This window comes from Phyllostomus discolor, chromosome 15 (assembly GCF_004126475.2).
Source record: "Phyllostomus discolor isolate MPI-MPIP mPhyDis1 chromosome 15, mPhyDis1.pri.v3, whole genome shotgun sequence".
Taxonomy (NCBI): domain Eukaryota; kingdom Metazoa; phylum Chordata; class Mammalia; order Chiroptera; family Phyllostomidae; genus Phyllostomus; species Phyllostomus discolor.
The window spans coordinates 25980610-26082183 of record NC_040917.2 but is presented as its reverse complement, the minus strand read 5'-3'; the positions used below and the strand labels follow the sequence as shown (position 1 = coordinate 26082183).

The following is a 101574-nucleotide window of genomic DNA, read 5'->3' as shown; positions in this document are numbered from 1 at the left end:
CTCCTGGGGAAAGCCTCCTCTGGCCTGTTGCTCACCTGCCCCTCCGGCCCAAAGTCCGTCACCAGGGACCTGGAGCGGCGCGGGGACTTCTTCCCTGTGTCAGCCGCGTGGGCGCTCCGATCCCGCTGAACTGAGTCTGAGAGGCGCGGTTCCGCCTCTCAGGGGCGCGGCCCAGCCTGTCCTGGGGCCTGTTGCGGGCCTGGGCGGCGCACACAGCTGCGGGGTGGGGGCGGGGGGCGGCGGGGGCCAGCCCGGGACCCGCAGTGCGCTCTCCACCGGAGATTACGGTACCTGCGCTCGGTTCCCGCCCCGGCTTCCTGCCCTGGGGTTCTCGGGCGCAGTCGTTCCCGGCAGTGAGCTCAGCCTGACCCCGATCTGCGGTCCCGCCCCCCGCCCGGCACCCTGGGCCGCGACACCTGCGCGAGGAGGCGCCCAGCGCCGAGCTGGTCCGACTGGTTCTGAGCAGGAAGCCGGCCGCCCTCGCTCCGCGCCGCCCGGGCGTCGCTCCTGCGGTCCGAGCCGCCGTCTGTCCAGCGCACCGGGGCTGGGGCGGGGACGAGGGCGGCGATCCGGGAGCCCACACCCCGGGGCCGCTCCCGGCGGCAAATCAGCGCGCGCCGGGGTGCGGGCGGGGGATATAAGCCCAAGTGACTTACCTGGGCCGGCGGCGGGGGAGGGGCGCGCAGGTGACACGGCCGGCGGAGCGCGCGGTTTCAGCAGCAGCAGCAGCATGTCCGGCAGGAAGGACTGGTCGGCGCTGTCCAGGTGAGCCCAGTGGCGGGGGGCGAGCAGCTGCGTCCCTGTGGGGGTCCCGTCTGGGGGTCCTGGCACTGAGGACAGACCCTTCTGGCTGCTCCTCAGGGGCACAGCACTGGGAGCAAACTGGGGGACCCTCAGGGGGCAGGCTGGTGTTCCTGCTGCCCAAGCTTCCTTCCCCCCTCCTGGGTTGAGGACACACACAGGGTGGCTGGGGAGGGCCGGTCCTGGAGACCCCCCGGCCCCCCCCACCCTGGGGGGTTGAGAGGCCGTCAGATGTGGCCCCCACCCGCTGGCACAGAGAAGTCTGTGCCCCTGCCACGGGCCCTGGGGTAGGGGGTGCCCCTCTTGGCGAGGAGGAGAGGGGCTGTGGGGACGGAGCCCCTCCCAGGGTGAGCCTCAGGTCTGAGGGTGGACTCCTGGGCACTGCCTGGGCTGGGTGGCCTCAGCACAGATGCCGTCCCTCTCAGAGCGTATCTCATCTGTGAGTGGGGCCCCGAAGGGTCTGGGGACAGGGTGCCTCGTCGCCTGCCTGCTGGACACCCTTGTAAGGGCCAGAGGAGGGGAGCTTGTCCCGGCGCCCCCTGCACCTCCCCCCACCAATTCTCCTACGAGCACCTTTGCCTTCTTAGCCCTGAGGACCTGCCACACGCCCATCTTGCCCCACCCCAAGGAAACTGAGGCCCATATAACTCCCACTGGGCCCCTGCTTCCCCCGGCCCTCGGGCCATGGCTGGTAGAAGTGGCCTCTGGCCCCTCCCAGGTGGGCACCAGGGTACTGCAGGCGCTGCCCCCCCAGCCTTCCCCATTAAGGGGGCCCTGGGATCCCCGTCTCCCCCTCCCTGTGGTTGGCGGCATCCACAACTCCTGCAGGGCCTCACTCAGCCTCCCCCGGCGACTCATTTCCCTGGGCGGGGTCCAGGTCCCGCTGCTGGGAAGCACAGCAGGACCCTCGGGTCTGCAGGGGGGGAAGCTGAGCCCCAGGAGTGGGGGGACTCGGGCACTTGGGAGAGGAACCCCGGGCTGCCGGGGAGGCCGGACACACCCCAGGGGAGGTATGCGCTCCGGGTGGGGCAGCGTCACGGCCTTGGACTCTGCGTGTGGGTCGGCGGGCCCGGGGCCGCCCGTGGGTGTGCCTGTGCCCTGGGAGCCGGCACGTCCGTGGGTGTGTGCGCACGAGTGTGTGCACAGGCGTGCATGTAGCCTGCGGCTGGAGCGGACGCCTGTGAGGGCGGTGGGCCCCCACGTGGCCACGGCTGGGTCCTGGGTGTCTGAGGAGGGCCTGTCACAGTGTCCACCGCAGACTCGGCGAAGCGTGCCGGGTCGGGGACCCCCGCAGACATGCTGCCCCCGGAGCTGTCTGCTCAGAGGCAGGGGATGCTGCCCGAGTGCCCGCCTGCCTGTGTGTGTGGGGCGTGTGCCTGTCGTGGGCGCTGTGACTCCCCGGGTGGGCTGGGGGCTGGTCCGAGCGTGGCCCCCTGTGTGGCGGCCGGGGCGGGGCCCTGCTCCCACCGGAGTCCAGGGGCCCCAGCGAGGCGCCGAGAACGGAGGGCCCCTCCCTGGCGAGCATGCCCGGCGGCAGAAGGGAGAGAGTGTGAGTCACTGCCAGCCGTCGGGCTGGGGGGACCACGGGGAGCGGGGGGCCAGCCTGCAGCCCACCGTCCTCATGGTGTGTGCGTTCTGAGGCCCCAACTCTTGCTCGGGGGCCGCACAGGCCTGGCTGTCCAGCCGGGCACCCTGGCCCGTGGCCCTGTCCTTTCCTCCCTGGGCTGGCCAGGCCGAGGGCGGGGCCGGGCCGGGCCTGTTTGCGGGGGGTGAAGGTGGATCTGAGAATTCCTGCCCTGAGCGGCCCGTGGTTAATCATTTTCCTGCCCGGGCCTCAAGCAGCCACCCCCCCACACCAAGGTGCCCTCGGCCTCCCCCACACGTCTCCCGGACCACCAGGGCCAGGAGAGACCTCAGGGACCGCCCGGGGTGACCCTGCTCGTGTGGAACCCTAGGGGCTGAGGACCGGCCCAAGGTCACACAGCCGGCGGGGCTGGGCCTCAGCCCAGGCCTGCGCCCTCTTGTCTGCCCTGTCCTCCGAGGCTGGCAGGCCGGGCGCCCCGAGCCCTGGGACCCTCAGTGCTGGGGCGGCCTTCCCACCTGCCCCCCTTAACGGGAGCAGCCGGGGACCCCAGCCCCACAGGGAGGCAGGCGGAGGTGCATGCCCCCGAAGGAGGTGGAGGCAGAGCAGAGGGCTGTCCGTGGGGAGGGAGAGGCCATCAGCTGGGGAGGGTGGCTGGGACTCCCCAGACCTGGGCCCCGCGGGCTCCACCCGGGCCAGGCTCTGGGGCCCGAAAGGTCAGTGCTCGGGCCTCGGGGCTTCCCCAGCCCGGCTCTCCCGGGCAGACCTCACGCCCAGCCTGTCCCGGGCGGGGAACCCCACACCCTCCGTGGCCGCTCCTTCCTCCCCGCCGCTGCCGGCTCCAGGAAGGTGGCCCTTTAGGGCGTCCAGCTTTGAGAGGCTGTCCTGGGGTGCCGTCTCGGCCCCTCCCTCTCTGTCCACTGGGCTCTCTGGAGGAAGGTCGTACCTGCTGCGAACCTCCGTGTCCTCATCCGCAAACGGGGACAAGACTGCCCCATCCCCCGCAGGGCTGTGGGGGGGGGCTGAGGTTGATAGGGCAGTGACACGCCTAGGACAGGGCCAGGCAGGGTGGCGGCACCGCAGTCAGGGCCTCGCCCCCGCCAGCGTCCCCCCAGCAGGTGTCAGTGTGCCCCCCGAGGTCCAGGGAGCCCCTCCCTCAGCCCCGAGTTATCCTCTCGCATGGTGGGGGTTCCTGTAACTGTCAGGGGACCGGAGCTCCCCTGGGTGCTGCGCTGTCCCCGGAGGGCAGAGCCCTCGGCCCTGGAGGCCAGGCGCCGACCCCAGACTGAGGACTAGGGGCGGGGGAGGGTCCGGAGAGGGAGCGAGCTGGGGACGCGGTCGGGCTGGGCCGGCGTTTCCAAGCCTGCACGGGGGAAGCCGAGGGGCCTGGGCTCCGAGGGACCCTCCCTCATTCCTGGTGGTGAGTGGATGCCTGAGTGCCTGAGTGTGAGAGTGCGTGAGTGAGTGGTGTGCGGAGCCCGCGGGGTCGTGTGGAGGCCACGGCCGTCTGTCCTCATTCCGTGGCCAAGGCCGTGCGGCCCTGACCGGAGCCACCCCCCCCCCCCCCCCGTCTCCACTGAGGGAGCAGAGACGCCCCTGAAGCCGGAGGGCCGCCTGTCCCCGCCCTGAGCCCCCTGACAACCTGCAGTGCCCGCTCTCTCCCTCTGAGAGCGATTCTGTGCTCTGGCTGGGATGGTGTGCCGGGGCGGGGACCCCACCTTGTTTGGAGAACCCCACAATCCTGACGTGGAGCTGGCTGGGGGAGTGTTTGCTCTGGTCGGGATGGAAGGACAGGTGGGTCCAGCCGGTGGTGGGTAGTGGTGGGCAGGGAATGGGGCCGGATGGGGGCGTTTGATTGGCAGGTGGTGGGCGGGTCACGGCTGGAGGAAGCCGCTGGGGCACAGGTGGGCGGCCGGGCAGCTGTGAGGGCATCTGTGACAGTGGAGGGTGGGCGGGGTCCCCTCGCTCCAGAGCAGCTCAGAGCTGGGTCTAAAGGTGAAAGGGGCCCCCGAGTGCCTGGGGAGTGAAGGGACAGCGACATGGGGGGCTGTTCCAGGGGCAGGCATTCTCCTTCCCGAGCCCCCCCTCTGGGAAGCTGGACCGAGTCCCTGCCCCGTCCACGGAACCCGGGGCCAGAAAGAAGGGGTGCTCGTCAATTCCTCCTGCCGCCCCCCACCTTCCCAGGCTCACTCCCACTGCGGGGCCACAGGCAAGGCCAGCCCCACAGGTCCCGGTGGGGGTGCTTTTTCTCTCTGGGGATACCCGGCAACGTGGGAGAGCAGTTTGACCGTCACAACCGGGGGGTGGGGACCCCACGGGCACCCGTGGGTGGGGGCGAGGCGCTGCTATTCAGGGCAACCTCGCCCACGGAGCCAGCCTGCCGCCGCGTCAGCGCGGCTGCGGCCCAGAAACCTGGCCCAGCCCCGATCCTGCGGCTGCGGCAGAAATGTAAGAGATGCTCAATGCGTGTAGAATGCGAGCCATGTTTAAAACTTAAAATTTTTTGGTCGACCCATTAGAAGAGTAAAAAGAAAGAGGCGGTTTTAATTTTAACACTACATCGGACTGACTTACTCCAAAGTATCGTTTCAACACGTGACCCTCGCACAGAAGTGTTTCTGAGAAGTCTTGGGTCGGGTCTTCAGAATCACCCGCCCCCCCGCGCCCCCCCCCCACACGGTGCAGGTGGTGCATGGGTCCAGTGCCCGTGGCCGCCTGCAGAGGGCGCCACCTAGACGCGGCTGGCCAGGGTCTGGGTCTTGGCGCCTCGCTGACCTCCACCCCCACCCCCGCCGCAGCCTGGCCCGGCAGCGGAGCCTGGAGGATGCGGAGGAGCAGCAGCGGGAGCACCGGCGCCGCCACCGGAACCTCAGCTCCACCGCCGACGCGGCCGAGGCGCCCCGGCCCGCCCAGGACAGAGGGCGGCCCTCCTCGGTCAGGTGCGCCATCAGGGTGGGGGCGGCCAGGTGCTGCGCCCTCTCCCCGGTGACGGTGACGACTCGGTGCGGCGTCTGGCCTGCCCGGGACGGGTGTGTGTGTGTGTGTGTGTGTGTGTGTGTGTGGCTCAGGGCATGGAGAGGACTGTCGCCTGCCCCGCCATCCCCGGGCCCTCCTGGACCTGCCCCGCCCCCTCACTTCCCACCTCAAACTACTGCGATCCCTCGATTCCACCTGGGAGGCGGGGCTTTGCTGGGCCTTTGATGGACACCGCTCACTCGGGCCTCACAGTCTCGCCCAGAGAGGACCCAGGAACCTGTTTACGGGTGGAGAAACCGAGTCAGAGCGAACTCGGGCGCTGTGCCGACGTAGCGCCCCTGGTGTGGCGGGGCCTGCATTCCCGTCTGACCTGCCCAGCTCCAAGGCTCCGTGTTTCCCATTAAACCAGGCCGAGCCCCGGTCTGGACCCCCCTAATTCCCTTCTAAGGGGGGGGTGTGGGGACCCACCAGGCCTTGGGGTCCCAAGGCAGAAGGAGAAGGGCCCAGGGTATACTGAGTGGCCGGGACCGTGCTGGGCTCTCCCATGAGGTGAGCCTCACCTGCCCTCCAACCAGGCTGGGGGCCTCTCTCCACTCTGATGTCCTCTGACTCCGTGTCCCATCTGCCGGCTCAGGCTGCCGAGCGTGGAGGAAGCAGAGGGGCCCACGCCACCATCCCCAGGCTCCCGAGGGGAGAAGGAGGACGCCCAGGCCGTCCCCAGGACCCGGCAGGAGCGGAGACAGAGGCGACAGCTGGTGGAGGTTTCACAGACCCCCGTCCGGGAGCGGCTGGAGGCGGAGGAAGGAAGGGACGGCTCAGGCCCCGGGCCGGCTGAGCAGCGGCCCCCCACGCCCAAGAAGGAGGAGGGGGCGCCACCTCGCCGCAGACTGAGCCGGGAGCAGCGGGGCCCCTGGGCCCGGGAGGAGGAGAACCTGGTGGGCGGAGAGCCAGGAGGCGGGCAGCAGGGGGTCTCGCAGAGGAAGCCCTCTGCTCCAGAGGGGGTGGGGGCTCTGGAGAACAGGCCCAGCGCACGGGCAGCCTCCAGCTCTGGGAGCTCATTGCTGTCCGAGAGGGCGGCGGTGTCAGAGAGAAAAAAAACAGTTCTAGAGAAAACAGGCATCTCCGAGAAGGTGCCAAACCCAAGGAAGACGTCAAGTTCAGAACGGAGTCTGGTGTCTGAGAGAACGTTGCTCTTCGAGAAGTCATCGACCCCAGAGACAAAGCTGGTCCCCAAGAGAGCCTCCGGCTCAAAGCAGCCCCCGCCCGGGGAGCAGCCCAACCCTCGGGAGCAGCCCCCGCCCTGGGAGCAGCACCAGCCTCGGGAGAAGCCCCAGCCTCAGGAGCAGCCCAAGCCTCAGGAGAAGCCGCAGCCCAGGGAGCAGCCCCAGGAGCAGCCCCAGCCCAGGGAGAAGCCCCAGCCTGAGGAGCAGCCCAAGCCTCAGGAGAAGCCGCAGCCCAGGGAGCAGCCTCAGGAGCAGCCCCAGCCCAGGGAGAAGCCTCAGCCCGAGGAGCAACCCCAGTCCGAGGAGCAGCCCCAGCCCAGGGAGGAGTCCCAGCCCAGGGAGGAGCCCCAGGCCCAGGTTCAGCTTCAGGCCCAGGAGCAGCCGGTGGCTGGGGGAGGCCAGAAAGCCGCTGCTCCCGCTGGGAAGGACCAGCTGTCCTCGGCAGAGCCAGGGACATGCCGCCCTCTGTCCAGGACCGCTAGCCTCCCGCCCGTCACACTCAAGGTGGGCAGTGCCACCCCCCACCCACCCCGCCCCAGTCCTGCCCAGGTGTCTGTGGCTCCCCTGCTGTCCCCCGTCTCCCACCTCCAGGCTGACTCTGGCTGTGCCCCCTCTCCCTGTCTGCTCCCCACTCACTGCCAGCACAGGGAGCACCGTGGGGGGGGCAGGACCCGAGATGCTGGGTCCTTCTGGAAGTCCCCGCGGCACTCTGCCCGGCCGCCTGGCTCCACAGAGCCATGTCCACCGTCCCCGCAGCAGAGGCGGGCCCAGGACCTTCTTACCCCCGCCCTCCCCTGCTCCTGCAGCTCCTGGGATGGGCCAGGCCACTGGCGTCCCCATGGCAGCTGGGGCTCAGGGCTGCCCGTGTGACCCTCCCCTCTCTATCCAGGTGAAAATTCCTAGGAAGGAGGAAGAGGAGGGCACGTCCCCCTCCCCCAGGGCCACCTACAGCAGCTCCCTGCAGCGCTCCAGCCCCAGGACCATCTCCTTCCGGGTGAGAGCCCAGGCCCCTCTGTCTGTCCCCTGGAGGGCAGCCCGGGGACACAGCATCCGCCGCAGCACAGGGGCCTTGGGTCAGACATCAGGACCACCGTCTGGACAGAGGGGGCTTTGGAGTCCCCTGGGGGCCAAAGCAGAGGAGGCTGAGTTAGGAGAGGTGGGCAGCTTAGTGACTTGAAGGTGGGTGTGGACACACGAGAGCAGCACCCCCTGGTGGTGAGAGCCGGGGCTGCAGGAAGATGGAGTGTGGTGGGGATGCTGGAGGGATGCTGGAGGGGAAGCTGGAGGGGATGCTGGAGGGGATGCCGGGGGGATGCTGGAGGGGATGCTGGAGGGGAAGCTGGAGGGGTACTGGAGGGGATGCTGGAGGGGATGCTGGGGGGGATGCTGGAGGGGATGCTGGAGGGGAAGCTGGGGGGATGCTGGAGGGGATGCCGGAGGGGTGCTGGGGGGATGCTGGAGGGGATGCGGGGGGAATGCTGGAGGGAATGCTGGAGGGGATGCTGGAGGGGATGCTGGGGGGATGCTGGGGGATGCTGGAGGGGATCCTGGAGGTGATGCTGGAGGGGTGCTGGGGGGATGCTGGAGGGGATGCTGGAGGGGATGTGGGTGGGGAAGCTGGAGGGGATGCTGGTGTGGCGCTGGCTCATCCATACACCTGCCTTCACCACCTCTGGTCCCACCTGAGAGGGCAGATGCAGGCAGGGCTCTGCTCAGCCCCAGAAGTACCGGTGGCCTGCCCTGCGGACACTCTCCTGGCCCACTCCAGTGTTTAATTCCAGTTCTTTTGCTCCCTGGGTCATTCACTCATTTTTTACTGTGTTTCATGTGGGCATCTGGGGTGGAGGCCAGAGGCCCTGACTGGGGCCATGGGCGACGGGGGGCAGACAACACAGCAGGTGCTGCAGGCACCCCAAAAACACCTGCAAGGGCCCCACGAGAGGCTTCTGACCCAGGCTGGTGGGTGGGGACAGGTGTCTCCCAGACAGGAGGGGGGCCTCCCATGGAGGCCTGTTTGGGGGTTGAGCAGCGGAGGGGTGGGGGGCATGAGGAGGAATTGCTCTGAGTGCTGAGTCCTCCTTTGAGGGGGCCTTGGCTTCCCTGGGGACCCCGGACTCATCAGGGTCTCTCTCTCTCGTTTCAGATGAGCTCCAGGACAAACAGCTCCGAAACAACCCTAACCCGAAGGTCAGGGGCCGGACGTGCCACCTGTCCCGTCTGGTCACATTCTCACGTCCAGCTGGTGCTTGCTGAGCCCGGCTGCTCCTCAGGCCACATGCGGGGTCGGCCCAGGGCTCCACGGCCAGCAGGGCGACTGGGTTCCCACAGCGGGTCCGGCTGCGGCCCTTGGAGAGGCCTGGGTGGGGCAGATGGGGGGGGAGGGCGCGGAGGAGCAGGGCTTGGGTGGGGCCGTGAAGGCAGAGGTGGGGCGGGGGCCTGTGAACCTGCTTGGTGAGTGCACATGTGGGCGGAAGTGCCAGGAAGACCGCGCACTGAAAACAAGGAACAGGCCTGAGACTGGGACTGGAAAGCCATGGGTGTGTGGGCGCCGTGTCCATCTGTCCTGCACGGTCACCGAGGCCTGCCACCCTGGGCTGGCCCAGGTGGGGGCTTGGGGTACAGAGATGGGTGTGACGTGGTGCTGCCCTCCATGACTCACGTCCTGGCTGGGCCTCGACAGTGCTCCGTGGGCCCGTGGGGCTGGAGAGCGAGTCCCGGGGCAGCTGGCATCTGAGCCGCAGTCATGCTTTCCCCATGGGAAGTGGGGGCGCATCTCACCTGCAGGGGGCAGCCTGTGGAGAGCTGAGTGTGAGGGGAGGGGCACCACGTGTCTGGTTGGGGGCTCAGAAGCACATGGAGAAGGGGGTGGGGGGTGCTGGGTTACGGGGGGAAAGGGGCCAGACCCTGGGAGCCTTGTTGGCTGGGCCTGGAGTCTGGTCCCTGTTCTGGGGCCTGAGGGTCTGGGCTGGAGGCACAGGGTGGGGTTCACGTGGGGAGATAGTGCGCTGAGGGGCGGATGAGGGGGAGACCCAGGGGGTGAGTGTGGGCAGAAGTGACAGGCTCCGTGAGGACGGCAGGGTTCTGGTCCTGCTGGATGGGCTGTTTCCAGGGCGGTGGGGACCATCCTGGGGCCAGTGGACTCTCCCTGGGCCAGGCCGCGGTGGCCTCAGCCGGCGAGGGAGGCGGGACACAGCCCGTCCTCCCCGGGGGCAGGGGCTCACCTGCTCCGTGTCGTCCTTGTGTGCCGCAGCGCCAGCGTGAGGCTCCCGGTGAAGCTGGGCGAGAAGCTGGAGAGATACCAGTCAGCTATCCAGGTGGGCGGCGCGGGAGCCCCTGCGGGTGTGCGGGCGTGCGGGTGCATCTGCCGCGCCCCCCCACCCCAGGGTCAGCACCTGTGCTCTCCGTCCCTAGAGATCTGAGTCCATCAAGGCCCTGGGTGCCTCCCGCACAGAGTTCTTCGTGGCGCCTGTGGGGGTGGCCAGCAAGCGCCACCTCTTTGAGAAGGAGCTGGCAGGCGCGGGACGCACGGAGACGGCCGCCAGCCGGAAGGTGAGGGGCCCGCGTGCCCACAGCCCCCGGGGCGGGGTGGTGGCCTCCGGGTCTGCGTGGCTGTGCCTGTGGCCCCACGCCCTGACGGGAGCCCCACTCTTCAGGAGAACCTGAAGCTCTCTGGGGCCGTGACATCAAGGCTCAAACTGTGGATCAGCAGGACCCAGGAGTCCAGGGAGGAGGACCCCCAGGTACCGGCCCCTCCGGCCGCGGACCCCTTCGTGGTGGGGGGCAGCGGGCCAGAGGGGCCCCGAGAGTGAGGGGTATGCGGGGAGGGACGGGGGAGTCGGCAGGGCTGTGCCCGGGGCCGGAGGGTCGGGGGTGGGGCCCTCCCTCTCAGGAAGGGGGAGGCGCCGAGGATCCCAAGCCCCCTGCACTTGGCCTCAGTCCCATCCCCAACCTGACCCCCCAACCAGGAGGTGCAGGGAGAGTCGGCCGCCGCCCGGAGGACCCCCGGGGAGAAGAGAGCAGACTCGTCCCTGGATGCTGAGGTGAGGGCAGTGGAGAGGGGCTGCCCGGGAGGTGCCCCTCGCGCCCCCATGCCGGCACATGCCTGCACACGCCGCTCCACGCCCGCACATTCCCGCACACGCCCACACACACCAGCCGGCCAGCGGTGGCCCCGCCCACTTGCCCAGAATGCTCCCAGTCCTGCTCTAGGGCTGGTGCGCCCCCTCCTGGGGGAAAGAAGCCCCAGCTGGCTGTGCCCCCAAGCCCTGGGAGCCCCCGTTCCCCGCCCTCCCAGGGCGGTCTGCGGCCCAGTGTGGGTGTGGGGCTCGGACAAGGGAATGCCTTGCTGTCCAGAGCCCTGCCCCTCCCCCTGACCGAACAGATCCCTGTCCCACAGGTGTGACCAGCCCGCCCGCCCGCCCGCTCTGCGCCCAGGGCCCTCCCTCCGGCCCGGCCGGCCTCCTGCAGCTGCGTCCCCGCCTCACACCACCCCGATCCCTCTCTCCTCGGGCCTGGGCCAGACCGTCCGTCCGTCCGGGAGACCCCCGCAGCCCCGTCCCTGCGGCCCAGGGGCAGGCACCACAGAGCCGGGACCCACGTCAGCACCCCGGGGCCTCGGTGTCCTGGCCGGGGGCGCCTCCTGACTCCTGCTCACTTCTGGGGTCCCGCCACGCTGGCCCTCAGGGACTCCAGGGCCACCTGTCCGGTGTGCTCCTGGCTGGGGCCCGGCTCCCCCTGCCTTCCTGAGGGGCTGGCCCTCCCCGCCGGCTGAGCCCGCCTCGCCTGCTCGCCCGCCCCTCACTGCCCGGCAGACCCCCGTGCCGCTCTGTGCCCCCCCCCCCACCGTCCCCCACTGTTCTCAGGAAGACCCGGGAAACCCGCCCACTCTCAGGTGTAATCGACTAACAACCGCTTCCGACGGATTCCTGTCTGCCGCCTCTGCTTCCCGACGGCGACCGTCTGCGGGGTGCGGGGGGGGGGGGGGGGGCTGTGTGGGCTGGGGGTGAGCCGTCCTTTCCCTGGCAGCCCCCTCTTTCCCTCCCACGCAGCTGGGCCGCATCCGGCTGTCCCACGCAGTGGTTCTGGGGGTGCAGAGCTGCCCGGCCCTCAAACACACACTCCACCCACACTCGGTCTCCCAGCCCTGCGACACTGTGGCCCCGGAGAGCTCGGAGAAGCTGGGCTGTAGGGGGTGAGGGGCAGATGAGGGCAAGCCCGACCGTGACCGCCTGGTGCCCCGTCACACCTCTTGACACTGTAATTGAAAACACGTTCATACACAGGAGCCCAGACCCCCCACGCCCCCGCCCTGCCCCCCCCCCGCCCTCCGCAGGCCTGGGGAGCAGAGGGCTCCCCAGAACCTGGCCCTTCAGCACAGCACATTCTGTCTCGGAGCCCGTGGTCTGGGCACAGGAGGCCCTCAGAGCCCCATGTGTGACCTGGCTGGACCGCGTCCAGCGGGCCCAAGGCATGCCCCGAGCACCCCGGCCCCCTACGGCCAGGCTCCCCCTGGAGAGCGCGGGCGTCCAGCTGGGGCAGGGAGAGGGCAGGGCAGGCACCGCCCGGGGACTCCGGGCTCACACAGGGGCCTCGAGGGTTGTCGGCTCCGCAAAGTCCCCAGCTGGCAGGTGCCCCCTGTCAGCTTCTCTTAGAGGGGGCTCCTGAGAGGGTCCCTGGGGCCAGCCCTCCTGTCCCCGTGGCCTGGGACCCCGCCAGAGGTGTCCCCTCTGCGCTGGTGGCCTCGCGCCCACTGGCAGGGACAGGGGACCTCGAGAAGGGTCGGGAGCAGCCGGGCCGTGTCTCGGCGTGGCTGCTGGAGGCGGCCGGATGGCCACACCAGCGGAGGGACCGCCTCCCAGCTCTCCAAACCGACCCCCTACTCCGAGCCACTGGGCAGGGGCTCCCACACTCACTCGGGGACGTGCGGGTGTCCGTGGGGCTCTCCGGGGCGCGGGCCTGTTCGGAGCGCTGTGGGGCTGAGGAGGAGCCACGCCCACCGCGGCCACTCCAGTCGGGGGCGGGGGGGGGGGGATGTAGCAAACACAGCACCTAAGAGCCCGGAGATTCCAGGCCGGGGCCCAGAGCAAGGCGGGGCCCTGGGGGACGCGGAGGGGGAGCCTGGCTGTCGCTGTTCCTCTGAGACCCTGCCCCCTGCACCCTCCCCTCTCGGCCTGGCCCCAGGGTGCCGGCGGGCAGGCACGTGGCCCGAGCGTGTCCTGCTGGCAGGGGCTGAGCCTGGGGCGGGGTGGCGTGGAATCAGGCCCCTGGACCCCGAGGCCCCTGGGGACCACAGACGGGACAGTTTCGGCTGAAGGACGGGGCAGGAGTCCAAGGGCAGAGGGGGTGAGGAGGGAGCGGCCGTCCGGCCCGGGGAGGCCTCTCGGGGATGCCAGCAGCGGCTGCGGCACAGGCCCCTGCGGTGGCAGGGCTGGGGAGGCCGGGCGAGACTTCCTCTGCCCACGGAGAAGAGTGTGGGTCACGGAGGGCAAGATCTGGAGGACCGAGGAGGGGTCAGGCCAGGGCACCGGGAGGGGACGCCCGGCGCAGACGGTGCTGCCCTTCCCCCCGAGCCCCCACGGGGGCCTTGGGGGCTCAGAACGGCCAAGGACAGGGAGCTCGGCTGCCGCCAGACTCGGTTTCCTCCGCCCGCTCACGCCGGTCACGCGCTGAGTCCCCCAGTGTCCCGGGCGCTGGACGGGGGGAGGGGGGGCGGGACACACGCCAGGCTGCCGGCAGCAGGAACGCCGGTCCCTGTGCGGACGGGTCAGTCCCGCAGAGGAGCAGGTCCGGCAGGTCCCGGCTTCCTCCGAAAGCCCTGGAGGACGGGCTCCGAGGCCCTCGCTCGGCCAGCCGGTCGCCCGTCCTGGGGGGACCACCCCTGGTGACCGGAAGTTAGCTCCACCGCCGCCTGGCCTGCCGAGGCCCAGCTCGCCCCTCTCTGGGGCCCAGGGCCGGCCGCGTGGCTCTGGGGTCACGGAGAAGACCCGCTCTGCAGATGTCCTCATGAGGCCCGTCCCCCACCTTCTGAGAAGGCCACTCAGCCCACGAGAGGCAGCTGGTGCTCGGGGGGCGTCTGTGCCCACGAGGCACTCAGCAGTGTCTCGGGGGTGCCTCCTGCCCCCTGCTCTGCCCTGTCCCCAGCCTCCCTCCCGGCCCGGCTGTTGGCACCTGCTTTATCAGGATTGTCAGGAGGGACAGCTGGCTTCTGTCACCCGCCGGCTCCCCTCCCCCGCCCGGCCCCTGCATATCTGCTCTGGTTTTAAATAGCTTATCTCGGCAGCTGGACCACCGCATGGGCTTATATGGAGAGGAGCAAATGTCGTGTCAGCCCCGTCCCCGGCACCTGCCGTCACAGCAGCCAACACCCCCCGCCCCCCTCGCACGGCCACTGCCCCCCACACGTGCCTCCCCACCCCCCGAGAGGCCGGCCCACACGGCCCAGCCCGGGTGCTGCTTAAAGCCCTCGCCCGCCCGGCCCTCGCCCAGTCCCTGCCCAGTCCCTGCCCGGGGGCAGCAGCGCCGCGTCCCGTCCCGTCCCGCCCCGCCGGCAGCTCCTGTCCGAGGTGAGACTCAGGCAGACACCTGCGTGGGCAGTGGGGAGCGGAGGGATGGGGGCCTGCATCCGCTCGGAGCGCCGTCAGGGTCACAGGCGCCCACGCTCCCGGGGTGAGGAGGCCACACTTCGGAGGAGGAATGCGGGGTGGGGCGGGGTGGGGGCCCCCGGCGAGACGCCAGAGGCTCTAGGTGGGGTCCGGATGGGCTGCTGCAGACCCGGCGGGTGGGGGCCCTCAGTTCCTCATCCGCAGGACGGACGAGACCGCCGCCAGCCCTGCCTGCCCTGAGTACAACGATGCTCTGACAACAGGCCCCCCCCACCCAGGGCTGTCGCCGCCCCCCTCCAGGCTGACATCCCCCCAGAACTTTCTGGGCAGGTCCTTCTTGATCCCGGAGAGCAGAGAGAGTGGTCAGGGCCGGTCCGGGGGCTCAGAGCCTCTCCCCAGGGACGCGGAGGCCACAGCCTGCGGCCCAGGCCCAGCGCCCTCCCCTCCTCGCCAGAGAGCAGGGCTGGGAGGTCCAGGGAGTGGGAGCCCAGCTCCCTGGGTTGCAGGCCCCCCCCACCCCGAGTCGAGCTCCGCCGCCCAACACGCCCTCAGAGACACCCCCTCGATTTTCCAGCTTCTCCTGTGCGGGTGGAGAAAAAACTGGGGAAGCGTTTCCCAGAGGGTCAGGAATTTCCAGCACATTCCAGGCCCCCGACTTCCCGAGTTCCCCCTCTGACCCGGATCTTCTAGGGCAAGTCCTCCCGGGGCGGAGAGGCATCTGCGAGGATCGAGTTGCCCCCTGCCCCCTCCCTGCTGCCCCCAGCCCCCCCCCCCCCCCACTCCCATCCCCTGCCGAGCGCTGGGGACAAGGGTGGAGGGGTGGGGCTACACTCCTCCGAACCTCAGACTTCCTGCGAGACGAGAACTGGAAGCTCATCTGTTTCACAGAGGTCAGCTGAGGCCCAGGGAGGCTAAGTAACTAAACGAAGGTCACACCGCAGAAACTAGGTTTTTAGAAGCCCAGGTTTTTGACTCCATGGCCAGCATGCGCTCTGCTGCCTATTGTGTGCGAGGTGGCCCCCAGGAGGTGACCCCGGTCTCTGGGGAAGCGGGCAGGGGGCGTGGACGAGAGGGGGAGTTGCTTTAGGGCTTCGTCACCCTGCTCTGCCAGGGTCTCGATCGTCCCCTGCTCAGCCCGCCCCTGCCCCTTCATCGGTCCTTCTCCGGCCTCTGGCCGGGCAGCACCCTCGTAGGAGGGCCCTCCCCCACCCTCTGGGGGCCGGTGTGCTTTCCGGGGGGGCTGGGCGTGCCCCCAGGAGCAGGGAGAAGGCTCCACGCTGCTCCCTCATGTGCTGCGGCCCAGGGCCAGCGGCTCTGAGCTGGCGGGAGGCAGGGCAGGGGTGGAGAGAGAGGTTCGGGGAGCAGCTTCCCCGGTTCTCAGAGGTTGCCGGTTTGGCGGCGCCCTGGGGGCCCAGGCTGGGGGCGGGGGGCCGAGCTGGTGGGCCACGGACTCCCGACCCGACCCCGGGGACTGAGGACCGGAGAGGACACGGCCGCTCTGACCCGGCCACGTCCCGGCCCGACGCGGGGCTGCGCTGAGGAAACGGGCGCCTCACGCTGACGTCTTCTCTCTGGGGGGACAGCAGAGGCCATGTCGGACGCAGAAGAGGCGGCGGAAGAGTACGAGGGGTGAGTGTGGGGGCAGGCCCCATCCCCCCGCCCCCCCCCCGGGAGCAGGAGGGTGGGCGCGAGTGCTCTGCTTGTCTTGGGGACGTCGGAGGTGGAGATGCCGTCTTCCAGGGTCGGCCGGGGGACCGGTCACAGGCAGGGGGCCCGGAGGCTGGGTCCCCGGGACTCGGACCCACAGAGATTCCAGAGCCACAGGCTCCCCCTGCCTGCAGGTGCCCTGCTCAGGGCGCGGGGTTAGCCCTGCGGCCGGCAGTGAGGGTGCAAGGCCCGGGTCTGCCGCAGGACACGGCCAGTGCGCGTGTGCGAGTGTGCGAGTGTGTGTGAGTGTGCGAGTGTTCGTGTGTGTGAGTGCGAGTGTGCACGGCCCCACCTGCGTCCCCTCTGCCCCACAGGGAGCAGGAAGGTAAGCACACACCTGGGCGCTCCTTGGGACGGGGCCGCCGGGTGTCACACTGACCCAGCTCTTGTCTCCTTCCTCGCGGCCGCGGTGCCCCCCCCCCAGCAGAAGAGGCTGTGGAAGGTAAGGAGCCCCAGCCCCCAGACCGAAGACTCGGTGGCCCTGTCCCTGCCCTGGGGCGCCCAGGTGCGGCGGCTTTCCTGCAAGAAGCAGGGAGGTGACGTTTGAGGTCATGGCCGCTCAGCCCAGCGCCCCCACTCGGCTCTGTGCTGTGGGTGGCAGGCCGAGTCCACCCGGCGCTGTGCACGGGAATGCCGGGGCCAGAGTGTGCCGGCGCGGGGGTCGCCAAGTCCCCCGCCCACCCCTCCTGCCCCGGGGCTGTGTGAAGCACGGGTGGGCCTGGGGGTTCACTGTGGCTGCTGCCCACCCAGAGCAGGAGGAGGCCGCGGAAGAGGAGGTGGCGGAAGAGGAGGCCGAGGGCGAGGCGGAGCCTGAGGAGACCCCGGCAGACGGTGGGCCCTGGGGGCGGTGCTGGGTGGGGGGGCCCCAACACCTTCCCGCTGGCGGGAGGGCATCCGCTGGACCTGCTTTCCCACCTGGGCAGCCACACCTCCCGTCTGGGCTGGGACTCAGCTGCCAACTGTCCATCAAGGAACCGTGACCTTGAGCCCCTTCCGTGTGGGGCGAGTCCGTGTTGGGCCCAGGGCACGGGTGCACGTGTGTGCATGCGTGCTCATGGCTGTGTGCTCTGTGCCTGTCTGTGTGAAGAGACAGCTCCGTGAGCCCGGAAGCCAGCAGGGCGCACTTGGGTCCTGTCCTGTCTGTGGGCGCAGGAGTGGGGGGTCGGGGGGGGGGGCTCTCGGCAGGGGGTCCTGAGCTTAGAGCCAGGGCTTCGCTCACTTCTCATCTTCTGCTTAGAAGACGGACAGGAAGAGGAAGTTAAAGAGGCCGAAGGTGAGCGGTGCGGGCTCAGGAGAGAGGTTTGGGACAGTGGGGGGACGGCTCGCAGGGAGGCGGGGAGCAGGGGTTCGGGGGGGGGGGAGACGGACCTGGTGCCCTCCTCTGTCCAGAGCAGCTGCCGTGGGGCTGCCCCGCGGGAGAGGGGCCGGGGTTGGGGTCCCCACTCGGGGCCACATCTGTGCGTGAGGCTCCTGGAGACCAGGTAGAACGGCCCACAGGCTGCGGGGCTGTGGGGCTGAAATCCGAAGGCACAGCCAGAGCACACAGTGGGTCACTGCCGTGGTCACTGTCACGCCTCCGGGGTGTGGGGAGCAGCCAGCGGAGCTTGGAACCCTGTCCCTGGGGAGTCAGGGCCCTGGGAGCCTCTCTGAGTGGATGTGTCTGGTGAGCCACCCCTGGGGCACTCCTGGAGCCGGGAGCTCTGGGGCTGGAAGGGGCTCACTGTGCAGACGGGAGACAGAGGCCCCTGGGACCCAGCCGGCTAGGGCAGAGCGGGCCCCAATCCGGGGCCTCCTGACCCGGCAGCCCTGTGCCCCTCCCTTCTCCAGATGGCCCTGTGGAGGAGTCCAAGCCCAAGCCCAGGTGAGCGGGGCACGCCTGCGGGGAGGCCCTGGCAGCAGAGGGCCGCTGAGGGAGGGCAGCCAGGTCTGTGGGCTGGGTGTGGCAGGCACACGCCCAGGGGACACATGTCCAGGTTCAGGGGACAGACTGAGGCCAGCCCAGCCTGACACCCAGCTGTCACCTGTCCAGCAGCACCCCTGCCCGGCCACCTGCGTGCACACAGCTGCCCCACACAGGCCCGTGGGTGGACAGGAGGCGGAGGCACCCTGGTGCACCTGTGTTGGGGCGGTGGGGCCAAACCGCAGGGCTCCCAGGTTCTGGGGGGGATCCTGCGGGGCCAGCCACGGGGACCCTGAGTCCGACAAGCCCCTCGCCGGGTGACAGCCTCTCCACGTCCTGGGGGCGTGGCTCTGAGCAGCCACACCCTCCCCGGGTCTCAGGGCCAGCACCTGAGATTCCTGGTGACGGTGTGAGGACGGTGTGAGGACAGTGTGGGCGTCCCAGGGGGTGGGGGCCTCTCCGACCGGCGGGCGCTCAGGGCCCCTCCTCCTCTCCCACAGGCCCTTCTTGCCCAACCTGGTGCCGCCCAAGATCCCCGACGGAGAGAGGCTGGACTTCGACGTGAGTGGGGGCTGCGGGGAGGGCAGGCCTGGCTGGGTGGTCCCGGGCCCCGAAGGGAAAGCGGGACCGTATGACCCGCGGGCTGGGAGAACGTGGCGCGGGAGGGCGTCACCCCGGCCAGGCCCCCGGGGGCCGGGGGGCGGGAGGGGGCGGAGCCCGAGCGGGCCTTTGGCGCCCTCCCCTGAGCGCGGCGCCCCCTGCAGGACATCCACCGGAAGCGCCTGGAGAAGGACCTGAACGAGCTGCAGGCGCTGATCGAGGCGCACTTCGAGAACCGCAAGAAGGAGGAGGAGGAGCTCCTCTCCCTCAAGGACCGGATTGTGGGTGCCCGCGCCCCACCGGGGCCCCCAGGCCCCTGTCTGCCCTCCCCCTCCACCCTCGGGCCTCCCCTCCTCCAAGCAGCCCTCCCTGAAACCCCTGCCCCTGCCGGCGCGGGCTGTCCGTCGGGAGCCCCGCATGCCCCCAGCAGCCCGGGGGCTGCTCCCCCGGGGCCGGAGCTGCGGGCAGCCAGGCCCCTGGCTCCCACCTCCAGGCACAGCTGTCCCCCCGTGGAGGGAAGGCGCGGTGGGGTTCCGAGCACAGGGCAGAGGCGGGGGTGGGGGGGCAGAGGCCAGGGCGGGGCAGGGGTCTCCCTCAAATCTCGGAGGCCGGCCCCCCAGCGAGGGAGGTTCGGTGGGGCCGGATGCAGGCATCGGTCGTGGGCGGCCGTAGCGAGGCAGGACCCCCCCCCCAACCCTGCGCACTGCACAGCCCGGCCTCTCCCCGCAGGAGAAGCGGCGGGCGGAGCGGGCGGAGCAGCATCGCATCCGGAGCGAGCGGGAGAAGGAGCGGCAGACCCGCCTGGCGGTGAGTGACCCCCGGCCCCGGGCGCCCCCTCGCCCCAGCTGTTCTCGATTCAGACCCCGGCCGGGTCAAGGGACAAGGAGCAGGGAGTGACCGCGGGGCACGCGTGGGCTCTGACCGCACACGGGGAACGAGGCAGGACCGCGCAGCCCGAGTCCCGCCGCCCTCTGCCCGGCGGAGGCACTCAGGGCCCCATCGAGCATTCACTCAACAACCACAGGTCGCCCGGCCCCAGGGGCGGAGCCTGTGCAGGGACCCCCAGGGGCTTCTGGGGGGGGAGGGGGAGCACAGTTCACCCGCCCACAGAGCCCAGAGCCCAGAGCCCAGAGCCCGGCCCCGCCCAACCCGCTGCCCGCCCCCCCGCCCCCCACCCCACCAGGAGGAGCGGGCTCGTCGGGAGGAGGAGGAGAGCCGGCGGCGGGCGGAGGACGAGGCGCGCAAGAAGAAGGCCCTGTCCAACATGATGCACTTCGGGGGCTACATCCAGAAGGTGGGCGGCCGCGGAGGCCCTGGGCGCGGGGGTCCTGAGGGACCAGGGGTCCGGGGGGAGCTGCCCGGCTGCTGGGGGTGAGACTGCGGGGCCTCTGCACCGCAGCCCCCAGCCCCTCGGCGCTCAGCCTGGCTGTGGGTCCACGAGAGGGGCCCGCTGGGGGGGGGTGGGGGCTGCAGGCGAGGCCTGGACACGGCTTCTGCCGCTGCGGCTGGAGGGGGCTCCGGCGGGGGACAGCCCGGGGGGGGGGGCCCCCACGTCCTCATTTGTAAGGCAGGACTGACAGGACCCGCCCGCCCTGCTGCTCTGAGGTCCAGCCAGCCCACACGCCCCCCCCCCCCCCCCCCCCGCCCGGGGGAGGTGGCTCGCTCCTCCTGGGGACTCGCTGTCCTCTCCCGGTTTCCACGCCCTGCCTGCCGGCCGTGCACTCTCACGGGGCGGGGGGAGGGGGTGCCGGTGACCTTCTGAAGTCCCCAGCTCAGAACCGGGCCGGCCCCCTGCCTCGGCCCCCGACCCTTGGCCCGGCCCTGCTGTTGGCAGCAGCCTGGCCCTGCCCTGGCCTCTCGTCCTGGTGTCCTGGGGACCGGGGTTGCCCCTGGACCCGTCTGAGCCACCTTCTCCTTGCTCCCCCCCACCCCGTCTCTCCGCCTCGGGCCTGCGCACTCTGTCTCTGTCGTCTCCTCCGCCTTTCTCTCGGGGGCTCGCTCTGGTGGTGCCCTGGTTTAGCAGGCGCAGGTGGGTACAGTGAACAGAGGTCTCTTGGTGTTGGGGGCTCCCTGGGTGGGGGTCCCGGCAGTGAGGGGTGGGGTGGGGGAGGGGACGGGTCCCCGTGTGGCCGAGGGAGTCTCCTTGCCCGTGCCTCAGTTTCCCCGGGGGTCCGGGCAAGGGACGGGGCAGGTGTTGCAGGAAGAGGACCAGCACCTGGCCCCTCTGCAGCCCCGCCCACTCCCCACCGGGTTTGGGGGGGGGGCTGGGGCGCGGGAGGGGCTGTCCTCTAGCTAACGCCCCGCCCCCTGCTTGCCAGACGGAGCGGAGAAGTGGGAAGAGGCAGACGGAGCGGGAAAAGAAGAAGAAGATTCTGGCAGAGAGGAGGAAGGTGCTGGCCATCGACCACCTGAATGAAGACCAGCTCAGGTGGGGCCCGGGCGGCGGCCGCGGGCAAGCGCCCCGGGAGGGTGTCCGCGAGGGCGCGTTCTCGCTGCGACCACCAGGGGGCGCCGCCACCCCACACATCCCGCCGGGGCGCGCTTGGCGGGACTGGTGTCCGCAGCTGCTGCCACTCACCTCTCCTGCCTGTCCTTGCCCGCCCGCCCGACGAGCCGCCGTGCTGGTCCCCAGCCTTCTGGGTCCCGCGCTGAGCCGGCGGGCAGGCGGGCAGGCGGGCAGGCGGCCTGAGCCCCCGGGGGCTGGGTCAGGATGGGGAGGGAGGCGTATCGTCCTCAGGGCCCCCCGCCCCCATTCTGGCCGCAGGGAGAAGGCCAAGGAGCTGTGGCAGACCATCTACAACCTGGAGGCCGAGAAGTTTGACCTGCAGGAGAAGTTCAAGCAGCAGAAATACGAGGCGAGCCGGCCCCAAGCCCCCTCCCAGCCCCCTCCCAGCCCACTCCTCCTGCCTGAGTGGGCCCCACCCCACTGCAGGGCCATGCCCGTCCCCCCCCCTTCTCCCCAGTAATCACCCATCCAAGTCATGCACCCGCCCAGGTGCCTCGTCCCCGCCAGTGGTCAGTGCCAGCTGCTGGGCTGCTGTGGCCAGACAGCTCCGAGGTTTCGATGGGGCTGAGCAAGGGCACCGTCCAGAGGTTCCAGCCCCGGGGCGTCCCTCCCTGTCGCTGGGCAGGGATCGGCCCTGAAGGCCGAGAGGCAGCAGCCAGGCACCCCGAGCCAGGCCGGGGACCAGGACGCGGGGAGCCAGACCTCCGGGGGCAGGAAGCCTCACCAGAGACGCACTCACTTCTCGGTGCCTGGCGGGAAAGGGCCGGGCCGGGCCCCAGGCCCACAGCCTGCAGGGGGGCCCCCGGGGGACAGACAGCGCCAGAGCCCAGCCGACCGCAGCCCGAGTGCGTCCCCCTGCCCCCCGGAGCAGGCCTCCCTCCCAGGGCCCACTTTGCTGCATCCCCGACATAGCTCAGGCCTGCGACACCGGGTCCCCGTCCCCACACACTTCCCCTGGTGGCAGGGAGGACTTTGGAGCCACCCGGACTGCGTCAGGTCTCTGGCTCTGCCCCTTGACAGGGTGACACGTCTGCCCCCTCACAGGGTCGTTGTGAGGGTCACAGGGATGCCCTCCCACCTGCCCCCACCCCAGGCCACCTGGGGCTTGAACCTCAGGGGCTCCCAGTGACCCCGTCTCGACCACTTCTCTTACAGATCAATGTCCTCCGGAACAGAATCAATGACAACCAGAAAGTGTGAGTATCTGCGTGTGACCTTTCCTGTCCTACCCCAGCCCTCTGTTGACCCCCTTCCGGCCCCCCCCATCCTCTCCCCCCAGCCACTGCCCACTGCAGGCTGCCCCTCTCCACCCTCAGCCCCCACCCTGCCCTGCGTCCCCTCTGACGGAGTCCTGCTTCTCCTGCAGCTCCAAGACCCGCGGGAAGGCCAAGGTGACTGGGCGTTGGAAGTGAAGCCCAGATTGGCTCCTCGCTGCATCGGTGCCCTGCATGCCCCCAGCTGTGCCCCCCCCCCCCCCCCCCCAGCACAGGGGGCAGCTCCTGCTGGGACTCCAGGACGGACCCACCTGGAGCCACCGTGCACGGCTGCCCCCCATGTCTGCACCAAGCCCTTAATAAAAGCCACTGCACACCACATGGCGTTTCTGTTACTTCCCCTTCAGGGGGAGGGAAACTGAGGAGAGACCCTGGTCTCACCTGGCAGGTCAGGCCTGACAGGAGAGCGGCCCCTCCCCTGCCAGATGCAGGGCCTGAGTCCCTGTGACGGGACGGTGGGGGGGTGCTCTGGAGGAGGGGGTGTCCACACGGAGCCGCAGGGGGAGGAGGGGAAGCCGAGGACGGAGGACCTGCTGCTGCTGGCTGTCCCGCCCGCCCCGGCGGCTGGCCCGGCCTGTGCCCAGGCAGGACGTCCCTTCCGGGGGCTCCGCCCCGACTCTCCAACTGGTTTCTGGAAAGGGTGGGTCCTCTCTCAGGGGCAGTCCTGGTGCCAGGCTCCCTGCTGTCCCAGGCCAGGGCGGGGACGGGCAGAGGGCAGGGCAGGCCAGAGCCCTGGGCCCTGCTCTTCCCGCCCCCAGAGTGCCCCACCTCTCTGCCGGCCCACCCCCCCATCCCCGAGGGCCTGCTCGAGTCCCCGATTTTCCGAGGAGTCTCTGGGGGGCCCTCCTGAGTGCGGTGGCCCCCACAGGCAGCGCCCCCCGGGCTGCCTGGAGGACCTACACCAAAGGCCTATGTGCTCCGGGCTCCTGACTCACAGAAACCAGGTCTGGGTGCCCCCACCCTCCAGTCCCGGCCCCACCCACCGGCTCACCCCGGTTCCCAGCCCCGCCCCAGCCGCTACCAGGAGGGAAAGTGCTGTCCGCTGCAGACTCCGGGAATGCCGTCCTCACCCTGGCACGGAGCGCCCAGGCCCCAGGGGCGCCCCACCCTTGGCCCTGGCTCTCGGGCCTGGGCCCCGCAGCCACGCCCTCCACACGCCCCAACCCCCAAACAGGCCCGGGAGGCGTGGCGCTGCTCTTAAGGAACACGGAGGGCGGGTGGGCGGGCGGGAGGTGGTTCGGTTCCCAGCGCCCTCTGGGCTGAGCCGGGGCTGACGCAGTACTGACGGGACAGGGTGACCCGCTGAGGAGCATAAGGGCCCCCCCATCCATCCTGTCCCCACCCGCCCCGGCTCTGCCAGTGCCCCCAAGGGGCTGGCCACCGGGATGCGTGCCGGCAGGAGGTCACTTCATTGCTGCTTGGGGGTAAAGGACACACGGGGTTTTCCCCTCTGAACTCGACCCAGGGACCCCGCCCCCCGACCTCCTGGCTGCCAGCGACTGGGCTCTACTGGGTGCCGCGCAGTGTGTGGAGCCCCTCGCACGCACTCCCTGCCCGCGGGGGCTGCAGAGCTGCTGCGGGGACGCCCCATTTCACACGGGGGGAGACGGAGGCTCCCAGGCGTGGGGGGCCTCCGGGCTCTGCCTGTTCCCATTACGCTTTACTTACTTATTTGCACGGCACGCTCTCCAAATTCAGTCGGGTAGCTGATAGAAACAAGGAAAAGCACATTCTTTTTTTTTAAAAAAGATTTTATTTATTTATTTTTAGAGAGAGGGAGGGAGGGAGAAAGGGAGAGAAACATCCATGTGCAAGAGACACATCGATCAACTGATCGGTTGCCTCTCTCACGCCCCCTACTGGGGGCCTGGCCCGAAACCTGGGCTTGTGCCCTGACTGGGAATTGAACCGGCAACGCTTTGGTTTGAAGGCCAGCACTCAATCCACTGAGCCATGCCGGCCAGCACAAAGGCACATTGTGAAGACATTGCAGCTGTCCGTTAGCCAATAGACGCTTGGGCAGCTGCCGACTGTCCAGTGCAAAGCGCGGGACTGTCCTGTCCGCCTGCTGCGGGTGCGGCCGTGTCTAGGGGCAGGGCCGCGGCAGGAGGCTGTTCGGCCACCTGAGAGGCCACGGTGACCCCGGGCCTTCGGGCTCGTGGGCAGGAGGGAGGCCCGGGAGGCTCTCAGGCCCATCCTTGGTGGGACTCTCGGATTCCTGTGACCCAGCGTGGTGCGTGGGAACTCCGCGTCACACGGACGGCAAGGCGGACACGCTCAGAAGTCGAGGCCTGACCAGGCCCCCGCACGGCTGTGGGCTCCCGGCCCCATGGGGGAGCGCCAGTGGACGGGCCGCGAGGACAGACAGGGCCACGCCGGGCAGGGCGGGCAGGCCCACGGGCAGGAGAGACCCCGGGGACCGTTGGGGGGCAGGGCTCGCCGCGACTAGGGCGTGTCTGGCGCAGGTGGAGGCGGGGGATCAGCGGCGGTGGGAGAGGAGGAGACCGAGGAGGGGGTGTGTGGGGGGCCCGCCCGGGGGCTGGGGCACGGCCTCCGCGTGCCGGCCGCAGAGAACTGGGAGCAGGCCGGTGTTTCGAGGCCAGAGGCATGCAGTCCATGTGGTTTCTGGGAGGGCTCCGGCGGTGGCCCAGGCGGGGACGTGGCAGTGGGCGGGAGACGAGGTGACACCGTGGAGGGGTCAGGACGCGGTGCCTGGCTGGGAGAGGACGCGTGGAGGACGAGTGTCTCGCCTGGGTGACCGGGTGGGTGGGGCCAGCCCGAGCCTTTGTCTCGTTTCTCAAGTGCAAACAGACCCGGTGCCTCGTGCGGCTCAGGCCCAGCGGGTTTCAAACCCCCGGGGCCCTGGAGGGGAGGCCCCGGGAGGGGAGGCCCCAGGCTGGTGGTGCTGGGAAGCAGCTCACAAGCCCCGCCCCCGTTGCCTTGGCTGCTCCCGGAGGAGCGGAGCTGCAGCAGAAGCCAACACGGGGCAGCCTTCCAGCAAAGACCCCGCGCCTCTCCCCCCTCCCCACCTCCCTTTCCCACGCCTGCCTCCCGGGAAGCGCGAGGGGCCGCCCCTGCGTGGTGGCGTCACCGACAGAAAGACGACAGGGCATCCACCGTGGTCCAATGGGCCTGAGAGCCTCCCGGGCCTCCATCCTACCCACGAGCCCAAAGGCCCCGGGTCACCACAGCCTTTCTGTCCACGGACAGAAAGACGTGGGTGGGTGCTCCTGTTTGGGCCGGAACCCGAGCCCCGGCTCAGCTGTCCTGCAGGGAGCCTTGCGGCTGCAGGGTACAGGGGCTGGGCCGGAGACCCCGGAGGCTCGTGGGGGCCCCTGGCCCAGGGGGCCTGGAGGAAGGCCCTCTCTGCGCCCGGGCACCTGCTGGAGCGCTCCTCACCCCCCCACCATGGGCGCTTCGGGGGGCTGGCTGAGGGTGCAGAGCCCTGCCCGGCTGGGGTGTGTCTGCTGTCTGGCCCCCGGGCCCCCTGGCCCCCCACCCCAGTGGGTCATCGGCTTTCATGTGCCTCCCTGGGGGGCCCAACCTGCCCCTCAGTGACATTTGTGCTCTCCGACCCCACAGCAGGTGCAGGGTGACCGGCTCTGCCCGGGGGTTCCTGCTGGGGCCCCTGACCCGTCTCTTTGCCTTGTGGCCCTGGTTCCGTATTTTAACCAACTGAACCAGCGAGCCCCGCCCTGGGGTCCTCACCGTCTCCCGTGCTGGCTGAGCTCTGTGAGTTCGGACCTGTCCCGTCACCCACACGTGACCCAGCGCACCTCCCGGAGCTGAGGGAGAGTGGGTGCCTGGCTGGCGGCGCCCCCGTCCCCACGGATGGCAGCCCTTCCCCCTTCCACAGCACCCCAAATAATCCACTGCTTCAACGGTCCACAGACATGCCAGCAATTTATTGGTTTCCTCTAGTTCCAAAGAAGCAAATGTACAGCGCATCTCACAGCGGGCGGGCCGGCCGGCACAGAGCTGTCACACAGACGAGGGTGCCTGACACCTCGAGGTGTTGCCTTGCCCACCCCACGGCCTGGCTGCTGTCACCCCAGCTGTCCCCCTTCTCCCAGCCAGGCTCCGAGGTGAGCGAGAGTGAGCCTCACTGCGGCTGAGCCTGGGGCAGGCGTGGGGGCTGCACTGCCCCCCTGGTCCCTGCCGTCCCCAGCGGGCAGGGCTGCTGGCTGGTGACGGGTGTGTCTTAAGCACCGGAGGTCCTGGCTCGGGGGCAAGGACTGGGGACCCGAGAGCCTGGCTGCTCGCTGTCCTCCCTCACTGGGCACTGACCCTGACAGCAAGGGCCCTGGTTGTGGGGACGGTGGGGGGCGGGTGCTGTCACACGCAGCCCCACCCCCGCCCCTCCTCTGGGACTTGCACCCTCAGCCCCTCCTCTCCTCCCCGGGCCTCCCCCAGAGTGAGAGTGGATGGGCCAGCTGGCCGGCTCGAGGGAGGCCGCCAAAATAATCGGGCCTGGCCTCACGGGGCGCCTTCGCCTGGATGGGACAGTCTGGTCAGCCGGAAGACCCACCACGGCGGGACCCCCGCCGCCCCTTTCGTCCGGGACGGCGCCCGCTCATGAGGACAAGCTCTGTCCCCCCCACAGGTCCTGATTCCTACAGAAAGGAGTCCCTCTGGGCCCCGGGGACGGGCAGGGAGGGTGACATCCCTGGACCCCTTTCCAGGACGCCCTCTCGGACACGGCTCACCTGTGCGGCCCAGGAGGGGGTGCGCCAGGGCCTCCCGGGGGACCCCCAGCAGCGAGGGTGCCTGGTGGGTCACACGGCTGTCCCCCCAGGTCTGTGCTGGGTGTCGGGTCTCCAACGGGGCCACCCTCAGCCTCGAAGGGTGTTGCCCGTCCCCACTGCTGGTTGGACAGGGACAGTGTGGGGGCGGAGGGTGGGTGTGGGGCGAGCAGGGGGCCCCTCGAACTGTGTGGGAGGAGGAGGGCCGGGCCAGGCGGTGAGCTCCTACCTGCGGCCTGGAGGCTGGGGCAGGAAGTCCTGGACCCCGGTGCTGGGCCCTGTTACTGCCACATGAAAGCCTATTTACAGCAAGCTTTTCCCTGGGGGAGGGGAGGCCCTGCCGCTCCCCACCTGAAATGCACGGGAGGCTGGGCTCTCGGGGACAGCTGGTGGCCTGGCTGGGCTGGCTGGGGCTCAGGGAAAGGTGGGGACCTCTGGCTGGGGCGTGGGCTTGTCGGTGGCCAGACAGGATGGTCCCTTTGGGGGACTCTCCCTCCCTTCCTCCAATGGTCCTGAGCCCCAAGCCCTCCCTCACTGAGGTGCCCAGGCGCCCGAGCGTGTTGGGGGGGGGCGTACCCTCTGGCGAATGTCTAAATGGCCCTTGGGGGGCCGCAGCCTGTGCCCCCCGCAGGCCGCTGCCTGGACGACTCTGGCTCTGGCTCTGAGCACCACTCCTGCCCTCTTCTCCTGTGACAGGCGGGTGTCCAGCCCGCGGGGGAGTGCGGTCACACTCACACTCATGGGCTGAGTCCGCTCCGAGGAGCACGGCCCCCTCCCCCCGGGGCCAGCCTGGCGGAGGTCCCGAGCCCCGCCCAGCCCGGTGCTGTGGCACTGCGGGGCGGCGGCCCCGTCAGACCACCAGACTGTCCCGGGAGAACCTCGAGCCCCTCCACGCCAGCCAGCCTCCCTGCAGAGCCGCCCCCGGAGACGGTCCCCGTGGCAACCCCCTCAACGTGACGCCCTGGACTGTGAGTGGGAAGCAGGAGACACTTTTACCGCCTCTGACCGGCAGTCGGACAACCCGACGGAATCCCCGCCGTCTGCGGTCGCGTGCACATGCGTGTGCCGCACACGCACGCGATACAACATACATAGTACCAGCTCTGAGCAGAAGAAGTATTGACATCAGAAAAAGCCCGCTTAACTCAAGAACAGCCCCCACCCCGCCCACCCCCAGTGCTTGCAAGTTCTCCCAAGGGAAAAAAAAAATCTAAAAATGGTTCCATCTTCGTCAGCTTCCAAGTTTGTTCTCGTCACGTTGAACGTCTCCAAACACTGCACCGGTGGCCAGAGCCACCCTCCAGCCAGGCCTGAGGCCCCTCCTGGGGGTCGTGTGGCATCTGCAAAAGGGGGGCCTCCCGTGAGTGCGGGTACTGACCGGCCCGCTGGCCAGCACCCTGGGGAGACCGAGAGGCCCCTCCCACCGCCACAGGGGTGCACCTGCGGGCCTGACAGTCGCCGGGCAGGGGTGGGGGGCGGCTCCAGCAGAGTGGGTCAGCCCTGCCTGCACCCTGCCTGCACCCTGCCTGCACAGCCCGGGCACCCCGGCCTCCCCCGTGAGATCTGTGGACTTAGGCCCCTCCCCTTCCCCACCCTCCGGCTGCTGCAGCCGGCGCACGGGACCCCCCGTGGCGCTGGGGGGCTGGCAGCTCGAGGGGGCCCTCACCCCTGGCTCTCCGCAGAGGCTGCTCAGCGGGGCCGCCTCTGGTGGCCTGCCGGTGTCTGCGTGTGCCCCCGGCTTCCCCGTGCCAGGAACACGTGGCCTGCCTGCGTGCAGACGCACATTCCCCTCCGGAGCCACGGAGGCCGGGGTGGGGCCCGGGCGTGCGTCTGGGCACGCTCCTGGGAGGTCCTCATGCACGCTAGGGCCGAGAGCCTCAGTCACAGACCCTGGGCACGGGCAGGGGTGGGAGTGGACTGCAGAAGGCGGGGGCCTGAGTGGCGGTTGTTCCAACCCAGAGAGATGTGTCCTGTCCACAGGCCCCCGCCCCACAGACCCCGAGGACGGCACCCCCGGGTGGGGCCGTGTGCAAACTCCCTGCGACCCCACAGCTCGGCCCAGACCTTGGCCTTCAGACGCTGCCAGGATATCACACACCCCTGACATCCAGGCTGGGACGGCCACGGTGCCCTGGCCGAACAGCCTATACAGCTGTCCCCTTGGTCGGCCAGACCGAGGGCTGCCCCTGGGTCCCTGGGGAGCTTGGGGCTGGCCCCTGGGTCCGAGACTGGCTGAGACTGCTGGGCCTGGAACCCCGCCCCCCAAACCCCCCACCCTCCACCCCCACCCCCACCCAGGGGTGCCGAGGCTCACCTGCAAGCCGGTCCTGCTCGGGCGGCCCTCTCTTAGAAGCGGGAGGTGAAGTTCCTGAGGCTGTTGGCCCCGGCTAAGGTCCCCAGCATGTTCCGGTCAAACCCTTGCTGCGAGGGGACAGACCGCGGCCGTTGGGGTCCCCGAGGTCACCAGCTCCCTCCAGACTCGCGCCCCCCTCCCCTCTCCCGCTCGCCCCGGTCCAGGGGACTCGGCTCGCACAGGGATACAGTGTGGGCGGGCAGGGGGCCTCACCTGTCTGAGGATGTTCTGAACTTCCTTGATGGACCACATGTCGGACAGGAGGAGCCGGGCGGCTTCTGCGGCCTTGGATGAGATGCTGGCGGGCGGGAGAAAGGTTCGTTTGTGGGTGATGGCCCGCCTCCCTCCCACCCCCACCGCCAGGCCTTGGAGACTCGGGGGCCCCGGGGTGCCTGACAGAGGAACCGCACCCCGCCTCCGGCCGGACCCTCGGACCCTCGGACAGAACCCCATGCCCGTGTCCTTGAGGGAGAGAGACCCCTGGGGCAGGATGGAGCCCCCCCCACTGCGGGGCCCCTGGCTGAGACAGGCGCTGCCCCGAGGCCTGGCTGCTGCTGGACGCACAGACCCAAGGTGCGCTGGGTGCACTGGGCTACCGTGCCGGGGCTGCCCCCACCCCACTCGGGGACGCGTGTGCTCTGCCCAGCTCGGGGCTGTGCTGGGGGCGGGGCAGGGACCACTGCGGCCTGCCCACCTGCTGCGGCACAGGTTGACCACGTTGTTGATCATGCTGCCAGAGAAGACCCGCTTGGCCAGCTGCGGCTGGGAGGCCATCAGGTTCCGCACGGTGTAGCAGGCCGAGGTCAGGATATCCTCCGAGTTGCTGGTGTTGCCGGTGTGGCTGGTGAGGAGCCGGGCTACTTCTGGGAGCACCTGGTTCCCTGGGGGGTGGGTGGGGCGGGCCTGGGGTCAGGGGGCTGCGGGGCGCAGGCCCTGAGGCTCCTGTCCAGCACCCGGGGGGCTTGGGACCCAGGCGGGACCGTGCCCGCCTGCAGGCCATCCTGGGAGACCCGCCCTTTCCTACCCCCGAGCATCCCCCCAGGGGGGCTCATGCCAGGGAGTAGTGAGAGGGGGGCCTCCTGGCAGCCTCGGGAAAGTGGGGTCTGGCGATGCCAACCCCCCCCCCCCGGTAGGGGCGGCCTGGGCGGGGGCCTCACCCATCAAGCCGTGCAGCGGCTGGTGGCGGGACATGTTGCTCAGCAGGGAGGCCCCGGAGCGCACCACGTCCGAGTTGCCCGACTGCAGCAGGCGGGCGATCTGCGGCAGCCCCTTCTCCTTCACCCCGATCAGCTGGCTCATGCCGCTGGACATCTGCGCGGGAGGGCCGGGTGAGGACCCCGCCCGCGGCCACCCGGGCCCCGTGGGGGAGGAGGGGGCCGGTGACCCCGAGGGGAGACCCGGCAGCCCCCTCCTTCACGCTGGCCACACAGCTGCAGACGGGTGGCCGTGTGCTCACCGGGCACTGGGGGACGCCAGGCGCCCGGGCACCACCCCTCTCCCCGGGGGGCCACCTCCGGTCCCCCGTCCTCTCCCTGAGCTGGGCACGCGGCAGACCCCGCATTCTGGTTTGCAGAGCAAGGCCCCCAGCCCCCATGTGTTAAGACACGGGAGGGGCCGGGGTTGGCAGGGGGCAGCCCGCCCCGGGCGGGGGACCCGAGGCAGGGGCAGGGGCGGGGGCACCGTGGGCGGCAGGGGCCCTCACCATCCCCTTGCTGGCCGTCAGGTTCTGCAGGGCCCCCGCGCAGGCCTCCAGCGTGGCGTCCTTCTTGCTCTTGCCCATGAGGTTCAGGTAGGTGCGGATGGCGTCCGAGTGGTACAGCCAGCCGCTGCCCCTGGGGTTGGGCTCTTCCTCGGGGAGGGGGCAGTCATAGTTGTTGTTCTGAGGACAGCGGGCGGGTCAGCGGGCAGCCTCGCAGGGGGCCGAACCCCGAACCCACGAATGCTGCCCCCGCACCTCAGAGGCCGGGGTCCTGCCGAGGGACCTGAGGCGGCCCCTGCCCACGGTCCACCCTCCCTGCTGCCGCCGAGAAGGAGGGAGGCACTGGCCATGGTCCTTGGGGCCGGGCTGAGGACAGGGCCTCTCCGTCCCTCGGGCAGCGTGGCTGGCCTCCACCCGACCCTCCCGGCCTCCCCGGTGAGCCTGCTGTTGGGTCCCGTTCCACGATGCTCCCCACCCCCACAGAGGTCGAGCCTGACCCTCCCTGGGCCCACAGGGGCAGGAGGCCCCGGCCTGGATGCCACCCTCGTGCCCTGTGGAGGAAGTCCCTCCTCTGGGGCCACCCGGGGAGACTCTGGGGAACCTGGAGACGCTGGAGGCCAGGGCGACCAGTGTGGACAGGGGTGAGAGTCCCGGTCACCCCGAACCCCAGGGCTACGGGAGACCACGGGCAGACTCGGGGGCCGAGGGGTCTGGAGCGTGTGACCTGGGGTGGTCTGGGCTGCTTCTGTCCCAGCACGCAGACCCCCGTCTGCAGGGACCCCCCTGCCGCCCCCGCCCCCACATCGGGCTCTCAGGGGAAGGGGGCGGGGCCGGCCGGCTCACCATCATCTTGTCGCTCCTGTTGCTGAAGCAGCCGGTGGAGGACTTGTCGGTGTAGGTGCTGCGGTAGTTGTGCTCCAGCTGCCGGTAGCGGGTGGGCACCTCAGCGTCCAGGCGGTAGGACAGGTTGTGCAGCACACACATGCAGTTCTCCACGGACTGCGGGCCGAGAGCGCAGGCGCCTGAGCAGCCATGGAGCTGCCTGGGGGGCTCCCGGCACACGCCCGCCCTTCCGGCCGCCGCTCCCAGGGCCCCTCGGGCCTGCCTGTGAGAGCCGAGGGACCCCTGCTCCCCTCCCACCCCCCACCCCGGCTGTACATGGGGCTGAAGTCGCTGCTGCTGGGCCCCGGGAAGGACACGCTCGGAAAGTGCCCATGGGGGCCGAGCCCCCGGCCCCCAGCGGGATGGCAGACAGGGTGGGGGCGGGGTCATGGGAGGCGCCTTCAGGAGCAGCCCCGGCCTCTGTGGGTTCAAAGCCACCGAGCCCCATGTCCCCACAGGTCCTCAGCCCCCCACAGCACAGTGCTGGCCCGTCCTCACGGACAGGAGACCCAGAGCTGACTGCGCACCACTGTCCCCAGAGGCCCGCCGTTCTCCCTGGGCGTGCGGCCCTGCTGGGGTCTACTTCCGGGAGTCGGGGGGCCCGGCCGGGTGGGCTGCACCCCCGGAGCACAGGGGCCAGCCGCCCGCCCCCCAGCCCCCGGTGGAGGGGCCCCCTTGGGGAGGCGCTCTCACCTTGTCGTCGCAGCGGCTGGCCGCCACGCAGTTCTGCACGTAGGCCAGGAGGGCGTCGATGAGCCCCGTGTAGTTCCGCATGGTCTGGCGGCCGGCGTCGGCCGAGCTCAGGTTCCTGAGGGGGGAGGGAGGGAGGGAGGGGGCAGCAGTGGGCAACAGGCGGGGGTGGTGAGCAGGGGCGGAGGGCCTGGTGGACGTGCAGCACACGGGACTGAAGGGGGGCAAGGGGCTGAGGGGGGAAGCAAAGGAGAGGGAGGCGGCCAGCCCTGGGGAGGGAGCTCGGGGCACTTTGGGTGAGGAAGGGCCAGCTTCACGCCCATGTTGGTGCACAGGGTTTCGGCCCCACGGCCTGGAGGTGACTCGGCAACCAGAGTCGACCTCCGTCCAAAAGACCCGTCTTTGGGACCGCACGCTCCCGGCACGGGAAAGGCCGGGGTTCGGGGTGAGGGTGGGGGAGGGAGAACGGTGCCAGTTTGGGTGGTCCGGTGCCGGCCTTCCCCTCCGGGGTCACGCCTAAGGCTGCGGGGCCCCTCGGGGGAGTGGTGGGCAGTGGGGAGCCCTGTCCGGTCGGCCCCCGAGGGCGGGGGGTTGTGCCGAGCCCGGCCCAGCCCCGGCCGACAGGAAGTTGCTGGGGTGGGGGCGGCGCAAGGCCGGACGCGGAGCCCCCTCCGCCTGCCCTCCGCCCTCACCTCAGGCAGCCGGTGGCGTTGAAGAAGACCTCAGGGTCCACCGCCTCCCGGGACATGTTGCTGTTGCCGTCGCACCAGCCGGAGAAGGGGACGATGACGCGGTCGGCCAGGACGGGCAGCGCGTCCGAGATGAGCTCCTCCTTCAGCTCATCGGTGGACGACAGGTTCCAGAGCAGCCCTGGGGGGGGGACGGGGGGGGGGGCGGGCTCAGGCTGGGCTCAGGGGCCACCCAGGACCCAGGGGCCGCCCGGTGCACTCCAGCCAGTGAGCCCCTGGGGCATCCGTCACCTGCCCGCTCGCCCCGGCCAGCCCCGCCTCCTGTCCCACTGCTCCATGGGGCCTTCTAGAGCTTTCTGTGTGGGTCAAGGGGCTGCCCATGGGAGGCGGTCAAGAGCACTGGCCGGCAGTTTTCAGGAGGGACCGTCACATCCAGTCCCTAACACCCTTTTAACGCCCCAGGCCTGCGGTCACGGGCGCCCTGCCCCCGTCTCAGGCGCGCCCCCATCCAGTCCAGGCTGCAGAGGGGCTGCTTCTGGGCCCCGCCCTCAGGGTCAGTGTGGTTTTGGACACGGGGCAGATGCGGACCACCTGTGGGCCCCTGTCCCCTTCCCCTACAGCCCCAAGGTCTGCTCCGGACGTGCTGTGGCTGGACACCAGCCTTCCACGCCTGGCCCACTATCCTCTGAAAGACCCTGACCCCCTGTGACTTTGCACAGTGCCTGGGCCGACCCACCTGGACCCCCCGGGCTGGTGCGGTGGGGGCCCAGGACATGAGCCCGGGCTCGGCCCTGCCCTCACGGCAGTCTCGCCCGCGTGGCCGGGCTCCCTACCGGTCAGCTGCTTCTGGATCTCCGTGTTCCCGGTCCTCCGCAGGAGGCTGACGGCCTCCCGGATGCCCCCCTGCCTCCGGGTCTCCAGCTTGTTAGTGCTGCTCCGGAAGACCAGGTTGCGCAGGGCGCCGGCCGCCGCCTGCTGCACGTTCTGGTTGGGGCTGCGCAGGAGGTCCACCAGCCTGCTGATGCCGCCCAGCTGATGGACCTGGGGGCGGGGGCGCCACCGGTCAGGGAACGGGCTCTCGGAAACACCCACGCCCGCCCACGGGAGGGAGCGGTGCGACGGGGTGGTGACGGCCCGGCCGGGAGCCAGGAGGGGGACTGGGACCCCGACACCCCACTTTCCCTCTGGAGTCTGGGGTGGGCACCGGAGGAGAGAATGGGTGTGGCACACTTCGAGCCCCTAAAGCAGGACAGACCCAACAGAGACCCCCCTCCCCCAGGGGCTCCCTGTGCCCTGGGAACGCCAGGGCAGACGCGTCCCGGACTCCCCGGGAAGCTCGTGCCTCAGCCTCCCGGGCAGAGTGCAGGGCCCTGTGGGGGCCTCCCCCTCAGCCCAGCCCCGAACCCCACCACCGGTGATTTGGAGGGACATGGACAGTCAGAGAGGGAGTGGGTGACGGGGCTGAGGGTGGGACGTCGTCCTGTTCGTCGGGGGTTCCTGCTGGACCCGCAGCTGCCCCTGAAGTGGCAGCGACCGATGGGGGGCACCCGGGGAAGGTCTGTCTGGCCAGAGCGCTCTGCTCTGCCCAGGAGGCGCAGCCGCCCGGCTCCGGCCGGGGGTGTTGCCCAGCGCACTGCTTGTCCCGGGGCAGCAGCCGGGCAGCGTGAGCAGAAGCCCGTGGCGAATGCCCCCCGCACCCATCGGTCAGTGCAGAGCCCGGCCAGGTACCTGCTGCTTGGCCGACTCATCCTGGAAGCAGGTGTGCTGGATGTAATAGGCCCCGATGGCCTGCAGCTTCTCGTCCTGGGAGCTCAGGTACTGCACGGCCTTGGGGATGGTCAGCCCACTGCACTCAATGTCCTCGCTGCAGATCCTGCGAGGGGTGGCGGCGGGCGCGGGTCACGGGGGCCCTGGTGTGGGGACTCGGGAGTCCCCCTTGCACTCCCCCGAGAGCCAGGACGAGGCAGCCGGGCCCACCCGGGGACAGCGCTGGGACTGCCCCCCGGGGGAGGGAGAGGCACACCCCACAGCGAGCACCCACGGGGCTGGGGCCCTGGCCGAGGGCCAACGATCGAGCAGGTAAGGGACCTCTGCCTGCCCTGGAGGCAAGCTCCCCACCCGCTCTGCCACCGTGCTCACCTGTGCCTGGTGCCGGGACGTGGAAGGGAATGGCCGTGAACCTGCCCACACACCCACCCATCCGCCTCCCCTCCTCCGGTCCCTCCGTCCACCATTCACCCATCATTCACCCACCATCCATCTTCTGTCTGTCTGTCCACCCATCTTCCCTTCATCCATCCGTCCATCCCTCCATCCACGATTCATCCATCATTCACCCACCATCCATCTTCTGTCTGTCTGTCCATCCATCTTCCCTTCATCCATCCGTCCATCCCTCCGTCCATGATTCATCCATGATTCATCCACTGTCCATCCTCTCTCCACCCATCTGCCATAATCATCCATCCATCCATCCATCCGTCCATCCCTCCATCTCTCCTTCCTCCCATGCCCAAGCCTGGCTAATTCTTCGGACATGAAAACCCTCACATCCACTCCTCCTTCCCACCCTCAGGGCTGCCGCCTCCCCACCGACCCTGGCTGCTCTCACGGAGACCCCAGTGAGGGACCCCGCAGCCGGCTCTCTCCTCCGCGTCCCCACCCACCACCTGACAACACCCGTGGCCCTGCCGAGCCGTCCTCAGCCCGGCTGACTGTGTCGTCCCCTCTGTGTCCCCCCGTGTCCTCTCTGTGCTGCAGGGTCAGGACGGACGACTGGGACTGCTACCCCAGGGTGGTTGTTCGGTTGAAATGTGCAGAACGGCGGACAGCCGACCTTTTTCGAGCCGTGAACCCAGCAATGTCCTATGTTTAGCCTGATCCCCAGGCTCTGCCGGGCCTGACTCCCCAGGCCCTCACAGGGTCTGCCCCTGAGAGACTGGTCCTCACTGTGCCCCCTCCCCACCCGGGCACACCCCTACCCACTCTCAGAACCGGACTGAGATGCCCGAGATCCACAGGCATCAAACTGTGGACGAGTCCCGTCCCTGCAGGGTGTGGGACAGTGCAGGCTGCCAGTCTCTCCCCCAGGGCTGATCCAGGCGGGGCCCGAGAACTGGCATTCCTTCCACATTCCCAGGGTTTCGGCTCCTACTGGTGCAGGAACACACCTCTCGGACCACTGGCCCAGCTCGCCTGCTGGAGCTAGCTTCCGTGCGACTCCTTCAGAGCCCGAGCACTCAGCCCATGTGTGTTAGTGTTTGTGTTCTGTGTGCAAGGCCCTCTCACACTCGAAACACCCCGGGGAGGAACCCGGAACTCCCTGGGGACAGAGGCTGGGTCTTTCCCAGCTGGGGAGCTCCCTGCGGGGCACCAGGTGGAGGTCTCCTACCCCTGCACCCTCCCGGCCCCCAGCCCCGGCCCCGCCCCCAGCCCAGGCCCCGCCTCCCTGCCCGACAGCACTCACTTGGAGCTGGCCCGGGAGTGGCTGAAGGACGCGTCCTTGTTGCAGGAGGTGGGCGGGACGCACACGGGCTCCTGCTTGGAGATGCAGGAGGGCGGGCGCCCGGGGCACTTCTTGGTGGCCTTCTGCCCGCTGCAGGTGCTGTAGAAGCTGTAGCGGCTCTGGGCGGTCTTGTGGCCCTTGCCGCCCAGCGTGCCCTTGCGCAGGGTGCCCCGGGGGTCGCAGCAGAGGTCGGGCTCGCTGCGGCTGGCCTTGATCTTCTGCATGAAGCAGATGTCGCTGCCTGCGTGGCAGCTGCTCCGGGGGTGCTGGCGGCCCCAGTTCTCCATCTGGCTGTAGGAGCTGAAGCGCCGGTTGTCCGCCTCCCTCTTGAGGGTCCCGTTGTAGATCTGGCCAGAGAGAGGGGGCCGAGGGCTCAGCGGGGGTCCCCGGGCCCCAGGGCGGCGCTCGCGGGACCCCAGAGGGGCTGGGGGGCAGGGACCCTCCTGGCGCATCATCTTTAGGACTGTGGGCCGTGGCCCCTCACGTGAGACCACGTCGGCGGACCGAAGCCGTCGTCTCGGAGAGCAGCCCGGCCCGACAGGGACCGCTCTGTCTAATGCCGCAGCACCGGCGGCCCTGTGCAATGTGCTTCTCTCTGGCGGCTGCACGTGGCCCCGCCTGGGAGGGCGGCCTGAGGCCCCGACGGTGGCTCACGGAGGGAAGGACAGCCGTGGGACCTGAGCCCGTGTCCCCCCCAAGCCCTCGCTCTGGCGCAGGCCTTCCTTCGCCACTGGACGCGGCACGGTGGCCACCAGGGTTTCCCGTGGTGGTCTCCCTGCCACACCCCCTCTGCAGGGCAGGAACCGAGCAGAGCGGGCCCTCTAGGGGGTCCCCATCAGAGGCCGGAGGGGGAACAGCCGCCCGCTCCGGGGCCATCTGTTCCGGGGGCACCTGCACCCATGGGGCGGGGGCAGCGGCAGGGGGTGTTGGGGGCCCCTGGGCTTCCCTGTCAGGCTCATGGCAGGAGGCTGGGCAGACACTGGGCCCCACGGGAAAACACGGAACAGTGAGGCCCCCCCGGGGCTAGGGGAGCCGGCCTGGGAGCCTGTGCCCAGGCGGAGCCTGACCAGCCTGGGACTGAGCTGGGACTGAGCTGGGACTGAGCTGGGAGCCAGCCGCCCACAGAGGACTTTCCCAGAGCGCGGCCGGGCGCTGCCTGTGCCAACTTGTTCAGAGACGGGAGCGTCAGCAGGGAGCCGGGGGAGACGGCCCCACACAGGTGCGCTGGGGACTCACCTGGGCCGCAACCTGGAGCCTGCCTGCCCCACCTGTGTGCGTGAGTGTGTGAGTGTGAGTGTGTGAGTGCATGTGTGTGCAAGTGTGAGTGAGTGTGCAGGGGAAGTCCGGCCACGGGGTGACTCCCTTCCACCCCAGACCACACGGGCTCCAGGAGGAGGAAGAGCCCCAGAGAGCAAGCACCCACCCACCCGTGGGCCAAGCTCCCCGTCAGGCCCCCGGACTCGGGAGCCGGGACTGCCAGCCTGGGCCACGGCGCGCCCCTGGACGCCACCCGCACACCTGCTGGGTGCCGGCAGGCGGCCTCCTCCCCCGACCTCCCCCGAGGGGGCGGGCGTGTGGGTGTAGGGAGGGCGATGGGGCAGGAACAGGCAGAGGGAGGAGAGGGGCCGTTCTGGGAGCCTTCGCCCCAGGAATGCACACCTTGCAGATCACACACAAAGTATTCAGTTAGGCCCCGCCCCCCCTCCCTTCTCCCGGGCGTGGGAGGGAGGGGGGTGAGGCGGCACTTTCGAGGGGGAAGCAGAGGACTCCCTAACAGGGCAGCCGGCGAGGCCTCACATGGAAATGCAACAGGAGCGCCCTTGTTCTCGGTCAATGACACTGCCTGTCGTCATCTCCGCCGCCTGACCGGCTCCCAGAGTCCCGCCCTGGCCCCAGCCCAGCGCCCGGGCCATCCTGCTGAGTAAGCTCCCGGAGGCTCCGGGGCCTCGCTGCGCTGGCTGGGGCAGGAGCAGGGCCGCCCTGCCCACAGGGAGCGGCCCGCGGGGGTGGGGGCGGGGGCCAGGTGTGGCAGGGCAGGTGGGGACACCCCTGTGGCCCGCACTTCCCAGCCCCCCGCCTGCCACCTGCCAGTGGTCTCCCCTGTTCCGGGAACCCCCGCCGGCCTCCCTGCGGCTGGTGGGCTGCACTGCCTGGGGGAGGCTGAGGGCGGCCGCCGCCCAGCCCTCCCTGCACCGATGGCCTGCGTCCTGGCTGAACCAGCGATGCTGCCTGCCCCTCTTTCTATCAGGCTGAGGGGGCGGGGGCACAGTGGGGCCCCAAGCGCGCCCCTCGAGGTCCCTGGGCTGAGACGCCCGCAGCAGAGGGGGCTCCGGGTCGGGAGCACGGCTCTGGGGCCCGACCACCCGGGGTCGGCTCTGGCTGAGCCACGTGTCCGGGGGGCAGCCTTGGGCCGGGCACTTGCACCCGGTGGGCCTCAGGGTGTCCCCCGGTCCGGCTGCCGCAGTAGTTGTGCCCAGAGAACCCGTGGACACGCGGTCACGAGCCACTCGGCACACGCACCGTGTCTGCTCCAAGGCACCCCCGTGTCCCGCTGGCACCCAGGCTGGACAGGGTGGCTGCCCCGGAAGGGGTCCACACGGGTGGTCTTCCCCCCACCCCCGGGGCCACGGAGGAGGCCTCACTAGTTTCAGAAAACCAGAGGCTGGTGGTCCACGCCCGCTGCAGCCGGGCGGCCGGCGTGCGCCTGGCGGGCAGGAGCTGCGCTCTGCCAGGCCGGCACCCCACCCCCACACGCCGATAGGGATCTGCTGGCAGCGTCCGCGCTTTGAATACAAAGGACAGTGAGACACACACACCCCCCTCTTGTCTGGCTGTCTCAGGCTTCCCTGGGAAACTTCAGCCTCAGGTGGGAGGGGCCCCAGGTCGGAACATTCCGGAGGGGAGAGGCTGACCCCTGCATCACAGAGCAGCCTGGGCTGGACAGTGAGGGGGGCCCAGGGTGCGTCTCCATCTGGGAGACCGGGGGGCTCCTCAGGGGAGCCCACCCTTGGCCCTGCCTTCCCGGGTGGGCCAGACGGGGGCCTCCCCTGGCTGGGCCCCTCTGCAGAAGAGCTGGCCCTTGTGAGCCCCCGGCTTGCTGCCCCGTCCCCTCCCTTCTCGGGGTGTGGACTGCACCCCCACTCGAGAGCACCCCGCCCAGCACCTTCCTCCCCTCCTCTCCTCCGAGGCCAGGGAGCCCTTCGAGGCCAGCCCCCTCGTTTTGTCGGCGAGGGGACAGTCCCGCACGTGACCAGACCCGGGTGAAGTGGCGTCGGCGTCGGCGCCAGGGTCTCGAGGCGCGGAGCGCAGCCCACCCGGCGTGCGGAGGCCCCCGCTGACAGAGCCGGGGCTGTGGGGCAGCGCTGTGGCCGAGGACTGCACGGCGGAAGGGGGGGCTTCCTCTGTCCTCCCTCCCCTCCCGGGCCCGGACGCAGCCTGGCGGCTCTCCGGGGCTCTCCACCGGGCGGCTGCTGCAGTGCCTCCCACCCGCCCCACCCAGTCTGCGGCCGGCGCCTGCCCGGTGGGGCCGGCTCCCTGGCCTTCCTCGGGCAGAGCCCTCATTAGCCCCGGTCTGTGGGGGGCCTGTCTCCCTGCTGGGGACAGGACCGACGCCCTGGCCGGGCCCCCCCAGCCCACTGCTCACCCAGCCCGTGCCATCAGCCTGTCCAGGCCTCCCTGCCTCGGCTCAGGCAGCCGCCCCCCCACCCCCCGGGGGCCTCTCCTCACCCCCCTCTCCAGGCCCGGCCTGAGGTTCTCCAAGGCCCCCGCCCCACCGGCCTTGCTCTGGGCATCTCTGGTAACTGTCGCACCCGGCCACCCGAGGCCCTGCCTGCTCTCCCTTTGGGACTGTCAGCCTCTGTCATCGCCCGGCACTCTGCACACGGAGGCCCTCGCTGGGCCCAGGACAGGGCTGGGCCCATGGCCCTCCGCAGAAGGGCGTCTGTGCGGGGGGTTCGGGGACTCGGGCTGCGGGCGGTGCGGGCACCCCGGCTCCCGGGGCACTCGGGGAGCGGCGTGGAGGCCCAGCACGAGCCCTCCCTGGGCCCCTCGGCCTGGGGGGCAGCAGCTGGCCGGCCGTGCCCAGACAGCCATGTCCAGCCTGGGTGACCAGGGGGAAGCTGCTGGGCTCCAGGGGTGTGCGGGGCAGGCCCAGATGAAAGGGCTGTCTGGTGCCCGGACACCAGCCCCGGCGAAACCGGCTTCTGCCGGCGAGGCGGGGCTGCCAAACCGGCTTCCCGGGGGCGCGCCCTGCCCCTCCTCACCCGCGCACACGCCCAGCAGAGACCCGGAGGGGCCATTTCCGACGCCCCCCTCGGGACAACGAGGCGCACGGTGTCTCGGGGTCCTCCTGCCTGGGGAGGGCCGTCCTGAGAGAGGGCCTTGCCCAGCTGGTGGGGGGGTTGGGGTTGGGGCCGGGGACAGGACCCATCACCCTGGGGCTCCCCGCTCAGTGCCCCTGGACCTTCCTGGGACTCGGGCCAGGTCTGGGCGGGGCTGGCCAGTCACAGAGAGGCCTGGGGGAGTCGGCACCTGGCTGGCCGCTCTGCTCCGCCCTCCCCGGTGGTCTGGAGAGTACAGATTCTCTCTGGTCTCAGCGAGCACTGCCTGGGGGGGGGACTCTGGGCCCAAGGCCGGGAGCTCGGGCCGGGGGCAGGGGCGCTGCTGGCTCTACAGCCTGAGGCTGCCGCTGGGCCCGAGTCACCAGAGGTGGGCCTTCGGCGGGAGGGTGTGCCGGTCCCTGTCCCCTCCTGAGCAGCGCCCCCTGCGGCCAGGACCGGCAGTGCCACCGTGGGGGGCCCTGCTCTCTGCCCCTCTGTGTAGAGTGCGGAGGGCACACAAGCCCCTCTGCTGGGAGGTCCCGATGCCTGCTGGGCGTGGAGGGCGAGTGCCTACATGCACACACACACAGTCCCGCGTGCAAGCCGCCTGCCGACATGGGCGCGGGCGGGGGCTGGGGCAGGGTGGTCCCCGAACACACCCACCCTGCCAACCCCCAGACCGGCACGGAGCTCCCCCGAGCACCCTCTCACGGGAGCCGCGCAGCACCCTGCCCTCCCGCCTCCCCACCGTCTCTGCGAGCACAGGAAGCCCGGGGAACTCGGGGCTGGGTGAGGCCACGCAGCGGGGACGTGGTGGCCTCGGAGCCAGGACCCGGTCTCCAACGTCCCCTCCCCGAGTCCGTCCTCCAGCCACTCGGCCCCCCAGTCTGGTGGCATGAATCAGGTCTGAGTGGCTAGGAGGCCCTGCAGGCTGGGCACCCAGCAGGGGGCACCCCCACCACGGTTCCTCCCAGGGACCACAGACAGGGCCCTCCCCCCCCACCCCGGGGACAGGAGGAGCACAGCTGCCGGCTGGGGGCACGACCCCACACTGCCCACACATCGGCCTGGCTCGGGGCCTGGGCGCAAGGCCCACCGGCCGCCTCTGTGCCCGTGGGTGCGGGTGGAGGTGGGGGGCGGGCCCCAGGAGCCCAAGCTGCTTCTCTCCCCAGCCGTCTCTCAGCCCCACCCCACCCCCATTCTGTTTCCAGCTGAGTGAGCATCTCTCTGGCGGGAAGGCCTCTGCAGGGACATGCCGGGGCCCTGAGGGAGGCCGGGCCTCTCCCTTCTCAGGGTGGGGACGGCCCTCCCGCCCGCCCGCCCGCCCGCCTGCTGGGGTCTCCCTGAGCCCGGTGTCACAAGGGGAATTGGAACCAGAAAACAGGCACCAGAGGACCCTCCAGCTTTGCGGTCTGTCCGTCCTCACGTCTCTGATGCCGGCCTTGGCCCACCTGCCCTCACCTGGCGGAAGAGAGACCCCAAGTCTCTCCTCTCGGGGCCCCGGCGCCTCCTCCCCCACACAAAGCCCACCTGGGAGGGACCAGGTGAGCCCACCCTCCTCTGCAGCGTGACTTCCCCGCACACCAAGTCTGGCCGCCAACTCCGGCCCTCCTGCCGGCCTCCCAAAGACCGAGAGAGCAAATGGGGGAGGGGCATCTGGACACTATGTGCGTGTTCAAACCGTGGCACCCCCTCCAGGATTATTAAATGGGGGGGCCACAGACTGGAGTGCCCCCAAGTGAGGGCCACTGGAGATGGGGGGGCAGGGCTGGGCAGCGCTGCAGGCTGACAGTCCCCGGCTACCCCAGAACCCGAGGGCTCACCCCCGAGTCTCCAGGACGCGGGGCCCAGGGCTAGGCGAGGCTCGAGGCCCCCTGGTCCCCCGCCCCCTGCAGACGAGGACATGGGCCGGTGGGAGCGGGCCGGGCTGCAGTGTTGCCATCTGACCACAGCGCCTCTCGTCCTGTGGCTTGGGTCGTCCCGCTGGTGCCCTGCCACCCAAGGACGCACAGACTCATGGGCCGAGGGGCCGAGTCCTGGTCAGGCCGGAGGGACGAGGGCCCCTCTGAAGCGCCGGAGGCTCTGCTTTGGGTCTGAGTGTGAGGACGCGGGCCGGGCACCCACGGCCACCCCCTTGGATGGACCTCACGTCCGTCAGGCCGTGGGTCCCTCGAGGAGAGTGGCCCCCTCCCTGGGGGCCACCGGGGAGGGCCCCCCGCACCCTGTGTCCCGGGCCGCCCCCGCCCAGTGCCTCCACCAGCCAGACGGCTGTTGCACCGAGTGCCCGGCAGTGGCCTCACTCCCTGGATGCTCAGACCAAGTTGCCTGGCCTCCGCTCCCCCCCAGGCCCCTTCAGGACAGTGACAGGTGAGAGTCCGCCTCCTCCTGAGGCCGGTGCTCCTGGCAGGGCAGGAGGAGAGGGCGGCCAGCGAGCAAGCTCGGCCAGAGGGGCATCGTGGGTTCACGGGCTCAGAGGCTCCTGGTCACGGGAGGCCAGGCAGCCGGTGACAGGCCCCCAGCTGCCCTCCCTGGTGGTGCATCCAAAAGGAGGCCCCGGGCCACTGCAGCCAGCCCTAGCGCCAGCCCCAGGAGCCTCTCTCCCGAGCCCCTGCCCCCCCTCTCTGCTAAGGCGGCCCCCCCTTTTTCACAGCCGTCCCCACGCCACGAGCCCGCCTGCTCTCCTGCGCCTGGGGTGGCCCGTGGGTAGCTCGTGCACGTGTTTGCTGGCAGCATGCTGCCCCCCTGGACCCCCGCTGCGAGCCCACGGTGCTGACGGGGCTACGTTTTCTGACTTCTCCAAGCGAGGACACAGGACACGGGGTGTCAGGGCCACATGGGGCTGGGCGGGGCAACTGACGGTATACCTGTGGCCAGTGAGGGAGGACCCTGCACCCAGGCCTCACCCAGACCTCAGCCGGGAGGGGCGGTGGGCCTGAGACTCGGGGACATGAGCACAGGAGGGGGCTTCTCCCGTTCAGCCCCCGGGCAGCAGGGGCTTCTCACTCACAGGCACTGCCCCCCAGTGGACAGTGGCTAGCGGAGGGGGCTCATCCTCAGGGGACACTACAGGCAGGGGCGTCTGCCCCAGCTCCTGCCACGGCTGACACCCAGGGAGTGCCCCCGGCCTCAGCCAGGAGTCCGTGAAAACACACTGAGAGCAGGCTGCTGCTCTCGGGGTGTCGGGGGGGTGTGGGGGGGTGGGGGGGCAGCAGCAGCCCCCCGACTCTCCTCTCTCGGGCACACTCTGTCCCTCGGCAGGTGCGGTCGCTGTCTCTGCTTGTTGGGTGAGGGCCTGGGGCCCCCGTCTCCCCGGCGGGTGGCAGTGAGTCAGGTGCTGGCACAGGGGCTCGGGGTTGGCAGGCGCAGCCACCGCTCGCGCTCGGAGCAGCAGCCGGGGGGTGGGGGGCGGTGAGGCAGCTGCTGCTGGGCTGGCCCCTGAGATCAGGGCGGAAGTGCGGCGAGGGGGGCCTCTCAGTGGGAGGGGGGGCTCCGGCCACAGCTGCCTGCCACCCCCTGGTGAGAACCCTGCCAGATCTGGCCCAGCTGCCCGGCTTTCTGCATGGGCAGAGAGCCAGGGTCTGGAGAGTGGAAGGCTGCCTAGGTCCCCGGTCCGTGATAGCCCAGCCGAGCTGAGGACCCTGGCCGCCCACGGCTAACCTGAGTGTCGCGTCCACAGCCCTCACTGCCCCTTGTGATGGGGGCTCTGCCCACTTCAGAGGTGGCGAGCTGTGGACGCTCAGCACCTGGGGCCAGCAGCTGGTCAAGGGGCAGGGGCAGGTTCGGACCCAGGGTCTCTGGCCGAAGCCCAGGTCCTGTCCCTCCACGGCAGGCCGTCCCCGGGGCCCGACTGCGCTGGCCGCGGGCTGCTCTCCCTCCCTGCCGTGCGCTTTGCTCTGAGCCCCTGACCCAGGGCTCCGCCTGCGGACACTCCAAGTCCCCCGCTGCCCGGGGCGCACTGAGGTCGGGTCTCGCTGCCCCCAAGGGACCTGTTGTGACCCAGCCTCACGCCTGCAAGGGAGGCCCCCAGGGGGCACTGGCCCCATCCGGGCCCTTTCCTGGTGGGATCGGCCAGTGCTGTCCTGTCCCTTGGTCAAGTACAAGGGAGAAGGGCGGGGGGAGACACCACTAGTGAGCCCAGGTGTCACGTAGGGCCACAAAGCCAGGGAAGAGGACAGAGCCAGGGCCGAGGCCCGGTCCTGGGGACCGTGCCCCTCGGGGCCGCTGACCGGCTGTGGCCGCGCTGGGCGGGCAATGGCCCATGCTGAGCCCTGGCCCAGAGCACCTGGCTGACCACGGAGCAGCTCCCGGCGGGGAGGGCACGGATGACCCTTCACCGCTCATGCCGCTGGACGGGCGATCCCAGGCAGCGATGCCCCTGGACTTGTCAGTAGGAGAGCCTGTCGGGGCTGCGGCTGCTGGACACGGGGGGGGCTGCTGTCCTAACCCAGGTCACCTCCCCCCCACCCCGACATGAGGACCGGCCCCTTGCTTCCGCTTCCCCGAGAACGGACCCACGCGACGGAAGTCCGCCTTTAGCCTGGAGGACGGGTCGTGCCTGCCCGCGCCTCCAGCTCCTCCTGGTCTCAGCGACCTGGGAAGGCACCGAGGGCCATGATGGGGGGGCCTGACAGCTCGACCCCCCTGCCCCTCCCCAGTGACGCCTGCGGTGTGAGGTCACTCAGCCAGGCCCCGCCCCCGGGGGGTCACGGAGGGGCCTCCCCTGTGTCTGTCATGGGGATGAGCGGGACAAAGTCCTGACCCAGGGCCTCTGGGTGCGAGTGCGCCCACGAGGCACCCAGTTCCACGTGGGTTTCGGGGAAGCCACCCAGCACCCTCCAGCAGAAGGGTGGCCCCAACACGGTGCTTCATCCTCCGGACACCTGACGCCGACCCGCGCCAGGGCTTACGGCTGAGCCCTGCGGCTGGAGTCCAGGGAGGGAAAACCACTCTCCCGGCTCCTGGGTGACACGGTGACCACCCGTCAGCAACGTTAGTGGGTCCAGAGAGAGATGGGGTGCGGGAGGGTGACGGCAGTGTGGGCGAGCCCTCCTGTCTGTGGGCCTTCTCCCGGCGGGACCCCCGCTCACGGAGGGCGAAGGCCGTGCCCACTGAGCTGCTCGGGACCCACGAGGGGAGGGAACGGCCGGGTGAAGGCGGTGTCCACTCCCCCGGGCCTCGCTCCCCAGGGGCTGGGGCCTCTGTCCCGTTTTCCCCCACTGTCCCTGTGCCCGGGTCCCGGCCCCGGTGGCCTGCCCGCTCCCGGTCCGACTGTGGCTCTGGCTCCCGTGCCAGGGGTTCCGTCTCCCCCCCCACCCCCCCCCCCCCGCACCGAGGCCTGTGTGTGCTCAGCGCCGCGCCGTTACCAGAGCCGCTCCTGGGCCGAGAGCAGCCGGGACGTGCCCTGGCGGCTGCCCGAGGTGAGTCACGGCTGACGCCCTGCCAGCGAAGGGCGGGCGAGGAGGGCGGGCCTTCAGGTGCGGGGAAGGGAAGGGGCTGTCCCCGGTGGTCGGACAACAGGCAGGGGTGGGGCAGGGGTGGGGGCAGCCCGGAACCCCGGGAGCCGGTGGGCTGGAGCGCACGGAGCAGCAGAAACGCTCGCCGTGGGCCCGTGGCCCCGTTCACGGTGCTCGGTGGGAAGCCCTCACGCGTGTAACCAGGTCGGCGACCCTTGGGCGTGAACGCAACACGGCATTGCCCTGTGAGGGGAGCGCACACCCGGGCTGCACGTTCCCGCTTGACGGACGGGAGCCTTGGCCTCCAGGGGAGCTCAGAGGTGCGCCTGGGTCACGGCGCCGGGACCAAGCCTTCGGGGAGCATCTGCACCGTCAGCGCGATGGGACCGCAGCTGCCGGCCCCTCCCTGGCCTGACCTGACCCTCCCCACCCCCCGCTGGTCCAGCTGAGTCCGTGTGGAGCCCACTCACTCCGAGCCAAAGCCCCGACTCACACCTGGGCCTGACCTGCCTCGGTCTCTGTGCTCATGCTGAGCCCACGGTGTCGGCCGCCATTAAGAGGCAGGAAAAAAACAAAAAACAGGAAAGTGCATTTGCAGCAGCCCGGTGGGTTTCCCCTTCAGTCCCTCACCACTGCCAGAGGAGAAACACCGGCCCTCCAGCGTCAGCCCCAAGAACAACCTAGGCAGGGAGAAACCTCACCGACAACAAAACGACACCTGCCTCACGAACCGCCCACTGTCCCCTGCCCAGGACCCCAGCGGTCAGGGGCACCTCCGAGGGGCGCTACCGAGGGCCTGGGGCCCCTCGGAGAGAAGCGGCCTCCATTCCCCCCTGCGCGATGCTTCCAGGGCCTCGTCAAAGAGTTTCTACCCTGGCTGGCGTAGCTCAGTGGATGGAGCGCAGGCTGCGAACCAAGTGTCGCAGGTTCGATTCCCAGCCAGGGCACATCCCTGGGTTCCAGGCCATGGCCCCCAGCAACCGCACATTGATGTTTCTCTCTCTCTCTCTCTCTCCCTCCCTTCCCTCTCTGAAAATAAACAAAATCTTATAAAAAGAGTTTCCAATCATGGCCTGAGCTGATGCTGAAATCGCAAAATAAATGGCCACTGCAGGGCTGGGGGGCTGGCAGACACCGTGGGGACCACACAGGAGGACAGCGAGGGGCCGGGATCGAAGGATCTAGACTCGTCTCCACCCGTGCTAATTACAAAAACGAACCTTAAGACAGATGAAATCGGGTGTGTGTGCACGTGTGTCATCTCATCTCATCCTGAGGATAGCCCCCCGAGGCAGCCTGTGTGGCGCCCACCGTGCGCAGGAGGGGGCTGAGGCCTGGGGGAGGGGGGCGGGCTGTGGCCTGGCGGGGGGCGGGGGGTGGGGGGCGGGGTCCCGCCTGGCAGCCGAGCTGACCGAGCTGCAGAGCTGGGCTTAGGAGCCAGGGTGGCCGACATACGGCCTCGAGCCACGCTCCCTGCCTCTCGGTCGGTGGGTCTAGCTGGCCGAGTCCTCTAGCCTCGGGGCCCCCTCCAGGGCCCCTGCTCTGTCATCAGCACAGACTGAAGCCGGAGGCCCCCTGGAATTTTCCTGGGAAGGTCTAGTCGAACCCACAGAGGGGCTCAGGAATTCACGTCCGTGTGTGATTGCATCAGACGTGGTTCGAGGGGCTCTGCCAACATCCCTTCCTCGAGGCTTCACACGGATCCCTGGGAGACGCCCTGAAATGCCCCGTCGGCCCCCACGGGGCGTGCGTGGCGAGCCCCAGGAGACACTGGCCGCACCGAGGGCCCCGGTCAGAGCCGGGGTCTCATCGCGTGCGGCCCCTCCCTGCCGTCCACCTTGGCCACAGCGCGACCTCCTGCGGCGCGGACCCCAAACGCCCGCCCACAGGCGCCCCTTACCGGGTAGCCCCACGAGCCGTTGCCCATCTGGAGCTTGGAGTAGTAGCTGCTCCTCGCGGTCCCATAGTTGTTGTAGTTGTTGTAGCTGTCTGCCAGGCCGTCGTACATGGAGCCTGAGGGCAGAGGCAGGGTTAGGGCGGGCTGGCCCTGCTGCTCACCCGCCGCCCAGGCCCTGGCCCACCAACCGCTCCCACCCGGACCCACCCCCCATCCCCCCGAGGAGTCCAGGTCTGAGCCGGAGGAGGAGGAGGAGGGGCTGGGCCCACGCTGCAAGCCCTGTCTCCCGCCTCCAGGCCCCCCACCGGCAGGGCCCAGGGCAGGCCCCACAAGGGCAGGGACAGCCCTCTCCTGGGGACCCCCTGGGCCCCTGTTCCTGGCGAAGGTTGACACCTGCATGGCAGGAGTCCTCGGGGGCACCTCGGTGCCCTTCCAGGGAGTCCTGACCCCACATCCAGCAAAGATAAGCTTCCCGCTCAGGGGAGACAGGCAGGACCTGGACATGCCAGGTTTGGAGCCTCAAGGTCAGGGGCCGCTCCAGGACGGGACTCTGGCTCCAGCCTCAGCCCGGACCCCCGGCGACGAGGGGCCTTCCCGCACCCCCCCTGCATCTCCTAGCTGCTCCAGCTGGCGAGGGGGGTTGCCCCCACCCTCAGAGGTCCCAGTGAGGGCTAATTAATGTTTCTGGAGTGCTTGGTGGCCCGCAAATGACAGGCTCTGCAGGGGACAGAGTGTCATTAGGGTCATTAGCGGCGAAATGGCTTTGCCTCCCAGAAGTCAGACTGGACTTGGGCTCCTGAGGGGCCACCCCTCTGCTCTCCCCCCTTCCCCAGACGGCGGGGGTCCTGGAGGGCAGTCCCTGCTGTCCTCGGCACAGGGCTGCCCGGGACAGGCCGTGCCCTCGCCTGCCACGCTGGCGGTTTCTCCTCGGCCTCCACCACCCACCTGGCCCACGTGTCAAAGGGGAGCTCAACATCCCACTCCTCTGGGAAGCCTTTCTCAACCGGCCGTCCTGCCGACTGCTCCCAGGTCCCGCCCGGCCGGCGCTCCACCCCCAACACTGCCTGCCTTCGAGGGACACCTCTGAGCTGGACACCAGAGCTGGACACCAGAGAGGGCTGGGCCCCGCTCTGGTAGAATGACGGCCTCTTTGGGGCCATGAGAGCCTCCTGGGGGAGACCACCCCCCCTTCCTGAGGTGCTCACCGGGGTGCAGCGGTGGAGACCCTGTCTCGGGAGGTGAGGGCTGCTCACCTGGCAAGGGAGCCCCTCCCTCGCCTGCCCCACCTGCTCAGACCCCCAAACCCTTAGGGCGGGGGGACTGGGGTCGCTGTCTGGTGCCACCTCCTCTGTGGAATGTCGCATGGCCCCCAGAGCTCAGAGGCCAGGACGCTGCTCCTGACCCCTGTCCCCCGCCACGGAGGACCAGCAGCCTTCAGTGCCGTCCGTCGCTGGGGCCCTGGGAGCCTAGAGGTGCTCGAGCTGGTGCTGCCCTGGCCTGTGGGCAGGTCGGGTGCGCCCTGCAGCCTCAGCCTCCTCTTTCGGATGAAGAAGGGGTGGCCACTGTGCACCCGGACACCCCATGTGGCCCCGGGGTCCCCTGGCTGAGGATGACAATGACACAGGAGGAGCCCGGCGGCTCTTCTCCAGGGTCCAGGGTCCTTACGAGGAGGAAGTGCAGACAGCAGAGCCACCTCGGCCCCCCGCTGCCTGCCCGGGGCCTCCAGGCCCAGCTGGCCCCGGCTCCCCGGGGGACATGCCTGTGAGCCTCTGACTGAGTCTTGCTCCTCACTGAGCGTGTGTGGGGGGGGCAGCTGGTTGTCCTCCTTTCTCCTGCAGCTGCCCCCCTGCAAAGGCGGCCTCTGTCAGGAGAGGATGGGGGGCGAGGCCGGGGCTCGGCCGCCCCGGGAAGGGGCCGCACCAGACGCCCAGCCCAGCCGGTCCCCCTCCCTCCGCGCCGCAGGGCTTGGCAGGCCCGTGCTCACCTGGCTCTAGCCCACGAGCAGGGAGCTCCCACCGGAGGGCAGGTGTGGGTCAGCCAGCGGCTCGGTGGAAAATCTGGGGTGGTGATGGACAGGGCCCTGCTGGGGAGGCGGTGTCCGGGCCTCTGCCTCGGTCCAGGCGGACCTGTCCACAGTCAAGTCACGCGCCCTCGGCCACCAGGGAGCACCTCCCCGCCCCAGCCTGCCGCTGCTCCCACATTCCCTGGGCGGGGCTGGCGGGCGTTCCCTGCCTTGGAGGGGAACAGGGCCACCTCTGGAATGCCAGTCCCATGTCCCAGGGCTGATGTGGGTGGTGGCAGGTGTGGGGTATAACTCTCTTCCAGTGGGGCCGAGGCCTCCGGGCCCTTCCCGGGAGCCCCTGATGGCCCCCCTATGTCCCCTGTGAAACCAGGGCTCGGACTGTCTGACCCCCACCTTAAGCTGCTCTGCTTGGCTTCCTTGTGGGAACAAGGCTGCCATCACACCAGCCATCACGGCTTCTCTGGCAGAGGGGGATGTGCTTGGGCCCCAGGCTGTGGGAGGTGTGTTCAGAGACATTAGACATCTGAAGGCACCCCTTGCAGTGAGCCTCATAGCTCAAGGGCACGGGTGGGAGGCGACCTCTCTCTGGAAGAGAGCTGCTCCTGAAACAGAAGCCACATTCCCTCTCTGGGCCCTGGGGGTCTGGTCACTACCCTCTGGAAATCAAGTCCCACAGCCAGGACATGGGGTCTCTTCACAACAGTAACAGGGCCAGGTGTGACAACTTTCACTTCTCCACCTGGTCCCCAACTTCCTAGAAGCCTTTGCTGACTCACTGGCCCTGATCGCCCCCCCGGGGCCGCCTGTCTTCTCAGTACAGGGTGGTGGGGCGCCCCTGCCCAGCCACAGGGCCAGGGTCCTTGGACCAGCTCAGCCAGGCTCCCCCCCCCAGGTGGGTGGGGTAAACAGGGAAAGAGAGCGGCCTGGCGCTGCTCCAGAGCCAAGGCCACCCACCTGGGGAGGATCCCCAGTCCAGGAGTGGTCGGGGGGGTGGTCCCCGCACGCAGCGTACCCCCAGGACCATCCCCGCCTCTCGGGTCACCATCTGCACCCCGCTGTCCCTCCTGAAGGGCGGTCAGGCCACTGGCAGAGGATGGCATGTCCGAGGGGCCCTGGCAGCTGGCCCAACCCTTGCCCTGTCCCCGGGGGCCCCTGCCCCCCACCCCCGCAGCACCCCGAGTTCCTGCAGCAGCTGTCTCAGGGAGGTGCTGCTTTCCCAGGACGCCAGCGGCACGCCCCTGTCATTCCCGTCAGTCAGCGCTCCGGTCACGCCACCTCGGGACCTGCCTCCCAGATGGCTCATCCCTGGAGCTGGCTTCCCTCTGACGCCCCTGAGCTTTCTCACCCACAGACGCTTGGAAGACACAAGTGGCTCCCTTGTTAGGGCACACGGAGTTCTCTTTCACAGGGCGGGGGGCGGGAGGGGGGGAGAGATGCAGCGCAGACAGAGGGACCTTTGAGGAGATGACTCCTCCCCCCACCCCCAAGTTCCCACCCCACCCAGACAGCTTTCTCTTGTCACTCAAACCCTCTCCTGGCACGCAAAGCCTCGTGCAAACCCCCAGAGGTGGCCCACCCAGCTCTGGGCGCCGCACACCCTGCAGCCAACTCTCGTCAGCACCCTGTCCACCCTCCTGCGGGCCCCAGCAGCGTGGCCCCTGCGCCTGCTGAGTGTGCGCGCCCGTGTGAGCGCACCAGCGAGTGATGGTGCGTGTCACGGCGGTCCCCGCGGGTCTGCGTGCGAGGGAGGGAGGGAGGGAAGGCACGGGAACAGGACGCTCGGGCTGGGCTTGAGGACTAACTGCATCAGGGCCTCTGGGGCACAGCCGGGCGCTGGCGTTAAAAAAACAAAAATCCCAGGGGGATCCCCGTGCACTCATATTCGGATGTTTACTGGAGAGAAATGGTGAGCGATCCGCCTCGAGGGGGCGCCACCCCGCAGGTCCACCGTGGGCGGGCCGGGGGCTGGGTGCAGAGGTGGGGAGCCAGGTAGCCTCTTTCCCAGGAGCGTCGTGAGCACCAGGTGCTTGGGAGATGATCTAATCCCACCTGTCCCAGGTGCAGACACTCGGGGGAGGAGGTGACTGGCCCAGAGCCGCCAGCAAGGGAGCCAGGCGGCGCCCAGGTCTCCTGACACCCGGGCTGGACGCAGCCGCAGCGCTAGCCACCGCTGTGGAGTGCGCGCACGCGCGCCTGTGCGCGCACGTGCACGGCCTGGGCGCAGGGGTGCGCGCGCGCACGTGCACGTGCGATGTGCCCAGGAAGGACGCCGCGTGAGGACGTTTCACATCCTTTCGTTCTGTTCTGTTCGAACATCACACCCCTCTGGGCGCCGTGCCCCCTCGCGGAAGTGGGGCCCAGAGGTCTAAGCTGAGAGCAATGGCTGATGGGTATTTACGGTTTGGTGTGTGGGGAGAGAATTTTGTGGGTTTTTCTTTTTTCTTTTTTAAAAATCTGCCAATGAGCTGAGCCAAGGAGCAGGATCCAGGGAAACAGCATTTGCTGGGAAAAACACCCCAGAATGCCCCACATTTTTGCACGTGTCAGAACAGGCCAACGGAAACTCAGGTTCAAACCTCAGCTTCCAGCCAAGAGGCATTGTAAAGAAACAAAAATTGGTTCATTTGAAGTTTAATGAGCGGTCTGCTGCCAGAACAGGCTACAGCACAAATACCTTTTGCCACCCCCCCCCCAACCCCCTGAATCTCAGCTTTGGCCCCCAAACAGAGCCCCGCACGGGACGCCCGCTCCCGGCCTGCGACCCGGGAGGGGAAGGTGAGGGGACCCTCCACTCTCAGGCTGAGGCGCGGTCTCGGAGGGACTCGCTAACCAGGCCGGGCCGGGAGGCCCCCAGCTGCGCACCGTGTCTCCCCCCCGCGGTGGCCCCTCGCCTGTGCGCGTCGCAAACCCGCCTCCAGGAGGCCTCAAGTACCTCTGCCCTGCGAGGGACAAGGGACGGGGAGACGGGCCCGCCTCGCCCAGTGTCCCCCACCCCCGCCTCTGGCCGGGGAGAAATACAGGTTTGGCCATTTGAGATGGGACGATGCTTCTGAGAAGGGAGATGCCAGGCCCAAGGCGGACACGTTGCAGCTGAGTGTTGGGGTTTCCCGACTGAGGCGGGAGAGGGGAAAAGTGGATTCTGTCAAGCCCTGTGGGTGGTATCACCGTGCGGGGGTGGGGGGGAGCGGGTGGGCAAGGGGGCGGTCACATGAGATCTGGGTAAAGCCTTAAGAAGAGATTCCAGTGCAGTTACAAAGAGCCCGAGTGTGGGGAAGTGTCTCCTTTACCGAGACCGACCCCTCCCTACAGGGGCCCCCAGTCTGGGCAGCCAGTGCCCTGCAGAGGTCTCTCTGGGCAGCCACACCCCCCGCTCCCCACACAGCCTGGGAGATGCCCTGTGCTCACAGGACCCTCTGGAGGTTTGGGGGCTGGAGAAGGGGAAGAGCCACATGGGCAGGCGGACTGGGAGCAGCTTCCCTCAGTGGGGTCTCCAGGCCCCAGGGGCCCTCACTGCCCCCGCCATCCCCCCCCCCCCCCCCCCGCCGCTGCCCGGCCAGGGTCAGGGGTCCGTCTCCAGGGCCTGTTCCTGGTTGGGCAGGGACAGACACATGGGCCTTGGCTCTGTCCCCAGAGCCCTTTGTCCAGCCCCGGCCCCTCAGCTCCCCCTCACAGACCGGACAGGAGAGAACCCACGAGTTCTCCCGACGGTCCTTCATGAGGCCCGAGGAGTGCGGCATGGCCGGGCACCCTAGGGCCGCAGCTCCGCCTGAAGGGCCCCAGAAGGAGCCAGGGGCCCGGGAGAAGCCAAGGCCCCGGAGGGACCTGCTCTTCTCCAGGACGGGACCGAAGCAGAGTTGGAGCCCGTCCTGCAGGGCGAGGGAAACAGCCTGGGGTGTGTGGCCCTTCCAGAGCCGCCAAGACCCCTCCCGGGACCCAGGGCGGGTGTCTGGGTGTCTGGGACAGAGGGAGAGGAGCCAGTGGCCGCGCAGGGAGCCTCGGGCACCCGGGCGCGGAGGAGGCGTCTGGTGCAAGGAGCCGGCCAAACCAGAAGCACCGGCCCCGAGCAGCCGCCCGGCCTCCCCAGCTCTGACGCTGCTGGGGAGCTGGCCCTGTGGGATCCTGGCCACAGCTGGGGGGCGGGGGCGCTCCGACGGGGGCAGGACTCGCAAAGCCCCGGGTCTGCAGACGCATGCGCAGCGCCCGGGGGTCCCCCCTCACGGGGCTGAAGGTCCCGGAGGACCTCGGGGTGGCCGGTGTCTGGGCACTGGTTTTCAGTCTCTTTGGTGCTGTGGGCCGGGAGCGTAGGCCAGAGACGGAGTGGGGGTGGGGGGGAGGACGGGGGGGGGGCCTCGTGAGGAGAACAGAGTGGGTCGGCTTCAGCGGTGACTGGGCGACTGGGCTGGGGCCAGAAACAGGGCGCTCGGTTTCCCCGGCCTGCTTCCAGAGACGGCTGGGAAGCAGCTACCGAGGCCCCGTGTGAAGGGGGAGGCCCGGGCTCCGTGTGGAGGCGGCCGGAGAGGTGCCGGGGCCCAGCCTGGGGCCCGGGAACCCAGAGCCTCAGAGCCCACGGCCTGGGCTGCTCCGTCTGGGGTCTGTCCCTTCCTGCCCTTCCCTGTGCCCCCCACCCGTCTCCGTCACCGGGGCCTGACCCCCCCCACACATCCCGGGGGACCCCTCCTGGTCCTCAGTCCTCAGGCTCCACTGGCATCACACAAATTCAGCTGAAGAAATACAAGCTTCCGTGCCGTTCTCACTGCGCGATGTGTGTGTCAACAAAGCACTGGGTCTAAAACCTCCCCGCACGGGCCTGCCAGATGCCGTGCGGTCCTCCCCGAGGTGCAGGGGCCTAGCCCTTCCCTCGTCACCTCACACAGTGGGGCGCTTTGTGGGGGTCTTGGGAGGGCTGTCTGGTCAGACGAGCCCCCAGACTGGACACGTGTCCCCCTGTGAGAGCTCAGCCAGGGGCAGGTGGGAACCCCTCGCTCACTGACCTCGGTCCCTACTCTTCCCCCAGACACGGTCCCCAGAGCAGCTGAGCGCAGTGGGGAGAACCCATGGGGATGGGGGCTTCCACACTGGCTACCAGGGGAGAAAGGCGCCTCCCGGCCCCCTGCCCCCTTTCCGGTCCCCAGACCCCCTTCCGGTCCCCAGGGAGCACACCAGCCCTGGGTGGGGGGGGGTGCCCTTCCAGGAGCCGGGCACCCCCGAAATGTTGCAGAGGCAGCAATAGCTGGTCCACCCCGGCAGCGCCTCTCCTGTGCCCCATTTGGGTCTGATGACACCGTCACTGTCTGGCAGCCCCGCCTCGCCCCACCCGGACGGACGGGATCCTGCCTGCCTGGGCGGTGGCCGGTGGCTGCCCGCTGCAGGCGCCCGAACTCGACGCTGGGGAGGACGGGGCTGGTGAGGGTGCGCCCCGGGGCCGCGGCCCGCAGGGGAGCCGGGGCAGAAAACGGGCAGGACTGGGAGAGAGAGAGAACTGCTGACGGCGCGCGGAGAGACCACCGTCCGCGGCACAGGGGCCGCCCCGGCGGGCACCCGCGCGGGCTCACTCGGGCAGCCGGCCACCCGGTGGGTTGCGGCGGCAGCTCCACCCCATCGGGATGGGACGGGTTCGCACCGCGCGCAGCCCGGGCCTCGGCCTCCCTCGCTCGCCCCTGCCGCCGGGGGCGTGTGCGCGGCGGGGCCTCCGACCTCCGACCTCCGACGGGGGCGCCCGGAGGGCCCTGCGCGCGCGCGCGCGCGCGCATGCGCGGAGACTCTACCTCGGTTGGAGTGGCTCAGGGTGGACGACTGCGAGGACTTGGACTTGTGCCGCTTGGCCGTCATCATCACCTGCTGCTGCACGCGCTGGCTGCCCGACGTGCCCATCTTCATCTTCTGGTCCGAGGGCAGCGCCAGCGTCGAGTGGTCCTGGTTCTGGAAGCATTCGTAGGCCAGGGCGGTCTTGAGCGGCGAGTGGTTCATGGCGGCGGCGCGGCCGGGCCTGGAGAGCGGCAGGCGCGAGGTGCGTGGGGCGGCGGGGGCTCTTCTCGCTCAGCGGCTCCCTGTGCCCATAGAGCGCGTCTCGGCACTGCTCCTGGGCCTCCGCCCGGGCTCGTCTCTCCGCGGGGAACTGGCGGGACCCGCCCTCCGTCGAACTGGATATACCGCCCCTGCCCACACCGCCCACCCCGCCCGCTGCGCTCGCGAGTGTGGGGCTGCCGTCTCTCCCCTCCTCTCCCTCCCTCCCCCACGGGCGGGCGGGGGCGGGGGGGCGGTCCCGCCCCTTCGTCCTGTACCTCTGCTCTTGGAAAAACTATATTCTCAGCCGGGAACCCAGCGAGGCTTCTCCCCGGGAAGGAGTCTTTCCGAGCAACTGGGGCAGCCGCACACCCATCCCCCTTTGTCCCGAGGTCGTGGGGAGTCCCACGCGCGGGGGCTCCCGGTGTGGCAGCAGAAGCTCAGGCCCTGCCCGAAGGGAGTCCTCCGTCTCCTGGGGACAGTCCCTTCCCCTGCGGGCAGCCTCCGGCCTGCGGAGCGCGGGGTGGGGACACCCAGCGAGACCAGGGCCACGCAGACCTGGGATGTGCGACCGCAGAGGGGTCACCCACCCGCATGGATCCCCGGGGGCACCCCCTGCGAACAGTGGGTCCTCCCCAAACTCTGGGCTCAGGCCCTAAATGGTGCCTGGAGCATAGGGGAGTCTCAGTTAAGACAAACAAACAAACAAACAAACGCCCTTCTGAATGGACGAGGCGAACACAAGGTAAATTGAGTCCGGCAGGAGCCCCACCCAGACACCCCCCCCCCCGAAACCCCCCAAGGCTGCCTCGCCCATACAGCCTCCCCAGGATGGCCTTCGAGGACAGGCGTGTGCCCCACCCCGTGCTCATCCCGGGGGACCCGTGTGGGGTGCCCCTCCCTCCAAGCAGCATCGCCCTTGGGCACCGGGAGCCCACGTCAGGCCGCCGGGTGAGTGATGGGCTGAGTATTTTTTAACGACGTTGACGGAAATCCCCAGAAACGGCGCCCCGCCCTGCGCCGACGTCTCCCTCGGCACAGGACCCCGGGCATGGCGCGCACACTCCCTGCTGACTCGGCGTTCCCACGGCGGGCGGCGGGGCCCCCGGAGCGCCCATCCGGCTGCCGGCCCCCGAGGGCCCGGGACTCCGCCTGCTGCCCTTACCCTCGCCCCCTGCAGCCCCCACGCTGGCCCCGTAGGGGCCCCCTTCTGACCCACAGAGGGAGGGACCCTCGGAGTCTGTGCTTGCCGGGCACCTGGCGTCGAGGAGGGCTGGCAAGGCCGAGGGGCTGTCTCGGGGGCTGCTTCCCGAGAGTGGGTGTTCTGTGCCGGCAGCCGCAGCCCCCCCACCCCCCAAGGCACTCCCGCTCTCCACGTGCGGAGCGGAGTGTTGTAAAGCACGTTACGGGACCCGTAAACACCAGTAGAAATAGTTTCCTAATTGAGGGCCGTGTGCCCGTGAGCCGAGTGTCACATAAACCGGGGAGGTGCCCGACGACACATCGTGGGCACGGGCGTGCAGCGCCTGGGGGGGCCCTGTCACCACTTAAAATGCGAAGACTCTGCTTCCGGCCCCAGACCCCCAGGGGTGATGGACGGAGCCTGGGGGACCGCCCTGCCCAGCCTCCGGCGGTTCCCGTGGTGGGGAGCGCGGGTGGCTCGCCCGAGGTCACCGGGTAACGCGGGCCAAGCCTCCATTGTGCTCAGGCCCGTGACGGTCTCCCTCCACACCCCGGCCTCCCTGGTGGAAGCCCCATAAAGTGGGCACTGCAGCCCCTCCCTCGCTCGCAGGTGACGCGAGGGCCCCGAGTGCCGTAAAGGACAATGACAGCCCATCACCGTGCAGGCGCACCGCGTCACGCACTTGGCCTCTCCAAAACCCAGTAGGCTGGCCACAACCACGTCAATTATGTCTGTGAAGAATGATAACTTTGCTGCCTGCAGGACGGCGCAGGGCCCCACGGAGGCGGCTGGACCGGCCCGCACTGCTGTCCCAGGCCGCGCTCCGGACGCTGCTGGCTCACACGGTCTTTGACGCCGTGTCCGGCCCCGGTGCCCCTCTGACGCCTCTGTGCCGGGAGATGGAGGCTCAGGGAGGCAGGCCGCCTGCTGCCCAGCGGCAGAGACAAGCCCAGTGTGGGCAGCCCGGGCCCCGGCCTGGGCCTGGACACCGGGCCGCCTTCCAGGGACCAGTCCCTGCAGCACCCTGTCCCCGCTCCGGGCCCGAAACTGGGCCGCTGGGGTTCCGGCTCCTGGGGGCCCCTGGCTGGCTTCCTGAGGCTAGATGAGCCCCTTCCTCTGGGCCCAGCGCCAGATGTGTGAGCGGGCGGTTTGCTGGCTCGCCAGACCCCCTCCTGCCCTAACACCGCAGTGCTGCCGTCCACTGGGGGCCTCTGGGGGGCAGGAGCGGGTGGAGGAGCCGGTCAGGGCTGTGGGGAGGCCGCTGGGGGGCTGATGGACGATCCAGAGGGGTTGGAGGGCCGTGTGGGAGGGGCCAGAAGGCTGAGTCGCAGCTGCCCCCCCACCCCGGGGGCAGGGGTTGCTCCCAGCACAGGACGGTAGGTGTCAGGGCCAGCAGCCTGGCCTGTCCTGGGAGGTCGGCCGGCGCGGCCTGGACGACGGGCCGGGCCGGCCCAGCGGAGGGGCGAGGCCGGGGCGTACCCCTGGGCCCCGACACGCCCGCACTCTCTCAGAGCTGCCATTCTGGTCTCTCCAGGTGAGCGGGGTGGGGCGGCAGCTGGGACGGCGATGCATGACAGGGCAGCGACCCAGCCCCATCCCAACCGCGCCGTCAGCACTAGGCTGGCTCGGCCTGCCGCCCTCTGCCAACCGAGAATTCCAGTCCTGTCCTCCCGAGGCCGGCACCCCTGGGACCGCCTTTCCACCGGCCCCTCCCCCGTCCACGGGGGCTCCAGGCCTGAGCCCTGGCCTTGGGCTCCGAGGGGCCTCTAGCTCTCTCCAGGACCAGACAGCACTCCGGCACAGACCCCGGGGCCCGCCCAGGGAGGGGGCCTGGAAACGGGACAGGCGTGTGCCCAGCTTTCCCACCGCTGGCTGCGTGACCTGGAACAAGCCCTCAGCCTCTCGGTGCCTCAGTTTCCTCGTTGGTGACACGGGATTAGCCATACGTCGCTCACAGGGATCCTGTGACCAGAACATAAATCTAAAAGCACATAAACGGCCTGGCCGCATGCTTGGCATACTGCAGGAGCTTACTAATGAACCGACTTCCTCCCTCCAGCCGCACCACCTGGCCTTCTAACTGCCCTCTCCGCTGGACTCCGCCGTCCCCTGGGGCCAGGTCCCCCAGGGCCTCTCCTCCCGGGCACCTGGGCTACCGTGTCCTGGGCTGCCGAGGGGCCCTCTCATTGCTGGGTGGGAGCTTCGGACCCTCAGCAGGGGAGAAGCCTCACAAAACGCTGGTCTAGCCTTTGGTTTGTCGGAAGGTGTGCTAAGTGCTGAGAGGCATGTGGCTCGGCCCTTTGAGGGCCTGGGCGCCTGGCCCTGCACCCCCTTGGGGGCTTGGGGTCTCTCTCCCTTGGGGGGGAAAGTGGGGGAACCTGGCAACAAGCTTGGGGCTCGAAGGGAAGCCAGGCAGGGGAGGCATCCGAGAGGGCTTCTTGGAGGCGCCTCTCCCGCGGCGGGGTGCTGGGAGATCGCGGCCCCGGGAGGCGGAGCAGGGCCCCGGGAGAGGCCGTGGGAGCTGCAGAGCCGGCGGGAGCCTGGGGCGTGTGCACAAGCAGCCAGCCGGCCCCGCGCTCTCGCCCTGTGTCTCAGTCACCTGCCCAGCCCCAGCCCCAGCCCGGCACGGCCTCCCGGTAATTTGATGAGTCACCCACCCGCGCCTGCAGACCGGGCGGCCACACCCAGGGCAGCTGGCACCCTGGACAGTGTTTCTGTTCTGAGCTGCTGAGCCGGCAGCCCGCCAGGCTGCGGAGGGGAGCTGCCGGGGAGCCAAGGCGCTCGGGGCCCTGGGCCGGGCTACGAAGCTGCTGAGTGGCAGAGCCGCCTCCCGTCTGTGTTGCCCCATCCCCGGGCGGCCCGGCCCTCGGTGGGCAGCCGGCCCAGGTGCCTTCCCACGGGGAGCGCCAATCCCGGGCCTCGGCCGGCCCCTCCCTGGTCCACGCTCCCTGGGCCCGGCTTCAGGCTGCTCCTGAAGGTCTGTGGTCGCCCCCAGCCAGGGCCCCTGCGGGGGGCCGTGCGGCAGGCGTGGGGTGTCCCGCTGGCAGGACGCTGCTTGGTCCCTGCCCACCCTGCCCCCCACGGGCTCCCAGATGAACTGCGCTGGGAGGGCCCCGCCCCCACCCCTCCCCCCCAGAGCCCCCCCCCCCGCATGCCTCCTGGGAGAGCCCCCAGCTCCTGGAGAGCCCTCGGGCTGCCGGTGGGCCTGCCCTGCGCCCTGCACCCTGATGGTCGCCCCCTGGGAGCTCACCCTGGCCACCACCACTCTCGGTGCGGCTGGGGCCAGTGACAGCGCCCGAGACCGACGCCGGCCCCTGTCCACCCCCTCCTCCCCCACCCTCTTCGCAGGTCGGTCTTCCCGCCCGAGGCCCTGAGTTCCGGCCCTGCTGGGTCCGGCTGGGCCCGGGGCCCGTTTGGGCAAGAACCCTTGGGGGGCTGGGGTGGGGGTGGGCTCCACGGCACTCGGACCCTCCGGCCGTCTCTGGGCTCAACCTCCCCTGGCCACCCCCTCCACTGGTCACGGCCAGGGTCCTCCTGCGACCGCAAGCTGAGTGCTTCTCCAGTACACACGCCACATACGTGCCACACGTGCCACACACGCCACATACGTGCCACACGTGCCGCACACACCACATGTGTCACAGATGCCACACACGCCACACGCCATCTCTGGGCAGCAGGGAGCCGCTGCGGCGCGGGGTCCTGGGGTCGAATGGCGGCGCCCCCAGCAGCTCTGCCCGTGGTGCAGCCCCAGACCCCATGAACGCGGCCTTGCCGGGGAAAAGGTCCTCTCAGCCCTGAGGATCTCAAGGTGAGGTCGTCCCGGATTTAGGGCGGCCCCAGGCCCAAAGGCCAGCGTCCTTCGGAGAGAGAGGGGGAGTCCGGGGCGAGGGTGGAGAAGCCACTGGGGAGCGGGGCAGGGACCCGGGGCCGCGCCAGGGGCTGAAGGAGCCCGGTCCTCTCTTAGAGCCCCCCCGTCCCCTGGACACTGCGGCGGAGGGGCCGGCCCAGAGACAGCCACGGGCCGAGACCGCCCCAGGCACCTGGCGGGAGCAGCTGGCCTCTCTCGGCGAAGGCTCTCAGCACCGGGCTCCAGGGGCCGGGGCCCGGCAGAGCGACGCAGCCCTCGGAAAGGGTGCCAGGCCCCAGGGCCCGCCAACCCCCACCCGCCAGCCCAGACGGCCAGCCCCTCGCCGAGAACAGGAGACGCCCCCACGGGTCGCCCCTCCCCCAGTGGGTGGGGGTTCGGGACACCAGGTGTGCCCTGCCCGGAGTCGGGGGCCCAGCCCCCAGCGCCCTGCTGCTCCCCCTCCCAGTCCCTCTCACCAGACGGGTGGCTCTCGGCGGCCAGAGCCGCGCCGTGGCAATTAGACGAGGACACAAAGGGACTCTGTCTTTCCACAGCCTTTCATCCTGAGGGCTGGGCACTGGGGGGCCTGGGGGGCCTGTTCTCCCTCCTCAGATGGTAAACTGAGGCACTGTCCAGGTGGAGCACCGGAACAGGGCTCAGGCCACTAATCAGCCAGTCTCCAGGCCGAGGGCTTGGCCCCGAGTGTCCCTCCGGCCCCCCCTTCTCCGGGTCTGCCAGGCTCCCGCGGGACGCTTCCCTTCCTTCCAGAGGGGTCTGTGGGGTTGGCTGCACCTTCTTTGAGGTGGTCGTTGTGGGGCTCAGCCCACCTGCAGGAGCCGAGGGAGGCTGGTGGGTCATGAGGGCGCATGTGGGGCTGCGGGGGTCCCGGGGGCCTCCGTCTGCTGGGGCCAGGCCGGCTCCGGGGCAGAGCCCACGGAGCAGTGAAGCCCGGTTATGTGCGATCACCCTAAGTGTGGTCTGAGCCGGGTGCCCGGCCAGCGCCGGTCTGACAACAGGAGAGGGTGTTATAGTCACCCAGCCTGGTTCGGGGAGCCCCTGGGCTGCCCAGAGCCCAGGACACTGGGGAGGGGGCTTGGAGGGACCCCAGTGCCCAGTCCCGGCCCGTCTGGGCTGGAGCCACGCCCTGCTCCAGGCCTCGGGTGTCGGGCTTGGTGCCCAGGTCTAGATCTGTGGCCGTGTGGTGTTCATGTGGCCTGCACCCCGAGTGTGGGACCCACGGGGGGCCCCGCTGGAGAGCCCTGTGCCCCGACCAGCAGAGAAGCAGTGCCCGGCGAGAGCCACGGACGGCAGAGGAGCGAGGAAGGACAGGCCTCACCGCGTCCCCGGGATCGGGGCCCGTGGTGACTGCAGACGGACTGTGTGGCGCAGGGCAGGGCGAGGCCTGGGCGGCGGGGATGAACACGGGGACTGAGGCAGCTTCCTGGCGCCTGGCGTGGCCACGAGCCCTGGCTGCTGTGACCCGGCACGGCCCTGCTGGCCGCCAGCCAGTGTCCGCCCTTCCCCAGGCACCTCTGTGGAGACGTCCCGTGGACGAGCCCGTGCGGACCAGGAGTGGGCCTGGGGCCTGGCCACGCATGGGGAGGGGTCACGGTGCAGCCGGCCCTGCCCACCCCGGTGCCACTTGGTCCGAGGGAGCAGCTCTGTGGGCGGTGGGGGACTGGGTCACAGAAGGGGTGGATGGAGCCCCGGCCCCGCTTGGGTGTGGGGTCGGTTCTCGGGGAGAGGGTCCGGGGAGAGTCGGAACTGTGACAGGGCCCAGGTTTCCTGCAGGCTCCCGGCCAGCCCCCCCCGCCCCCGCCTGGGGGGTCCCGGCCAGGTCCGCGCCCTCCGCCAGCCCAGCTTCCTGTCCCGGACGCCTGAGCCGGTGGCTCGCATGCGCCCTGGAGAACACGGAACCGTCCGGAAGCTCTTTCCGAAGGCCCGTTTCAGGAACCCACCCAGGCGGGGGCGGGGAAGCAGCCGAGGGGGTGCCGTTTGCAGAGAGCTCTCGGGGCCTAGCTCTCCCGGTGGGTTTTCCACGTTGTGATGAAACGTAACTAAAACCCACCACGGTCGCCATCTCTCAGGGCGCCGCGCAGGGGCCTGCAGCGCATCCACCCTGCTGCGCAGCGCCACGCGGCCACCACCGTTTCCAGAACTCTCTGTCGTCCCAAACAGAAACTCCAGGCCCACTGGATAGCCAGGGAGTCATTTCCCCACCCTCGGCCCCGCCCTTTGCTGTGCTGTTTCCCAGAGCTCGACGTGTCCGGGACACAGCCGTCCGGCCACAGCCGCACGCTGGGTCACAGCCGCCGCCGCGTGTGCGTGTCCTGCGGTGACTGGCTTCTCTCCCTGGGCCTCGTGTCTGCAGGAGGCACGTGTGCTGCGTGATGTTCTGTCCAGGCACGGACCGCCCCGTGTCGGCCCGTTCGTGCGCGGGGTGGGGGACACTTGGGCTCCCCCTGCCGCCGTTTGGCTGTTGTGAACAGTGCGGCCGCTGTGAGTGTGGGCGGCAGGCGCCTGTGTGAGTCCCTGCTCTCGATGCGGTCAGGTCCTGCCCGGCCCCGTCGCTCGCTCCCAACTCGGCCGCTCGCTCCCCGGACCTGGAACAGCCCCTGGATTTCTGTGTCCCCGGCCCCACCCTTGCTCCTCTCAGCCCAGCCCCACTCCTCAGGGCCACCGTGGGGCGGGCGCGCCGGGGCCGGCCCGCGGTGCCAGGGAACAGGGTCTGGAGCAAGGAGCAGGAGGGCGGGGCTCCTGCGGATGAGGCAATCCCAGGAACAATGGAGGGCGAACGTGACTCACCTGCTCCGCCTCGGAGCCCGAGGAGGGCGTGGACATGTGGCCACGTTACCGTAAGCACGGGAAAAAGGGACAGCACAGCAGCTAGGGAGGTGGGAGGGGCCGGGGGAGGCGGGGGACAAGGAAACTAAAAACCAAAACAAATTCCTCGCCCAGGCCCACATTTCAGAGAGCATGCTAACACAGTGTGCGTTCAGACGAGGCCACAACTAAAAGGAGCGAGCGAGGTGCAGAGAGATTGCCACGTAAGAAAACAAAATTGAGAAGGAAATACAATCGCTTGTCTAATAAAAGGCTGAAGAACAACAACAACAAAGGCTAAAAATAGACGGGCACAAAGGCTCGAAACCAGTGCAGTGAGCCGGATGCAGGGAGGCAGAGACACATTGTAACCACGCGGGCCGGCAGGGAGGCAGAGACACATTGTAACCACGCGGGCCGGCAGGGAGGCAGAGACACATTGTAACCACGCAGGGAGGCAGAGACACATTGTAACCACGCGGGCCCGCTGACCGCAGCGGAGGGGAGAGGATCTCGGGGGAAACCAGGGAGAGGAAAGAGGGAGCGGCTGCAGCAGGCTCAGATACGGTCGGCTGCAGGCGAGGCTGCGGCAGGAGGCAGGAAGGGACCCCAGGTTTCGATGAGGTGGTCGAGCCACCCTCCCACCGAAGCAGTGAAGGGACTTTGGGGCCACCCGTTGACGAGTGGCTCTGGGGGCCCGAGGAGTCACGGGTGGCCTCTAGGGGCGTGGCCTGGGGCAGCACTGAGCTCTTTGCCCGCAGGCTCCGTGGGCGGAGTCCCCACCTGGGTCTGCTCTGAGGCCTCGGTTCTCCCGGCCCCTCTTCCCCTGGGCCTCCCCAGGGTCTCCGGGGGAGGACCTGCAGCTGGACCAGGCACTGCCCACTGTGGGGGTGGGGGAGGGGGGGACTGGTCCCGGTGCCAGTCGCTGTCCCCTCCCCAGCTCAGCCTCCTGGCCCTCACACCCTAGGTCTGAGGGCGGTCCCTGAGGGTGGCACCCAACCTCACTCAATGTCCCCCTGGCTCCGCCTGGAGCACACCCCCCCCCCCCCCCCCGCTGGAGCTCTGTCAGCTCCCCCCAGTCCCTGGGCCCGGGCAGGGCCCCGCTCTGCAGGCTGGCTCCCGGGCCGCCCTGGGCCCCGTGCTCTCCCCGCCTGCCACGGCCTGCCCTTGCTCTCTCCCTCCGGCCTCGGTTTCCTCGTCTGTGATATGGGCAGGGCGAGGCGCACTCCCCAGACCGCGGAGGGTCGAGGGAGTCGATCCGGGGAACGTGAGGCCAGACCCCCCCCCCCCGCCCAGGGCTCACCCATTCGAAGCGCTTCTTCTCCTACACAGTGAGCTTGGTGGTTCTTGTCAAAATGGTACGTGCTGATGATAGAAATTCAAGCTGCGCTGAAACCTACCCACGGACAGTAGTCCAGACCCCACGGCCCAGAAGAGCCGACGTGGGTGCTGGGTGAAGGTGTCTCCTGACTGTCCCTGAGGGTCAGTGCAGGCAGAGCAGAGGGCGCGTGGGGGACAGAAACAATGATTTGGAATGGGGAAGTGCTGAATTGATGTGTAACAAAATTACAACGAAAAGAGAGAAGGAAGCCGAAGGCGTGATTCCATCTTGAAAACAACGTGTCCTAATCACAACAGACTTGTGTACCTGTAAGATCCCTCCAAAGATAAGACAAAGAATTGTTTCGCAAAATCCTTTTCAAATCTTGCAGTCACTGATTTTTTTAAAACTGTGTTTCTGTTGCTGACGGAGCCCGGCTGTGCGGGGCTGACCCCAACCCCGCGCTGGGCCCTCCCCCTCTCCCGAGGCCGGGCGGTGGGTGCCGACTCGGTACCTGTTTTGCGGGAGTTTCAGTGTTTCCCTGCTGCGGGGGGACAGCGCCACACCCAGCTGATACGATGTTTCCACCACCTGGACCGGGGGTCTCTCCCCGAGTTCCTCCAAGGCTTCAGCCATTCGCGGTTTTCCGCCTCCTGGGGTCGGGTTCCCAGGCCCGAGGACGTCTCTGTGGGCCCGCGCTCCGCCCCTCTGTGGATGTTGTGGACGTGACGTCGAGGTACCCCTGGCGTCCAGGGCGGGAAGGCGAGAGCCGGCCTGAGCGTCCCTCCGGTGCTGACCGGCGTTTCCCTCCCCGGGCACCTGGGAAAGCCCGGACGCCTCGGGGTCCGGTAACCCAGACAGGCCGTGCCCCGGTGTCAGCCATTCCGCTTCCTTCTGCTCTGTTTCTTTTTCTTTTTCTTTTTCTTCTGGTACGCCCTGCACATCTCCTGGCTCCCGTTGTGTGGCTCTCTGCCTCAGCGACGTTGATTCTCCTCAGCCCAGCGGACCTCCGCTGCTCTCTTGCCTCCAGACCCCTCTCTCCTCTGCACTTGCTCCTGTGGGGTGGCCCAAAAAGCCCGTTTCGTTTTTTATGGAAAAGAAAAGGCACGTTTTTTATGTTCACCAATAACTTCGTTGGTTTGGACATTTCGAGTGTGTCGGCTCTCTCCCGAGTGGTGTCACGTGGACTGTTCTCGATCAACGTCTCCATTCGATTGAGGTCAATCTCAGCCGTTCTGCCCGGCCGGGGAGCACCGTCCAGCGAGGAGCCTCCAGCAGGAAACGTCACAAACCACTGGGCACTCCGGGTCAGCCCCGGGGCCTTCTCCACACACGCACAGACCTCCCTCCCTCTCTCCCTCCCTCCCTCTCCCCTTCCCTCTCTCCTCCCTCCCTCCCTCCCTCTCCCCTCCCTCTCCCCCTCCCTCTCTCCCTCCCTCCCTCTCCTCCCTCTCTCCTCTCCCCTCTCTCCCCTGTCTCTCTCTCTCCCTCTCCCCCTCCCTCTCTCCCTCCCTCTCCTCCTCTCCCCCTCCCTCCCCCCTCCCTCTCTCCCTCCCTCTCCTCCTCTCTCTCTCCCCTCTCCCCTCTCTCCCCTGTCTCTCTCTTCATCCTCTCTCTCTCCCCCCTCTCTCTCTCCCTCTCCCCCTCCCTCCCTCCCTCCCTCTCCCTCCCTCTCCCCTCCCTCCCCCCTCCCTCTCTCCCTCCCTCTACCCTCTCTCTCTCCCTCTCCCCCCTCTCTCCTCCTCTCTCTCCCCCCTCTCCCCCCCTCCCTCTCCTTCTCTCTCTCTCCTCTCTCTCCCTCTCTCCCTCCCTCTCCGCTCCCTCTCCCCTCTCCTCTCTCCTCCCTCCCTCCCTCCTCCCTCTCTCCCCCCTCCCCCCCTCCCTCTCTCCCTCCCTCCATCTCTCCCTCCCTCGCTCCCTCCCTCTCCCCTCCCTCTCTCTCTCTGCCCTCTCTCTCTCCTCCCCCTCCCCCCCTCTCCCCCCTCTTCTCCCCCCCTCTCCCCTCCCCTCCTCTCCTCCCCCCTCTCTCCCCCTCTCTCCCCCTCCCCCCTCTCCCTCCCCCCTATCTCCCCCTCCCTCTCCCCCTCCCCCCCCTCTATCTCCCCCCTCTCTCCCCCTCCCCGCCCTCTCCCTCCCCCCCCTCTCCCCTCCCTCCCCCCTCTCTCCCCTCCCCCCCTCTCCCTCCCCCCCTCTCTCCCTCCCCCCTCTCTCCCCCTCTCCCCCCCTCCCTCTCCTTCTCTCTCTCTCCTCTCTCCCTCCCCCCTCTCTCCCCCCTCCTCTCCCCTCCCTCCCCCCTCCCTCCTCCTCTCCCTCCCTCTCCCATCTCTCTCTCCCTCTCCCCCTCTCTCTCCCGCTCTCCCCCCTCTCTCCCCCTCTCCCCCCCTCGCTCTCCTTTCTCTCTCTCCCTCTCTCTCCCTCCCCTCCCTCTCTCCCCTCCCTCTCCCCTCTCTCCCCCCTCCCTCCCGTCCCTCTCTCCCTCCCTCCATCTCTCTCCTCCCTCTCTCCTCCCTCCCTCTCCCCCCTCCCTCTCCTCTCCCTCTCTCTCTCCCTCCCCTCTCTCCTCGCCCCTCTCCCCCCCTCCCTCCCCTCTCCCTCCCCCCTCTCTCTCCTCCCCCCTCTCCCCCTCCCCCTCCCCTCCCCCCCTCTCCCCCTCCCCCCCTCTCTCCTCTCTCCCCCTCTCTTCCCCCCCCCCCTCTCCCTCCCCTCCCCCCCTCTCTCCCCCCGCTCTCCCCCCTCTCCCTCCCCCCTCTCTCCCTCCCCCCTCTCTCCCCTCTCCCCCTCCCTCTCCTTCTCTCTCTCTCCCTCTCCCTCCCCCCCTCTCTCCCCCTCCCTCCTCCCCTCTCTCTCCCTCTCCTCTCTCTCCCCTCCCTCTCTCTCCCTCTCTCTCCCCCCCTCTCTCCCTCCCTCTCTCTCTCCTCCCCTCCCCCCCCCCCCCCCCCCTCTCCCTCCCTCTCCCCTCTCTCCCCCCTCCCTCCTCCCCCTCCCCCTCCCTCTCTCCCTCCCCCCTCTCTCTCTCCCTCTCCCCCTCTCTCCCTCCCTCCCTCTCCCCTCTCTCCCCCCTCTCTCCCTCCCTCCCTCTCCCCTCTCTCCCCCCTCTCTCTCTCCCCCTCCCTCTCTCCCCCCCTCTCCCCCTCCCTCTCTCCCTCCCTCTCCCTCTCATCCCCCCTCTATCCCCTCCCTCTCCCCCCCCCTCTCTCTCCTCCTCTCTCTCGCCCGCCCTCTCCCTCCCCCTCCCTCTCTCTTCCCCCTCCCTCCCCCTCCCCTCTCCCCCCTCCCCCCCTCCCCCCGTGTGTTTCAGTTGCATTTGTCCCTTCTTGAAATAACAAGGTAACAGTATGTGGAAAATGTTGCTTATTTCCTTCCGTCTTCAGTATCACGACGGCCACACAAAAGTTCACCAGTTTGGATAAGTGTTTATTTAAAATGCACGTCGATGCCACAGCTGTCACATGATAATCAAACAAAAGAGTTTCCACTGGAGCTGAAGACATCTAAACGCTACTAGAGCCGTCCCACAGGGAAGCGAACAGACTTTTTGGCCGACCGACCGACCGAACTGTTTGGACAGCCCGGTACAGAGAGCACGGGGCCTGGGCCTTCCTCGTCTCCCCCTGAGCCTGGGGCCCCGATCCCCAGGGGCCACTGCGGAGGGGTCTCCGGGAGCCCCCGAGGACAGGGCGTGAGCTGCCTGCGGCGTGGGGCGGCGGACTGCGAGCTGTCTCATCGCTTGGGAAGCCGGACAAGTGCAGACAGCTCCCCTGACGCGGGGGGGTGGGGGGGGGTGTGCCCGACAGTCCCCTCCCCCACCCCACAGCCTCCCAAGGCCTCGAGGTGGGGAAGCCCCGCGGTGAGCACCCCAGGGACCTGGGGTCCTTCCCGAGGCCTCCGGACCCCGCACCCCGTCCTGGCCCCGCACAGGAGGGCTCCCCGGCGGCAGCGCCCTGGGCGGGGCCGAGCCTCTGGGAAACAGCACAGCCACAGCGCTGTCACCTCTGGCAGATGGGGGGGCCCCCCGTCCCCTCCCGGGGCCAAACCCATATCCTGCTCGTCCCAGCCTCCCGTACCCAGCATGGCCGCACGTCCGCCGGCCCGCCTGCTGCTACCTCGGCAGACCCGGCTGGCTGCCGCAGCACCAGCGAGGCCAGCCGGCACCCTGCCCCGGGGCACACGGAGGGCCCCAGGAGGGCCACCTCAGGGCTCGGCGGTGCCTCCAGGAGGAGCCAACAGGGACCACCCCCTCACCATTAAAAAAACAAAAAACCTTTCAGGAAGGGGAATAAAACTGGTAGGCTCAGCAGAACGGGGACGCTGCCCCCCAAAAACTAAGAGGCAAAGGGAGGGACTCCCCCTAAGTCTGCAGGGCCCCCAGCCCAGTCCGGGGCTCTGGACCCCATGGGCGGTCCCGCACACTGATAGTCCCATACACAGGTGGTCCTGCGCACGGGCAGTCCTGCACATGGGCGGTCCTGCACACAAGTCGTCCTGCATACTGGTGGTCCCCCACATGGGCGGTCCCCCACACAGGCGGTCCCGCACATGGGTGGTCCCGCACACACATCTGCTCCGACCTTTGGACTCGGGGCAGGCCGTCCTGGTGGGGCTGCCCGCAGACGTGGGCAGCACAGCAGAGGGCAGCGGGCCACCGGGTCCGCCGCCCCATGGAGTCAAGCCTGCTCTGCAGCCGTGGCCCCAGCGGGGGAGCTCTGAGCACGGAGAGCTCGGGCAGGCGGGGTGCGGGTGGGCTGCCACCTGGGGGCACCTGTGTGTTTCCTCCGTGGCCCGAGCTGAGCCGAGGGCGCCCTGGAGACTCGGCCTGGCTCATGGGCCCCCAGGGTGGGGGAGCAGCTGTGGGGGCTGGGAGGAGGGGGGGAAGGGGACAGAGGGGCAGGGCCGGGTTTCAGGGGTCCCACGGGAGCAGAGTTCCTGGGAGGACTGCCAGGGTCTGGGGCTCCGTGGGCGGGGGAAGGCTGCCCTCCGGGGGTAGCCGGCACCGGCAGGCGCGCCCAGGGCGCAGGGACCGGGTGGCTGCGCTGGGCGGAGCCCTCCCGTGGGTGTGCGGGCAGCCCCCGCCTCCTGGTCCGGCCCCCGCTGCAGGTACATGCCGGAGAAGCGCCTGCCCTGCCCCAGGGGTCCTGCCTCCGGGGTCCGGGCCCAGCCCGTGCCCCACATCCCAGGCACCTCACCCAGGACATGATGTCCCGGCTGCAGCCCTCTGTCAGCAGCCGGCGCGCCCCGGGGCCCTCCCTCCCTCCTGGCCGGCTCCCGGCTGAAGTAGGCCAGAGTGAGGGGAAGGGCTGCACTCCACATGGCTGCCACCTGGGGCTCCGGGCCTCAGTGTCCCCTGCCACCAGCCCTGTCCACGCCTCCTCAGCCCAGCTGCATGGTGTCCTCGATGGGACGCTGCAGTCCTGTCCGGACAGCTGCGCCCAGGCCTTGAGGGGCTGTGCCCTCTGCACCCCTGTGACCTCAGGGAGGCCCCAGCTTTGGGCCCAGGACGGAGGGGGCTCTGCTCTGTGGAGCTGCCGTCCTGTGTCCCGAAGAAAGTCCGCCGGAGAGGCCCACTGGTGCCCCCGCCAGCCCCAGCCCACTCTCGGTCCCTCCCTGTGCCCCTGCCCCCCTCCAAACACGGCCCCCCACTGCGGTCCCCAGGTTCCCCTGCAGCCTTCTCAGCCATTGCAGGGCCTATGGCGCCACCTGGTGGTCAAGTCAGGGACGGCAGGCCGCTTGACCTGGGGACGCTGAGGAGGCGGAGGTTCCTACCCCTGGCTGGCAGACCCCTCCCCCCTCAGGAGACGGGGGTGGGGGGGAGGCTGTTGCCTGCCGCCTGAGCCGCTGGCCCCCAAGCCCCAGCCGTGGTCGTCGTACTGGGACAGAGGACCCGCAGCTGGGGGATGTGCTCGTGTGACATGTGGGGGAGGCCCAGGCCCACCGGGGCCGGAGACTCGGCCTGGGAGCGGGGCGCCCGCCCCCCGCCCCCACCCCCACCCCCAGCGGGCCTAGCTGCCACCGGATTCCCACCCGAGTCTTTCCACAGCTCCCCCCGCCCCCCTCCCCACTGGAGCCCAGTCTGCAGGCCCTGTGTGTCTCTCCGACCTCCGACCTCCGACCTCCGGCGCATCCCACGCGGACTCGCCTGCCTCGGCCCAGCGCTTTAATGAGGAGAAGTACACATGGCAGCACCTCCCCTCGCACTCGCGTGCCCTCCCAGCCCGTCCCCGCCCGGCTCCTGCGGCCCCTGCTGCCCCTCCCTGGGCTGCAGCAGGCCCGCTCTGCCACCCACGGCCGGCCGGTGGCTCCTCCCTGGGGCCGGAGGGAGGAGAGAAGCCCCACAGGGCGGGAGGTTCCGGTCCTGCTGCTCAGCGGAGCCGGGGGCCGGGGATGTCTCGAATTCTTCCTCTTCTTCCCCGAGGACTCCAGGCTTCCCTGGTGGGCTCCCCCCAGCAGCCCTCTCTCCGGCCCCCCCGGGGCTCTGGGCAGTGCCCTCCGGCCCGGGGAGCGGGTTCCTGGCCAGCGTGGGAGGCAGGTCGGAGGCTCCACCGTCCGTGGCCAGGTGGCCGGGCAGGGCCAGCCCGGGGCGGCCCAGGCTAGGGGCTGGAGTCTGGAAGACACAGGGTGCCGGGTGTTGTCACTGGGGGAGCGGTGGCCCGTCCCCCCAACCTGTTACTGTGAGGGTCACACAGCAGGGGTCAGGCCTGGGGTGCTCTGCCCTCGGGAGCTCGGGTTCAAGTCCTGGGCCACCAGGCGCTCTCGGAGTTCAGGCAGAGCCCTTCCCGGCCCACGGGCAAACCGAACCGCCCGGACACTGGTGTATGCCCCAACCGGACCTCCAGGATGCCCCCCCCGCCCCCGAGTGCTGGGCACAGAGGGCTCGGGGCCGGGGTGGGGGAGGGAGCCCCGGGCAGGCCAGAGCGGCCCAGAGGACAATTCTGAGTAGTTAGGGTTCCGGGTTATTGCTTGTCTGTGGGTTTGTCCGGCTCTTCCAACTAGAAGATATGTCAATACTACCGGGGGAGGGGGGGGTTGGCGGGGAAATGTTTTCTTATCAACATGTATCGTTTGCTTTGCTGGAAAGTTTACCGAGAGGGTCAGCGTGGCTTTGGGGGTGCGGAGGTCCAGACCACATCCTGGCAGATCACTCCTGAGAGGGCGGGTCCCCTGTGGGCCCCGGGGGGGGGGGGGGGGGGGGCAAGCTCGTGGTCCCTCCTCTGACTCCCGCCCCCCCTGCTCTAGCCTGGCCTTCCCCCGGGCGGCGCCTTACCTGTGACGAGGAGGGTGGCTGTGCTGATGGCCTGGCCCAGCGCGTTCTCGGCCACGGCCTTGTACAGGCCGCTGTCCTCGAGGGAGACGCTGGCGATGACCAGGGAGCACACGCCCAGCGTGTCGGTGCTGTACACCGCGGGGCTGCCGTCCAGGTTCTCGCCGTTCTTGAACCAGGTGACGCGGGGCGGGGGCCAGCCGCGCACGGCGCAGCTCATGCGGCACTCGCAGCCGGCCGGCAGCAGGTGGGAGCGCAGGCCCACGGCGAACCAGGGCTTCTGGTTCCGGTCCGGCTCCCGGTGGCTGGGGGCCTTCACGGTGACCGTGTCTGCGGGGCGGCCGGGGTCGGATGGGAGCGTCAGAGGCAGACAGGCCGGCTGGAGTCAGCCGGGCTGCGCGTTCCCGCGGGGACGCAGGCGCCTCCCTCCTGCAAGCCCCGCCCCCGCGGCGTCCCGCGCCCTTTTGTCCTTTCTGTGCAGACGAGGGTTTGGGGTGTTTTAAAACTATAGGCCGACGCACATCCGCTGCGGACATGCCAGGGCCTAGAGTGAGTCGTGCGGGGGAGAGGAGTGAACCCCGAGCACAATCTCACTGCTCGGTGCGGGGTCGCGTCACTCGGGCACTAAAGGGAAAAGGAAACCCCGTCCCCCGCTTTGGCAGCCGTTCCCCAGCGACGGCGCTGCAAGCCCCTCTCTTAGGCGACGAGTCACTCTCGGCTTTCAGAGGGGCCTCGGCCTCCTCCCTGCCTCCCAAGGGCGTCCCGGACCCCCACAGCCCCGCCCCTCCTGCCCACGGGGCAGGGCCCCCCCAGTGGGGGACCTCGTGCGGGTGGGGTGGGGGGGACAGGAGCGGGGGAGAGACCGCCCCAGGTCCGACTGTGCTTGCGAACGAGCCGCGGTCCTTTCGGCCCCAGCGGCCCCGCCGCCCCGCGCCCCCCCCCGCACCCCCCCGGAGCTCACCTCGCTGCCGCGGCAGGCACCAGGGCTGGCTGGTGTCGGAGGGCTCGCTGGCGCCCAGCTCGTTCTGCGCCACCACTCGGAAGTAGTACTCGCGGCCCGGGAGCACGCCCAGGAGGGTGAAGCGGGTGGTGTAGACGCGGCTGGCCGCCTCGCACCAGGGCCCGCCCCCGCAGCAGCGCGTGAGCACCGTGTAGTGCAGCGGGACGCCCTGGGCCTCGCTGGGGGACGGCTCCCACTCGGCCGTCACCGTCCCGGGCACGTTCTCCTTCAGGCTGATGGGCCCGGGCGCCATGGGCTTCACTGCGGGGCAGAGGCCCGAGGGGCCGGGTTGGGGCACCCAGCGGGGCGCCCGCGGGACCCTCCCTGGGTCCCCGCCCCCTGGGGTGGGGCGGGGTCTTGCTGGGCCGGAAGCCGCCGCCAGAGGGCGCTCTCTGCAGGGCGGGCGCCTCCCCCTGGGGTCTGTAAGTGACCCGACCCAGGACAGGGACAGCGGGGCTCTCTGCTGGGTGACAGAGCCCGCTGGTCACTGGCTCCTGCCTTCCGGAGATCCCCTCCTGGGCCAGCCGTGGGGACAGCGGCGGCGGCAGCTCCCACGAGGACCACAGACAGGTCTCCCCGGGGGTTTTAAGGGACGCCAGGGGGTGACCGTCTGTCCTCTGAGACCCAAGGGGACGACTAGCCAAGGTCCGGACGGGGGCCTCCCTGTCCCCGAGGTCCCGGACTGGAGCACAGTGAACCCCCCGACGCCCCGGGCCTCCCCGCCCGTCAGTCCTCAGCCCCCAGGGGGCTGGGCGGGGTCTCTGCGAGGCCCGCCCCGGGAGGCAGGACAGCGGAGACCAGCCCGCCGGCCCGGCCGCCTCACCTGCCACCCTGAGGAAGAAGGTGTGGGAGGCCTCCTGGCCCTGCGGGCCCCGCAGCACCACGGTGTAGGCGCCGCTGTCTGCCAGGCTGGCCACGGGCACCAGCAGCTGCGTGAGGCCGTCCTCCGTGGAGGTCACGCATCTCCTGGGCAGGAGCAGGCCGTCCTTCAGCCAGGTCACCTCCGGCGTGGGGGCAGCCTGGGGGCCGGGGGAGGGGGACAGGCGAGGGGGCCAGTGAGCCAGCCGGCTGCGGCGAGCGGAGGAGGGGCCTGGGTGGGGCCTGGGCCTTGGAGGCAGGCTCCTCCCTCCTTCCTCGCTCTGGCTGACGCCCTGCACCAGCTCCAGGCGCTGACCGGGGGCCAGAGGGGACCACGGGGCTGCGTCTGGCTCCCTCAGCCATGACGGCCCCCCCTCCACACCCGCAAGGCAGACACACTCACTTCAAAGCGGACGGGCACGCGGACGGTGTCCCCGACTCTGACCATCAGCGAGTCCTTGGTGCTGGAGTCCAGGAGGAACTTGGGAGGGACTGCAACGCAGGAGCCGGCGTGTCACCCCCCTCTGGGGGCGGGGCACCCCTGGGCCAGCTGGCGGGCCGGGCTCCCTGACGCGGAGACCCCACAGGACAGGTGTCTGTCTGCCCACGGCCGAGGGGGAGCTGGGCGGGGAGGGTCAGGCGAGGCCGGAGCAGAGGGGGACGCGGAGAAAGCTAGCCGGCCCCTTCCTCTGAGGCCAGGCCACTGCAGGTCTGCAGCAGGGGGCGACCTGCCTCAGCCCCCGGGGGGGGGTGGGGCCTGGACGAGGCCCCAGGATTCTGGACTCGGGGGCAGCGTCTGCTGTCTGGGCACGTCTCCCTTATCGTCACAGTGACCCCGGGGGACGCTGCGATGGTCTCAGGGGCCAGCCTGAGCTGGAGACGGGCCGGCTGCCTCCACAGTCCAGGGAGCGGGGCTGGCCACCTGTGGACATCAGGACGCTGGGCCTCCTGGACCCCGAGCGGAGGGTGCTGGGCAGCGCCTGTGACTTGGGGCCGGGCTCGGGGAGCCAGGTGCTGGGGACGGGCCGGCCTCTGGAGTCCTCGGCCTGTTCTAAATCCTGCCTCTGCCCCAGCCGGCCTGAGACCCAGGGCCAAGGGCCTCGTGTGTGGACGGGGGTCACAAATGCCAACCTCGCGGGAGTTGTACGAGAGGTCACGAGAAAGCGTCCTGAGACAGAGTCTGCCGCCCGGCACCTGGTAGGTGCTCAGTAAACGCCACGTGATTGAGTAGGGGGTGGGGGGAGGGGGTCGAAGGGTCCCTCCCACAGGGAGCCCGCACTCACCGGACGCGGGCGCGGCGTGCACCAGCATGTCCAGCGCCTTGGGCGGGCCGCGGCCCCCCTCGTTCACGGCGATGACCCGCACGAAGTAGCCCGCCTGGGGCCGGAGCCCCTTGGCTGTGTAGGAGGTGCCCAGCACGGTGCCCGCGTGGCACGGGGCCCACTCCAGGCTGTCCGAGGCGCAAAGCTCCACCACATACCCCTGGGCCTCGTCCCCGTCCTCCGCGTCCGGCGGGGCCCAGCGCAGGCTGATGCCAGTGTGGGACGTGCCTGTGACCTGGAGGTCCCGCACGGGCCCGGGCGGTCCTGGCGGAGCGCCGCAGGGCGTCAGGAACGGTGCCTCCTTCAGGCAGTCTCCCCGACTCATTCCACATGTCCGACCCCTGCCGGCCCCTTCCCCTAACCATCCTCCTGTGGCCCCTGACCCCTGGCGATGCCGCGGTGGGCGGCGTCTCAGGCTCCGAGACCCCGGAGCCCAGCATCCTGCATCTCTCTGCCCGAGCTCCCAGCTGCTGGTCACCACTGCCTCCCACGGGGGGTCCAGAGCCACCCTCCCCGGGCTGTGTGCCTCCCCGTGAGGGGGTGGAAAAGGTATTCTCTGCTTAGATTTGGGGAACTTGGGTCAGGCGGAGCAGGCCGGCCTCCTTCCTATAGGACGGGGGGTTCCCCGGCTCCACGTCAGATATCTCTGGTCACGGACCCCTGGCGTGGCTGCCGTTCCCGGTGTCTGCGGCCCCTCGGGCGCCCCGCTGTTCCTGGGACAGCACAGGGAGGCTCCTCCAGGGCAGACTGAGTTGTTGGGAACCCTGGCCCGGCACAGGCTGGTCCCTTGGGTGAGCAGCCAGCAGCCGCTGGACTGGGAGCCTCCGGGACCCTGCCCACCCTGCAGGGACGACGGCCCCCCTTTCAGGTGAGCACGTGGTTCCAGGATGGGACAGGTGGGCCGGCTGGGGACCCATCTGCCCAGGTGACGAGGGAGGACGTGGCCTGCTGCCTGGGCCTGGGCCTGTGTGGTCTCAGTGGGGGGCCTGAGTGGTCTCAGTGGGGGGCCTGAGCCCCCCAGCCCCTAAGCTGCACCTCACCATGAGACCTCCGACCTTGATCTTCCAGCCCTCCTGGCCATTCCCTGAGACTGTCCTTGACCTGTGGCCACCCGTCCTGTCCCGCTGCCTCCAGGGCCACCCCCCGTGCACCCCTGCCCCCCTCACTCTGGGTCGCCGCCCCACTTACTCATGGGGTCCCGAGCAAAGACGGCGTCCGACGGGGGCCCAGGCTGCCCGGGGCCGGAGGGAGCCACGGCTGTGACCCGGAACTCGTACTGGCAGTCGGGCCTCAGGTCGGCCACGGTGCACTTGCGCTCTGCGGAGGTCAGCACCACGTCAGCACCACGTCAGCGCCACGTCCGCGCCACCAGGAGGACCAGCCACTGGGACGCAGGTGGTGCCTGGGGAGACCCAGTGGGGGCCCAAGCCGCCCCACGGGGGAGCGTGCTGCCCCAGCCCGTGCCTTGGGCCCGAGTCCCCGCTGTGGCCGCGCCCGTGGTCGTGGGCGGGTGCTCGACCTCTCGCCCTGCAGGAGTGCGAGCTGAGTCCTGGGCAAGTGGGTGAGCTGCCCGGGGAGGGTGGATGGACAGGGCTACCGCTCCATCGCCGGCTTCCTTCCGAGACACCCACGAAGCCGGGGCCTTCCCTGCCCCCCACCCCCTGGCAATGTGGACATTTCAGCCACATGAGTCTTTGCTGGGGAAGTCGGGGGGGAGGGGCTGTCCTGCGTGTCACCGGGTGTGTAGTGGCATCTCTGGCCTGTTCGCACCAGGTGTCACTCCCCCACTTCAGGGGTGACAGTTTGAAAGGGCCAGGCATTGCCCGATGTCCCCAGGGGCAGAGGCTCCTGGGGGCACCCCGGGCACGCCAGGACCTGGGGCCAGGAGGCCGCCTTGGAGCAGCGGGGAGGCCAGGCGCCGGCCGCTTACCGGGCACGGGCTGGTCGGCCATGGCCGTCCACGTGTTGCTGCCTTTCTTGCGCTTCTCAACCAGGTAGCCCAGGAGGTGGGCGCTGCCCGGGCCGCGCGGTGCCGTCCAGGTCAGAGTGATGCTCTTGCTGGAGGCCGACAGGATGGCCGGGGCCGAGGGGGGCCCGGGGAGTGCTGGGGGCGGAGGGGGCGGTCAGCCAGAGGCCGGGGGAGCGCCCCGGGGGCAGAGTGGGGGGGCACTCTGTGTCCCTTCCTGGGGAGCGCTGGGGCCGAGCCGGTGCTTGGGGACACCATTCCGGCTCCTCAGGGAGCGACGGGGACAGACAAGCCTGGCAGCCCAGGGGGCAGCAGCCCCCAGGACCCGGAAGAAGGCTCCAGATGGGGCGCCCGTGAGGGTGATGCCAGCTCTCCCAGGGTCCTGAGAGTGGGCGCCGCATGTCCGTCCCCTCTGCTGGGAGAGCCACAGCTGGGAGGGGCCCCATCAACCTGGTCCCCAGACCCCATGGTGCCCTCCAAGGGCCGGAGACCCTTCCCTGCCCAGAATGGCCCCCCTGGCCCCGGCCCAAGCCCCGGCCCCAGCCGGGCCGCTCACCATCGGGAGCCACCAGCACCTCCTCCGACTCCAGGGCCTCCCCCGGCCCCTCGGAGGTCACGGCCCGCACGCGGAAGGTGTACTTCTTGCCCTGCTCCACCTGGGCGTCCGTGAAGCTGGTGCTGTCCGCCGGGGGCTCGCCCACCTTCAGCCACGTGCTGCGGCCTGCCTGCTGCCTCTCCACCACGTAGCGGTCCACCGGCCGGCCCCCGTCGTCCCGCGGGGGCCGCCAGCGCAGGCAGACGCCGGACCCCCGGCAGTGCTGCACCTCCAGGGGGCCCTGGGGCGGCTGGGGCTTGTCTGGGGCCCGGGAGAGCAGGGGGAAGGAGGGGGTGTCCATCAGAGGGGCTGCCTCGGAGCCAGCTGGGCCCCCTGACAGCGGAGAGGCCTGCCCGGGGGATTTGCACGCACGCACACACATGCACACACATGCACACACATGCACACTCATACACGCACATGCCCAGGACGGCTCAGTGGGGGGTGCCAGCCCCGGCCGGCCGCCCCCCTTCCGCCCTCCTGCCCACCTTGCGGCATCATTCCTGCCGGGGCCCCATCCCACCCAGCGAGGCTCTCAGGGCCGGTCCCGTGTCCGCACAGCCAGCCCTGCACCCGCGGTCAGGGCTGCTGCTTCCCGCCCAGGCCGCGGACGGTGGCCAGGGGACCGGCAGGGGCAGGCCGGGCGCCGCACAGCCAGCAGGGGGCGCCCGGAGCCCAGAGCCACGGCCCCATTGGGAGGTGGGCAAGCAGGGCGCTGCACAGCCAGCAGGGGGCGCCCGGAGCCCAGAGCCACGGCCCCATTGGGAGGTGGGCAAGCAGGGCGCTGCACAGCCAGCAGGGGGCGCCCGGAGCCCGGAGCCTCGGCCCCATTGGGAGGTGGGCAAGCAGGGCGCTGCACGGCCAGCAGGGGGCGCCCGGAGCCGCGGCCCCAGGTCGGGGAGGCAGGCAGGCAGGCAGGCACCTATGACTTGCACAGTGACGTCGGCCCGCGCGGAGCCTCCCTTGCTCCTCAGCGTCACGCTGTAGCGGCCGCTGTCCTTCCTGCTGGTGCTGGGGAGGCACAGCCGCGTGATGTCGTCGCCCAGGGACGCCTGGGCCCGCCCGCCGCCTGAGCCGTCCACCGTGGCCCCGTCCTTCGTCCAGGAGGCCTGGACCGGCAGGCGGCTCTGGAAGGCCACCTTCACGGTCAGCGGCTTCCCGGCCTTCACCACCAGCGGCTCCTGCAGCCGCTCGGCCACGTCCGGCGCGATGACGGGCGGATCTAGGGGGTACACGGGGCCAGGGGTCAAACAGGCCAGGCTCCGGCGCCGGGGGCCCGCAAGGAGGGACCCAGAGACCAGAGTGTGGGCCGGCGGGAGGCGGGAGCCCCACCCCCACCTCTTGAGGGTTCGGGGTGGGGGGTCTCATCTCCAGCAGGAAGGACCCCTGACAAGGAGTCTTAAAACCGTCTCCTCCAAACTGGACGCACGCAGACCACCCACGCACCCGGGTGACCGCGTACCACCGGGGGCAGGGCGGGCCGGGCCTCACCTCGGACCGTCAGGGTGGCCTCGGTCTTCTGGCCGCCGGCCTCGAAGGCGTACCGCCCCGCGTGGGCCTCCTGCACGCAGGCGATGAGGAGCCTGTGCACCAGTGCATCCTGCTCCACCATGAGCCCGTCCTGGGTGTCGAGCTGGGGACAGGCCGCGGGGGAGCCGGTCAGCCCCAGCCCAGGGCGCCCCCAGGGCGCCCCCAGGCCGGGCAACCAGGCGGGAACCTGGCGGGACCGCCCCGCAGGCCACGTGCGGGCACTCTGCTCCGCCGCCTCGCCGAGTGGCCGCCGCGCCCTCAGGCAGCGGGGGGCCGCTCGTGGCCAAGCTGCCGGTGGAGCCAGAGGCCACACCGGCGGCACCGGAAGCCCGAGCTCTGAGGCCGGTGACGGCCCGCCCGAGATGACAGCCAGGCTGGAGGACAGATGGCTGTCCCGGGGCCAGGAGATCTCGCCTAGTGAGGCCGGCAGGGCGGCCCTTGTGTGGGGCCGTGAAGGGCGCTCGGAAGGCGACAGGTGTTGGGGCAGAAGAGGCATTTGGGGCAGCTGAGCGCTGGGGGCGGGGGCGGGGGGCGGTGACCGGGACACAGGAGGCTGGAACCCTCGGCGTTGTAAACACTGAGCGGCTGGCTGTCACACTGGCAGAGGCACCGGGGGACAACCAAGGACAAACGTGCCCCCTCTGCCGCCCCCTGCCCCCCTCCCCCAGCTGGCCGGTGGAGGTGAGGGGGCTGGTACCTTGACTCCGTCCTTAAACCAGGCCCCAGGTCCCAGGTCCCGGCTGAGGATGCAGGACAGCACGGCCGCCTCCCCCAGCCTGGCCTCCGTGTCAGCCAGGCCCTGGGAGAAGTGGCCCCGGGGGCCTGGGGAGACACAGACAGAGGCTGGGGACGGTCCCTCGGGCCCCCAAGGCCCGGCCTCCCAGGCCCTGGCCCGCACGGCACCCCGGAAAGCCTCCGGCTCCTGCGAGCTACCCTCTGACAGGGTCAGCAGGCAGCCCCCCATTCTCCTCAGCGGGGCAGGGCCAGCACGGAGACCCCGGGTGCACGGGGGTGACAGGCCCCCGAGCCTCAGAGATGGGGTCAGGGTGACCCACCGAGTCAGCGGGACAGCTCTGCACTTGGACTTTGTGTGTCTGGACAGACGCCCAGGGGACTCCCAGCCCCTTGGCCCGGATCTCACCTGAGCAAGGAGGAGAGGGCTGCTTCCTGGACTGGGGGGACCCCCCCAAATGGGGGGGCACTGGCAGGGAAACCCGCCTGGGGCTGGAGGCGGACCAAGGCTCCCCGCTGTGCGGGGCCCCAGCCAGGCGAGCGCACCCACCTCGGGCCTCCTCGAAGAGACAGCCAGCGCCGGGCTTGCGTCTGGATCGGGGGCTCCGGGCGGCGTCCTCCTCATGACCACCGATGTCCAGCCTGCCCGCCGTGCGACCTCTGCCGCCGCCCCGGTGACTCGAGGGCTCCCGGCTCCCGTCCTCACGCGGAGCCTCCCCTGCGTCCCCTGCGTCCCCTGCTCCAGCCGGCTGTCCCTTGCCTCGGGCCACATCCGACGCCTGCCCCTCTGTGTCCCCGGCCTTGGCGCCCCGCCATGTCTGGGGCCTGCCCCCAGGTGGGCCAGGTGTGTCCGACCCTCCAGACTCGACGGCTGCCTGTCCCGTGTGCTCCTTCAGGGCCCCTGGACCTTGGCTCTGGTCATCCTCGGCCCCCAGGGATGTCGGCTTTCCCAGGGACCCCCTGTCCGCTCTCCGTTCTCTGCCGAGAGGGGAGCCTGTGCCCCCCAGGTCCCCGGGTCTGTCTCCAGAGTGTGTGCTGCCCAGAGGACCTTCTAGGCCATTCCGGGCTCGGTCCAGGTCCCTTGGACCAGCAGACCTGTCCCTGCCAGGGGCTGAAGCCCTGCCGTCCAGGAGCCCCAGGCCTTGCCCCCCGCTGGCCTCTCCTTGGCCTGCACCCCCCGCCTGGTCCCTGGAGCCGGGCGGCTGGGCCCCAGCTCCCGCACGCTCTCCCTCAGACCTCTGGCCCTTCCCACCTGTGCCCCGAGCGTGCTTAAGCCCCGGCCCAGTGGAAGCCTCTGACACAGACCTGCCCCTCTCCCGGGGCACCTGGCCGCTGTCTGGACCCTGGCTGGGGCTCGCCCCTGAGGCTCCTGCCTCCTTCCCGCCTCCCAGCGAGCCCTCCGCTCCCTGAGGCCCTGGTCCTGCCCCGCCAGCCGCTCCATGCCGGCCCGCTGCCCCGAGGCCTGCTTTCCCGGAGCCCCCTGTGTGTCCGGGTCCTGGGGCGGCGGCCCCTGCCCAGGCGCCCCCCTCTACTGCCCCCCGACCGTCACCAGAGCCAGAAGCCCCCATGCCCCCTGCCTGGCCTGCAGACCCACCCTCCCCAGTGGGAGGCCCCCCGCCTCCAGAGCCGACCCTGGAGCCCCGCCCGGCTGTGGCGCCTGCCGCTCTGGGCATCCCTGAGTCCAGCCCGGGACCGGCCCCGTCCACCAGGCCCAGTCCCCTGCCCCTCTTGGGATCTCCCGTGGAGCTGGTGCCGCTGTCAGGCCCCTCTGACGCTGCCCAGCTCCCTGACCCGGGTCCCTGGGCTTCTCGGCCCTGGGGCCCACCCTCATGGGGCCCACCCTCATGGGCCCCTGCGGCCAGAGAGCCTGTCAGCCCGCCGCCCCCAGGACCCTGTCTGTAGCCCTTCTCACTCACCAGCCCAATTCCCCCAGACCCTCCTGAGCCCCCTCCGTGACCTACCTCGCTCCCTGACCCCATTCCCTTAGAGCCCCCCAAAGCATCCCTGTGACCCGCCCCATCTACTGACCCCATGGCCCCAGCACCCCCCAAAGCATCCCTGTGACCTGCCCCATCTACTGACCCCATTCCCTTAGAGCCCCCCAAAGCACCCCTGTGACCTGCCCCATCTGCTGACCCCATGGCCCCAGCACCCCCCATCCCATCCCTGTGACCTGCCCCATCTACTGAACCCATTCCTTTAGAGCCCCCCAAAGCATCCCTGTGACCCACCCCATCTACTGACCCCATTCCCTTAGAGCCCCCCAAAGCATCTCTGTGACCCGCCCCATCTACTGACCCCATTCCCTTAGAGCCCCCCAAAGCATCTCTGTGACCCGCCCCATCTACTGACCCCATTCCTTTAGAGCCCCCCAAAGCATCCCTGTGACCCACCCCATCTACTGACCCCATTCCCTTAGAGCCCCCCAAAGCATCTCTGTGACCCGTCCCATCTACTGACCCCATGGCCCCAGCACCCCCCGTCCCGTCCCTGTGACCTGCCTTGCTCCCCCACCCCATGCCTTCGGGGCTCCCTGGACCGTCTCTAAAGCCCGCCTCCCCCACTGACGCCGTTCCCCTGGGCCCTGGACCCCCCACCTCTCCTCCAGAACCTTCCACAAGCTGCGACCCTGGGATCCCAGACCCTTCCCCATAGCCCAGCACACGGCCAGGCCCACCAGGCCCCCAGCTCTCAGAACCGACCCCCGAGTCAGAGGCCTGTGCCTCGGGGTGCCCGGACTGCTCCCAGCGACCTGCTCCAGACCCAGAGACCCTGGCGCCTGGTCCCTTGGAGCCGCCACCCCCTCTGTCTCCTGCTCGCAGGGCGTCCAGGCCCCCAGAGCCTCCTTCTCCAGGGGCGCCCATCGCCCCTGCACCTCTGAAGCCCCCACCTCCTCCGGGCGAACCCCAAGGCCCTGTGCCCCCTGAGGCCCCGGGCTGCGCTCCTGCGGGCTCCCCCCCTGCAGGCCCGGCTGCTGCAGTGGCCCCAAGTCCCCCTCTGCCCCCAGGGCCAGCATCGCCCTGGGCTCTGGATGCACCCCAGGCCTCTGGGTGCACCCCGGCTCCCCCGGCCACCCCCTGGAGACCAGCCGGTGTCTCCAGCCCGCTCCGTGCAGAACCGCGGCCGTCTCGGTTCCCGGCCCACCTGTCCCCCGGCGCCCACGAGCCATCCCCACGACCACCCCCCTCCTCAGGCCCCGCATCCCCAGGGGCCCCGGGTCTGGGAGCAGAGCCCGTCGCCAGCTCGTCCGAGCCTTCACGGTGCCCAGCCCCACCCTGGGGGCCGGCTCCCCCGAAACGCCCCAGGCCGCCGCCGTCCCGGGGTCCCGCTGAGCCGGCCTCGGCGCCCGCTCCGCCTCTGGGCCCTCCTTCCCCGAAGCTCCACGACCCGTCGCGGGAATCTGGCCCGGGCCCCATGGCCCCCCGACCTCCTGCTCCAGCCACACCTCCACGGGTCCCCCAGGGCCCCTGGGCGCCCTGGTCTGGGGACCCGGTCAGCCAGTGGCTGTTGGCATCGCCCCTCTGACCAGACCCCGTCAGCCAGGGTGCCTGGGCACCAGCTGCCCCCTCCCCCCCACCCCCAGACCCCCGCACGCCAGGCCCGGGGTGCGCCCCCCCCTGGCTGAGGCTGAGCCCTGCACCGCCCCCAGGTCCTGGGCCCCCTGCCTCCATTCGGCCCTCGGATCCCTTCTGACCTGCTGTCCTGCCGGGGGGGCCCTGGAGGCTTCCGCCATCCCCCGCCTTGCCCGAGGCCCCCAGTGCCCCCTGGCCCTCGCTCGTCCAGCCCCCAGGCCCTCCGGGGCCGTCAGGACCAGTTTTGTAGCCCCGCCCCTCACCCACAGGCTCCCCGGGGCCCCAGCCGTTGGCCTCCTGCCCTGAGCCCTCAGCACCCCAGCGCCCCAGGAGGCTTCTGCCCCCCGAAACTGCAGAGTCCGAGAGTTCCTGGCCAGCAGGTGTCTGTCCTACAGACTGTCCTGGGGCCCCGAAGCCCTGGGCTTCCCCCTGGTCTCCAGAGCCCCGGCCCCGAGAGCCCCAGGCCCCAGGGCCCCGGCCTGCCTCAGAGCTGGACACCCCGCTCTCAGGGGACCCCAGGGCCCCTGGACCGACTCCTGCTGAGGAGCCCCCCCCAGCCCGCCCCAGGCGCCCCTCCTGCTGTGACCTCTGCCCCCTGTCCCCCTCTGGCCCAGACCCCACGGGACCGGACTGCCACCCCTCCTGGGCCCTCCTTCCTGCCCCGGGGCGCAGATGAGCCCCCCAGAGCTGTCCCTGGCTGTCCCTGTCCAGCTGGCTCCCATCGTCCCCTCGGTGCCCCTGCCCTTCCCCACTGCCCCCGGGTCCTCCAGCCACACGGGGCCGGGACCCAGCGCCCCAGCCCCCCGCTGACCCGCCGCGCCAGTCCCCATCGCCATCTCTGCCCTGCTGCGGCTGGTGACCGTCTGGGCGGCCCAGCCCCGACTCCGCGCCCTTTCCCTGTGGGCGGGGCCTCCCCTCGAGTCTTGGGTCCCCGCCCCCGTCCCTGTGGAGCGGGTCCTCCCCTTGGAGGGAGTCTCTGTGTCCGTCTGCTTCCAGAAAGCCGTTTCCCGCCTGACCGGGCCCCCAGGCTGCCCCCTGGCCCCCTGGCAGGGACTGGCCGTGCCCCCCGGGGCCGCCCCCCTCGAGGCCGGCAGTGAGCTGGAGCCCTGGAGCCCGCCCAGCAGCCTCGAGGGCGCCCCCCTCGAGGCCCTGCTCTCCGGGCCCCCCACCCCGGCCATGGGGGCTCCTGGACTCCCCCTCGTCTGTGGTCGGGGCTCCTTGCGCCTGGACGTGGCGGTCAGCGCCTGTGGGCGGAGGGCCTTTGTCCTTGCCGGCTTTGGTGACAGGTCGCCGCCCCGTGGAGAGAGAGACAGAGGGAAGAGCCGTGAAACCAGGCTGACTGTCACTTGGCCAGACCCAAACGCTCCTCCCCCGACCCTGGGTTTCCCAGTAGAGACGCCGGCGGTCCTGCACCCCCGCCCCCACGCCGTTGTGGGGGGGCTGGGGGGAGGGGCTTCAGGAGGGAGTGCACGGACCGTCACCTGCTCATCAACACGCCACGAGGGCCGAGTGGTCTCTCCAAAGACCCGCCTGCCCTGCCGGCTGCTCCTTGTCTCCTGGGATCCCCTCAACCCCCAAAGCCCCCGAGGTTCTTGGGCCTCATCCGGACACTTCTGGTCCACTGGACCTCGGTCCCTGTCTCCAGCCCGGACTGGGACCCCCGGGGCCATCTTGGACCTTTGTCCCTGGAAGAACCCCACAGGCCCCATGGATGGAGCAGAGGTGGCCGGGGGGGCACAGGGCTGGCCGTGGCGGCCCCACGCTGCAGGGGTGGACAGCCCTGAGGAGCGGAGGCGCCGTCCAGGGGGACACGCGTGACCAGAGGCAGCCCCTGCCCCGCCCCCAAGTGCCGCCCTCGGCCTGACCTCTGGCCTCGGCAGACGGGGGGGGGGGGGGCACTCACCTTCGACCACCAGCCAGGCAGTGGAGGCCTGGCGCCCGGCCTCCAGGGTGTAGGGGCCGGCGTCCGAGGGGCAGACACCCTTCACCACCAGCTGGTGGGTCCGCCCGTCGGGGGAGACGGACACTTCGTGCTTGTGGCTGGGCCGCAGCGGCCGCTGCTGGAACTTCCAGGAGGCGTCGGGGCAGGCGTCGGCGAGGACGCACCGGAAGACGGCGTCGCCCCCCTCCTCGCAGCGGGTCTCGGCCAGCGGCACCACCATGCCGGGCGGGATGGCTGCCGGGGAAGCGGGGACGGGCGGTCAGCTCGGGGGGGGGGGGGGGTCAGCTCCGCGTGACCCGGCGTGGTGGCGCCGGTCATCTAGAGACCCGGCTCCGACTGGCTCAGCCACGAACCCCCGGTCCCCTTGGAGGGGTCCCCTTGGAGGGGTCCCCTCTGTCCCCCGTGTCGGTGAGAGGGTGACAATTAGGCTGTGGACGGGAGACTCTTTTCCGGCCTGGAATCCTGTGACTCCAGACCCGGGGCGGCTGCGGGGGCGGGGCAGGGCGGGCGCCTGAGGACCCGGGTGCACACGCAGCGAGTGAGCTCTGTGCACACGTCCCCGCGTCCGTCCTCCCGGTCCCCTCGCAGGCGGGCGTGGCCCTGTCCCCGTCACAGGTCAGGAAGCACAGGCCTCCGAGGTCAAAGGGCCTGCCTGTCTCGCCCGCCAGGCTCTGCACCCAGGCCTGCGGGGGTCTCGCCCCTTCTGCTCCCTCCTCCCGCCTCAGCTTCCTTCCCCGGCCTCTCCTGCTGCCCGCGGCCCCCGCGGTGCTCGGGGGCTCAGGGGTGGCGCGTGGGAACCGGTGTCCCTGCAGCGAGTAGGGACGGCTGCCTGCGGGAACAGGACCGGTGCGGTGGGGGCGGAGGCCTGGGAGGCGGGGCGCTGCCTGGGTGTGCGGGCACCAGGGGCTAACCCCACGGGTCGCTGGGAGCCGCGGGCAAGGAGGGCGGGCCGAGGACGGCGCCAGCCCCAGAGGCTGACTGACGAGGGCAGCGCGGCCCCGTCCCCAGGCCGCGGACGCCGACCTTGGCCGAGACTTTGGGAAGGAGGTCATCCCCAAACCCGTCCTCAGTCGCGGGCGCCCCTCCCCACCGTCACTGCCACACTGTTCTCTCTGCACCCGAGTCCCTGCCGCGTCCAGACGCCCTGCCCCTCCCCGTCCCCCGCCCCCCAGGGCGGCCCCTCACTGTCGGCCTCCAGCTCGGTGGTGAAGATCTCCACGTCCTCCACCTTGACCTCGTAGATGCCGGCGTCCTCGAGGCCCACGTCCTGGATCTGGAAGCTGTAGCGCTTCCCCAGCCGCTGCAGGCTGTGCTTGGCCTGGCCATCGGAGCTGAAGGGGACTTCCTCCCCGTCCTGCGGCCGGGAGAGAAGAGGGGGTTCGGGGCCTCTGCGGGCCCTCAGGACCCCCTGCCCCCGTCCCCCTCTGGCCCGGGCACCCGGCCAGTGTCCCTGGGCCTTGGAGGAGATGGGGGGGAAGAAGGGCAGGGGCACGGTGAACAGACTGTGGGGAAATGAACCCTCTAGCAAGGCTCACGACCCCGACCACAGAGCCCAGCGCCCAGCACTCAGATGCCCACCGTGTGCCGGGCTCTGCGGCAGGCACGTGGGACGGACACGCCAGGGAAGGGGACAGACAAGGGCCCTGCTCCAGGGACACGGACACGTGCAAACGTCCCCAGCAGGTGAGGTAGGGCGTGCTAGAAAGCGACAGAGCCGGGGGCAGGAGAGAGGAGAGGGTATGGATGCAGGGGTGCCCCGACGGGGCTGGGGGCCAGCGTCACACAGGGCGGTCGGAAACGGCCCCGTGGGTTTCGGGGACCGGCTGGCAGGCGGAGGGGGCCGCCCTGCCGAGGAAAAGGGAGGCGGCCGGGCGGAGGGAGGGAGGGCCCCTCGTGCACCAGCTCGCCGTGCCCGCTCGGGACTGGCCCTGCAGCTCCCTCCCGTCACCAGCGAGGACACTGAGGCCCAGCCAGTGGGTGGTGGAGCCAGGATGGGTCTGACCACAGACCGGGGGCTGTGCTCTGCTGCCCCTCCTGCCGGCCCCAGTGAGGGGTGACTGAACCCGCCTCCCCCGGGCCCGGGCAGGGTGGCCCCGCCTCTGGAGCGCCCCCAGGGAGGGGGCACACTTCCTCCGGACCTCTTTTCACCCACAGCTCCGGCAGGAGAGCCTGGCTGCTCCGGGGAGGCAGGGGCCTCCAGGGCATGTCAGCCCCAGGCCCGGCCCGACACCGGCCAGCGCGCAGGGCTCCCCGCCTGTGCGTCACCACCTGTGCAGGGGCGCCCAGGACACCCGAGGCCGCTGACCCAGCTCCCGCAGCACCCCCCCCCCCGTGAGAACCCGCCCCTCGGGCCGGCCCCCGAGCCCCACCTTGCACAGGGAGATCCTGCTCTGGGGGTCCTTGAGGTCCAGCTCCATCCCGAAGGAGGCGACGCCCTCCCTGCTGACGGCGATGTGGGTCATGTCCGAGGCGCTGTAGACGTACTACGGGAGACAGAGCCCCAGGAGAGCTCGCTCCAGGGCACCCAGCCCCTCCGACCCAGGCCCCCAAAAGCTCAGTCCAGCACGCGTCCCCCCCCTTCAGAAGTGGGACACGCAGCCCCGAGAAGCAGAAATTCTCCAGGAGGAGACAGTAGGTCTGGGGGGGGGCAAGAAAGAACCCCGGTGTGTGCAGGGGCTCCGGGAACACGGGGGGCTTTCGTGTCCGTCCGGTAAATGTGAGGGGAGCACCCGCCATGTGCCAGTCCCGTGCTGGGGCCCGTGTCACAGCGACGGGGGAGCGCGGAGGGGAGAGAGTGGGCCCGGGCTGGCAGGGTGGGTGAGGCACCAGTTTCAGGATGGAGAAACCTAGTTGTCTGTGTCCCCAGGAGAAGAGTTACCACTAGACTGTAGCTGGGCTCAGCACAGGAAAGACCCTCCCGTGGACTTCGTAAGGCACTGGAAGTAGGAGGCCAGTGGGGACCGTGCAAGCCCTTCCCTGGAAGGTTTGGAAATAGGACAGGTCCCCAGGGCCTGTGATGGTGGTGATGACGGTGGTGACGGTGGTGGTGGTGGTGGTGGTGATGGTGTTGGTGGTGACGGTGATGGTGGTGGTGGTGACGGTGATGATGACAGTGGTGGTGGGATGGTGGTGATGGTGGTGGTGATAATGGTAATGATGTGGTGGTGGTGATGATGGTGGTGATGATGGTGGACAGTGATGGTGGGGATGGTGATGATGGTGATGGTGACAGTGAAGCTGATGGTAGTGATGGTGATGATTATGATGATGGTGATGATGATGGTGATGATGATAGTAGTGGTGGGATGGTGGTGATGGTGGTGATGATGATGATGATAGTAGTGGTGGGGATGGTGATGGTGGTGATGATGATGATGATAGTAGTGGTGGTGATGGTGGTGGTGATGGTGGTGATGGTGGTGATGATGATGTGGTGACCGTGATGATGGTGGTGGTGACGGTGAGGCTGATGGCGGTGACGGTGACGACAGTGCTGGCCGACGGGAAGCCCTCCCTAGGTGCCAGCACCCAGCGCATGCTCTCTGCACACCCCCTCCAAGCCCCGTGAGGCGGCGTGGCTGTACCACCCGTGCTGGAAACAAGCAAATGAAGAGAGTGGCCCTGTCCCCCCAGAGCCCAGATTCGGTGCCACAGACAGGTTTCAAAGCCAGGACCCCGACGGCCAGCTTGGGCCCTTGGCCGGACGGCGCGGCGGGGCTGGTGGAGGAGGGCGGAGGCCTCACCAGGCTTGCCCGCCCCGCCCCCCAGGCCCGGCTCCTGCTCCCGGGGTGGCCGGCGAGGCCCGGCGCGGCGCGGGCACCTCGGCCATCCTCTCCTCCCGCTCCTTGCGCATCTTCTCCAGCTTGCGCAGCATGCCGCGGAAGTCCACGATGCCGAACTTGATGCACAGCCTCTCGTAGTCCTTGCGGTCCGCCGACAGCAGCAGCTGCCACACGTGCTGCGGGTCCACGGCTTTCTGGGCGCTGGGGGGCGGGGCCCTGGGGAGCAGGGCCGGCAGGTCGGGGGCCTGGGGGCCTCGGGGGCTGACACCCGGGGGGCTGTCTGGGGTCTGCCCTCTCTGCCCTGGAGGAGAGGGGCGTGCTGGCCGGGGTCCGGGGCTGAGCAGCACCCCCGGCACCTAACAACCTGCGAGGTGCGTTTCCGAGCGACATGTCTTTAGGGGCGACTGTGCTGTTGCTGTAAAACACGCTTTAAACTCCCCGGGCTGGCGGGGCGCCCGCTCTGCCAGGGAGCGAGTCAGGTTCAGCGGGGGGGGGGGGGGGGGGGGGGGGCGGTGGTTCCCTCGGGGTGGAGCTCAGGAGTGGCCGGCTGCACCCGGAGCCCCACCTCCCTGCACCCTGTCCCCGCCCCTCTGCACCTGCAGCCTGGCCCCCACCCGTGCCCAGGGCGGATTCAGGGGCCGAGCCGTGCATGCACACAGGAGCTGCAGGGATGGGGACCCTGCAACCCCTGCCCCATGGCCAGAACCACACCCACTTCAGCGAGCTCCGCAGGTCCATCAGCTCCTGCCTGAGGTCTGCGGAAGGAAGGGGAGTGAGGCCCCGGCCCCAGGGAGGGCGTCCGTCCGAGGGGCCGAAGCTGGGCTCTCCTTGAGGAAGCGGGGGCGGGTGGGGGGGTGATGAAGGGGGCCGTGTAGTCTGGGGACGGGTGAGGGCCCAGGAAGCCCCCGTGTGCACCTGGCCAAGTTGGGGGCACCAGACAAGGAGCCTCCCATCCCCCTAAAGTCACCAAGGAGACCACCAACGACCCGTGTACCTACCCGGCTGGGGCTCCTCCCTCTTCCGTTTCTTCCGAAAGCCAACTGGGCCGTCGGGGAGGAGAGGAGGGCGTCAGTGCGGCCAGCAGCGGGAGGAGCCAGGCACACTGGTCGTGGCTCTTGGAGGACAAGGCGCACCAGGGCCTGGCCTCCCGGTCCCCCGGGGTGCGGGCACAGCCCGGCCACAGGGAGGAGCAGGGCACAGGGTGTGTCCGACATACACACTGGCACCCCGCCCCTGCGGGGCGACCCGCTCAGGGTCTGCAGGGGCCAGGTGGCAGCCCACAGGAGGGGCATGCCCCCCACGGCCACAGCTGACCCACATCTGAGGGGCAGCTGCCCCGTCCTGCCCAGCGCGTCTGAGGCTGTTTGGCCGGCCCTGCAGCCTCCGCCACCCCTCGTTCGCCCACGTCCCCCGCTGAGGGGCTCCCTCCCTCCCCTCCCCCACCAGGCGCGGCCTCTGCCTCCCCTCGGCCCCCAGCGGCCGGCGCAGGGACCGGACGAGCCCACCTTCGATGACGGTGAGCCTGGCAGAGCACACGGCCTCGCCGTACGGGTTCACGGCCGTGCAGCGGTACATGTCCGTGTCCTCGCCGGTCAGCTTGCTGATCTGCGGAGAGGCCGAGGGCAGAGTGTGGGGCCGGCCCTCCCCCCCTCCCCCTCTGTCACTGGCCGTGGCTCTGGGGGGGTGGGGGGTGCAGGGGCCTGGCCTCATGCCCGGAGAGCTGGTGGCGTCCCTCAGGGGTGAGACGCCCCGGATGAACGAGGCCACGGCGGAGCGGGGACGCGCCAGCTTCCGCCTGGGGCAGAGGGAGCCGTCTTGCAGGCACGTCCGGGGCCGAGTGTCCTCTCTGCTGTGCGTCTCCAGCTGTGTGACCTTGGGCAGGTCCCCTGACCTCCCTGAGCCTTCGCCTCTTCCCCCCTCAGGGGAGGATAACAGTGCCTCACACCGTGCTGAGTGGTCGGGGTCACTAGACCCTGTCTGGGGAGCAGTCAGTCCAGGCTGCAGCGCCTGGTAGGCGTCTCATGATCGGCAGCTACGGATCTTACTTGTATTGACCAATGTGGGGGGGACACCTGCTGGGGGCCAGGGCCCTGGCTGCCGCTTTGCCCAAACCCGTGGAGCTCATAATGACCTTGAACTGGACACCGATATCGCCCCCACTCCCTGATGAGCGAAGAGAGGCTCGGAGAAGAAAGTGACGTTTCCAGCCAGGACGGTCACCCCGCAGCCCGGCTCCGGAGCTGGGGGTCCCGAGCAGCCCCGCGGGGAGAGAAGGGCCCGGGAGGCCCGGGCGGCGGGGGGGGACACAGAGGGCTCTCACCTGCAGCGTGTGGTCCTTGCTGCCGGGGGCCGACAGGATCTGGTACTTGCTGGAGTTCCTGAGCTCCCCCTTGCTGCTCTCCCAGCGCACCTCGGGCAGGGGGTCCCCGCAGACCACCGCCCGGAAGAGGGCGTTTCTCCCTGGGGAGGGGGAGGCGGGGGGGTGGTGACGGTGCATTATTGAGTTGCTGCTGTACGTGGTCCCCACTCGCTAGGCATCTCGACCATCCACCTCCGGAAGGCGGCTGGCGCGGCCCGACGGCACAGGGGCCCCCACGCGCCTGTTTCCTGGCCCCCTGGTGGCCCTGAGGTTGTGCCCGGCAGGGGGGTTCTGTCCTGGAGGGGGGGACTGTCCCCAGGGAGCAGGGCTGGAGAGGGACGGGCCTTTCTTTGCAAGGGCCGGGGCTCAGGGGTCTGAAGGACCGCCCCAGGCCGGGGAGGGGACGAGACTTGTGTGGCTCTCCTGTCACTCTCTGTGTGCAGGTGGCAACCCCGGGGAGGACTGGCTCCTGGGTGCCAGGGGAGAGGAGCTGGTCCTGAGACCCCAAGCCCGGCCTGGAAGCCCGGGGCCTGCTCCCCTCCCAGGACTGCTCAGTGCCCCCCCCAGGCCTGAACGGCTCTGTCGGGGGTGGTATACACCCCGCCCCCCCCCCCCCCCCCCGCCCCGGAGGGGAGAGAGTCTCCCCTGACCTCGCTGTCGAGGGCCTGGAGTCCAGTTCAGGGACACGATGCGTCACATTTTCTGACACCGGGGGGTGTAAACTGAAATGCTTCGCACGGTCAGGGGAGCTCACCTGCCGGCACAGTGGCCAGCCCGGCCTGTCCCCCACCCCGCTGGGCACTGCTCTCCAGGGGACCCCAGGGAGAGGCTGCCTGAGCCCAGCCCGGAGCCCGGGGGCCGGGGAGCGGCGGGCGCCTGGACGGAGGAGCCCGAGGGACTAGCCCGGGGGGAACGGTGATGCCGGCAGCCCCCGGGGGCTCGCCAGGCGGACCCAGCCGCCGCCCCTCCCGAGCCCAGCCCAGCGTCTCCGGGTCCCGCCCGCTCGCGGATGTGTCTCCTTTCAGAGCCGCGTGGCGTGGGCCCGCTCCCCCCACCCCCTCTGCTCTGCCCTTCCGGGGGCCCAGGCAGGCACATGCGGTGTGGCTGGTGAGGACCTGAGGACCAGGGGGTGGGGGGACCCCTCGGCAGCTCCCACCCTGCCCAGACTCACCCTCCGCCAGCGCCATGGTGACGGGCTTCTGCTCAAAGTCCGGCAGGCTGCACCCCGTGGGGACATCCTCCACCAGCTGCCGCACGGTCACCCCATGCTTCCTGAGGGGCTTTCCTGGGGGCACGGAGGATGGGGGACAGCGCTCTCAGCATGGTGGAGCTCTGACCCGCCGGCCCCGGGGGCACGGGGACTCCCAGTTCCTGCCCGGATGGAGCCCCTGCCCGCCGCCACCCTGGGGCACAGCGGGGGAGGGGGGCGGGAGGCGCTCACCTGCCATGGTCAGGGTCAGGCTCTGCTCGGCTCCTGAGGGCGCGGTGGGTCCTGAGAACAGAAGGCGGAATCTCTCCTAGGAGGTCGCTGGCCCTTGCCCGTCCCTCCCTGGCGTCATCGGCCAGTGTCCGGGGGACCCGGGTTCGGCTGCTGCCTGTCCCCCCGAGGGCCTGTGTGACCCCAGCGGATGGCCCTGATGGGTGTCCTGCAGCTCCCCGGCCCCGGCATGACCCCTGTCCCGGAGACCAGCAGGGGCCGGGTGCTGCCGCTGCCCTTGGCCCGGGGGGAAGACACACGGGGGGCCGAGCCCCCAAACTGTGCGGTGGCCGGGCCTCTCACAGCGGGGGGGCGGGGGGCGGGGTGACGCAGCGTCTGCACTTGCAGGAGATCGAGCTCCTGCACCCAGGACCCTCCCGGCTCCAACAACCTGGCCCCCGGGACCTGGGACGTGACGGTCCCAGGGAGAGTCCCAGGTCCGCAGCAGGTCCCAGCAGCCCCGGCCCCCCCACCCCCGTCAGCCAGTCCGGGTCCTTGCGGACACCAGGTCCACAGAGGAACCCCCCGCCCGCCCCCGCCTGCCCTCAGGCTCTTGTCCCGGACCCGCCTGCTCTGCTCCGAGGCCAGTGACCTATCATGTCTGGGGCACAAGTGTCTCCCAGCCTCTCCCAGCCACCACCCCCTCGTGGCGTCTGTCTGCTGTGCCCCCAGGAGCAGGAGCTGGCTCTGGGCTGGGAGAGACCCCCCGAGGAGACCCCTGAGTAGGAGGGGAGGGGATGTCTTGGAAGGGCCCTCCGGAGACCCCACATCCGGCGTGACTGGCCCGTGGCCCCTGCTCTGGGTTTCGGCCACTCCGCGTCCTGCCCAGACGGCCCTGGGTTCGCCCTGGGTTCACCCTGGGCTCCCGGGACAGAGCTCTTCGAGGCACACACGCCCTTTCCCCGTGGCCCGCCCCTCTACGCCTGCCCCACGGCACCGCTGCCACAGCCCCGCCACGCTGGAATGCCACGGAGCGCCAGTGGTGTTCTGGAGCGGTGACGGCCACGGCCACGGGGCAGCAGGGAGTCACGAGGGCGCGGCAGAGTGAGGGCAGCCGCCCAGCTGGCGGAGGGGCCCCGTCCCACCCACGGCCAGTGCGGCCGCCCGGCACCTGTCCACAGCCCCACCCGGCAGCCACTCAACACGGGTCTCCTAGTTGTCGCCTCCATCACCTGTCATCATCGCCACCAGCTCAGTGCCTCACACTCGTCACCTCGGGAGGTGACACGGACAGTCCTGTCCTCCAGCCTCCTGCCTGCAGGTCCCCGCTGAGAGGGAGGGGCGCCCGGCCCTGCCTGTGGGGCTGGGGGTCCCGGGGACCCCGCACCACCTGCTGCACCCTCACTCCCTTCGGGAAGGGCCGGAGTTGGTGCCAAGTGCATGGTGGGTGGGCGAGAGCTCAGCTGGGCCGCAGGCCGGGGACTGTGGTGTCCCCTGGATGGCGGGGGGGCAGAAGGAGCCCGTGCCCCCACGCTCCCCTCCCTGCCGAGAAGAGCCCGACCCTCCCCAGCGCAGTGTCCCCTCCCAGCCTCTCCCAGCGACGTGGCAGCCCCCGCCCCTGCCCTCCCCGGGGTTTGCCCTGCAGGTCCAGGTGCCCGCTGCCTTCCTCTCCTCGGCTGGGGCTGCTCCGGCCGCGCAGGGACACCTCGTTGGGGGCCCCCCTGGGTCGACTCGTCGGGTCTCTGGCCGGGTCACCGGACTCACTCTGAGCCAGGCGTGGCCCGGAGAAGCCGGCCGGGACAGACCACCGGCTGGATCCCCGAGACGCTCTCCTCCAAGACCCCGCAGCTGTCCCCAGGGGTGACTGGGCACCCCGGGGCGGCACTGGCTGCCAGGGCAGGTCCTGGGCGAATCTCACCCTCCACCCACCCCTGCTCGAGTGGCCAAGCTACAGAACACTGCAGCATCTCCACCGGCGCCCCACCCCCGCCCCAGGTGGGCAGCCAGGTGTGCGGGGCCCCCTTACCTGGGCTCGCTGCCGGCTTCAGCCCCTGGTCTGCTCCCTCCTCCCTGTCTCCAGCGGCTGCGCCCTGTCCTGCTCCAGCCTCCGGAGGGACTGCGGTGGCCAGGCAGTGCTGGGGCAGATGTAGGTCACGGCGGCCTTTTTGGGCTCCGCTGCCCCTCCCACTCGCCCCGCCTCCCCCCCCCCCTGCAGGGCTTGGCAGGGCCGGGCCCCCCAGGGCTGGTGCCCGGCCGCCCAGAGGTCAGAGATGGAAGGGCCCTGTGACATTTGGCTGCTCCGATGCCTGGCCTTGCAGGGCTTTGAGCTCGGAACCAGAAGGGCTCGGTTACACCTGCACCCGGGGGTGAGCCCTCTCAGCCGGGTGTCACTTCGTCCAAAGCCCTGGCTCTCTGGCTGAGCGGGTCCCCGGGGCCCAGGACACCGCCTGTCACACAGAGGCAGAAAGCCGCCGTCCCCGTGGGAACCCCAACCCAGTGTCCCCAGGCAGGCAGCACATTTTGGGAGCTAGTCAGGCCCAGGCAGACCAGAGGGCGCGACCCCACAGGCTCTGCGGGGCGTGTTCCCCTGAAAGAGACCCCGGGGGGTGCGCATCCCGGAGGGGTTCCTGGAGGAGGCAGGCTTTCTCGGGACAGAACGGGGGACCCCTTAGGTGGGCAGATGGTCAGCTGTGGGGGGGGAGGTGGGGCTGGGGACAAGCTGCCTGGTAACAGACCTTCCTAGTGAGAGCGACGACCAGGCCAGGCCCAGAAGGCCGCCTGGCCTGCCACCTGCTCTCCCCTTAGGGGCGGGGACCTGGGTGGTGTCCCCCCACGCCAGGCTCGGTGGAGGCTTCGAATTAGGTAAAATGGGGCCAGCACGGCCCCCCGGGGGCCCTGGAGAGGCCCCCGTCCTCGTGAGCACGGAGCAGGGTGGGAGGGCACCGGGAAGGTGTGCGCACGCACATGTGGACGGGGTGTCCCTGCACACTTCCCACGCCGCGTGACAGGCTCAGGGGCTCTTCCACCTGACCGAGCGCCCGCCCCGAGTCGGGCCCCGGGGTGCAAAGTGCCCAGACCGCAGGCAAGCTGCCAGCCGCAGGGCTGTCACCTGTGCTCCCAGGGACTAATGGGAGTGGGGAGCTGAGGTGCCAGGGCGGTCGGGGGGGGCACATTTGGCCGGGTGGGCTCTGGAAGCCCCCTGGAGAGTCAGATGTCCGTGCTGGTGACTTGAGAGGCCGTCTCGTCCAGAGGGGTGACTGGGTGCGGCCTGCACTTTGAAAGCTCCCTGGGCGGGGAGGGAGCCGGAGGGGCTGGGAGAGAGAGGCAGCCCCCGCTGGTCCTCCTCACGGTGGGGGGGGCGCTGGGCTCGGGGCGCGTGCTGAGCCCCAGGATGGCACGGGGCCCCCCTGCACTGGCGCGTCTACCCGAAGCCTGGGGGTGGCCGGCAGACCCCACGGGGGGGGGCCTGTCCCCTGGCCCCACGCCGAAGTGGGGTCCCGCTCTTTGCCATAGATGGAAGTGTCCGGACTCCAGGGACTGCAGTGAGTCAAATGGCTCTCACGCGCCTCTGCCCGCCGTCCGCCCTCGGTGACACCCAGCACCCCGTGTGTGAAGGTGGCATCCCCCGTTGGGCGACGGGCCCTGACGCCAGTGTCCCTCCCGGGACGGACAGCAGGGCCGGGGGGTGGGAGGGGGTGCCCAGCCTTTTTCGGAAATCTCCAGGCCACCACTCGAGCCGCGACAGGTGTCCCGACTGTCCTCCACTGATCCCTCCCGGCCAGACTGGACGCAGCAGTGGCATTTGCTCCCCGAGGCGCAGCCCCGTCCCGCACACCTCCTAGCGGGCGTTTCCTTCGGTGGGGGGGGGGGCAAGCCCCTGCCGTCGGCCCCCGAGGTGGACAGGACGTGCTCTCGGGCCCCCTCGGGCCCAGCGGCCGGCGGAGACCAGGACCCCGGGGACCACAAGGTCCCCCGCCTGGGGCACGAGGGCAGAGTGTCTCCTTCCCCGGGCTCAGCTCTTCCCCCTCTGGCTCCAGCTTCTCAGATTCCCAGCAGCCACACACAGCTGGTGGCAAAGATCAGGCTGAAACCCCATCCCTGCCCCCGGCCAGGGCGGGCAGCGCAGGAGAGCCCAGGCTGGGGGCCGGGCGGGGGCCGCGGGCGCTTCTCTGCCCTTGGGAGGCACAGCCCTGGGGGAGGGGAGCTGAGCGCCAGCCTCCTCTGAAGACACCCAAGGACAGGACCCTCCCAAGGGGACAAGGGGCCGGCCTTCCTGTGGTGGCCGCAGCGGCACAGCCCCAGGCCTCAGGGGGAGCTCCGTGAGACTGGGGGGCCCTGGGACCCGCAGTCAGGTCCCCGAGGAACGGTGCCTGTCTTTGCTGTGGTTTGCCAGGACCACCCGCTCGCTCCCTGCGGCCAGTAGGGATGGGGACCGGCGCGCGTTCAGCCCTGGCTAACTCAGCTGGGCCCTCGGTGGCCCCGCATCACTGGACAATCTCCTTTGCTGGGCTGTTGGGAGGGGTCGGCGCCCGCCCCGGCCTCACCGACACCTTGTCGCTCGGCTGGAAGCGTCTGGGACGCGGGGACCCCGTGGCTCTGTCCCGTCCGAGCATCTGTTTGTTGGTTCTGTCCCCAACTTGAAATGCAAACCCCTTGGGACAGAGATCCCGGTTTGCTCCCTGAGTAGAGGGCTCACTGTGCCCCCGACTCTAACTGGGGGGGCGGGACGAAGTTCCCCCCCACCCCTTATCCCACTCCCCGACCCCTTTAGAGACTGCTCTGTCACTGGGGTCCTGCCTCTGTGTCACACAACAGAAGGGAGAGGTCCCCAAAATGCAGAAGGGGCAGTGAGGCCTGGGACGGAGCTTACACAGCCCGTTGGGGGCAGCTGTTGGGAGTGTCATTGGTCATTGCCAAAGCAGGGGGCTGAGGTGGAGGGTCAAGAGGTAGGATGGACGGACAGAAGGAGGCTCCCCTGAGTCAGCGTGAACTCCAGGGCCACCCAACAGTCACGTGGACCACCTGTCCCCAGCTCCGTGCCGAGAGCCACTCGGGTGGCCTCCGCAGGCAGAGGGGAACTGTGGCCGACAGCTCCCCGGGTCCTCCCCGCTGGTTCTGGTTCAGAAAGAGTGATCCATCGGGGGTTCAGCTGCCCCACCAGGACCGGAGGGGCCAAGCGCCTGGAAGCCCGCCCGTAATGAAACATTCTCACGACACAGACACCAGAGCAGCCACGGGATGCGCCGTCGAGCAGGAGAGGACAATGCCCCCCCGCCGCCCCCCGCTCCAGGACAGCTGTTTGCTGGGGGTCCCCGCGGGGCGCAGGCACCACGCCCACCGGGACTTCCTGTCCCGGACACACGTCCCTCCTGTGACCTCCCCGAACGTCCACTCCCCCACAGAGTCCCCCCCATTCGATTTCCCAACGCGGCTCCGAAGGAACGCTTGTTTCTTTCCCGGAGATTGAGTTCCACATTCCAGGAGGTATGCGCAGTGGTCAGATTCCAGCCAGTGGTGGGCCGGTCAGGCGGGCGTGGGGACCTTTACCGGCAGCATAGCTGAGAGCCCTGACCGGGCGCCAGGCCCCGCTGTGCTGGGCGCCAGCCCCGAGCCCTTTCAATCCCATGGCCTTGGGGCAGGCAGGGGGTGGGGGGAGGCGGGGCTCCTGCCTGTGTTCTGCAGAGAGGGGGCTTCACGCAGTGACAGGCAAAGCGACCTCAGGTCACAGGGCCGCCCTGATGGCGGCAGAGCTGGGCGCGGGGTCAGAGGGACAGGTCAGTTTGCTCCTCGGAACCTGGGTGTCTCCCATTTGTAGAGCAAGAGAGGGCCCGTCTGACTGACCGAAGCTCTGTCCCCTGTCCCCTGTCCCCTGGGAGCTGCATGTCCTCCTGGGCGGCCAGGGCAGCAGGAGAGCTAGGGAGGAGGGGAAGAGAAAGGGAGGGAAAGACCCCTTGAGAAGGAGAGAGAGGCAGAGACAGAGAGAGAGACAGAGAGAGAGAGAGAAGGAAGGAAGGAAGGAAGGAAGGAAGAAAAAGCAAGGAAGGAAGGAGAAAGAAAGAAAGAAAGAAAGAAAGAAAGAAAGAAAGAAAGAAAGAAAGAAAGAAAGAAAGAAGGAAAGAAAAGAGGGAAAGAAAGAGAAAGAGAGAAAAACAGCAAGACAGAGAAAAAGGAAGGAAGGAAAGAAGAAAGGGAGAGAAGGAGGGAGGGAGTGGGGAGGGAGGAGAAGAAAGAAAAAAAAAAGAAAGAAAGAAGGAAGGAAGAAAAAGAGGGAAAGAAAGAAAGGAAGAAAAAGAGGGAAAGAAAGAGAAAGAAATGGAAAGAAAGAGAAAAAGGAAGGAAGGAAGGAAGAGAAAAGAAAGAGAAAGAAAGGACGAAGAAAAAGAGGGAAAGAAAGAAAGAAAGAAAGAAAGAAAGAAAGAAAGAAAGAAAGAAAGAAAGAAAGAAAGAAAGAAAAAGGAAGGGAGGAAAAGAAAGAAAGAAAGAAAGAAAGAAAGAAAGAAAGAAAGAAGAAAAAGAGGGAAAGAAAGAGAAAGAGAGAGAAACAGAAAGAGATAAAGGAAGGAAGGAAGGGGGAGGGAGGGAGGAAAAGAAAGAAAGAAAGAAAGAAAGAAAGAAAGAAAGAAAGGAAGGAAAGGAAGGAAGGAAGGAAGAAAAGAAAGAAAGAAGAAAAAAAAAAAAAAAAAGAGAAGAAAAGAAAGAAAAGAGAAAGTAAGGAAGGAAGGAAGGAAAAGAAAGAAAGAAAGAAAGAAAGGAAGGAAGGAAGGAAGAAGAAGGAAGGAAGGAAGAAAGAAAGAAAGAAGAAAAAGAGGGAAAGAAAGAGAAAGAGAGAGAGAAACAGCAAGAAAGAGAAAAAGGGAGGAAGGAAGGAAGGAGGGGAGGGAGGGAGGGAGGAGTCCACCGGGAAACCCCCATTAGCACCAGGCGGGGAGCAAGGTGACAAGCCCTGCTGGTGTGTGAGCTCAGCGACACCTTCCAAAGGCTCAGCCAGCATCGACTGGAGCTCTCAGGACCCAGGGCGCGTGCCCCGCCCCTACTTCCCTTCCCCTGAATCTCCCGCATGGTCCAGCTCCCGGCGTGAACTCGGGCAAGTGCCCCCGGCGGGCCGTGGCCGGGCTCCACCAGGGACCTCTGGTCCCAGGGGCCACCTGTCAGCCGGTCGTTAGTTGGACGCCGGGGAGATTGACAGGGGCGGCTGGGCCTCATTAAAGCCCGCGGCGGCGGAAAGGGCTTTGCTGTCTAATGATGACCGCGGCCCAGAGGAGCACGACCAGGAGCCTGCTGACAGGGCTCCAGCGGGCGGCTCCAGGGGACCGGGGACCTGCACAGCTGGGGCCGTCCCCGGCCGTCTGCGTCCGCCCCGGCGGGCAGCTGCCGCCCTGGCCCCTTCGTGCTCCCCGGGGTCACCCTCCGTCCCCCACGGGCTTGCCCTGGTGACCCAGGGGCGCCATCACGGCTGCCACCTCCCCGCAGCCGGGCCCTGGGTCCCCTCCCCGCGGGAGGCTGGGGCTGTCCCGGCTCATCCACACACACACACCTGGGCGGGGGGGGGGGGGGGCGGAAAATGGCCTTGACCTTGTGTGTGGGGAGCGTGAGGCCGTAAAGGAGGAAGGGTCGCCACTTCCTGAGACGAGACCACACCAAA

The 101574-nt window shown here is 69.7% G+C and overlaps 4 protein-coding genes across 4 annotated transcripts; 2 read left to right on the top strand and 2 right to left on the bottom strand.

The window, feature by feature from the left end:
- Window positions 1–224: 224 nt before the first annotated feature.
- On the top strand, window positions 225–11153 carry LAD1 (ladinin 1). Its single transcript, XM_036016026.1, has 11 exons — window positions 225–765; window positions 5182–5322; window positions 5994–6716; window positions 6765–7086; window positions 7472–7576; window positions 8726–8769; window positions 9833–9896; window positions 9994–10131; window positions 10236–10322; window positions 10548–10622; window positions 10979–11153. The coding sequence occupies exons 1-11, from the start codon at window positions 731–733 to the stop codon at window positions 10982–10984; spliced, it is 1740 nt and encodes a 579-aa protein (XP_035871919.1). The 5' UTR covers window positions 225–730; the 3' UTR covers window positions 10985–11153.
- Window positions 11154–14013: 2860 nt separating this feature from the next.
- On the top strand, window positions 14014–22489 carry TNNT2 (troponin T2, cardiac type). Its single transcript, XM_036016027.1, has 16 exons — window positions 14014–14144; window positions 15767–15812; window positions 16205–16215; window positions 16318–16332; window positions 16641–16721; window positions 17128–17163; window positions 17718–17751; window positions 18291–18351; window positions 18555–18671; window positions 19120–19197; window positions 19574–19684; window positions 20414–20419; window positions 20709–20818; window positions 21155–21245; window positions 22052–22092; window positions 22263–22489. The coding sequence occupies exons 2-16, from the start codon at window positions 15775–15777 to the stop codon at window positions 22306–22308; spliced, it is 876 nt and encodes a 291-aa protein (XP_035871920.1). The 5' UTR covers window positions 14014–14144; window positions 15767–15774; the 3' UTR covers window positions 22309–22489.
- Window positions 22490–26784: 4295 nt separating this feature from the next.
- PKP1 (plakophilin 1) lies at window positions 26785–56548 on the bottom strand. Its single transcript, XM_028531285.2, has 14 exons — window positions 56188–56548; window positions 48403–48515; window positions 36692–37077; window positions 34954–35098; window positions 34059–34266; window positions 33229–33406; window positions 32540–32654; window positions 31808–31963; window positions 30968–31144; window positions 30423–30576; window positions 29960–30146; window positions 29479–29563; window positions 29227–29333; window positions 26785–28252 (listed from the first exon to the last, which is right to left on the bottom strand). Exons 1-13 carry the CDS (start codon window positions 56387–56389, stop codon window positions 29259–29261), a joined length of 2181 nt encoding a protein of 726 aa, XP_028387086.1. The 5' UTR covers window positions 56390–56548; the 3' UTR covers window positions 26785–28252; window positions 29227–29258.
- A 15356-nt stretch (window positions 56549–71904) lies between these two features.
- Window positions 71905–94014, bottom strand: IGFN1 (immunoglobulin like and fibronectin type III domain containing 1). The gene is made up of 24 exons (XM_036016077.1): window positions 93957–94014; window positions 93687–93800; window positions 92477–92616; window positions 91662–91761; window positions 91155–91196; window positions 90866–90911; window positions 90195–90372; window positions 88744–88857; window positions 87560–87728; window positions 86336–86608; window positions 83254–85706; window positions 81411–82950; window positions 80826–80950; window positions 80090–80231; window positions 79521–79820; window positions 78560–78859; window positions 77968–78141; window positions 77226–77354; window positions 75999–76301; window positions 75119–75207; window positions 74681–74876; window positions 73819–74118; window positions 72861–73187; window positions 71905–72200 (listed from the first exon to the last, which is right to left on the bottom strand). Exons 1-24 carry the CDS (start codon window positions 93961–93963, stop codon window positions 72187–72189), a joined length of 7575 nt encoding a protein of 2524 aa, XP_035871970.1. The 5' UTR covers window positions 93964–94014; the 3' UTR covers window positions 71905–72186.
- Between the last annotated feature and the right edge of the window lie 7560 nt (window positions 94015–101574).

What these genes read in the sequence shown, in the direction of transcription:
- LAD1 (XM_036016026.1), top strand. Translation starts at nt 731, where the DNA reads ATGTCCGGCAGGAAGGACTGGTCGGCGCTGTCCAG. An exon ending in GGGCGGCCCTCCTCGGTCAG is followed by an intron (nt 5,323 to 5,993) that starts GTGCGCCATCAG and finishes CTGCCGGCTCAG; the next exon opens with GCTGCCGAGCGTGGAGGAAG. An exon ending in CCAGGACCATCTCCTTCCGG is followed by an intron (nt 7,577 to 8,725) that starts GTGAGAGCCCAG and finishes CTCTCGTTTCAG; the next exon opens with ATGAGCTCCAGGACAAACAG.
- TNNT2 (XM_036016027.1), top strand. Translation starts at nt 15,775, where the DNA reads ATGTCGGACGCAGAAGAGGCGGCGGAAGAGTACGAGGG. An exon ending in AGCGGCAGACCCGCCTGGCG is followed by an intron (nt 19,198 to 19,573) that starts GTGAGTGACCCC and finishes CCACCCCACCAG; the next exon opens with GAGGAGCGGGCTCGTCGGGA. An exon ending in TCAAGCAGCAGAAATACGAG is followed by an intron (nt 21,246 to 22,051) that starts GCGAGCCGGCCC and finishes CTTCTCTTACAG; the next exon opens with ATCAATGTCCTCCGGAACAG.
- PKP1 (XM_028531285.2), bottom strand. Translation starts at nt 56,389, where the DNA reads ATGAACCACTCGCCGCTCAAGACCGCCCTGGCCTACGAATGCTTCCAG. An exon ending in CACTCCCGGGCCAGCTCCAA is followed by an intron (nt 35,099 to 36,691) that starts GTGAGTGCTGTC and finishes CACCCCTCGCAG; the next exon opens with GATCTGCAGCGAGGACATTG. An exon ending in AACGCCACCGGCTGCCTGAG is followed by an intron (nt 32,655 to 33,228) that starts GTGAGGGCGGAG and finishes CTCCCCCCTCAG; the next exon opens with GAACCTGAGCTCGGCCGACG.
- IGFN1 (XM_036016077.1), bottom strand. An exon ending in GAGGGAGGAGCCCCAGCCGG is followed by an intron (nt 90,912 to 91,154) that starts GTAGGTACACGG and finishes TTCCTTCCGCAG; the next exon opens with ACCTCAGGCAGGAGCTGATG. An exon ending in GGTTTAAGGACGGAGTCAAG is followed by an intron (nt 80,232 to 80,825) that starts GTACCAGCCCCC and finishes GCCTGTCCCCAG; the next exon opens with CTCGACACCCAGGACGGGCT.